Source organism: Oncorhynchus masou, chromosome 30 (genome assembly GCF_036934945.1).
Source record: "Oncorhynchus masou masou isolate Uvic2021 chromosome 30, UVic_Omas_1.1, whole genome shotgun sequence".
In the NCBI taxonomy this organism is placed as follows: domain Eukaryota; kingdom Metazoa; phylum Chordata; class Actinopteri; order Salmoniformes; family Salmonidae; genus Oncorhynchus; species Oncorhynchus masou.
This window is the reverse complement of record NC_088241.1, coordinates 7,124,316-7,238,697: the sequence shown is the minus strand read 5'-3', so window position 1 is coordinate 7,238,697 and position 114,382 is coordinate 7,124,316. Positions and strand designations below refer to the sequence as shown.

Here is a 114,382-nt window from a genome sequence, read left to right as displayed (position 1 = left end):
TGTCTAGGGAGCAGCCATGGTAGGACATCGGCCCACCCACTGGGGAGCCATCCCCAGCCAATGAGAATGTATTTTTCCACACAAAAGGGCTTTATTACAGACAGAAATACTTTTGTTTCATCAGCTATCCGGGTGGCTGGTCTCAGACGATCCCGCAGGTGGAGAAGGCGGATCTTGAGGTCCTGGGCTGGTGTGGTTACACGTAGTCTGTGGTTGTGAGGCCGGTTAGACATGCCAAATTCTCTAAAACAACGTTGGAGTTGGCTTATGGTAGAGAAATGAACATACAATTCTCAGGCAACTGCTCTGGTGGACATTCATGCCGTCAGCATGCCAATTGTGCTCTCCCTCAATTTGAGACATCTGTGGCATTGTGTTGTGTGACAAAACTGCACATTTTAGAGTGGCCTTTTATTGACCCCCAGCACAAGGTACACCTGTGTAATGATTATGCTGTATCAGTTTCTTGATGTGCCACACCTGTCAGGTGGATGGATTATCTTGGCAATGGAGAAATTCTCACAAACAGGGACGTAAAACAAATTTGTGCACAAAATTAGAGAAATAAGCTTTTGGAACATTTCTGGGATAATTTATTTCTGTTCATGAAACATGGGACCAACACTTTACATGTTGCGTTTATATTTTTGTTCAGTATAGTTGGACAATAATAACAACTAATCAATAACTGGTGGTTCAGCTGTGTGTACATTAAAAACTAGTGAAAAATATGTTAACTTGAACATTTATTTGAAAAGATAGATGTACATTTATGAATAATTTAAGTTTCTTGCAAACTGTATCTCAGTAAAACAAGGAGTAAAACGTTAATAATAATTTGTCAATTGTTGGAGTTTGACCTTGTGTGATGTCGTCTTTTAAAAGTCAATACAAGTCGGTTACACATCGTTCCTTAATATTATAGCGAGTCTTCTGACTCTACAGTAAATAATATGTACAACAACCAAGTCTTGCACAAAGACAACCAATATTATACCCTACCACTCTATATACTGCCCTGCCCCCTCCAGGCTTACCTCCCCCCACCCCCAAAAAGATCTAGAGAGAACAGTAAGGAAGGATGAATGGAAGGAAAAGGCCATCGAATCAAACCTTACTAGCAGGGGAGTGAGAGAGAGCGGTTTTCAGGGTTGTCCAAAAACATACTTATTACACTTCAATGAATACAAATGTCAACCCTCTTTTTGTTATCCCTCATTGAAATTAATAAAAATATTTGTCACCCCAGGTCCTTGCTGGGGCGAAGTGAGGGTGTTGAAAGGGAAGACAAAAGAGAGGGAAAGAGGCACAGGTGAGGACCATCTCTCTCAAATGTCCCATCCCCCCTCAAATATGCAAACCGGTTGCTAGAGCTAATCATATGACATTGATACCAGCCCATAGCAAGGATCAGGTCCACTATAACAATGAGAGGAGTAATATTAGTAACAGTAATACAATAATAACATAATGAACTGCAAAGTTACATGTGTTTGATTAAAAAAGAGAAGTTTGTCTTAAAAAAAAAAGTTAGATAATAAAACTGCTTGGCATTAGAAGTAACAGGCCTGTCAGCCTGACGTCCTCTGGGTTCTCAACTGAAGTCTACAAATGGATAAAACATGGTTGCAGTGACCGAGTGAGAAATGTAGAGCCATGATGTGCCCAATGACTCCTTCTCCCCGCCTCCTTCCCTCATGGCGAGTGAATCAGACTAGCAGGAACGCTTGCTGGACGCTTTACTGGCATCTTCTGTAGCCAATCATGGGAAGTGAGGGCGAGGTCCTAAACTCTCTCCTGTCCCCCTCACAGACCTGTCCTGTAGTTATGCTTTTATGGATCAAAGTAGAGAAAAAATCTAACAAAACAAGGATCCTTCTGATCCCTCACCAGGGTAGTGCGGGCTCTCCATCCAATGGCATCATCGCAAGCCAGTGGGGACCCAGCCCCCTAATGTCCAGCAGAAACAAATTAGCCAATGGGAGACTTGAGAGCCTGACTCTCTTCAGCAGCCAATTAACTGATCTTGCTTCCCAAGCCCTCCATTTTTAAAAACAAGCCAGTCCTGTTAGAGTGAGATAAATTACCTCAAACAGTCCCAGTAAATGATTTGCTATTCAGTCTGAAAGATGGGCCCTGCTCCAAGGCAATGGGTAACAGCTGGAGAGTTGTTATTGTATAGTCTATAGTCCACTGGCATCAATGGAAGCTTACAGGGATAATATTAATAACAAAGTGCTAATTCAAGTGTGAGTATTGGAGTTTGGGGTTCATCAGCCGTGTGTGTGTCTGTGTGTGTGTGTGTCTGTCTGTGTGTGTGTGTCTGTGTGGTGTCACTGGCATTTTAAATGTCATTTTGTGGAGAGGGGGAATTACACTTTTTTTTAAATCCCCTTTTAAGTTTTAAACAATTCCACCTGACACATTTTGCAAACACACATCCTCTTGGTCTCGTCCACTTGCTCTTTCTCACCTGGCTCTCTGGAGAAAGAGAGAGAGACAGGTCCAGATACACACACAGACAGAGGGGTGTAGCTTCAACAAAATTAAGAGGCGGGATTTGGGGAACTGGTCCATCGCTGATTGGTCAATCCAGCCTGTCGGCATCCTTCATCTAGAGGACTCCTGCGAATCCCTCAGCTCTTCTGGACTACCCTCCCTCTCTCGATCCGCCTCCTCTCCCAATGGCTCCGCCCCTCCTCCTGTCCCTTCCCCTGATTGGGCGCCAGACGGTCCGGGGAGCGAGGAGGCCTCGTTGGTCTCAGAGGGGACGGCAGTCTGCATGATCTTCTGTCGGACCTCCCTGATCTTCAGCTGCAGACACACCTTGGTGGGGAAGATGTCTGAGTAGCGTGCCTGGAAGGCTGCCGTGGCCTGGGCTGGAGAGTGGACAGGAGAAGGAGGAAGACAGAGAGGAAGTGTTGATTGACGAGGAATGTAGAAAAAACAAAATCATTTTGCTGGGTCGGGAGGACTGCCTACACTGTAAATGAGAGAGAGAGAGTAGGGCCTATGTACAATACCAGTCAAAAGTTTGGACACCTACTCATTACAGGGTTTTTCTTTATTTTGACTATTTTCTACATTGTAGAGTAGTAAAGACATCAAACCTATGAAATAACACATATGGAATTATGTAGTTACCAAAAATGTGTAGGGGTGGTATATAGAGGATAGCCCTATTTGGTAAAAATCCAAGTCCATATTATAGCAAGAACAGCTCAAATAAGCAAAGAGAAACGACAGTCCATCATTACTTAAGACATGAAGGTCAGTCAATCCGGAAAATTTCAAGAACTTTGAAAGTTACTTCCAGTGCAGTCGCAAAACCCATCAAGTGCTATGATGAAACTGGCTCTCATGAGGACTACCACAGGAAAGGAAGACCCAGAGTTACCTCTGCTGCAGAGGATAAGTTCATTAGAGTTACCAGCCTCAGAAATTGCAGCCCAAATAAATGCTTCAGAGTTGAAGTAAAGGACACATCTCAACCTCAACCTTTCAGACGAGACGGCGTGAATCAGGCCTTAATGGTCGAGTTGCTGCAGAGAATCCACTACTAAAGGACACAAATAAGAAGAGACTTGCTTGAGCCAAGAAACACGAGCAATGGACATTAGACCGGTGGAAATCTGTCCTTTGGTCTGATGAGTCTAAATTTGAGATTTTTGGTTCCAACCACTCTCTTTGTGAGACGCAGAGTAGGTGAACGGATGATCTCCGCATGCGTGGTTCCCACCGTGAAGCATGGAGGTGTGATGGTGCTTTGCTGGTGATTCTGTCTAATTTATTTAGAATTCAAGGCACACTAAACCAGCATGGCTACCACAGCACTCTGCAGCGATACGCCATCCAATCTGGTTTCCTTAGCAAAGCCCTTCATCAGTCAGGTGTTCAAAGAATCATAACCTTGATAGTGGGACTATCATTTGTTTTTCAACAGGACAATGACCCAACACACCTCCATGCTGTGTAAGGGCTATTTGACCAAGAAGGAGAGTGATGGGAGTGCTGCATCCGATGACCTGGCCTCCACAATCACCAAACCTCAACCCAATTGAGATGGTTTGGGATGAGTTGGACCGCAGAGTGAAGGAAAATCATCCAACAAGTGCTCAGCATGTGGGAACTCCTTCAAGACTGTTGGAAAAGCATTCCAGGTGAAGCTGGTTGAGAAAATGCCAAGAGTGTGCAAAGCTTTCATCAAGGCAAAGGGTGGCTACTTTGAAGAATCTATTTTGATTTGTTTAACCATTTTTTGGTTACTACATGATTCCATAGTTTTGATGTCGTCACTATTATTCTACAATGTAGAAAATTGTAAAATCAAAGAAAAACCTTTGAATGAGTAGGTGTGTCCAAACTTTCGACAGGTACTGTATATAAATAGCTATATGCAAGTGTGTGTATGCGTGTCTGTACTGACCTGACGGGAAGAAGCCATGCTCCTGGAAGAGCTGCATGACGAGGGCTCGTCTCTGGTCCAGGGTGCGTCTCAGAGAGGAGTAGGGCACCTTGTCAAACTCCAGCTCCCCCAGGATGTCCTCTCCATCAGCACCTGTCCCTGGAGGGGGACACACAGACGGGGGGGCTGACAGACACACACTCTGGTTAGTCTTTTATATAAAACATTTGTGTAAACATGGAACATATATTTTAGGATTTGGAAGAGCAGTTTATTATACAGCGCATTTGGAAAGTTCAGACCCCTTGACTTTTTCCAGTTTTATTACATTACAGCCTTATTCTAAAATCATCAATTTACACACAATACCCCATAACGCCAAAGCAAAAACAGATTTTTAGAAATGTTTGCCAATTTAAATATCACATTTACATAAGTATTCAGACACTTTACTCAGCACTTTGTTGAAACACCTTTAGCAGCGATTACAGCCTCAAGTCTTCTTGGGTATGACGCTACAAGCTTGGCACACCTGTATTTGTGGAGTTTTTCCTATACCTCTGTCAGGTTGGATGGGGAGCGTCGCTGCACAGCTATTTTCAGGTCTCTCCAGAGATGTTCGATCAGGTTTAAGTCCGGGCTCTGGCGGGGCCACTCAAGGACATTGAGACTTGTCCTGAAGCCACTCCTGCGTTGCTGTCTTGGCTGTGTGCTTCATGTTGTTGTCCTGTTGGAAGGCGAACCTTCGCCCCAGGCTGAGGTCCTGAGTGCTCTGGAGTAGGTTTTCATCAAGGATCTCTGTTCTTTTATTTAATTTTTTTTATTTAAGTTTTATATAACCAGGAAGGGCTCATTGAGATTTAAAATCTCTTTTTCAAGAGCGTCCTGGCCAAGATAGGCAGCACCAAGTCATTACAAAAATTATAGACAAACATGAAAAACTACAAGTAATCTAGTAAAAACCATAGAATTCACTAGAGTATAACAAAATCAAAAACAGTAGATTAAAAACATTGACAGGTCAGGGAATCAGTCTCACGATCATTCATCAGTGATTTAAAAATTCTAATCGGGACAGGTTCTTCCAGTTTAAAAGTATTCTGTAAGGCGTTCCAAGACGATAGTGCGGAGAACATAAAAGCCCTTTTACCAAATTCAGTTCGGACATCTGGAACAGTTAGCAGGATAAAGTCCTGCGAACAAAGAGAGTACCCACCACATTTCTGAACAATAAAAATGCCCAAATAAAAAGGTAGTAAACCCAAAATGGCTTTGTAAATAAAAGTATATCAGTGCCTGAGCCTACGAGTGACTAGAGAATGCCAGCCAACCCTGGAATACAAAGTGCAGTGGTGCGTAAGGGTTTTTCAGTTTAAAATAAATCTCAAAGTGCCATGGCAAAGAGTGTCAATTCACCTCAAACACTGAGCGGAATCATTCATATATAAAATATCCCCATAGTCTAGTAAAGGCATAAATGCAGCTGATACTATTCTCCGTCTGGCTTCAAAAGAAAAACAGGCCTTACTCCTAAAATAAAATCCCCAATTTCAGCTTTCATTTTTTTGTAAGTTGTTGAATATGCAATTTAAAAAGAGAGGCCGTCATCAATTAAAATTGCAAGATACTTATATGAGGTTACAACCTCAATCTCCTTGCCCTGACAGGTAGTAAATATGTGAAAGGTTCTATTTCTTCCTTTAGAAAACACCATGAGTTTTGTTGTCAGTATTGAGGATACGCTTCAATTGACACAAGGTATGTTGAACAGTATAAAAAGCAGTTTGCAAGTTCTGGAAAGCTTTTGTAAGAGACGAGGCACAACAGTAAATAACAGTATCATCAGCATAAAAATGAATTTGCGCATTGGACGTTTTTGTCTAAATAATTTATATAAATAGTAAATAAGAGAGGACCAAGTACAGAGCCTTGGGGCACACCATTAAAGACAGAGAATTTAACAGACATAAGCCCATCATCATTGAGTGCACAGAGTTCTATCAGACAGATAGTCAGCAAACCATGCAACTGCATGCTCTGAAAGACCTACACTCGACAATCTCTGCCTTAGTATAGCATCATCAACTGTATCAAAAAAGCCTTAGAGAGATCAATAAAAAGTGAGACACAGAGCCGTTTTTTGTCAAGGGATTCAGTGATATCATTTAAAACCTTCATGGCTGCTGTAATTGTGCTATGCTTCTTCCTGAAGCCCGATTGGTACATTGATAAAATAGAGTTAGTAAATAAAAACTCTTTTAGCTGTTCACTTTCAAGGGTTTCAAGTAATTTCACCAGGGCTGACAGCTTTGAGATTGGCCTATAATTATTTAAAAGAGTTGGATCTCCCCCTTTTAAAAGTGGTAGGACAAATGCTGATTTCCAGATTTTCATTACATTCCAGGGTTAGATTGAATAGATATGTAAGTGGTTCAGCTATGAAATCAGCTGCCAGATTTAAAATGCAGGGATCCAAAAGATCAGGACCTGCAGGCTTTCTCTAATCTAAGGATTTCAGGGCTTTATGTACCACCTGCACTGAGAATGGCAAAAAGCTAAAAGTTTGACCAGCTCTCACTGGTTCATTCACACAGGGTTGGACAGAGACAGGACACTGAATCAAACAGCCTACCAGATGATACAAAGTGCTCATTGAAACAATTCAGCATTTCAGTTGTCATATACAGCAACAGAGTCCTTCCAAACACATGACGGTAATTCATTAACATTACTGTTACCAGACATAGACTTAATAGCCTTCCAAAACGTTCTAGGGTCATTCAGGTTCGTAACTGCCTAAAAATAAGCCAGTCAGCATCAGAACATGATTTCCTTGCTTTAGCCCAGGCTAGATTACGGTTGTGAATAATACAAGACAGCTCAGAAGAAAACCATGGATTATCCCGCCCTTTAACCCCGAACCTGCGGAATGGGGCATGTTTGTTTACTATTTGGGAAAATCCACCATGAAAGAATTTCCAGGCAGTTTCCACATCAGGGATAAAATCAATCCTGCTCCAGTCAAAATAAAACAAATCATGAAAGAAAGCCTGCTCATTAAAACACTTCAAATGTCTCTTGAATAAAATAAAATAATATGTGGGCTTGTCTTAGGAACCTTAGTATTTCTAACAGCAACAACAGCACAATGGTCACTTAAATCATTACAAAAAACACCAACCGCAGAATATTTATGTGGAACATTTGTCAATATCAAATCAATCAGGGTAGATTTATCTGTGCATTTAAGATTTGGGCGAGTGGGTGAGTTAATCAACTGGATAAGATTCATAGAATTATAAAACATCTTTGCCTCGATCCTGACTAGTCTCCCAGTCCCTGCTGCTAAAAACATCCTCACAACATGACGTTGCCACCACTGCGCCTCACCGTAGGGATGGTGCCAGGTTTCCTCCAGACATGACGCTTGGCATTCTGGCCAAAGAGTTCAATCTTGGTTTTATCAGACCAGAGAATCTTGCTTGTCATTGGGAGTATTTAGCTGCTTTTTGGCAAACTCCAAGCGGGCTGTCATGTGCCTTTTACTGAGGAGCGGATTCCGTCTGGCCACTCTACCATAAAAGGCCTGATTGGTGGAGTGCTGCAGAGATAGACCCTTCCAGAAGGACAACTGCCATCTCCAGGAGGAACGCTGGAGCTCTGTCAGAGTGACCATCGGGTTCTTGGTCACCTCCCTGACCAAGGCTCTTCTCCCCCGATTTCTCAGTTTGGCCGGGCGGTCTTGGTGGTTCCAAACTTCTTCCATTTATGAATGATGGAGGCCACTGTGTTCTTGGGGACCTTCAATGCTGCAGAAATGTTTTGCTACCCTTCCCCAGATCTGTGCCTCAACATAATCCTGTCTCTGATCTCTAAGGACAATTCCTTCGACCTCATGGCTTGGTTTTTGCTCTGACATACACTGTCAACTGTGGGACCTTACATAGACAGGTGTGTGCCTTTCCAAATCATGTCCAATCAATTTAAATTTACCACAGGTGAACTCAAAAGTAGTTGTTGAAACATCTCAAGGATGATCAATGGAAACAGGATGCATCTGAGCTAAATTTTGAGTATCAAGCAAAGGGTCTGAATACTTATATAAATAAAAAAAATCTGAAAACCTGTTTTCGCTTTGTCATTCTGAGGTATTGTGTGGAGAGTGCTGAAAAAAAACCATTTCAAACATTTTAGAATAAAGCTGTAACGTAACAAAATGTGGAAAAAGTCAAGGGGTCTGAATACTCTCCGAAGGCACTGTATATGAATAAACCTTACAATGAGGGTGTGAGCATGTCTGTGTGTTTCTACCTGGTCGGTCGAAGGTGAAGACGTCTCCCTCACACTTGGCGGCGCTCTTGGGTGTGCTGGGCTCCGAGCTGCAGCTGGAGCGCCTTCTGCTCCTCCTCTTCGGAGACACAGGGTCCTCTGTGGACGAGTCCAGGTCTGGACAGAAGAGGGGAAGAGAAAGACACATCGACGATTCGCAGATCCCTCTACTTCAGTGGCGCGCACCGTAGCAAAATGTTATGCAACAGAAAATGTAAATCTCAGTTGTCTGTCCCCCTCTTTCCTTCAGTCCTCTTTCCTTCAGTCCTCTCTACCTCCTCTCTCTCCTACCTGTGGAGTTCTTCCTCTTGCGGCGGTAGCTGCCCAGAATGGCGCGGGGGGAGGTGGCCAGGCTCTGCAGGGTGGGGGAGGGCAGCACCTCCTCTGGCCTGAACTCTGGTAGCTGAGCAAAACGCTCCTCAAAATACACCTCTGACAACACCCTGGGAGAAAGAGGGGGATGAAGGGAGAGAAAGGAGAGAAACACATGAGTAAGGTACCTGAACCCTTTGAAGTGTCAGGATGACTCAGGGATACCTCACTAACAAACAGATTTTATAAATTGATAGATGGTGTGTCTATACTCAGGGTAACTCACTTGTCCACAGAGTCAAAGGTCCTTTTGAGTGGCGGGGGGCGGGCCTTCACCTTCTTGGGAGGAGGGGCGTCTTTGTCGCTCTGGGGAGGTGGCAGGGCAGGGTCTGTACCCAAGGGAGGGGGCAGGGCAGGGTCTGTACCCAAGGGAAGGGGCAGGGGTGAGGAGGGGACAGAGTCCTTCCACCCGGACTGTATGGGGCAGAGAGGAGAACAAGTTTAATAATACAGTATGCTGGGAGGGTTTCGTTTTGGGACACAGGGTGTAAAATCAGAAATGTATGTTATTTTCTATGAATGTGATCTCATTTGCATTCTCTGATTATTGCGAAAAAAAAAAAAAAACAATCATTCAGGTCAATCTCTCCAGCTCTCTCTCTCACCTCCTTGTTGCTGGCCTCTGTGCTGCATGTGTCAGTGTTGTCCCCAGGGTCGTGTCCCTCAGGGGGTCTGTCAGAGGGGGGCTCCTCAGCAGTGTGTGTGTGTTGGGAGGGGGACGTCGACTCCACAGGACGCTCCAGCTCAAAGGAAAAACGACTGTTGGCCCCAGTGTTCTCTCTTTCTTTCTCCCTTTCCCTCTCTCGGTTCTTCTCCCTCTCCTTTCCTCGGCCTCCTCCCTCATAGCTGCCCACCGGGATGTTGGCAACTGTGGCTTTGATTTTCTGAGGGGTCCTCACCGGGAGCTGGGGAAGTTTGGGGGTGCCTGGTGCGCTGCCTGCTGAAATATGTATATTATAAGTTCTCATATACTTGCATTTGTTAAGCATTAGATCTTTGTTCAAAAAACAAGGAGGGCACCTTAGACTTACTGGAAGTGTGAGAGGGCAGGGGGGGGCTGCAGGGCCGCAGTGACAATGAGGAGCCACTTGGGGGTGCCACTAAGTTGCTGCTTTTATTGAAGGTCTGGGCTTCCCTCTCCGTCTGTCTGTCCGCCTGCGTGAGGGTTGGCCTGTCTGTCTGTCCGTACGCCTGTAGCTCAGGCTGCGTCTCCGCTGGTCTGTCTGCCGCTTTCTCTGACTGAGAGTGAGACGTTTTGTCCGTGGGTCTCTCCCCCACATGCCTGTCTGTTTGTCTGTCTGACTGGAGCTGGGTGTGTGTGTGAGTGTGTGTGGTGGGGGTGGCGGGGGCGAATGTGTATTTGGGCAGGATGTGGGTGGACAGACTGGAGGAGCTGGAGACTGTGTACACCATGCTGGGTGGCCCGGTAGCCATGGAGACCACCCCAGTTGCCATGGTGACGCTGGTAGGGGGGTAGATGGCGGTGATTATCTGTCCCCCTGAAGCAGAGGCTGGGCCAGAGGGGAGGGAGGGGCAGGTAGAGGACTGGACTGGGGCCTGAAGGGGAGGCTGACCTGGAGAGAGAGAGAGAAAGAGTTAACACCCTTCAAATGGCCAGAGTGTGCGGCCAGAGTGTGCGGCCAGAGTGTGATAACCTGTTTCCTCTAACCTAAAGGTTTTGCTCCTGTTCTCAAAACTGAGGGGAGATTTCTTGTTGCAGTTCACATGGAACTTAAAAAGTGCAATATAGTTTCAAGTTTGAATGTCACATGCACAAGTACAGTGAAAGGCATTTCTTGCCAGCGCTAACCCCAACACTGCAGTAATCAATAACAATGTAATACTAAAAATAAGGTGTTACTAAAGCACACAAGATGGAAAATAAGAAGAACATGATAAAGTAAGCAAGCAAAATTGTGTTGGAGCTTGCAAAACGGCAGCCACCCAGTATCCATCTTATTGTAGATGTCCTTTAAGTGGATGCACTGACCTGTGGAGCCCTTTCATGCCGGAGCCAAACCCATGCCCTACCCAGGCCCTGCCCGAAACCTAAAATAATGCCCTACGTTAGTAAATCCATTAGCTCTCTATCGGTCACTCTGCTCATGGAGGCTCTGGCTCTGTGAGTATCCATAGTAACTGCTTTGCTTGGGCTGCTCTGCTCAATGACGAGACATGAGACTCTACACTACCACAAGGGACATTCTTATTTTATGTTAAATAATCTCTCCTGCTTTATATTGGATGAGGTTGAAGCATTTCTGACACCATGTTATGATCTTAGTCAGGCATGACTGTACTTTGCAGCAGAGCACGAGCAAATGGCTCAGCTTCAAAATGTTAGTGATCAATTTAGTTATACAGGAGCCCTGCCCGTACCCTAGTTATTGATGAAACAGGCCCTACCCGGCCCTAACCTGATGTATAATGTCAGGGCCCGTCGGGCTCGGGTAGCAGAACTCTACTGACCTGTGATGAGGGGTTGGACTAGGTTCTGTCCAGGGGGGGCTATGGCTGTAAAGCCCAGCGTTGCTAGGGACGACGAAACATATGCAGATCCAGGGGTGGGCTGGGCCTGCTGAGGGGAGGAGGAGCCTGTTGTTGTGGAGACCAGAGGCAGAGCAGAGGGGACTCCTGGCGTGGACTGGACATAGGTGATCCTGTGAGTGGTGGAGAGAGAGAGAGAGACAGAGAGAAGAGAGAAGGTGAAGAGGGAAAAAGAAAGTGTGTATGAGTGAGAGAGAGAAGATAGATGAAACAGGCAGTGAAGGAGGAGAGAGACACAAAAAAAAGGAAAATAGAACATGAACAAGGATGAAAGGAGGGGAGAGAAATGGTGCAGTGGGGGTCAGTGGGTGACGGAACAGTAGATGAGTGTGTCTGTGTGGTGGAGCTGAGAGGCAGTGAGGGGGCGGCAGGCACTGCAGAGGAAGAGGCAGCCTGGGCCAGCAACAGAGCAGAATGACTAACACACAACACAAGAGCTGCACTTCTTCCAAAACCATTGTGTTATGTATTATGGTAAGGCAGCAGCGCTAACAGTGCACTGTTAGATTGAGTTGGTCTGTGTCCTCCTACCTGGTTGGTGGGGGCGGCAGCAGCACAGTCTGAGATGGGGCAGAACCTTGGTGCAACACTGTGGCCGTTCCCATGGTAATGGGAAAAGGGCATCCAGGATGCCCTGCCCCGCCTTGCTGGAGCTGGGATTGGACAACAGGCATGGGAGCGATCTGGAAGATCTATCAGAGAGAAAAAGAGATGGAGAAAGAGTGAGAAGATATGTGTATTTAGTCATTCACCTGGGGTGTACAAGTGTAATTAGATTATTCTATGATTACAAAGACTAGTAAGAATGGTCATGTTGGGGCTCTGACAGCCCTGGGATACAGAATAAACCTACTGAAATCTCAATGTCTTGGTCTGGCTGTCATCACCATGGTAACACTGCTTACCTTGCTTCCTGCTTGAGCTCCATTCTGGACAGGAAGAGGTGGAGCCACGAGGGGGAACTGTTGGGCAGGGGCGGGTGCCGTCCTCACTGTTGCCATGGGAAGCAGCATCTTGCCCTGTAGGACTGGGGACTGGGATTGCACTAAAGGATGAAAGAGAGGAAAATATGGATAAGGTTAAGCCTTTTTTGAAAACAGTGCCACAGTTCTCCATTCATTAGAGTTTTGGTGTACGATTCTCTCCACCCCTCTCACCTCTGACTCCCGGGCTGACCACTCCCACGGCTGGGCTGGAGGCGTATCCCATCAGCGAGCCCAGCCCCACCTGCTTCCCATTGGCTATGGACATGTGGGTGGGCGGAGCTGTCGGCAGGTTGAAGATACTGTTCGGCAGGTTGTGCAGCTGAGGGGAGGGGCTCTTGTGATTGGAGCTGGCTGATAGGGTGGGCAGGATGTATTGGACCTGTGTGATGGCTTTGCCCCCGGGGGATGCCAGAGATGACGAGGAGAGGAACTGGGGCTGGAGCAGGGAGAGGGGCAGGGGGCCGTTGGTGTGGTTGTGTGTGGGGGCAGAGACAGGGGCGGTGGGGGGCAGCTGGTGGTGGGAGGACGGATGGGGGGAGGGACTGATGAGCTGGACGGTGGACTGGCTGTGCCCCGGGAACACCAAGCTGGTCACTAGCCCCCCTGGACCCGCCCCTGCACCTATGGGATTGGGTGAGGATGAGGAGTAGTAGCCAGGCCCGCCGCTTCCTGCTCCGGAGCCAATCAGAAGCTGCGCTTGCTGCGATGGGAGGGACCTCCTGTCTGGTGGGTGAGGAATGGATGAAGCTGATCCGTCTCGGGGTTTACTAGCGATGGGGACTGGCGTGCTTACGACCGGACGAACCACGTTGGTCACCACTGTAGAGGCCACTCTGACAGCCCCCAACCCGAGGAGAGGAGACAGGCCAAGGGGGGCAAGGGCAGAAGGAACTGGGCCTCCGGGGCTGGAGATGACAGAGTGGCCTGAGGGGGACAGGGAAAGAGAGAGGGATGCCACTCCTCCTCCATCACCACCTCCTCCCTCTATTCCTCTCTTCCTCCTGCGGTCTGAGAGCCCCCCTCCTCTCTCCTCGTCGTAGCGTTTGGAAGGGTAGGAGGAGAGAGAGACGGAGCGTCCGTGGGGGGTGGGCTGGGAGAAGGAAGAGCAGATCACTGGAGCAAAGACACGCTGCAGAGACAGAAAGAGAAACAACTAAATGTCTGTAGCAGAGTGAAAAGCAGGTCTAAAACATGTTCCACTTCTCTAAATAATGGCACTATATCAACAACATGATCAGTCAGACAACTGTAACTCAATCTAGCCTTGATAAAGGAAGAGACTTACCTTGCGATCGCTCTCGTTCCCAGAGGCGTTGTCACTGTCGCTGTCCGTCACTCTCTCCTTACACTTCAGGTCTATGGAGCTGGCAGGGTACGGGTCCTCTGTAGGGGGAAAGGGGAGTGAGGGTACTCATGGTTTATGTGCATAAACACCCATTTCTAACTTCCTCTGCCAGTATATTGTACACGTAATATGCATGTCTGGGAATCGTTTGTGTGGAATTCCCTTTGACCAGATTTCCCGTAGGGGGCAATAAAGGTCTTTTGAATAGAATTTCTCAAACTGTCCAATTAAGATGATGTCATTATGGGAAAAGAGCTACCAGTAGTATTGTGTTTCCCAGCAGTGTAATAACCTGAGTTTTACATGTTTACAGGGGCTTAGTCCAAAATAAGCTTATAATTGTTGCGTTGTTATGTCACAGCAGTTCAGTTTCTCACCAATGACATCGTCGTCTCCCTCCTCTTCACAGATGACCATGCGTTCCTCATCACTGGTCATGTCCTCACTGACCCCCCTCTGAGACCGGGACAGGGTCTGGGTGCGCCCCGAAAACTGGCCACCACCATCCCCACACATCTGAGAGAGGAGGAGGAAGAGGAGGAGCCAGATATAAAACAACAAAGTGATGGATGAGAGGGACGAGTCAAAATTGACACACCAAACTAAGAAACCTGTTTATCATTTGAGTAAAGTGGCTGTAGTGGAAACAACATTATGTAGCAAGGCCTTACCTGTGACAGTTCGGCCAGGGTCTGTGTGTTGCCCCTCTCACTCCTCTCCAGGCTGTGCACAGCACTCTGGGAGAAGGCTCGGGGGCGGGGCTGCTGACCTACATGACCCTCCCCTGGATTACGCTCAGACACACCCAGCAGGCCAGGCCCCACCCCTTTCAGCTCCACACCATGGGGCTCTGAGAGAGAGAAAGTAAGGGGGAGAGAGACAGTGGAGCATAGCGAGAGGAGAGAGAGATAGATATATTAAATTATAATGTTTTAGTGATGACAAAGCTCAGAGGAAACCTTGGCAATCAAATGAACATCTTCCTTTCTGTTATCTCTTATTTTGGTGTATTGAGCAGCAGTGTGTGACTCACCGGTGGTCTCAGACATGCTCCTTTCTCTAATGTCTTTGCCCCCCGGCCCCGGGAGCCCTCGGCCATCAGAACTAGACTTCTTCCTGTCTTTGTTGCACCACTTCCAGTCTGGGTGGGCCTTAAAGTGGGCCTCCTTCACCTGAGAAAGAGGAGAGAGAGAGAGAGAGATAGAGGATGAGCAAACAAAATACATTCATTTTTTGGCTGCTTAGTCAGGTCAGACTAAACCATTGCACTAAATTGGTGTGTGTGTAACACCTGGAAGGCGAGGTCGTGATACTTCTGCTTCTCTTTGGGCCCCAGGGCATACCACCACTCGCCCAGGATCTTGCTAACCGTGCGGTTGTCCTGGTTGGGGTGCCTCTGGTGCACCAGCGCTCGATGACGCTTACTGAAGATCATGAACGCGTTCATCGGCCGCCTGATGTGGTCCTTCTCCCTCTGAGAGGGAGGAAAGAATGATTAGATGAGAGGATGAGAGAAAGCCAGAGCGCCTTGCCAGGGATGCTCCTCTTTTAACAATGTGATTAAATGAGGAACGGAATGTATGACAAGGTCAGAGATGAATTGAGAAAATGAGTGAGTGACAGACAGTTGATAGGTTACCTTGTTAGGGCTGATTTTGTCCCCATCTTTGGGCAGGGCGCTGAGGGACTGAGTGCGTCTCTTCACAGGAGTCACAGACAAGGGCGGCTCAGGAAGAACACTGGGGAAGAACCTGAGAGACAGACAGGTGGAGACAGAACCATGACAACATCATGTATCTGACCAAAACCATGTACATCTCACTCACCATCATACCTCTGTAGCAAACATGGAACATTCAAATATATATATATGACAACATAATTTGTTTGCTCATCCTCTATCTCTCTCTCCCTCTCTCCTCTTTCTCAGGTGAAGGAGGCCCACTTTATATATATATATAAAAATGTAAACAACTCTTTGCGGGAGTAGGTCTTAGGAGAGAAATTTGAATAAAACTGTCACTCTTTCACACACACAGAGCAGGGAAAGTGGCTCCACTCCCCAGAGACATTTCAGTGGATTCAGCAGACAGCTCATGACAGTCATTGGACAGCAGCAGCCTGGCCACTGCCATTCTTTTGAGCTATTTTTTAAATATTTTATTGTCAAACACACAGGATAGATGCAGTGAAATTGTGTTGTTTTTCAGGGTCAGCCATTGTAGTACGGTGCCCCTGGAGCTAATAAGGGTTAAGTGCCTTGCTCAAGGGCACATCGACAAATCTTTCACCTTGTCGGCTCGGGTATTCAAACCAGCAACGTTTTGGTTACTGGCCCAACACTCTAACCGCTACGCTACCTGCCACCATGTATATTCATTTAGCTTATATTCATATAGCCATTCATATGGCTAGTAATAAAGCACAGAGATGGATGCTTTTGTTCCTCACCTCGTTGTTCATATAACATGCTGCTCTACATGTGGGACTAGGAATATACTAAAACTTCACAGTGGACACGTGGAGCCACTCACTCTACTAGGCCTGTCCCTGCCCCCAAAATATCTTGCCTGACAAAAAGTTGTCTGTTCTTTCGACCAATTAACTGGTCTAAATTTTAAAATGCGCCTATAAAATAAACTATGCATTACGCTTGTCTGATGCGTGACGTGGATGTTGATTCAGAGGGGTTGGGTTAAATGTGGAAAACATTTCAGTTGAATGCATTCAGTTGTACAACTGACTAGGTATCCCCTTTCCCTTTAAGCATCCATCTATTCTGCCAACAATGCCTTAGTGTATGTCATGGAACAATGAGTCAAATATAACCTATTTAAAAAAAATCTTATAAAGTTGGTTTTGTAGCATAAACTGGGAATTTGATATTTTTGACTGATATTATGACTGTCTGTTTGTTTCATATGTGCAAAGTAGTTAAAACGCTGTCAGTTCCACTTTAGGTCAATGTTATTTGCACCTTGAAGTAATAGTTGTACATTTAGATTGGGAAACACTTAATGGTTGTGTTTTTGTATTCTTGTGATTGGGACCTACTGACATGAGTTTATGGACTGTTTGTCCTTTAACATCATGCTGTTTGTGACTGCTGTCTTTCCATCGGCCCTATGTAGTGGTCCTGGAGAAGTTGGTATATTCTAATTTTGCCAAAACGTCCCCAAACAGGCAGCCCAGAGAATGGAAGGCACCCTGTGTGAATAGGCCGATGTTATTCAATGTTTTTTTCACTCTCAAAATCACACATTTTTTAATATTGAAAGAATACCAAAAATACTCTGACCACACCACTCACTTAAAAGAAATGTACACATACATGTTATTCAATCATTGCATCTTATCTGTTCACAAGCGTCTGCGTAGTCAGGCGCTAAAATAGAACTTGGTTATATTTGTGATGCTTGATGCGCTGCAAGTCCCGGCTCTCCCATCTCCTGATTGGATTTTAGGAGCTTAAACCCACGTGAGTGATTGAAAGATGATCTGAGGTCCACACCCCTGTCCAGTTGGTGGCAGCAATGCACCTTAAAGTTGGTTTCCAACTGCCATATAAACGCCAAAGAAGAAGCCTGACGAAGGAGAGATTACCAGAAACTAACACTGTTTACCCTTCTATCTGTGGAATAATTGTCAGAGTAGAGGACCTTGTGCATTTCAGGTAAAATAACAAGCCAATGTTTATATCCCAGGACAAATTAGCTAGCAACAGCAAGCCAAATTGCCATGAATGTTTAATGCTTTTCGACCTATTACCAAATTAACATAGTTGGTTCAGAGTTTGTTTTGATAATTCAACCTGCGTGTCCTGATCATGTCTAGTGTGGATGGACAAAATCAACATGCGTGTGATGGCACATGCGGACCCACACAGTGTATTTCACGTGCTTTGCGATTTTGTAGGCTACTTTGTGAATGATTTCTCTATCGTACTTCATAATTGTCGTACACCTCCACCACACTACTTTGATATGCATCAGTAGGGATTAAGAAGCGAGTATACGCAAAGCCCACTGTACCTGTACCTCTTATACTGTACCTGCGTATACCCTACACCACTGGCCCTTTGTGTTTTACAAAAAGTGCACTCTCCTACAGTGAGCTGGTATTAGGGTTGCTGTCCTTTCAGAATCACAAACCTGTCACACACTGAAGACCTATAGGTTCACCACTGTACTAACCTGTCACACACTGAAGACCTATAGGTTCACCACTGTACTAACCTGTCACACACTGAAGACCTATAGGTTCACCACTGTACTAACCTGTCACACACTGAAGACCTATATGTTCACCACTGTACTAACCTGTCACACACTGAAGACCTATAGGTTCACCACTGTACTAACCTGTCACACACTGAAGACCTATAGGTTCACCACTGTACTAACCTGTCACATACTGAATACCTATAGGTTCAGCACTGTACTAACCTGTCACACACTGAAGACCTATAGGTTCACCACTGTACTGACCGGTCACACACTGAAGACCTATAGGTTCACCACTGTACTAACCTGTCACACACTGAAGACCTATAGGTTCACCACTGTACTAACCTGTCACATACTGAATACCTATAGGTTCACCACTGAAGACCTATAGGTTCACCACTGTACTAACCTGTCACACACTGAAGGCCTATAGGTTCACCACTGTACTAACCTGTCACACTGAAGACCTATAGGTTCACCACTGTACTAACCTGTCACACTGAAGACCTATAGGTTCACCACTGTACTAACCTGTCACACTGAAGACCTATAGGTTCACCACTGTCACATACTGAATACCTATAGGTTCACCACTGTACTAAATGTCACACACTGAAGGCCTATAGGTTCACCACTGTACTGACCGGTCACACACCGAAGACCTATAGGTTCACCACTGTACTAACCTGTCACACACTGAAGACCTATAGGTTCACCACTGTACTAACCTGTCACATACTGAAGACCTATAGGTTCACCACTGTACTGACAGGTCACACACTGAAGACCTATAGGTTCACCACAGTACTGACCTGTCACACACTGAAGACCTATAGGTTCACCACAGTACTAACCTGTCACACACCGAAGACCTATAGGTTCACCACAGTACTGACCGGTCACACACCGAAGACCTATAGGTTCACCACTGTACTAACCTGTCACACACCGAAGACCTATAGGTTCACCACTGTACTGACCGGTCACACACCGAAGACCTATAGGTTCACCACAGTACTGACCGGTCACACACTGAAGGCCTATAGGTTCACCACTGTACTAACCTGTCACACACTGAAGACCTATAGGTTCACCACTGAAGACCTATAGGTTCACCACTGAAGACCTATAGGTTCACCACTGTACTAACCTGTCACACACTGAAGACCTATAGGTTCACCACAGTACTGACCGGTCACACACTGAAGACCTATAGGTTCACCACTGTACTAACCTGTCACACACTGAAGACCTATAGGTTCACCACTGAAGACCTATAGGTTCACCACTGTACTAACCTGTCACACACTGAAGACCTATAGGTTCACCACTGTACTAAATGTCACACACTGAAGGCCTATAGGTTCACCACTGTACTGACCGGTCACACACCGAAGACCTATAGGTTCACCACTGTACTAACCTGTCACACACTGAAGACCTATAGGTTCACCACTGTACTAACCTGTCACATACTGAAGACCTATAGGTTCACCACTGTACTGACAGGTCACACACCGAAGACCTATAGGTTCACCACTGTACTAACCTGTCACACACTGAAGACCTATAGGTTCACCACTGTACTAACCTGTCACACACCGAAGACCTATAGGTTCACCACAGTACTGACCTGTCACACACTGAAGACCTATAGGTTCACCACAGTACTGACCTGTCACACACTGAAGACCTATAGGTTCACCACAGTACTGACCGGTCACACACCGAAGACCTATAGGTTCACCACAGTACTGACCGGTCACACACTGAAGACCTATAGGTTCACCACTGTACTAACCTGTCACACACCGAAGACCTATAGGTTCACCACAGTACTGACCGGTCACACACCGAAGACCTATAGGTTCACCACTGTACTAACCTGTCACACACTGAAGACCTATAGGTTCACCACTGTACTGACCGGTCACACACCGAAGACCTATAGGTTCACCACAGTACTGACCGGTCACACACCGAAGACCTATAGGTTCACCACAGTACTGACCGGTCACACACTGAAGGCCTATAGGTTCACCACTGTACTAACCTGTCACACACTGAAGACCTATAGGTTCACCACTGAAGACCTATAGGTTCACCACTGTACTAACCTGTCACACACTGAAGACCTATAGGTTCACCACAGTACTGACCGGTCACACACTGAAGACCTATAGGTTCACCACTGTACTAACCTGTCACACACTGAAGACCTATAGGTTCACCACTGAAGACCTATAGGTTCACCACTGTACTAACCTGTCACACACTGAAGACCTATAGGTTCACCACTGTACTAACCTGTCACACACTGAAGACCTATAGGTTCACCACTGTACTAACCTGTCACACACCGAAGACCTATAGGTTCACCACTGAAGACCTATAGGTTCACCACTGTACTAACCTGTCACACACCGAAGACCTATAGGTTCACCACTGAAGACCTATAGGTTCACCACTGTACTAACCTGTCACACACCGAAGACCTATAGGTTCACCACTGAAGACCTATAGGTTCACCACTGTACTAACCTGTCACACACCGAAGACCTATAGGTTCACCACTGTACTAACCTGTCACACACTGAAGACCTATAGGTTCACCACTGTACTAACCTGTCACACACCGAAGACCTATAGGTTCACCACTGAAGACCTATAGGTTCACCACTGTACTAACCTGTCACACACCGAAGACCTATAGGTTCACCACTGTACTAACCTGTCACACACTGAAGACCTATAGGTTCACCACTGTACTAACCTGTCACACACTGAAGACCTATAGGTTCACCACTGTACTAACCTGTCACACTGAAGACCTATAGGTTCACCACTGTACTGACCGGTCACACACTGAAGACCTATAGGTTCACCACAGTACTGACTGGTCACACACCGAAGACCTATAGGTTCACCACTGTACTAACCTGTCACACACTGAAGACCTATAGGTTCACCACTGAAGACCTATAGGTTCACCACTGAAGACCTATAGGTTCACCACTGTACTAACCTGTCACACACTGAAGACCTATAGGTTCACCACTGTACTAACCTGTCACACTGAAGACCTATAGGTTCACCACTGTACTAACCTGTCACACTGAAGACCTATAGGTTCACCACTGTACTAACCTGTCACACACTGAAGACCTATAGGTTCACCACTGAAGACCTATAGGTTCACCACTGAAGACCTATAGGTTCACCACTGTACTAACCTGTTACACTGAAGACCTATAGGTTCACCACTGTACTAACCTGTCACACACTGAAGACCTATAGGTTCACCACTGAAGACCTATAGGTTCACCACTGTACTAACCTGTCACACTGAAGACCTATAGGTTCACCACTGTACTAACCTGTCACACTGAAGACCTATAGGTTCACCACTGTACTAACCTGTCACACACTGAAGACCTATAGGTTCACCACTGTACTAACCTGTCACACACTGAAGACCTATAGGTTCACCACTGAAGACCTATAGGTTCACCACTGTACTAACCTGTCACACTGAAGACCTATAGGTTCACCACTGTACTAACCTGTCACACTGAAGACCTATAGGTTCACCACTGTACTAACCTGTCACACACTGAAGACCTATAGGTTCACCACTGAAGACCTATAGGTTCACCACTGTACTAACCTGTCACACTGAAGACCTATAGGTTCACCACTGCACTAACCTGTCACACACTGAAGACCTATAGGTTCACCACTGCACTAACCTGTCACACACTGAAGACCTATAGGTTCACCACTGTACTAACCTGTCACACTGAAGACCTATAGGTTCACCACTGTACTAACCTGTCACACACTGAAGACCTATAGGTTCACCACTAAAGACCTATAGGTTCACCACTGCGCAAACATGTCTATAATAGATAAAAAGGCTGTTAAGGAGTGTGTATATTTGGCCTGGAGAAGCAGTTCTATATGCTGACTGAATGGAAGCTGATAATTATGAGTTTTTTACTCTGGGAAGAAATTATGAGTCCGCACTGTCCAAGACAGAGTCAAGACCGAGTACAAATGTATCCAAAATGTAGAGAAGACCGAAACACTCAAAATGTGGTCTTGAGTACTACTATTGTAAAAATAGCCTACATATAAAGCCAACAAATAAAAACAATACAGCCTACAGGTAGAAAATAACATTATAAAAATAAATATCCTATAAATCAATGGCAATGCATAGCCAGTCTGCAAGGAACTTGAAACATTGTATCAACTTGTGTCAGCCCAAAGCTCATGCTAACAAACTTGCAAAATTGTATAAAATATTCTGGGCACTCAGTTTTGCTCCAGTGAGCTCGGAACAGACTGTAGGCTATAAGAGCTCATCGGGTAGGACATTTCCACTGGATTAGAGCACAATATTTTTCCCTTTCACGCTGAGTGGTTATCGAAAGGGAGAGAGCTGAAAAGATATTTGAAATACATTGAGAACTATTGTCATTCTCAACGGATGTAATAAGACTGTTTGCTTGAAGTGAAGAAAACATTACTTTGAGAAGCTCCACAGCCCATTAGTGGTGGTGCATTAAGCCAATAAGAAATACGTTCAGACCCTTAAAATTGGCCTACATTTGAGCACAGGCAAGGTAGCCTATAGTCCTACTTCTATGCGTAATCAGGTACAAATTGGGGAGAGACGTGCATTATGCATCCGAGCCACACTCCCCTTCCTCTTGGACTGTGCCATCCTCCGCAATGGATTAGATCAGACAAGTGTCTCATATTTAATTCATAAATATATACAGTACCAGTCAAAGGTTTGGACACACCTTATCATTCAAGGGTTTTTCTTTATTTTGACTATTTTCTACATTGTAGAATAATAGTGAAGACATCAAAACTATGAAATAACACGTGGAATCATATAGTAACCAAAAAGTGTTAAACAAATCTAAATATATTTTAGATTTGAAATTCTTCAAAGTAGCCACCCTTCCCCTTGATGACAGCTTTGCACACTTGTCTTACAATGTAGAAAATAGTCAAAATAAAGAAAAACACCAGAATGAGTAGGTGTGTCCAAACTTTTGACTGGTACTGTATATATTTGCTACAGCTCAACAACAACAAAAATCTTAGTTGACCAACAGCCTAACGACCAAACAATCGACTAATTGGGGTCAGCCCTAGTGTCCACATACAGTCACGCACGCACACACTTACGGGTCATCCACATCACTCTCAGTCTCACTGTCTGGCCTCTCTCTTTCGACCTCTCTCTCCCTCTCTGGGGCCAGGTCATCTGTGGAGGGAGTTGGCCTTGTGGGTCCTCTCTCCAGGGTGGGGGGGTCCTCATTGGCCTCCTGTAGCAGCACTGCACCCCCCTGAGACTCTGAGAAAGACAGGAAAAGGGGGTATTTTGCAATGATTCAAATCTCTGATAGTTATCTGGTAATACCAATGTTTGTGTTACGTAATCCATTATGTTTCATGTGTTTGAAATCATGGTAGAAATTGCAATCTTGCTGGGATTTGGGTAGAATTTAACTAACAACCGACCTGTTTTCAGACTGGCAGCTTGGGGATGATTGATTGGTTGTTGGCCCTCACCAGACTGAGTAGAGGCATCTGATTGGGTTGGTGCCAGGAAAGGGACCAATGAATGCCAGGGAAACACAGGAACTGACCGGGGTTCCACATTGGTCCAAACTTTAAAAAATAATACAAAGAAATGGTTAGGCCTACTCCTTTCATAACAGTTTATGGACTCACAATATGTCCAGACAATACACTCCTCATAGTAAGCTAGCCCAAACATATTTTTATAAAATTTCAACATCCGATAAACAATCTCAACTTTCATATAAACAAGATTCTATTTCCAGATTTGGGGAACATAGTGTTGTTAGCCCGTACACTTGCTAATATTTTATTTTTGTCAATATTAACACCTTTCTAGTATGGTCAAGAAGTGACTATCAAAGGCCCATCTTCCCAGAACCAGTGGCCCACTGGCTTAACCAATTAGCCTCAGGTATATACTCATAGCTGTTGCTGCTCCCCATATGGGACACCTCTGGAAACTCACCAGCAGATAGCTGATCTATGTGAGCATCAATCAGCCATGAGAAAGACCTGTATATACCATTTATATCACACTGTAAATTCATAATGCTACAATACACAAAATGGTGCTGGAGACAAATATGAAAAACACACAGAGGTAGTAAATGACCATGACTGACCAAACATGCTCAGTCCTTGACGGAGGTATTGAGGGCTTTCTGATGAATACATAGTTGAAAAGGGTCCTTTATTGTGTTTTTCCAAAAACGAGTCAATTAAAAAGGGTCCCTAAAAACGTCCCTTTACAAATGTCAGATAAAAATCCATGTGTTCAAACATCCATCAGTGATCCAAGATCGTATAGTGGATGGCAACTCCATCGATGAAGCAAGAAAGCAACAGTGCTCGATTGTGCCTGTATCTGACGCTTATCTTTAGATTGCGGTCATCACGCACAACGTTCACTGCAATAGACGCACTGCTATTATGATTTATCCGGTGGCGCACAGATATCTGTAAATGTTGATTTCTGATTAAAATGAAGTCCCAGGCGTATCGGTCAACAACATGAGACCAGCTCACGCTTTCATATTTTCGGAATGCCGCATTCTCTTCGAGCAGCCTATTTATTCACGCGCATTGACGATAACAATTATATTTCCCCAGTGCAGAACATGAAATACGGGGAATAACACAATGTAAAATGGATTGCCAAATAGTCACAAGTTGCAACAGGATACAGATGGGACAATATGTTAAATATCATCGGAGAAGTATGCGTTCCTCTTGATCTAATAACCCCTGATGCACCCTCGTCTGTTTGTTTACATTACTGGAGTGCTGCGGTCATGAGTAAGTTAACTAGGCCTCACCCTCATCCACGGAGTAAATTGGCACATCAGTCCGAGACATACGCTATCCTCGCGGCCATGTTCAACTTGTCTACACGTACTCGTTTCAGTTTAGCAATGTACAAATGGTACGAAAGGCTAGTAAATTGTTTAGGGCAGAAACGATCTCCGGAGTATTCGATTTATTGCATGTAGTCGACCAAGAATGTCTGACAGCTAGCTTGGACGACACTAACATGAATTGCTAGCAGTGGATAGTAAGCTGGCTAGCTAACTACGTGCATTAGCTATCTGGCTAGCTTTTTGTTATGCAAATGCTCAAAATGACAAAGCTATCAAATTCATCATCCTGCTAGATTTGTTTATTTAAGGGACTTGTATGTCTGAATCTATCAATCAATTGCGTATGCATCGGACCGTGTGTAAAGTTATACACAACTACTAGTTAGCTGAATGAACACAGGCTAGCAGCAGCTATTTGCCATCCATAAACTCCAGTGCAGGCTATGCTCAGCAACATCATGCTTTTACTTTGGATGTTCTTGCTGAAGTTTGGAGGACAAGTGACAACCCCAATTGTTTATCTTACGTTAGCTGGCCACCACAGATGGGTTTATTGCAGTCTACATTGACGCAAGTATCAAATCAAATTTATATAGCCCTTCGTACATCAGCTGATATCTCAAAGTGCTATACAGAAACCCAGCCTAAACCCCCAAACAATGCAGGTGAAGAAGCACGTAGCACTGCAATTGTCAGTCAAAATAACCTGTGTTACTTCAAAATACAGCTGACAGGTTCAACTCGAGAAGGCAACCCGAGGCTCAAGTGCACCGGCCCCTGGCCCTGCACCCGCAGAACAGAAACAGAAAGCAGTCAAAGAAACGCAATTGTCCTCATGCCACTACCCTTCCTTTACACAACATATGTCTGTTGCTATTGTTTGTCTTCACACCATGAAACCACTTATTTGAGGAACAATGACTGCTGAGTACTAGATCTATAAGATGGTAGCTAAATTTACCAAAAACCTGTCTCAATACGCCTGCATTTTTTACCCCCAAAACCGTTAGCTACCTGCCTGTTTAGCCGTATGGTTACTGTCAGCATCCAACATTGATATTCTATTGCTTTGGCACCAACTCATATTCAAATGTAAAGCAACGTGAAATCGAATTAACTTTCTACCACACAAGGCGGATCACATGCAGGTGTGCGTAAAACTGGTGCATTCACCCATCTCCCACTGGCTCTCCAGTTGCTGGTTAAATCCAAAGACCCATTGTTTTTGCAAGCTAGCCACCAAAATGCGCTACCCCCACTAACGTTAATATATATTTTTTAAACACCACCTTGGCCTCAGTCGGCTCCCGCACACACCCCTACCTCGTATCTATCAACGTCTCACAAAAATAATCGACTGAAAATATCGTTAGCAGAAGTATTTCACTCCAACGCTGTCATGAGCAGCAGCGATGATGATAACTCGGACCCCAATGACAGAAAGTGGGGCGAGACCAGAACACTATTCTATGTTGGTTGCTGCTCCCCTTGGACCAAAGAAAACGACAGAATTGAGCTCAAAGGCAGGAAACCGAAGCGAGAGACCAGCTGGAGATGTTCTGACACAGATCCGTGGAATCGTGGGCTTTATATAGAAATAGCAGATCGAGGTCCGGTGCGATCTCCGCCTGCAGCAGGTCACTTCGCGCGCGCCCACTCCTGCTCGGCAGGTATTTGTAGTAGAAAAGTTAACGTATCATAACATCTCCTCACTTTAGCTCAACTCTCTTCTCCACAATTTCTCCTCTCTGGCTTCGTCTGGCCCTTTCTTTCTTTTCCCCTCCCTCTTGTTGTAAACTAGGCTGCCCCCTCTCGCTCTTTCAGTGTGTCAACCTCGCCCATCCGTGCCCCGCCCTTTCTCTACATCTAAGCTCCGCCATTGGTCAAGGCAGCCACCTGTCATCCCACCGCCGTGACCGCTGATTGGTTCAAATATACACTGGAATGTCAGTCATATGCAAATTTCATCGGTCAGTCACTGATAGCTGCACTGAAATAGAGCTCCTAAAAAAAGACATATAAAATTGGAACATGACTTCGTATTGGCTCTTATGTTATTCAATCCAACCGTTACGTATCTGGCGTTAATTTATTGGCTACAAAGCCCAAATTCCCCAACCTGAATCATACCACAATAATTCCTTTACATAATCCCGCCCATGTCCCATCTCCATTGGTCTATTTTAGGTAGTATGCAAGATTGATTGCAGAGCAAGCAAATCGAACAGAGACATTCGGATGGAGGACAACAAATCGCTTGACAGAAGTTTAAATAAGGATAGTTTTAAAAAACACATGCAGTACCGAGTTCGTCCATCTGCATAGCGGGCGCTCTAGAAATCAAACTTTGAAGTGGAGCTGTGAAGCAGTTTCCACTAGATAGCACAGCCACAAAGTCAAATTGGCAATAGAGTAAAAATGTATGAAAACAAAAATGTGCTTTTTGGTCTTAATTTAAGGTGAGGGTTAGGCAAGGTTAGCAGTGGGGTTACAGTGCAAATGACAAGTGTTTTAACGACTTTGCAGATATGAAACAAACAGACAATTGTATCAGATAAAAATAAAATAAATTCCAAGTTTATGCTACAAAAAAACAACTTTTATAAAATGTTTTAAAAAGAGGTTATATTTGACTCAACATCCCATGAGGTATACTAAGGCATTGTTGCCGGAATAGATGGATGCAGTTGAATGCATGATTATAATTCACTAATACGTTCCTTGGTAGTCCAAAAAATATTGCTATCAGGTTGTAAATCACAGCTGGCCTGGTACATTGTTTGCTGCCTCCATTCGGGAAGCACTGTTTCAGTTTCAATGACTGAATATTTTGGACAAAAACTGACAAATGTAACTAAGGCTGGAATGCCAATAGGGCTCTTTCATACCGTCCCTAGGAGGGGTGCGTCACTTGAGTGAGTTGAGTCACTGATGTGATCCTCCTGTCTGGGTTGCCCCCCCTTCCTGTTTGGCCCTGTCCGGGGGTGTCATCGGATGGGGCCACGGTGTCTCCTGACCCCTCCTGTCTCAGCCTCCAGTATTAATGCTGCAGTAGTTTATGTGTCGGGGGGCTAGGGTCAGTTTGTTATATCTGGAGTACTTCTCCTGTCCTATTCGGTGTCCTGTGTGAATTTAAGTATGCTCTCTCTAATTCTCTCTTTCTTTCTCCTCTCGGAGGACCTGAACCCCAGGGCCATGCCTCGGGACTAACTGACATGATGACTCCTTGCTGTCCCCAGTCCACCTGGCCGTGCTGCTGCTCCAGTTTCAACTGTTCTGCCTGTGATTATTATTATTTGACCATGCAGGTCATTTGAACATCTTGGCCATGTTCTGTTATAATCTCCACCCGGCACAGCCAGAAGAGGACAGGCCACCCCACATAGCCTGGTTCCTCTCTAGGTTTCTTCCTAGGTTTTGGCCTTTCTAGGGAGTTTTTCCTAACCACTGTGCTTCTACACCTGCATTGCTTGCTGTTTGGGGTTTTAGGCTGGGTTTCTGTAAAGCACTTTGAGATATCAGCTGATGTACAAAGGGCAACATAAATACATTTGATTTGACAATCAAACTAGCAAGGGCTATGATCACAAGTAAGTCATAACATGGCTAATAGACTAGCATATCTATTTATGTAGCAAACTAAAAACACAGAGCCTAACATTAGTTAGCTAGCTAGCTGCTAGGTTGAAGTCATGCCATTGGAGGAGTGGGTGAGTGACTTTTTTTCAGTGTCTTTTCACAGCTGGAGATGCAGGTGTCATTTGGTTAGCTAGCAAGAACTTGAATAACTGTCATCCAGTTACCTAGCATATCTCTTGCGTTCGCAAATTCACTTTGGCTATCTAGCTAGCCTAGTGGTTAGAGTGTTGGGCCAGTAACTGAAAGCTTGCTGGATCGAATCCCGAGCTGACAAGGTGAAAATCTATCGTTCTGCCCCTTGAGAGAATGCCAAGAGTGTGCAAAGATGTCATCAAGGCAAAGGGCATACTTTGAAGAATCTCAAATATAAAACATTTTGATTTGTTTAACACTTTTTTGGTTACTACATGATCCCATTTGTGTTATTTACTAGTTTTGATGGCGTTACTATTATTCTACAATGTAGAAAATAGTGCAAATAAACAAAAACCCTGGAATGTGTAGGTGCGTCCAAACCTTTGACTGGTACTGTATGTTTTTATTTGGTTATTGGTCCTCCCCCTCCCCCCCCTCCTCCCTCTCTGCAGATGACTTCGTCAACCATTTTGAAAAGAAGGTCGACGACATCCGATCCTCGTTTGCTAAGTCAAACGACACCGCTGGTTCTGCTCACACTGCCCTACCCTGTGCTCTGACCTCTTTTTCCCCTCTCTCTCCAGATGAAATCTCGCTTCTTGTGACGGCCGGCCGCCCAACAACCTGCCCGCTTGACCCTATCCCCTCCTCTCTTCTCCAGACCATTTCCGGAGACCTTCTCCCTTACCTCACCTCGCTCATCAACTCATCCCTGACCGCTGGCTACGTCCCTTCCGTCTTCAAGAGAGCGAGAGTTGCACCCCTTCTGAAAAAACCTACACTCGATCCCTCCGATGTCAACAACTACAGACCAGTATCCCTTCTTTCTTTTCTCTCCAAAACTCTTGAACGTGCCGTCCTTGGCCAGCTCTCCCGCTATCTCTCTCAGAATGACCTTCTTGATCCAAATCAGTCAGGTTTCAAGACTAGTCATTCAACTGAGACTGCTCTTCTCTGTATCACGGAGGCGCTCCGCACTGCTAAAGCTAACTCTCTCTCCTCTGCTCTCATCCTTCTAGACCTATCGGCTGCCTTCGATACTGTGAACCATCAGATCCTCCTCTCCACCCTCTCCGAGTTGGGCATCTCCGGCGCGGCCCACGCTTGGATTGCGTCCTACCTGACAGGTCGCTCCTACCAGGTGGCATGGCGAGAATCTGTCTCCTCACCACGCGCTCTCACCACTGGTGTCCCCCAGGGCTCTGTTCTAGGCCCTCTCCTATTCTCGTTATACACCAAGTCACTTGGCTCTGTCATAACCTCACATGGTCTTTCCTATCATTGCTATGCAGACGACACACAATTAATCTTCTCCTTTCCCCCTTCTGATGACCAGGTGGCGAATCGCATCTCTGCATGTCTGGCAGACATATCAGTGTGGATGACGGATCACCACCTCAAGCTGAACCTCGGCAAGACGGAGCTGTTCTTCCTCCCGGGAAGGACTGCCCGTTCCATGATCTCGCCATCACGGTTGACAACTCCATTGTGTCCTCCTCCCAGAGCGCTAAGAACCTTGGCGTGATCCTGGACAACACCCTGTCGTTCTCAACTAACATCAAGGCGGTGGCCCGTTCCTGTAGGTTCATGCTCTACAACATCTGCAGAGTACGACCCTGCCTCACACAGGAAGCGGCGCAGGTCCTAATCCAGGCACTTGTCATCTCCCGTCTGGATTACTGCAACTCGCTGTTGGCTGGGCTCCCTGCCTGTGCCATTAAACCCCTACAACTCATCCAGAACGCCGCAGCCCGTCTGGTGTTCAACCTTCCCAAGTTCTCTCACGTCACCCCGCTCCTCCGCTCTCTCCACTGGCTTCCAGTTGAAGCTCGCATCCGCTACAAGACCATGGTGCTTGCCTACGGAGCTGTGAGGGGAACGGCACCGCAGTACCTCCAGGCTCTGATCAGGCCCTACACCCAAACAAGGGCACTGCGTTCATCCACCTCTGGCCTGCTCGCCTCCCTACCACTGAGGAAGTACAGTTCCCGCTCAGCCCAGTCAAAACTGTTCGCTGCTCTGGCCCCCCAATGGTGGAACAAACTCCCTCACGACGCCAGGACAGCGGAGTCAATCACCACCTTCCGGAGACACCTGAAACCCCACCTCTTTAAGGAATACCTAGGATAGGATAAAGTAATCCTTCTCACCCCCCCTTAAATGATTTAGATGCACTATTGTAAAGTGGCTGTTCCACTGGATGTCATAAGGTGAATTCACCAATTTGTAAGTCGCTCTGGATAAGAGCGTCTGCCAAATGACTTAAATGTAAATGTAATGTAAAATGTTATATTTACTGCTGTGTCTATTAATTGTCCAAACGCATGGCCACTTTCCCACTCTATATTGCTATAGAAATCTCACAAATGCCTTACTATACGTTGTTCCCAAACATTCTATTAATTTATGAAAACATGAAAAAAAAAACATGCTCGCTTCGAATATATATATATATATATATTTTTAAAGTGTAATATTCTTCCTGGTGGTGTATATGAACTGATTTTTTAAAATCAAATGTCATGTTGCTAAAATTCTGTCAGTTCCACTAAGGTTAGAGTTAGGTTTAAAATCATATTCTAAGGAGATGAATTGTAGAAATAGGCATGGATTATGACTTTGTGGCTGTGGTAACTAGTGACAACCCGGTGATGCCTGTGAGACCACACTATCTGTATCTTTGGGTTTTTTGTTATTAAATGCATTAATAATATTTCCAGACAATTCCCTTCCACATTCCAGGAATCATGTCATTTATCCTCTGGTCTGTAGGGTTATTACAGTGTAACAACATCAACCAGTCATCTAGCATCATCTAATGTAGCCTACTCTCTGATGTTATAACTGCTGCTCAGTGCTCAGCCATGTGTTTTGTGACTCAGCAGTGCATACACACTGTGGCAAACCTCTTCAAGGTTAGGAGCGTTTGTCACAAACTAAGTGGTAAACTGTCACCAAATCACCCAAGAATGAGAGTTCTTTCGAACAGGACAGTACCTGTGTGTTTGTTTCTCCGTCCTGGTCCACCCAGGCCGTAGGCGAGGTCAAGGATAGCAGGGTTCGGTACACGAATCGGGTTCTCGGTAGGTCCAGGTCCAAACGCCAACAGGTAAGTCCAAAACAGTCCAGCTCATACACGGTAAATCCAGCCAATCTCTATTGTCTCTTTCTCTATTGTTCATAGATCCTTCCAGCACTCTCTTCTTCTCTTCCTGTTTTTTCTTGACCCTTTATCTGTGGGTTGGCTCCACCTTCTGAGGATTCCCTTTGCTTCTGGGACTTGTAGTTTTGGTGGTCGGCCATTGTGTGATCTGTAGTTCTGACAGGGGTGGCCATTTTAGTGATCGGGCAGAGCCTGTTTATTAGTTCTGCTCTCACATATCTGCCATTTACCACTCGACCCCCTTCTTTGCCACACATCTCTCCCCCTAGATCTGACCCCCTAGGTCGGGCTACCGCAGCAAAATATGCGTGCATGCGGGATAACCCATCCACGTTTCCCATTTCCTTCCCTGCTCTGTGTTTCAAGTCAAAATGAAACAGTTGGAGACTCAAAAACCACCGCATCACCCGAGCGTTCTTCTCTTTAGCCCTATGCATCCAGGTGAGTGGGGCATGGTCACTGATGAGGGTGAAGTGGCGCCCCAGCAGGTAGTATTTCAGGCTTTCTAGAGCCCACGTTACTGCCAGCGCCTCTTTCTCAACGACTGAGTAGTTGGTTTCCCGTGGTTCCAGCTTCCTGCTTAAAAACAGGATGGGGTGTTCCACCCCTTCTACCTCTTGGGATAGCACTGCTCCCAAGCCGACCTCTGAGGCATCCGTCTGAACCATAAACTCTCTCTCAAAGTCTGGTACCACCAGCACTGGATTACAGCAGAGAGCCTCCTGTAATGTCCTAAATGCTTTGGTGGCCCTTTCCCATTTGACCATGTTTGGCCCTCTGGCTCTAGTCATGTCGGTAAGTGGGGCGGCCACTGTGGCATAACTTGGGATGAACTTCCGGTAGTAACCCATCAGCCCTAGGAAGGCTCGAACCTGCTTCTAATTGACTGGTTTCGGACATTCTCTAATTGCCTTCACCTTCTTATGTTGGGGTTTGATTAACCCTCTTCCCACAGTGTATCCCAGATACTCTGTTTCCTCTAACCCCACATAACACTTGGCAGGGTTTGCCGTGAGCCCTGCCTTTCTAAGGGCGTCTAACACTGCCTGTACCCGGGGTAAGTGGGATTCCCAATCTGGGCTGTAGATCCCCACGTCATCTAAATAAGCTGCGGCATATGCTTTGTGCGGTTTTAGGACTTTGTCCATGAGCCATTGAAAGGTGGCTGGGGCCCCGTGTAAGCCGAATGGCATGACGGTGTATTGAAACAAACCGTCAGGTGTTGCAAAGGCTGTCTTTTCTTTGGCCCTGGGGGTCAGAGGAATTTGCCAGTACCCTTTTGTCAGATCAAGAGTCGTAATGTACCGAGCATTACCAATTTTCTCCAGTAGTTCATCTACTCGGGGCATGGGGTAGGCATCAAACTTGGAGATTTAATTTACCTTCCGAAAGTCGTTACAGAACCGCAAAGACCCATCGGGCTTGGAGACCATCACAATTGGGCTAGACCACTCACTATGTGACTCTTCGATCACTCCAGCTGTCAACATTTTCTCAGCCTCTGCTCTAATCGCGGCCCGTCGAGCCTCGGGTACCCGATATGGCCCCATACTCACTTTTCTCCCTGGTAGGGAAACGATATCATGAGCCGTAACCTCAGTTCGGCCAGGTACCTCTGAAAACACATCTTTGTTCTTCTGGATCAGGGTCTTTACTTCCTGTACTTGTGCTGGGGACAGAGTGGGTGAGATATTTACTTTGGCTGTCTCCTGAGTGTGTGTGGGGTATGTGACCATTAGTGTTTCTCTCTCTCTCCATGATTTTAACAGATTTATGTGATAAATCTGTTCCTGGGGCCGTCGACCTGGCTGTCGGATCCGATAATTGACTTCTCCTATTCTCTCCAGTACTTCATATGGTCCTTTCCATGTGGCCAGTTTTTTACACTCTACCGTGGGGATCAGCACTAACACCTTATCTCCCGGTTGAAATTCCCTCAGGGTAGCCTGCCGGTTATAAGTGTGCCGCTGGTGCTCCTGTGCTTGTCTCATGTGCTCTCTGACGATGGGCATGACTATGGCTATCCTGTCTTGCATTGCCATGACGTGTTCTATGACACTAATATACGGGGTGGATTGGTGCTCCCAGGTTTCCCGGGCGATGTCTAAGATTCCCCGGGGATGCCTCCCATATACCAGCTCAAAGGGTGAAAACCCCAGCGAGGCTTGAGGAACCTCACTAATGGCAAACATCAGATACGGCAACATGCAATCCCAGTTCTTCCCATCCTTATCGATTACCTTCCTGAGCATTGACTTCAGGGTCCGGTTGAATCTCTCGACCAGCCCGTCCGTCTGAGGATGGTAAACCGATGTCCTCAACTGTTTCACCTGCCACAGCTTACAAAGGTCCGCCATAATTCGGGACATAAAGGGGGTCCCCTGGTCGGTAAGGATCTCCTTTGGAACCCCTACCCTGGTGAACAAGAGCACTAATTCCTTTGCAATATTCTTGGAAGCCATCGTCCGAAGGGGAATGGCTTCTGGGTAGCGAGCGGCATAATCTAGAATGACCAGAATGTATTGGTGCCCTCTGGCGGATTTGGGTAGTGGGCCCACTAAATCCATCGCTATCCTCTCAAATGGTGTTTCGATTATGGGGAGTGGCACTAACGGGCTTCTAACAGCTGGTCGGGGAGCTGTTAACTGGCACTCCGAGCACTCTCCACAATGCCGAGTCACTTCAGCTTGAATTCCTGGCCAGTAAAACCTCCTTACAATCCGGTCTCGGGTTTTATCGATACCAAGGTGTCCACCCAGAATGTGCCCATGAGCTAGATCCAGTACTGTCCTCCGGTACCGAGTGGGAACCAACAACTGTTCCACCACATCAACCCCTATTTTCGAGACTCTGTACACCAAACCCTTTTTCATGATGAAGTGGGGAAAACTATTAGGCATCATACCAACATTTATGGGAGTACCATCTACGACCTGCACATCTGCTCTGGCTTGCTGCAGGGTTGGATCCTGGTTTTGGGTGGATCCTGGTTTTGGGCCGTCCCAAAATTAGTCAAGGAACCTGCCAGGTCTGCGGGTTCTAGATCGTCGTCCTCTGGATTCAGACCGACCCCAGCCCCACTAGTACCGGGCTGTTCGTTATCAGCGAGGTTTGCCACTTCATCCTCCTCCTCCCCTACTAGCACTTGTGATGTTGTCCCCTGGGAGACCTCTTTTCCTGGCTTTGGTTGAAGGCCCCATGCTTCTTCCTGCTTGGTCAGGGTTGTTGGCTTCTCAAATATGCCATTCTTGTGGCCTAACTTCGCAAAGTTAGGAAAGTCTCTACCCAATATTACATCATATGGCATCTTTGGGACCACACCGACCTCATAATCCAGCAGACCGTCCTCTGTTTGTATGCTCACTAAGGCCGTGGGGTACAGACGGGTATCCCCATGAATGCATGCAACACTGATATCCTGTCTTGTATCCAGTTTATGATTCGGCACTAGGCTTGCAACGACCAGGGTTAGCATACTGCCGGAATCCAGCAGTGCTTCAACCTCTTTCCCTTCAACCTTCACCCTGCACATATGTTTGTTTCTTGATCTTTCAAGTACAGTGGTTACAACAGGACATGCACACCGTATATCATCTTCATTTTCACCGAGGTTACATTGCATTGGCTCTTCTTTAATAGGGCAGTAGGCTGCAATATGTCCTGATTGATTACAATTGTAACAGATAATAGGGGTTCGGGGGGGAGACCCCCTCGACACCCAGTCCCGGTTTCCGTTTTTTCCCTTAGTGTCTCGGCCTGATTCTGATTCTTTCCTCATGGCCCCACGCTGCTCTCTTCCCCCTCTATATGCTGGGACAGCCTTACCCTGTCCGCTGGTTTGCCCATGCCTGGGAACGGGAATCTTTCCTCCTGTGCCTGCTCAGCTGTTCCTGCCATACAATACCGTTCAACCAGGCCCACGAGATGGTCGGCGGAAAGTACCTCGTTCTGGCCAACCCATCGTCTCACTTCTTGGGGTAGACCTCGCTGAAACTGGTTGAGTACGATGGTCTCGACGATCTTGGCGGATGACCGGGTCTCTGGTCGCAACCATTTCCGTGCCAGGTGAATCAAGTCGAACATCTGTGTTCGTGGGGGTTGTCCCGGTCGGTAGGACCACTGGTGGAAGCGGTGTGCCCTCACGGTATTGGTCACTCCCAGTCTAGTCAGGATCTCTCCCTTTAGTTTATCGTAATCCTGTGCATCTTTCAACTCCAGGTCGAAATACGCTTTTTGAGCGTCCCCTGCCAGGTATGGTGCCAGAAGCCCTGCCCATTCTTCTTTTGGCCACTTCTCCCTCTCTGCCGTCCTTTTGAAGGTGGTAAGATATGCTTCCACATCATCCTGCGCTGTCATTTTTTGAAGAAAATAATTGGCCCTCCTCTGGGTATTTGCAGCTGGTAATTGAGCCCCAATTTGGTCCGCTAGACCCTTTAGGCCTTCTCTTAACTCCCGGGTGTTTCTCTCTTGCTCTTCTCTGAGCAGCTGGTTGGTGCGGTGCTGGATCTGTAACGTGTCCTGATACATTCGCATTGCATCCTGATGAGCTATTTGTTGAGCTCTAGTTGCCTCTTGTTGGGCGGCCGCCGCTTGTAACAGGGCCTGTATGGCTCCCTCCATACTCATTTTCCTGAGAAACTGTCCTAACCAAACAAAGCCACAAAAAAACCTGAGTCCCCTTTGGAGTGCTAACTGAACATTTTTCTTTTTCTTCTACTTAACCAGTGGTATGGTTAGTCCATGCCCGCATCCTCAACCACGCGTGGCAAACCTCTTCAAGGTTAGGAGCGTTTGTCACAAACTAAGTGGTAAACTGTCACCAAATCACCCAAGAATGAGAGTTCTTTCGAACAGGACAGTACCTGTGTGTTTGTTTCTCCGTCCTGGTCCACCCAGGCCGTAGGCGAGGCAGGGTTCGGTACACGAATCGGGTTCTCGGTAGGTCCAGGTCCAAACGCCAACAGGTAAGTCCAAAACAGTCCAGCTCATACACGGTAAATCCAGCCAATCTCTATTGTCTCTTTCTCTATTGTTCATAGATCCTTCCAGCACTCTCTTCTTCTCTTCCTGGTTTTTCTTGACCCTTTATCTGTGGGTTGGCTCCACCTTCTGAGGGTTCCCCTTGCTTCTGGGACTTGTAGTTTTGGTGGTTGGCCATTTTGTGATCTGTAGTTCTGACAGGGGTGGCCATTTTAGTGATCGGGCAGAGCCCGTTTATTAGTTCTGCTCTCACATATCTGCCATTTACCACTCGACCCCCTTCTTTGCCACAACACACACCATGTGACTGAATTACAGGAATGCTAAAAAGCGACAGAGTATTGGTAATGAGTAATTAGCAGCCTTAGAGAAGTTTAGAGGAACCACCGTCAGTGTCTTTTCTAACTAGACTACTATACTACTACTTCTTCAACTAATTGCTCCACTACCATTGTGTTTTAAATAGTGGCAGTACAGGCAGCAGCAGCAGTTCCACATAATGGCAGTCATGAGCATTAGAAGTATTAGAAGTAGCCTAATGGTTGTGGAACGATGAAATACATTTTCACCACCATAAAATCAGATGGTTGGACAATTATTCACTCTATTACAACATGTTATTTAACCACATGTGTACGCCACACACACACACACACACACACACACACACACACACACACACACACACACACACACACACACACACACACACACACACACACACACACACACACACACACACACACACACACACACAGCTATGTGTGGTTGGCACACGCACTGGCATGTAAACTGAGTGGTAAATGATTGAGTTGTTTGTGGAGCGTTTCTCTCAGTTTCCATGTCATTAGTCAGAAACAGAGAGGGGAGGCGAGCAATGATGTCATTTTCCACCATAAAAAGCCCATTAAATTCCAGAATATAAATTTAAAAAATGTTTTCATAGTGCAGCTTAACATTCCCTAGACTTGACTTTTAAATGTGTGTGTGTGTGTTTATGTTGAGCACACACATCATGCACACACAACAAGCACACACGCTTTCTGACAGATACAAGAACACAAGCGTGTACTGTATACACATGCACACCTGTAGACACATACGCAGTCGCACTTACACACAAACCAGGACTGAGAAAGAAAATGAGTGGTGGAGGTTTTAGAAACAGGGAAAAATGGGTGGGAATAGAAGAGAGGGAGGTAGTATCAGTGTAAAAATAGACTACCAGTCATTCTGTGTAGAGGGGAGGAGAGAGGGAGGGAAAACAAAACTCTTATGGGAGGAAGGTTGGAGAGGCCAGAGATGGGGGAGATGGATCACACACACACACACACACACACACACACACACACACACACACACACACACACACACACACACACACACACACACACACACACACACACACACACACACACACACACACACACACACAGTGCAGTGAGTACAAACACACAAATCAACTACTAAGGGCACTGACTGCAACTCCTATTACTGGATAAAAGGTTGCCTATAGATGTCCTCATCATTTATCACTAATACTGCTGCTAATAGAAAACATACACACATTATGACAAATTGAGTGTGTTGGTACAGTACATCTAAACACAATTCTCACTAATAGCTGCAAATAGCGTACTTCATAACACACAGTCTAAACTATGACAAATAGTGTATCTAATACCCTCCAGCACAGTGTACATTTTATTTGAAGTGTTCTGTTCAAATACAATAGAGGGAGGGTCTAATCTCCCTCTTCTAGCCAGTCATCTCACAGGGAGCTTTGGGAGCCAGCCAATAAGGTCACAGCGAGCGCAACTAGCTCAGATCAGGCAGATGTTGTTGTCATAGTAAAGAACTTATATTAATGTTCCAGAACCACTACTGAAAGACAGACATACAGTATCTGCTCTCAGCTACTGTCAACAGCATCCTACCCTTTTGCTTCAATGAAAAATTCAGGAAAAATTGAAAGATTAACTTCATCAACATTTAAATGGCAGTCGAAACAGCCTTATTCTTTGAAGTGTTCTAATCTGTCATTCATTGTGTTGTCCATTCAGCTGGGATTTTCTCCCCAGTCTCTGAGGGAGTCACTTCTGTCATGGGAATGCCCAAGCCTGTGGCGTGACGCAAACGGATAAACTAATGGGCATTAGACCCGACCTCGACCAAAAAAGTGAGAGACTGCAGCTTTGAAACTGACCTGAGCTCTGACCATGTTAATACATATAAACCGCTACAGAGAGCGACAGAGGGAGAGAGGGGAGTTACAGCCCTGTCGCTGAGGGTACACTGTTATTAAACTACACTGAGCAAAAATATCAACGCAGGCCACAATCAACAGCCTGATCAACTCTATGCGAAGGAGATGTGTCGTGCGGCATGAGGCAAATGGTGATCAAAATCTACTGACTGGTTTTCTGATCCACGGCCCTACTTTTTTAAATTAAAGGTATCTGTGATCAACCGATGGATATCTATATTCCCAGTAATGTGGAATACATGGATCAGAACCTAATGAAAGTATAAAATTAACTGATTTCCTTCTATGAACTGTAACTCAGTAAAATCTTTGAAATTATCGCATATTATATTTCTATTCAGTATATTTTGTGCGTAAAGGCTCTACAAACCAGTTTTTTTATGAGTTTATAAATGCTTCCCTAACCCTAAATAATCTACAAGATGATGAAACAGAGATGAATATACACGTATTTTCATGTCTTTCTTTCATTGATCCCTAATAATCTGAACTGTTCCCTCCATATAGTCTGTCGAGACAATTCTAATTAAAGGTGCCACATTTAAAGGGATGGCTTTAGATATATTGAATCAAAACTCAATGAGAAAATCTGTTGGCAGGCAAGTGGGTGAGTTTTCAGCGGTTGAATAAAATGTATTCAGAGCGCACAAGGGAACCACGCCGGAAAAGCCTGTCATGTACCTGGCATAAGGTAAGTGTGAATACCAACTACTGAGAGGGCGTAGGAAAGGCGTGTGTAGGAAAGTATTCATTTCCTATGTCTGAATTGGGCCCACAGTGATGATATAAAAATAAAAAGACTACATGGGGGCTTTAACATATGCAAGTTATACAAGAGTCATTTTGTTATGTAGGCTGTGACACACATTTATGTTTGGTAGGAAAGAATGTTGGGTAGCAACAAATGAAACAGCACGCGGGTGCAGACAGATCACAGAACAACAGGCAGGAAATACAAGAGATAATCAATAGATTATCAATAGACATTCAATCCATTAAATTGAAGATAGACTAAACCTAGAATTATGAGATCACTTGGGCTGAATAATCTCCTACCTCGCGCTACACTCGCATTAACATCTGCTAACCATGTGTATGTGACAAATAAAATTTGATTTGATTTGATTAGATCACCATGCAGACATGACTGAATAGTGACAAACCACTATTCCTCTGGACAAAATGAAAGGACATGGAGAGGAGAGTGTTGAAATTAAAGGGAGAAAATCTCGAAAGAGAGAGACCACCTCAGCTTAGCTTAACGATCTCCCTCTCCTGTCTCTGATTGGTGGAGCTCTGCACCGTATCTGTGTAGGAGTTTGTTCTCATCGAACCAAAAGCTACATATTGAGGGACTGCATAATACTCTGTCTACAGGAATATCTGTATGGGGTGTTGATCTGTGCTGCGGGTGTGTGTGTGTCTGTGCGTTTATGTCCAGTTTCTCTGAAGGTGTTTCCGGTTCTCTGACATGAGGCTCTACGTGAAGTCCCTGACTTTTCGCCCCCTCCAACACCCACCCTGACTCCCACCTGGCATCACATCTAGGGGCACACCACAGTCTCTCCCTCTCTCGCCTCTTTCTCCCACTCCCCAAATTCATCTCTCCCCCTCTCTCTCCTTCCTCCTACTAGTCATTTGCTCTATCCAATTATAACTCGATTTGCCACCCTCCACAGTTACCACGGTAACAGTCATGTTGGGCACAGTTCCCCATGTCACTTGTGGAGACCAATGGCCCCCTGAACGCACCACAACACACACCACTCCCCACCTGGCCTCTGTGTCTTCCCTAGAGACAGAGCGTTATGATGTCATCTATTCGTGTGTAATCAAATCATGGAATTCAGCTTCTGTAAAAACGCAGAACTAGTGTGCGTCACGTCATCCTGAAGCTTTCCTGAGACCATAAGCTGTGTGTGGTTCAGTGTGTGATCCAGCCTGCCCAGACAAATCATGGACATAGGTACAAGAGATGCTCAGTGTTCGTCGGTACACACATATCCACCATCGACAGTCCAGCTCTTTGTCGTCTGTTCTTTTCAGACACAGGACACATGCGCACTAACACTGAGCCTGTTCAAGAGCACAGTACTTCTCCTGTTCCCACTCCCTAGCCACTGATCTAGGATCAACTCAACATTGCCAAACCCTAACCATTATAGGGGGGAACACACCAAACTGACACCAGATCAGCGTCTAGGTGCACCGTCCTCCCCTGTCCTTGTTCTGTGGCTGAGATGTAATGTGTGTGTTTGTCCACCTGGAGGCAGTATGAGCCAGCAGATAAAGCACCAGCAGAAAGACAGAGCCATGCCAGACAGCCTGGGAAAACACTCCAGCAGGAGAGAGAAGAAGAGAGCGGGAAGAGAGATGTTCGACCTCCCTAAAATAAAAACTGCTCTCCTAAAGTAAAGCAAAGTCTAACTTAGGTCGGAGAGCACCTGTACTTCAGAGGAACATTAAAAATGTTTTTTAGAACTTTTTAGAACCCCCCAAAAAATAGATATGTTTTATGAAGTACAATAGTGACGCATAAGCCTGCCCTTGTGTATTTGACTATATATACACGGTAATATAACTATCACGATATGAATGAGTGTTAGTCTATCCAGATGTGTGGTAGTCTGTAGCCATGGTCTGGGAGCCAGTGCGGGGCTTTAAGTGTTACGTAAAGGGGGAGGGGGGGGTTGTTATTCCCGGGTATCTGTATCCGGGTAGACCAGGATGGCGAGTGGGAGAGGAGGAGAATGCAGTGCTATGGAGCGAAGGGGTAACATGGAGAATGGGAGCTTTTTGTGGTTTGGGAAAGGCAGAGCGAGACAGAGAAAGGAGAGGGGAAAAGACGGGTCTCCAGTTGCTTTTCCTGAGTGTGTGTGTGTATAAGTGAGTGCCCTGTGTTGTGTGTGTGTGTGTGTGTGTATAAGTGAGTGCCCTGTGTTGTGTGTGTGTGTGTGTGTGTGTATAAGTGAGTGCCCTGTGTTGTGTGTGTGTATAAGTGAGTGCCCTGTGTTGTGTGTGTGTATAAGTGAGTGCCCTGTGTTGTGTGTGTGTGTGTGTATAAGTGAGTGCCCTGTGTTGTGTGTGTATAAGTGAGTGCCCTGTGTTGTGTGTGTGTATAAGTGAGTGCCCTGTGTTGTGTGTGTGTGTATAAGTGAGTGCCCTGTGTTGTGTGTGTGTATAAGTGAGTGCCCTGTGTTGTGTGTGTGTGTGTATAAGTGAGTGCCCTGTGTTGTGTGTGTGTGTGTATAAGTGAGTGCCCTGTGTTGTGTGTGTGTGTGTGTGTGTATAAGTGAGTGCCCTGTGTATGGTGTGTGTGTATAAGTGAGTGCCCTGTGTATGGTGTGTGTGCATGTGTGTGTATAAGTGAGTGCCCTGTGTATGGTGTGTGTGTACAAGTGAGTGCCCTGTGTTGTGTGTGTGTATAAGTGAGTGACCTGTGTTGTGTGTGTGTGTGTGTGTGTGTGTGTGTGTGTGTGTGTGTGTGTGTATACATGCATAAATGAGTGCCCTGTGTTGGGTGTGTGCGTATAAGTGAGTGCCTTGTGTATGGTGTGTGTGTATAAGTGAGTGCCCTTTGTTGGGTGTGTGTGTATAAGTGAGTGCCCTTTGTTGGGTGTGTGTGTATAAGTGAGTGCCCTTTATTGGTTGTGTGTGTGTATAAGTGAGTGCCCTGTGCTGGTAGTGTGTGTATAAGTGAGTGCCATGTGTTGGATGTGTGTGTGTATAAGAGAGTGCCCTTTGTTGGGTGTGTGTATAAGGGAGTGCCCTTTGTTGGTTGTGTGTGTGTATAAGTGAGTGCCCTGTGTTGGATGTGTGTGTATAAGTGAGTGCCCTGTGTTGGATGTGTGTGTATAAGTAAGTGCCATGTGTTGGATGTGTGTGTGTGTATAAGAGAGTGCCCTTTGTTGGGTGTGTGTGTATAAGGGAGTGCCCTTTGTTGGTTGTGTGTGTGTATAAGTGAGAGCCCTGTGTTGGATGTGTGTGTATAAGTGAGTGCCCTGTGTTGGATGTGTGTGTATAAAGTAAGTGCCCTTTGTTGGGTGTGTGTGTATAAGTGAGTGCCCTTTGTTGGGTGTGTGTGTGTATAAGTGAGTGCCCTGTCTTGGGTGTGTGTGTGTATAAGAGAGTGCCATTTGTTGGGTGTGTGTGTATAAGTGAGTGCCCTTTGTTGGTTGTGTGTGTGTATAAGTGCGTGCCCTGTGTTGGGTGTGTGTGTATAAGTGAGTGCCCTGTGTTGGATGTGTGTGTATAAGTGAGTGCCCTTTGTTGGGTGTGTGTGTATAAGTGAGTGCCCTTTGTTGGTTGTGTGTGTGTATAAGTGAGTGCCCTTTGTTGGTTGTGTGTGTGTATAAGTGAGTGCCCTGTGTTGGGTGTGTGTGTGTATACGTGAGTGCCCTGTGCTGGTTGTGTGTGTGTATAAGTGCGTGCCCTGTGTTGGGTGTGTGTGTATAAGTGAGTGCCCTGTGTTGGATGTGTGTGTATAAGTGAGTGCCCTTTGTTGGGTGTGTGTGTATAAGTGAGTGCCCTTTGTTGGTTGTGTGTGTGTATAAGTGAGTGCCCTTTGTTGGTTGTGTGTGTGTATAAGTGAGTGCCCTGTGTTGGGTGTGTGTGTGTATACGTGAGTGCCCTGTGCTGGTTGTGTGTGTATAAGTGAGTTCCCTGTGTTGGATGTGTGTGTATAAGTGAGTGCCCTATGTTGGGTGTGTTTGTGTGCCCAGGTTTGGGTGTCTGTGTCTGCAAGCCTGCTGTTGGGTAGGTGTGTGTGAAGGCGCTAAGCCCAGTCAGGCTGGCCGTGAAGCACTGACTATCCAGATTTCACCTCATAATCACAGAGAAAGCTGGAGTTTCCATTTGGTTCTGAGAAACTAATAGGGTCTACTAACTAACACAGGGCTGAGAAGTTAGTTCTAATAGACTCTGTATGAAGCACGCACCAACCACACGCACAGTCCCAACCTCACTACAAAAGGTTTATTCATGCGACATGCAGTAGATTTGTATTCCAGAAAGTAACGGCATAAACTTGTTTGAATGGGCCTGGTCAGAACTAGGCTACTGCTGTAGGTGGTCACTTTAAAGGTGGAGCACATAGCCTAACTAGAATAAGAAGTGAAACCGCTGATTTGAATTATTTAGAGAACAGTCAGATTCTGAAATTGAAATGTTAGAGTAGGCGTGTCAAAATGTAATGTAGAGGCCTAAGTTGTTTATCAGAGTACTATTTATGTGTCCATGATGTTCCATATGATGTACAACAAACTGCCCTTAGCAGGTAATAAAGCCTGAGAAAAACACAGTTGCCATGACTTTGTGTGATGTGTATTTCTGGCTGGGTTCTGTGGTAACATTAACAGTACAAACATGCAAATAAAGATTTGACCCCGAGCACTTCAACGTCAACTACAAATCAATTTAGAGAGCTACATCAGAATTTTCGTCTTGCATTCATGTTCAAATGTTAACTAAAATGTCAGAGATGAACCGAAAGAGGCAGGACTATGTCTTTCCACTTCCACTGACTGCGAAGGGAAGGGGAACAGCGTAGCGCCAGCTTCTATTTGTACTGCATGTTGTGTGTGTACATTGGTGTATGGGAGTGTTTGCTTTGTTGCCATGGCAACAGCCATTTGGCAAGTACACATCATTTCCGGTGTTTGATGATTGATGCGTGGTTACACACACACACACACACACACACACACGACTTACAATGCATCATGCACATATGACATACTTTTCCCTTTCATCCTCTCTCCCTCCACCTCATCCTTTTCTCATGTAGTCGCTCAATGGTTCTATCAATTTTACAGCACTACCCTCTGCTCTGACATTGACCCTCTTACTCCCTTTATAAAATGAACTTTGAGTTACAAACACACACGCAGTCCCTGAATCCAGAGTTCCGTCTGAGTTTGAGTGTGGTTACATTTCCCAGCCACATCCCTCAGTTCACCAAACCGAGTGGCAGGGCTACTGTTAGGCTGAAACACAAATCCCAGACTGTGGCTTTAGTGTGTGACGATAATAAACATGAATAAATGGAACATTGTATTGGATGTGGAAGGAAGGAGGAGTGGAAACAGGGGAAGGAAGCTGCAGAAAACCCATCCTTCTGTCTCACTTCTTCAACAGAGTTCAATCTAATTTACCTGACTCACTCCTCCTCCTCCCTTCTCTCTCACATATCACCTCTAGCCAAAGCTGGAGTTCTACCAACTAACTCAATTGTACAGCCATTCTGTCACGGTCGTTGTATGGAGGAGACCAAGGTGCAGCGTGGCAAGCGTACATACTTCTTTAATTAAAGAAAGAACACTGAACAAACTATCAAAACAACAAAACGAACCGTGAAGCTAATATGCGTAGTGCAGACAGGCAACTAAACATAGACCAAGAACCCACAAACTACCCAAGGAATATGGCTACCTAAATATGGTCCCCAATCAGAGACAACGATAAACAGCTGCCTCTAATTCAGAACCAATCTAGGCAACCATACACATATAGACCTAGACTTACAAAAAACCCTAGACAAACAAAATCCCCTACACAATACAAAAACTAAACAAACCACCCACCCTCGTCACACCCTGACCTAACCAAAATAATAAAGATAACAAAGACAACTAAGGTCAGGGCATAATGGAGGGGAGGGGGGGCTGGAATCATCTTATAAGTAACCTGCCAAGTGTGAAAGTATATATATATATATATATATATATATATATATATATATATATATATATATATATTATAACATCACATACTTTCACACTGGGCAGGTCACTTATAAGATGATTCCAGCCCCCCCTCCCCTCCATTATCTACTGAATGTGTCATGCCCTGACCTTAGTTAGTTATACATGAGCTGAAATAAAAGATTCCAGAAATGTTCCGTACGGGCAAAAATATTATTTCTCACAAATTTGGTGTCCAAATTTGTTTACATCCCTGTTAGTGAGCATTTCTGCTTTGCCAAGATAATCCATCCACCTGACAGATGTGGCATATCAAGAAGCTGAATAAACAGCATGATCATTACACAGTTGCACCTTGACCTGGGGACAATAAAAGGCCACTTCTAAAATGTGCAGTTTTGTCAATTGGCATGCTGACTGCAGGAATGGCCACCAGAGCTGTTGCCAGAGAATTTAATGTAAATTTCTCAACCATAAGCCGCCTCGTTTTAGAGAATTTAGCAGTACGTCCAACCGGCCTCACAACTACAGACCACGTATAACCATGCCAGCCCAGGAACTCCACATCCAGCTTCTTTACCTGGGGGATCATCTGAGACCAGCCACCCGGACAGCTGATGATAATGAGGAGTATTTCTGTCTCTAATAAAGCCCTTTTGTGGGAAAAACTCATTCTGATTGGCTGGGCCTGGCTCCTCCATGGCTGGACCCCTGGCCAGTTATGTGAAATTGTCACGACTTCCGCCGAAGTCGGCTCCTTTCCATGTTGGGGCAGCGTTCGGCGATCGACGTCACTGGCTTTCGGCGGGCAGGGTGTAGTTGTCACACCCTGACCATAGTTTGCTTTGTATGTTTCTATGTTTTGTTTGGTCAGGGTGTGATCTGAGTGGGCATTCTATGTTGTGTGTCTAGTTTGTCTGTTTCTGTGTTTGGCCTGATATGGTTCTCAATCAGAGGCAGGTGTTAGTCATTGTCTCTGATTGGGAACCATATTTAGGTAGCCTGTTTGGTGTTGGGGTTTGTGCGTGATTGTTCCTGTCTTTGTGTTTGTTACACCAGATAGGGCTGTTTTAGTTTTTTTCACATTTCTTGTTTTTTGTATATGGTTCTATTTTCATCTTTATTAAAGATGTATCACAATAACCACGCTGCGTTTTGGTCCGCCTCTCCTTCAACAGAAGAATCCCGTTACAGAATCAAACACCACAACAGGACCAAGCGGCGTGGTGACAGGAAGCGGCAGCAGGAGCAGCGCGAGGAGTACTGGATATGGGAGGATGAGTTGGATGGAAAAGGACCCTGGGCACAGCCTGGAGAATATCGCCGCCCCAAAGAAGAGCTGGAGGCGACGAAGGCCGAGAGGCGCTGGTATGAGGAGGCAGCACGGCGGCGTGGATGGAAGCCCGAGAGTCAGCCCCAAAAATTTCTTGGGGGGGGCACACAGGAAGTGTGGCGAAGCCAGGTAGGAGAACTGCGCCAACTTCCTGTGCTTACCGGGGCGCTAGAGAGACTGGACAGGCACCGTGTTATGCTGTGAAGCGCACAGTGTTCCCAGTGCGGGTGCATAGCCCGGTGCGGTACATACCAGCTCCGCATATCGGCAGGGCTAGAGTGGGTATCGAGCCAAGTGCCATGAAGCCGGCACTACGCATCTGGTCTCCAGTGCGTCTCCTTGGGCCGGCTTACATGGCACCAGCCTTGTACATGGTGTCCCCGGTTCACCTGCATAGCCCAGTGTGGGCTATTCCACCTCGCCGCACTGGCAGGGCGACCGGGAGCATTCAACCAGGTAAGGTTGGGCAGGCTCGGTGCTCAAGAGTTCCAGTGCGCCTGCACGGTCCGGTCTATCCGGTACCACCTCTACGCACCAGCCCTCCGGTGGCAGCCCCCCGCACCAGGCTGTCTCTCCGTCTCATCCCTACAGGTGCTCCCGCCTGTCCAGTGCTGCCGGAGCCTTCCTCTTCTCCAACGCTGCCGGGGTCTCCCGCCTGTTCAGCGCTGCCGGAGCCTTCCTCCTCGCCAACGCTGCCGGAGTCTCCCGCCTATCCAGCGCTTTTCTCCTCTCCAGCGCTGCCGGAGTCTCCCGCCTATCCAGCGCTGTCGGAGCCTTCCTCCTCGCCAGCGATGCCGGAGTCTCCCGCCTGTCCAGCGCAGCCAGAGCTGCAAGGAGCTGCCAGTCTGCAAGGAGCTGCCAGAGCCGCCAGTCTGCAAGGACCTGCCAGAGCCGCCAGTCTGCATGGAGCAGCCAGAGCCGCCAGTCTGCATGGAGCAGCCAGAGCCGCCAGTCTGCATGGAGCAGCCAGAGCCGCCAGTCTGCATGGAGCAGCCAGAGCCGCCAGTCTGCATGGAGCAGCCAGAGCCGCCAGTCTGCATGGAGCAGCCAGAGCCGCCAGTCTGCATGGAGCAGCCAGAGCCGCCAGTCTGCATGGAGCAGCCAGAGCCGCCAGTCTGCATGGAGCAGCCAGAGCCGCCAGTCTGCATGGAGCAGCCAGAGCCGCCAGTCAGCATGGAGCAGCCAGAGCCGCCAGTCAGCATGGAGCAGCCAGAGCCGCCAGTCAGCATGGAGCAGCCAGAGCCGCCAGTCAGCATGGAGCAGCCAGAGGCGCCAGAGCCCCTCAGTCCAGAGGCGCCAGAGCCCCTCAGTCCAGAGGCGCCAGAGCCCCTCAGTCCAGAGGCGCCAGAGCCCCTCAGTCCGGCACTGCCAGAACTTCCGCCCCTCAGCCCAGAGGCGCCAGAGCCCCCGCCCCTCTGTCCCGAGCTGCCCCTCTGTCCAGTGGGTTCATTCAGAAGGGTCGCCGTGGTTAGGAGGCCACGGAAGCGGACAATGGGGCGGACTAAGACTATGGTGAAGTGGGGGCCACGTCCAGCACCAGAGCCGCCACCGCGGACAGATGCCCACCCAGACCCTCCCCAATAGGTTCAGGTTTTGAGGCCGGAGTCTGCACCTTGGGGGGGGGGGGGTACTGTCACATCCTGACCATAGTTTGCTTTGTATGTTTCTATGTTTTGTTTGGTCAGGGTGTGATCTGAGTGGGCATTCTATGTTGTGTGTCTAGTTTGTCTGTTTCTGTGTTTGGCCTGATATGGTTCTCAATCAGAGGCAGGTGTTAGTCATTGTCTCTGATTGGGAACCATATTTAGGTAGCCTGTTTGGTGTTGGGGTTTGTGGGTGATTGTTCCTGTCTTTGTGTTTGTTACACCAGATAGGGCTGTTTTCGTTTTTTGCAGGTTTTCTTGTTTTTTGTATATTGTTCTATTTTCATTGTTATTAAAGATGTATCACAATAACCATGCTGCGTTTTGGTCCACCTCTCCTTCATCAGAAGAATCCCGTTACAGTAGTGGTGTATATCGATGACATTCTGATATACTCCGCTACACGCACCGAGCATGTGTCCTTGGTGTGCAAGGTACTTGGACGAGCATGACCTGTATGTCAAGGCTGAGAAATGCCTGTTCTTTCAGCAGGCCGTCTCCTTCCGAGGGAATCGCATTTCCACATCAGTGGTGGAGATGGAGAGTGACCACATTGCAGCCATGCGTAATTGGCCGACTCCCACCACAGTAAAGGAGGAGCAGCGCTTTTTAGGGTTTGCCAATTACTACCGGAGATCTATCCGGGGTTTTGGCCAGGTGGCTGCTCCCATTACCTCACTGCTGAAGGGGGGTCCTGTACGGTTGCAGTGGTCGGCTGAGGCGGACAGTGCTTTTGGGTAGCTAAGAGCTCTGTTTACTTCGGCCCTCTTTGACATTCATAGTGGAGGTGGACGCTTCCGAGGCTGGGATAGGAGCAGTGCTCTCACAGCACTCGGGTACGCCACCGAAACTCCGCCTCTGTGCTTTCTTCTCAAAGAAGCCCAGCCCAGCTAACTATGATGTGGGGGACCGGGAGCTGTTGGCTGTGGTTAAAGCGTTGAAGGCATGGAGACATTGGCTTGAGGGGGCTAAACACCCGTTCCTCATCTGGACTGACCACCGCAACCTGGAGTACACTTCCGGGCAGCGAGGAGACTGAATCCTCGCCAGGCAAGGTGTTCTTTACCTGTTTTGTGTTTACCCTATCCTACAGATCAGGTTCCCAGAATAAGAAGGCAGACGCACTGTCCCGGCTGTATGACACAGCGGAGCGGCCCATGGATCAGACTCCCATACTCCCGGCCGTTTGGGAGCTGGATGCGGACATTGAGCAGGCGTTACGTACAGAGCCCGCTCCCCTCCAGTGTCCCGTTGGTTTCGTCTCCTGTCCATGTCCAGTTGATCTATTGGGCCCACACGTCTCCCTCCTCTGGTCATCCGGGGATCGGACGGTGCGCTGTCTGACTGGGAAGTACTGGTGGCCCACCTTGGCAAAGGACGTGAGGGTTTATGTTTCCTCCAGCTCGGTGTGTGCCCAGTGTAAGGCTCCGAGACACCTGCCCAGAGGTAAGCTACACCCCTTACCCGTTCCACAATGACCTTGGTCACATCTGTCAGTGGATTTCCTAACAGATCTTCCTCTTTCACAGGGAGACACTATAATCCTGGTCATTGTGGATCGTTTTTCTAAGTCCTGTCGCCTCCTCCCTCTGCCCGGTCTTCCTACGGCCCTACAGACTGCGGAAGCCCTGTTTAATCACGTCTTCTGGCACTACGGGGTGCCTGAGGATATAGTGTCGGATTGAGGTCCCCAGTTAACGTTGAGAGTTTGGAAGGTGTTCATGGAACGTCTGGGGTCTCGATCAGCCTTACCTCAGGTTTTCACCCCGAGAGTAACGGGCAGGTAGAGAGAGTCAACCAGGATATGGGCAGGTTTCTGCGGTCATAATGCCAGGACCGGCCAGGGGAGTAGGCGGCGTTCATGCCCTAGGCCGAGATGGCACAGAACTCGCTTCGCCACTCCTCCACTAACCTCTCCCCCTTTCAGTGCATATTGGGGTACCAGGGCATCAGGGTCAGCCCGAGACTGGTGGACGACTGGTTTAGGTGTGTGGAGGAGATATGGGAGGCCGCCCGTGTACACCTCCATCCAGCGAGCCACATGCCGCCAGAAAACCAGCGCGGACCATCACCGCAGTGAGACCCTGGTGTTCGCATCGGGGGGCCGGGTCTGGCTCTCGACCTGTAACCTGCCCCTCCGCCTGCCCTGCCGGAAGCTGGGACCGCAGTTTGTGGGGCCCTTCAAAGTCCTGAGGAGGGTGAACGAGGTATGTTACAGATTACAGCTTCACTCTAATTATCGTATTAACCCCTCGTTCCATGTGTCTCTCCTCAGGCCGGTGGTGGCTGGTCCACTCCAGGAATCTGAGGTGCGGGAGGTCCCTCCTCCCCCTTTGGACATCGAGGGGGTCCCGGTGTACATCGTTCATTCCATCCTGGATTCGAGGCGTTGTGTGGGGGGCCTTCAGTACCTAATGGAGTGGGAGGGGTACGGTCCGGAGGAGAGGTGCTGGGTTCCAGTTGCAGATGTTTTGGATCCTGAACTGCTGCGGATCGCCCTGCGCCTTGCCCTCCGGGTTGTCCCTGAGGCCGGCTGTCAAGTCTCCTCTCCTTATTCGTTTGTTCGGCGATCGACATCACCGGCTTTCTAGCCATCGCCGCTCCATTTTTCATATGTCCATTTGTTTTGTCTTGTCCCATACACACCTGGTTTTCATCCACTAATCAATCTACATGTATTTAGCCCTCTGTTTGCCATCATGTCTTTGTGTGTAATTGTTTATTGTTATGTGGTTTGTCAGGGGCATTACTTTTGTTATTTCCGTGGTTTTGGCACTTGTGTGTTTTTATTGTGCTGTCAATTTGGAACGTAATTAAAGTGCGCCTGTTTGCTACACTCTGCTCTCCTGCACCTGACTTTGCCTCCGCTACACACACTTAACAGAAATCCATAGATTAGGGCCTAATTTATTTATTTCAATTGACTGATTTCCTTATATGAACTGTAACTCAGTAAAGTCTTTGAAGTTATTCCAAGTTGCGTTTCTGTTTAGTGTATATAATGTCACTTTTATCTGCAACATGATAGGCTATTTGTTGTGTGTAGCAGTATTGTAGATGCCTGTTCGTATGTGTAATTTACACTCAAAGCTCATCGTAACTACGCAGTAAGTACACACCTCCCTAGTTTCTCTCTGACAACCCATGCACAAACAAAAACTCACACCCTCTTTCTCTCAAGAGAGAGAACACCCACATACACTTGTCTCGCAAAGACAGACAAATAGCTAGACCTACAACACATACAATCACACTGAATACAACAGGCCATCTAAATGACATACCACTGCTCCAGCGCAGATGGAGAAATGTTGATTCACTGTTTATTGATCACACACACACACAGAGAGAAAGAGAGCCCACACACACACAGAGACACACAGAGAAAAAGAGCCCACACAGGCGCTTGAAGCACAGAGGATTCTTTACACACCCACATGCACTCTGTCACTGTAACGTGCACATGCAAACACACACAACTCTAAAATGGACGAGCCCAACGCAACTCACTGAAATATACCTCCCAGACCTTATTTTACCCCTTCATACTATACAACATGACACAGAGAAACACACACAGAGACACACGTTCACACAACGCGTCATCGATAAGTGGCGTGAGTAGATAATATCCTTTGGGGAAAGGCAGCTAACCAAACCATCCCTCCGTCTCTTTAGACAGACCCCCCCCCCCCCCCCTCCCCCGGTTCTCCTGTGGGATTACCTCCTGTCAATAATGTCCTATTGTTCATTACAGAAACTGACACACACACCAGAACACACACACACACACCAGAACACACACACACACACACCAGAATGATAGAATTGACCGTACTGGTGCAGTGGTAGCCTACATACCGTATCCTAACTGGGACTGTACCCCTTCTTACAGTCAGACGGCACTGCAGAGATGGGCCTGAGAGGATTCATGTCAGTTGCATTCTCTCAAAGACAAAACCCCAAATGTCATTCATCCTCCCATCCTCTCTTTCAGAAGCTTCCCCACTCTCTATCTAAACCCAGTCTCAAACAATGATGACACACACACACCCAGCGAGAGATGGGGGAAACGGTCCGTATGTGGCCTACATTACATACAGTATATCCTGTATTTTATACCCATTTAAACTGAACTGATTTCCCTACTCTGACCCCTGGGTCAGTGCTATCTGAGATCATTGGGATGTCACTAAAATAAACCTAACCTTAATCCCTACTGTTAACCTAACCTAAAGTATTTTAAAATGCCAACTTCAATGGGGTAGGGAGGTCCCAAGGAGCAAGGATAGCACGGACCGTAAGCCCTGCTGAACAGACCAGACATCCCAGTACCCTCCCTTCACTAAATGTCACTAAACTCATTCTGTTTAACGAGAAATGACCTGCCCACCGTTCCGTAAATGTGAATTTGGTGGAAAATGAAACTAGGTAACCCTTTTTCATGCTGCTATTGCTGCGACAACAAACCGTGCATTCACGTTTCAAAAGCTCTTCCATTTCATGATGCCAACCTAGGTCCTCGCCTGGAGATAAACACAATAATCAAAGCCTAGTAGTCACATTAAATAATCATAATATTATAATCATAGCATCTCTCACCCCCCTGCATCCCTCTCCCTGTTCCTCTACCCAAATCTCATCCCTCCCTGTTCCTCTACCCAAATCTCATCCCTTCCTGTTCCTCTACTCAAATCTCATCCCTCCCTATTCCTCTACCCAAATCTCATCCCTCCCTGTTCCTCTACCCAAATCTCATCCCTCCCTGTTCCTCTACCCAAATCTCATCCCTCCCTGTTCCTCTACCCAAATCTCATCCCTCCCTGTTCCTCTACCCAAATCTCATCCCTCCCAGTTCCTTGACCCCATCTCATCCCTCCCCTGTACCTCTACCCCATCTCATCCCTTCATGTCCAGGCTGTCTCCCAGTGTGTCTCACCTGTCCCGGGGCGTCCCATGATGATGTCTTTGCATGGTGTGGGGTGCAGGTTCTCTGCAGGCAGTATGAGGGGCAGCAGGGCTGTAGGAGAGGGGTGACAGGCCACTGGCTGCTGAACCTCCCCCCCAAACGAGTCTTTCCTCTCCGTCCTACCCCGCCCTTCCCCTGGGCTGGCTGGGTTGGTGAGGGGGGGTCCCGAAGAGGGGGGCGTGGTAGAGATGGAGATGCAAGCCAAAGCGGGGTAACCGGGGGTGACGGACGTCAGGGAGGGCGGGGCAGATGACACCAGCACCAAGGTGGGGGTGGGGCTCTGGAGGAGGACGGTGCCGTTGGTTGCCGTGGCAGCAGCAGCATTGATGGGTACAGGGACTTGGAGAGTGGGGACAGGCAGGGGAGTAACGCTGTTAAGACTCTTAGGATCACCTACTCCCCCCCCCCCACGGCCTAACGGACGCTCTGTGAACTTGGCCAGAGGAACCTCCGGGTTCCGCACGATCACTGGAGAGTCCCGCAAGGCCTGCTGGGATGTGGGGTGGAAACGGCGGGGGCCTGAGTCTGGAGGGGAGGGGGAGTTGGGGACACCAGGAGGGGAGGAGGGGAGGTGGCGGAGGAGGAGGGGGGGCGGCTGGTTGATGTGCTCACCTCTTGGGGAGAGGAGAAGGTGGGTGTGTAAGCGTGAGTGTGTGCTGGGGTCTGGGGGGAGAGGACGGGGAACGAGGCAGAGTTCAGGTCCCCCTGTTCCAGCCCAGGTTTGGGGGGGTGGTCGTGGTGGGGGTGGGAGGAGGGAGGAGGGGGAACGTCTGTTTTGCGTTTGCTCGGGCTCATGGGGACAGTGAAGGTCAGGTTAGTGTGGAAGGACGGCTGGACCCCTGAGGTATGCCTCTCCCTCTCTGCCCCCCCAGGGGTGCCCAGCTTGCCCCCCGTGGCACTGGGGTGTCTGTGTCTACGAGGAGGGGGGAGGACGGAGGAGGCGGTGATGGGGGAGAAGTTGGCGGGACGGAATCCGAAGAGGGGGGAGGGTGAGGGCGAGGGGGCGGGGGAGAAAGGGGACTGGTTGGAGATGGGGGAGAAGGAGGGGGTCCCAGAGTGAGAGCTGCCCAGAGACACAAGCATGGTGGCTGCCTCACACTCGTCAAAGTCAAACCTGGAGAAGTCATGGGGTAGGAGGGAGGGCAGCACCAGCCGAGGGCGGGAGTCTCCTCTACTGCTGGCCTCGCTGCTGTCTCTGGACGTCTCATCCCAGTCAAACCCACGCAGGTCTGAGGGGGTGACCGTCCCCGAACTGCTCCCCCCTCCTCCTCTCCCCCTGTCCCTCTCTCCCCCTCCTCCCGCTCCCTCCATCTCTTTAGTTCTCATGGAGAGGTGGCGTGAGCAGTAGCCTCGTCTCTGGGACTCCTTCATACAGCCCTCTCTGGAACAGAGGCGTCTCCACTGCTTGCCGTTGAACTTCTTGCGGATACCGTTAGGGGTGCACACCACGTCCCCCTTCTTGTACTTCTGCAGGGCGGCCGACAGGGGGGTGCGGGAGCGCGAGGAGGAGGCTGAGGAGGAGGTAGACCCCCCTCCAGGGGTAGGGGTGGGGATCTGGGAGGGGGTCTTGTCCAGGGGGACCAGGGCACTCTTGGAAGGGGGTAGGTGTGGTGGGGGGGTCATGCTCAGGGCCTCGGGGCCAGGCAAGGTGAGGGAGGACAGGTGAGAGCCCAGTGGCGTGCCCAGGCCCTGGACCAGGTGTTGGGAGGAGGGGTAGCTGTGCCCCCCGAGGAGGGGCTTGGAGAGGATGTGGCGATGCTGGGTGCCCATAGTGAACCTAGACATCTCCATGTCATCCTCTGGTGTTTGGGGCTGTTTCTGTCTCTCTTGTTCCCTCTCTTGTTCTATCTCTCTGTCAGGGTAACCCTCTCCAGTGATGGTGACAACGCTGGTCGTTACCAACGAGGAGGGATGGGGGGGGGTGTTTCCATAGTGATGCCCCCCCACCACCCCAGCTGGAGAGAAGCTGTGCACCAACCTCACCCCCCCTCCCATCGGCCCACCCATCGCCATCCCAATACTCAGCTGGCACACCTCCCTCTCCACCTCCATCTCCTCCCTCCTCTCCCTCTCCTCCCTCTCTCTCTCCCTCTCTCTCTCCCTCTCTGGGTGAGGCAGTTCCCAGGGGGGAGTCAGCAGCCTCAGGCTCTGTCTGGACACCCATACAGCCTGGGCCTCTGCCCTCCTCCTCTGCTCCTCCATCCCTCCCTCCTCCTCCCTCCCTCCATTCTCCAGCGCCTCTCGATCCTCACACAGTAGCACCCTGTAGGGGAACGACACGGCAGGGTGGGGGTCTACCTGGGACAGCACCCCTTCTCTGTATAGCTGAGGTGTCCCCTGTTCACCCCCATCTCGCCCCCCTCCCCCTCCGAAAGGCACACATACGCGTGTCCCGATGGCCACGGACGCCGTGCCGGGTGGAGGGGCGTCCAGGATAAACCCCACGCTCGTCTCTTCCCCCTCCGGGTGTGCGGTCCCCCCCTGAAAGGGGTAACAGAGTATCCCCTCCTCCCCCTGCAGCTGGATATCAGCGCTGCCCCCACTCACCCGCCGCACCACCCCAGCCCTGAACATAGGAGACAGGGGTCCATCCCTCTCTCTCTCCCTCCCACCTTGCTCTCCGTTAAGTCTGTCTCTCCATCGACAGCGGGCTAGAACTCTCTGGTTCTTCAGGCCTTTGGCCAGGGCTTCTGCCCCAGACAGACTGCCCTTTCTATGGCTCTGGTTGGAGCCGGTGCCGGGCTGGGAGGTAGTAGCAGAGTAAGGGGGCACGCTGCCATGGTAGGGGGCTCTAGCAGGGCTGGTATTGGGCTGGGAGTTCACCTCCATATCGTGCTCGCTGGCTGTATCCGTGGATACGGAGCGTACTGAGTTAGGGGCCCCCTCTGCCTCTGTCTCCCCACCCTGGGGGTCTCTTTCTCTGTCCTGGGGGGCCACACTACCATTGTTGGGCCCTATGGAGGCCCCTGTCATCCCCTGTTCCCCCGGGCCATGTCTGTGGCTGCTAGCGGCTACCCTCCTCTCCTCATTGGACACACTGGGGGCTAACGAGTGGCTGACTGAGCTGCTACTATGGCTGTTACTAATGCTGTTACTAATGCTGTTACTAATGTTATTAGTACCACTGTTAATACCATTAATAGTAGTGTTGGTCCTACTACTGTTACTAATGGTATTACTACTGTTATTACTGTTAGTACTACTGCTGTTGATGATGTTAATACTACTGCTAGTACTACTGTAGTTACTGTGGCTGTTGGGCATGGGGGCAGGGGTGAAGGGGAGGCTGGGCGCGTTGCTACCAGCATAGTGTTCAGCAATGTACTTCTTCTTGGGGACTCTGGCCTTGAAGGTGGCTGTTTTCCTACTGGACATGGAGGTAGGGCTGGGACTGGTAGTGGGGGTGGGGATGGTGAGGATGTTGTTATGGGAGGAGGTGGGGGTGTTGTTAGGCCCCCCTGGTTTCCCCTCAACGCCCCCTCTGATGTCCTTGGTCTTCTCTTTATCTTCAGGTTGCCTTGGCAGCACCTGCTCTCTAGGTCCCTCCTTCTTTGGGGTTTCACTGCCTCTGATTGGCTCCCGCTGGGAGCTGTCAGAGGAGGTTCTGGATTGTTTCCGTAGCAAGTGGGCGGGGGTCGTGGATTGAGGCTGTCCGTCTTGGTTCTCCTTCCTGAGTTTGTTCCTGTTGTCCCTCTCTGGGGGGGTCTCTGTCGCCCCTCTCTTCTTCCCCCCTTTGGCTCGCGTGGAGGGGGGAGAGCATCCCCTCTGTCTCTTTAGTGGCTTCATCTCTTCACCTCGTCTTTTCCTTTCTGCCTTTATACTCTGTGGGGTGAGTGCTGACGGTCGCACTCCTTTCTTTGGCTCGTCTTATTTTTACCCTGTTTCTTCTTCTTCTTTCTTTTCCGTTCGCCCCCTGGTCTTCTGCTCTCCTTTTCACTGCCCTTTTTCCTTCCTTGTTCTCCTGAAAATCAGACTAAAAACAGAGAGACGAGAGAGAGAGAGAGAGAGAGAGAGACAGAGAGAGAGAGAGAGAGAGGGAGAGAAGACAGGTGGTCATTTATTATCGTCATCATCAAAAATGGCTGAGATTAGAAAATGATGTCATTCCTGGAAGTGCACTGAACTGAATGACTTCCCACCGACCAGCTCATAACACCACCATTCACCTCCATGTAATCCACTGACGTGTGTGCATGTGTATGTGCATGTGAATGTGCATGTGTATGTGCATGCGTGTCCTGGATATACATTCATGTTGAGTGAATTTGAGGAAGTAAAGAGTGTTGATGATTCCCACTCCAGTTAATTATGATGTTCCAAAGGCCACAGTTCCTAACATTTGTGGATGAGCCTCCACTAACACTCCACTAACTAAACAGAGCTTTTACAGATGCATCATCAGGTTAAATGATTGAATGAGAAATGGAATGCATATTATTTCATACATGAGCTTGGTCACTATGACATATGGTTTTACATCTGAGCACTGCTCTCGTATTACAAACTAATTTCTCTACACACACACAGACACACACGATCCCAGGTTGTGCTGTTCTATGCGATGTGTATGTGTGTGTGTGTGTGCCTCGGCTCACATTAACACATCAGGTAAAAACACACACCAATTGGGGCATATTTTAAATCCCATCAGGCGGTGGTGGTCTATGGTGGGCAGGGTGAGGTCACTCACACAGAGAGGCCGAGGGCTGATTACACACAGAGAGGCCGAGGGCTGACTACACACAGAGAGGCCGAGGGCTGATTACACACAGAGAGGCCGAGGGCTGACTACACACAGAGAGGCCGAGGGCTGATTACACACAGAGAGGCCGAGGGCTGACTACACACAGAGAGGCCGAGGGCTGACTACACACAGAGAAGGCTACACACAGCAGAGACAGAAAGAAAAGGAACAGAGGGAGAGAGAGATGGAACGGAGAGCGTGAGAGAGAGAGAGAGAGAGAGAAAGAACGAGAGAGAGAGAGGAGTAAGCCGGCTGTACAATAGGTCTGCCTTTCCCATATAGAGTCATAGGGATTTTCCACACTCGTTCTAGCACACCCGGCCCTACTCTCTCTTTCCCTTTCTCTCTCTTTTGTGTCTCTGTCTCTTTTCTGCACTGGCAAACAGACAGACATTTCAGGAAAAAGCTACACATTTTGAATAATCTGGCATGGTTTAATGTGCTCATATTGGGATAATTTTAACCCTGGTACACGGTCAGGCACACTATTCAGTGATGCGCGAAACAAAATGGACAAAAACAGTCACACACACACACACGGATGTAAACACACACACGTTTCTCGGAGACGAAGTGAGGGTGAGTCTAATGGGAGAATCATTTTAAGACACACCGTGTTTTAACTGTTTGTTTACCCATGCTACAAACGACTCACCCACGTACACAACACCATAACCTCTTCACTATTTAGTTTAACATCACATCCTGTGATGCTGTTACAAACTCCCCCAGCCTGTCTCACACTCTCAGGCCCCTGGCCGTCCCATTACGGCTTTTGGCCCTTTCTCTCCCTTCGGCTCAAATAACCAGATAGCCTGATTCATTTATTAGAATGACACCTGGCCTGAAAGTAGAGCAAAAACCTCCTGCCCCTAGTTGTGGTGAGTGTAGGGACGTTGTGAGGAAAACCTCCTGTCCCTAGTTGTGGTGAGTGTAGGGAAGTTCGAGAGGAAAACCTCCTGGTGAGTGTAGGGAGGTGGTGAGTGTAGGGAGGTGGTGAGTGTAGGGAGGTGGTGAGTGTAGGGAGATGGTGAGTGTAGGGAGGTGGTGAGTGTAGGGAGATGGTGAGTGTAGGGAGGTGGTGAGTGTGGTGAGGTGGTGAGTGTAGGGAGGTGGTGAGTGTGGGGACGTGGTGAGTGTAGGGAGGTGGTGAGTGTGGGGACGTGGTGAGTGTAGGGACGTGGTGAGTGTAGGGAGGTGGTGAGTGTAGGGAGATGGTGAGTGTGGTGAGGTGGTGAGTGTAGGGAGGTGGTGAGTGTGGTGAGTGTAGGGAGGTGGTGAGTGTAGGGAGGTGGTGAGTATAGGGAGGTGGTGAGTGTAGGGAGGTGGTGAGTGTAGGGAGGTGGTGAGTGTAGGGAGGTGGTGAGTGTAGGGAGGTGGTGAATGTAGGGACGTGATGAGTGGAGGGAGGTAGTGAGTGTAGGGAGGTGGTGAGTGTAGGGAGGTGGTGAGTGTAGGGAGGTGGTGAGTATAGGGAGGTGGTGAGTGTAGGGAGGTGGTGAGTGTAGGGAGGTGGTGAGTGTAGGGAGGTGGTGAATGTAGGGACGTGATGAGTGGAGGGAGGTAGTGAGTGTAGGGAGGTGGTGAGTGTAGGGAGGTGGTGAGTGTAGGGAGGTGGTGAGTGTAGGGAGATGGTGAGTGTGGTGAGGTGGTGAGTGTAGGGAGGTGGTGAGTGTAGGGACGTGGTGAGTGTAGGGAGGTGGTGAGTGTAGGGAGGTGGTGAGTGTAGGGAGATGGTGAGTGTAGGGAGATGGTGAGTGTAGGGAGGTGGTGAGTGTAGGGACGTGATGAGTGGAGGGAGGTGGTGAGTGTAGGGAGATGGTGAGTATAGGGAGGTGGTGAGTGTAGGGAGATGGTGAGTGTAGGGAGATGGTGAGTGTAGGGAGATGGTGAGTGTAGGGAGGTGGTGAGTGTAGGGAGGTGGTGAGTGTAGGGAGGTGGTGAGTGTGGTGAGATGGTGAGTGTAGGGAGATGGTGAGTGTAGGGAGATGGTGAGTGTGGTGAGGTGGTGAGTGTAGGGAGGTGGTGAGTGTAGGGACGTGGTGAATGTAGGGAGGTGGTGAGTGTAGGGAGATGGTGAGTGTAGGGAGGTGGTGAGTGTGGTGAGGTGGTGAGTGTAGGGAGGTGGTGAGTGTAGGGACGTGGTGAGTGTAGGGACGTGGTGAGTGTAGGGAGGTGGTGAGTGTAGGGAGATGGTGAGTGTGGTGAGGTGGTGAGTGTAGGGAGGTGGTGAGTGTGGTGAGTGTAGGGAGGTGGTGAGTGTAGGGAGGTGGTGAGTATAGGGAGGTGGTGAGTGTAGGGAGGTGGTGAGTGTAGGGAGGTGGTGAGTGTAGGGAGGTGGTGAGTGTAGGGAGGTGGTGAATGTAGGGACGTGATGAGTGGAGGGAGGTAGTGAGTGTAGGGAGGTGGTGAGTGTAGGGAGGTGGTGAGTGTAGGGAGGTGGTGAGTATAGGGAGGTGGTGAGTGTAGGGAGGTGGTGAGTGTAGGGAGGTGGTGAGTGTAGGGAGGTGGTGAATGTAGGGACGTGATGAGTGGAGGGAGGTAGTGAGTGTAGGGAGGTGGTGAGTGTAGGGAGGTGGTGAGTGTAGGGAGGTGGTGAGTGTAGGGAGATGGTGAGTGTAGGGAGATGGTGAGTGTAGGGAGGTGGTGAGTGTAGGGACGTGATGAGTGGAGGGAGGTGGTGAGTGTAGGGAGATGGTGAGTATAGGGAGGTGGTGAGTGTAGGGAGATGGTGAGTGTAGGGAGATGGTGAGTGTAGGGAGATGGTGAGTGTAGGGAGGTGGTGAGTGTAGGGAGGTGGTGAGTGTAGGGAGGTGGTGAGTGTGGTGAGATGGTGAGTGTAGGGAGATGGTGAGTGTAGGGAGATGGTGAGTGTGGTGAGGTGGTGAGTGTAGGGAGGTGGTGAGTGTAGGGACGTGGTGAGTGTAGGGAGGTGGTGAGTGTAGGGAGGTGGTGAGTGTAGGGAGATGGTGAGTGTGGTGAGGTGGTGAGTGTAGGGAGGTGGTGAGTGTAGGCACGTGGTGAGTGTAGGGAGGTGGTGAGTGTAGGGAGGTGGTGAGTGTGGTGAGGTGGTGAGTGTAGGGAGGTGGTGAGTGTAGGGAGGTGGTGAGTATAGGGAGGTGGTGAGTGTAGGGAGGTGGTGAGTGTAGGGAGGTGGTGAGTGTAGGGAGGTGGTGAGTGGAGGGAGGTGGTGAGTGTAGGGAGGTGGTGAGTGTAGGGAGGTGGTGAGTGTAGGGACGTGATGAGTGGAGGGAGGTAGTGAGTGTAGGGAGGTGGTGAATGTAGGGACGTGATGAGTGGAGGGAGGTAGTGAGTGTAGGGAGGTGGTGAGTGTAGGGAGGTGGTGAGTGTAGGGAGATGGTGAGTGTAGGGAGATGGTGAGTGTAGGGAGGTGGTGAGTGTAGGGACGTGATGAGTGGAGGGAGGTGGTGAGTGTAGGGAGATGGTGAGTATAGGGAGGTGGTGAGTGTAGGGAGATGGTGAGTGTAGGGAGGTGGTGAGTGTAGGGAGGTGGTGAGTGTAGGGAGGTGGTGAGTGTGGTGAGATGGTGAGTGTAGGGAGATGGTGAGTGTAGGGAGGTGGTGAGTGTAGGGAGGTGGTGAGTGTAGGGAGGTGGTGAGTGGTGAGTGTAGGGAGGTGGTGAGTGTAGGGAGATGGTGAGTGTAGGGAGGTGGTGAGTGTAGGGACGTGGTGAGTGTAGGGAGGTGGTGAGTGTGGTGAGATGGTGAGTGTAGGGAGGTGGTGAGTGTAGGGAGGTGGTGAGTGTAGGGAGGTGGTGAGTGTAGGGAGATGGTGAGTGTAGGGACGTGGTGAGTGTAGGGAGGTGGTGAGTGTGGTGAGATGGTGAGTGTAGGGAGGTGGTGAGTGTAGGGAGGTGGTGAGTGTAGGGAGATGGTGAGTGTAGGGACGTGGTGAGTGTAGGGAGGTGGTGAGTGTGGTGAGGTGGTGAGTGTAGGGAGGTGGTGAGTGTAGGGAGGTGGTGAGTGTAGGGAGGTGGTGAGTGTAGGGAGGTGGTGAGTGTAGGGACGTGATGAGTGGAGGGAGGTGGTGAGTGTAGGGAGGTGGTGAGTGTAGGGAGGTGGTGAGTGTATGGAGGTGGTGAGTGTGGTGAGGTGGTGAGTGTAGGGACGTGATGAGTGGAGGGAGGTGGTGAGTGTAGGGAGGTGGTGAGTGTAGGGAGGTGGTGAGTGTAGGGAGGTGGTGAGTGTGGTGAGGTGGTGAGTGTATGGAGGTGGTGAGTGTAGGGAGGTGGTGAGTGTGGTGAGGTGGTGAGTGTATGGAGGTGGTGAGCATTTAAAAATGCTCTTGGCTTCTGCTGATAAGAAAGCGGCAGGGTTCTAAACTGACCTTTTTTTACAAGGAGCACCTGTGCGCCTAACAAAGGAATGTAGAAAAAATATTTGCGGTAACAAGATGTTTTCTTTGTAGTAATGGTGCAAGCATGACGGTCATGAATCTGTGCTCAGTGTATTCTCCACTCAGGGGCTGCTGGACAGTGAAATAATCTGTGCAAAAATCATCATCTGGGTGATTATTTTTCGAGGCGCACCGGTGGTTCTACATTTTAATTCCAGGTCACACAGAAAAATATTTAGGAACAATATGTGAGTAAAATGTTTGCAATGTAGAGCCCTTAGCGTGTGTGTACTGTGCCGTACTGTGCCGTACTGTAGGCTATATTTAATTTGTATTTTATTCAGTTTTATTACTCCACACACTAGGAATTCAAGGTTAGTGACCATTCATCTATTCCTGGAAGCAGTGTTTTTTCAGCAGTGATGGAAAAGGTAGCGTGGTAGGTGGCGTGGCCAATTGCATGTCTCCGACCAAAGATTTGAAAGGCCCTCCTCTTAGCATACAGAGACATGTTGGTGTTCTAAAGCTAATTTCCTGCAATTCTACCTATTTTGCCATGGGGCTGAGAGAACATTTGCAGACAGTTTTAAAGCTAATTTCCTGCAATACATTTTATTTTTGCCATAGCTTTATGCCGTGTTCTAATACTATCTGAGTGACTCAAACATTATAACAAAATCAATGCCTTGACATCATGCCTTGACATTTTTGGAATTTTAGATTCTCTCGAACTGTGTAGTTTTTATTGGTGATTGTTATTTCTCAAAGACTGTAATGCCTGTCGTTGGAAGGAGTGGACCAAAGCGCAGGGTGAAAAGTGTTCATGATTATTTATTTATCAAAAAAAGACTTGAACAAAGTAACAAAACGAAAGCGAACAGTTCTGCCAGGAAACAGAAACTAAACAGAAAATAACTACCCACAAAACACAGGTGGGAAAAGGCTACCTAAGTATGGTTCCCAATCAGAGACAACGATAGACAGCTGCCTCTGATTCGTAACCACTCTCGGCCAAAAACAAAGAAATAGGAAACATAGAATTCCCACCCTAATCACACTCTGACCTAATCAAATAGAGAAATAAAACGACTCTCTAAGGTCAGGGCATGACAAAGATGATCTTATTTATAAGACATAGCTCCTCTATCGTTTCTACATACTTTATATCGTTCTTTATTTTTTAAATTTAAAAATATATATATATACAGTACCAGTCAAAAGTTTAAACACACCTACTCATTCAAGGGTTTTTCTTTATTTGTACTATTTTCTTCATTGTAGAATAATAGTAAAGATATCAAAACTATGAAATAACACAATAACACAGACACAGATTCATGTAGTAACCAAAGAAGTGTTAAACAAATCAAAATATATTTTAGACTCTTCAAAGTAGCCACCCTTTGCCTTGATGATATCTTTGTACACTCTTGGCATTCTCTCAACCAGAACCACTTTTTTGGTTACAACATGATTCCATATGTGTTATTCCATAGTTTTGATGTCTTTACTATTATTCTACAATGTAGAAAATAGTAAAAATAAAGAAAACCCCTGGAATGAGTAGGCGTGTCCAAACGTCTGACTTGTACTTTATATACATACATATTACATCATATTTCTTGGAGTGGGGGCAACAATTTAGCAGCGGCGGGTTGCCACTGCTCAATTAATATATGGGAAACACTGCCGGGAAGTAGTGTGTGGTACAAGATTGAGTGTGAAGTATCAGTACAAGATTGAGTGTGAAATATCAGGTCAAGGTCAGTGTGTTGATCATGGGCATGGTCTTAGTTGAATACAGCCCAGAGAGGTCAGCAACCATCCAAGGCTAAATTTTGTATTTTTTTCATCAATCCTAAATGTTGATTTTATTTAAGACCACAATTCCAAAGAACTGGTTGTTTTTTGTGTTATTGTGCCGTTGTCTGCGTGCTAAGTGTTACTTCTCATATGCTGCTCCGTATGTGCTTATTGTCAGTCTTGTCATTTTAAGTGTTTTTAATAACCTGCTCTGGGATTACGGCAGAAAATTTGCAGGCTGGCTAAAACCGAGACTGTAGATTAGGGAAAGGGGATACCTAGTCAAATGCACAACTGAATGCATTCAACCGACGTTATCGGCGCCCGGGGTGCAAAAACAAACGTAATAAAGTAAAAGTAGCTGCCCAAAACATTTTTCTTTATACATTGTTTCTTTATACTTTTTTCTTCTTTATACCATGTTTCAGATTCCAGAAAAATGACTGGGAGAAATATATATATGCTGCGTCTTCTGGGAAAAGACCATGATAATTTAATGGCCTTGATTAAGATCAGTTGATTCTGGCTCAATCACAAAAACGGCAATAACAGGAGATTAGCCTGTTTATTAAAGTACAATACAAATATTGTACAATGTACATTTTATCATGTGATTCAAGTACCATCTAATGTAGCCTACAGTGTCACAACTAAAACACTAGGCAAATAACTAGATCCATCTAAATGTATAAATTATTCCATTCTGTATTGTGAGAGCCTCTGGCAGAACTGGCCTTAAAGGGGTTGATTGATAAACATTTAGCCCCACAGACAGTGAAGGCCTAGTACTCAGAAATCAGCCTAAACACGATCACCCTGGAATACGAGCAGCATTGACTACACACACACACAAATATACGGCCAGCAGTCCCACACACTAACACTGAACCAGGAATTTACAGAACAGACACACTGTTCAATTATCCATTGGCTTAAGATCACACACACACACACACACACACACACACACACACATACACAGTGAGGAGTAATTAATATAGACAGCTAATCTCAACAGAGAGTGTAAAGACATGGGCACACATGCAGAATAAAATCATGCTCCTAGTCCCACTACACTTTATTACTGTACTAGCCCACGGTTATAAACTACTGCCACAATGCAATTTTGTGAACCACTCGTGAGTAATATAGTGCAGTGCCCCGGCACACTGTGGCAGAGGGTGTGTGTGTGCCCGACTGCCCGTGTGCAGGAGATGTGCCGCACAAGAGTGTGTGTACAAAACAGCATATGTTGAGTGTGGGACTTCACGTTGTCTCTGCCTTGTTTGGTGCTGCACCTCTTCACACTGTGTATGTGGGGTATGGAACACTGCAGTTCATCCCTCCCTGAAATGTATTTTATGGGCGTCTGAGAGGGCGCAGGGCTGCAGTGGAGGGAACGGGATGGAGAGGGGAGCACTAAGACACACTCCACCACTAAGGATTAAAAGGTGTAGTACCAGGGTAGTGTACTGTATTCTCCCCCGTGGTTTACCGTGGGGACAGGGCCATCCTACCCTTCAACTGGGTCACCAGGGAACCAACACACATGAAACAGCAAAAAATGAAATAACACACATCACACACACTCACACTTGAGTAGCTCTTGTGTACGTACTCACTGTACGACGAGGGGGTGGAGTGATCGCACAATGCGACATAAAGGAACACATTTTGGCAGGGTATTGTTGGTGTAGTGAGAAGGAGAACTATGAACGAGTGTGTGAGTGAGTGTGTGTGTGTGAGAGTGAGAGAGTGAGTGAGATTGTGAGTGAGGGCGCTACGGTGGAGAACATCAGTTTAGTTGTGACGTAGTTAAAATACGGTCAGTTGCTTGCTGGCATAATTATGACTGTCACTGTCCATATTATTGATGAAACAGAAATATTGAAGGTTGAAACAACCGTTAAGGACTCCAGTCAGTTATTGATCTACATCTTTAGCATGGACCAGAGGTGTTCAGTGTTGACTGGGACCCAATGGCAGGACTGCCAATGCCAAATCAATGGCAAACTGCTCTGCTAAACTACAGCATACATTTCAATCTAGGAGAGATTTCCATATGCAAACACAAATTAAGGGATGAAAGCAATGATGATGATACAAAATCAACGATTTTCTATATGCATAATCTGCAATACATTGCAAATGCTGTCAGTTCTGACAGCACCGAGGTACACGTCTGTACACCCCAATTGCAAATGTTGTTTAACTCTCTGAAAAATATTCTACATGTCAAATGTAAAAAAGTCTATAAGGAAACTGCAGCTCAATGCAGCCAAGACGCCTCTGGAGTGCTGTGATAGTAGTTTAGCTGGGCAGAAAAGTGGGAGCACGGCCTTAGAGGAGCCGTTACATAGTGCCAGACAGCATACGAGCTGTTTCTCCCCGGCCTAGGTTCTGCGCTGATCCGAGCAAGAGGAGCCTAGCTAGTACTAGAGCCGCTGCACTCCATACTGCACAATGTCAAAGGAGTTGAGGCTGTCTTACCAGAAGCAAACAAACACAACAGCCTGTGTCGGATGCTTAGCCTAACGACATTTTCTACACAACGCGGCTTTGCACATCTTTCTCTAACACTAAAATATATTGCAAATTGATGTGCAGTTACTTCAGGGACGGTTCATGACGCAAATGTTTATTCTGCGAGCTAAACAGCATTCATTTAAGCGGGTCACACAAATCGCTAGCTAATCTGGCTACTACTGCTCAGTAGTAGTAGTAGTAGTAACAACAACGTCATTACAACTGCTCGGACTGTTTTAGGCTAAATATAACGTAGTGTTCCATTCGTTTACTATTTACAAATAGTCAGGACAGCAATAGTAAATCCTTGGGCTGATGCTGGGGTGTCATGTATTTGCTGCACTGGGGTGTGCAAGATGGGTCGATTACCTATTTACTGCTATGCACAAAGTCAAGTTTTACCGCAACGTTGAGGTGGAGAATAGTAGTGCAAAGTTACTTGTAGCTTGCTTGCAGGTTATGCAGTTAATCCGTTGACAAAGTTTAGTGACTGTGCACCCTCACCCACTCTCCTCTTTTCTCTCGTCCATTCCTTGATACTTAGCGAGAAAGCTGTGTCACTCTTCTTTACACGCGATCAGTACGAAAAACAGGGCAAGCAGACCGACCGTTAACCGTTGATAGTAACTGTTGTTAGCTTGTTGGAGAAGAACATACAAGTCGGTTAGTTGTAAACTCACCCAAACAGAAAAATTCAGTTGGCAATAGAAACATGTACGATCCTATTTTGCAGATGAGGAAGCTTGCAGGCTCGCGGGTAACATCCCTCGGCTGGCGGTTGCTACTGTGTGGTCCCGGGCTCGCACTTTAATTTCCCTCCGTAAAACATGTATTTTTCCCAGAGCAACTCAAACAGGGATGAAAAAAAAGAGAAAAAGATCTGGGTCCCTTTTCCACTACAGTCTCAAAATGGTGAATGAACCACTAACAGCTGGCCTCTGACCAATCACAGTTCTCTGACAGGTACAGTAGCCTACCAGCGTTAACGATACAAAGAAAGGGGTGTGGACAGCTGTCAAAGTCCACATGATTGACACGTGAATCTGGCGAATGGCTATGGGATATTAGACCAAGCCGGTGCCTAGTCCCAAACTATACAATATCCAATAAGGGCATTGGGAACCATAGGAACAGTGTGTGGGTGGGCCCAAGGGAGGGACCGAATCAGAGTTTAGCCAATAGGATAGCATAGGTGTCCTCCAACTTCAAAATAACGGGTCACGTTTACCACCACTGAGAGCGCAAGGGCCATCCCTGGCTAGACAGTCTACTGTGGGACTTTCCTTATCACGAAAACGCCAAGGAAAAGATAGGTCATTGATAGTGTGAGCACTTACAGAACTACAAGCTCGTCCGTGATTTCTACAAGTCTGTCAACTCCCTCTGCAGACCTGAAGGAATGGGGAAAGTGGGATGGAGTGATTCAGAAGAAGGGGTGCTAAAATGTTTTACTGCTCTCGAGCCCATTTCCTTCGGCAATGGTTGAGATCTTTGTTTTCTTTATAATTGTTATAGTGTAAAATGTAGTGCCATTACACCGCTTTCACTCTTTTGTATCTCTCCTTTCGCTGATTACACTCCTCCTTTCTTTTCTCTCAGCAACAGACCCTCACCTCGCACCGAACAGCCAATCACGGCGCTGTATTCAGCTCTGTCTGACGTCGACGATTACACTGCCCCGCATCTCCCATAGAAAATGACAAGGGATCTTTGCTGACGTCACCTTGCCAACGCCTGATTGGCCAGGCCGGAGATGACTCCCAGCCAATGGCCGAACGCAGTGGTGATGTCATGACGCATGTTGCCACCAGCTGGACCAAGGGGGTGTGGTCTGTCGTAAACTCGGCTCACCAGTGTTTACTGCAAGTACGGTAGTACGAGAGAGAGCCAGGCTGCATGGAAGAGTGGCGTGCAGAACCTCTGTAGTACTATGGCAGTCACAGATAGACAGCAGTAGGACAACGACTACAACGGACTTCTAGCCTATTCTCAATAGCACACTGGCAGATTTTCGGGAAGAAAAAATATATATATAACATTTTTGTTCTGGATGTTTTTCTGCAATACCTTTGAAAGATACATTTGGTTTGAGGTCTTTACCTTTGATTCTGATTAAGTGACAGAGATATAGAGTAGTCTTCTCTTTTTTTCCCAGGCTGTGCAAGCCAACAAAGACAGTTACACAGTAAACATTACATCATCCTTATTTCTCTTGTAGTAGACAGACAAACAGACTCACGCAGAGACAGACAGCTTGGGCAGAAGCCTCTCACAGCGTCCTCGCTGTCGGTGTCCCCCTGTTGGTGTTCCCTCACATGCCATATGGAAACGATTAAAAAAATATGAAAATAGTAGAATCTCTGTTTATACAAAATAATACATGTTGATTAAAAAATACAACACAAAAATCTGACACCAGCAGGTAAAGAGGCAGATTGTGTTAGCGCGCGCGTGTGTGTGTGCCAGTGTGTGAGAGAAGGTGGAAAGGAGAAGGAAGGGAGACACCTAGCGGTAAACAGACAACACTGCAATGTGATATAATGCCGTAATCTCTAAAAACGTTTACGTCCGTCCGTCTGTCTGTGTCTCTGTCTATTGCTGATTAGTTACTTTCCATCTCTGGAGAATGAGTTAATTTCTAGTGCTGCTGTCAGGGGAGCAGTATTTGGCTATACGAACTCCACTGCAGACAGAGCATTCTCTAGCTTTCTTCTTAGTTTCTGGAAATACCAGGTAGATTATATGAAAATATGCAGTAATGTGTAGTTTGAATGGAGTTATATTATTACAAAAAGCAATTGAGTCTGTTTCAGATCTGTTTCAGTTTGCAATGTATTTAAACCATTGAGGACCCAAACTGTTTCAGAAAAAAAGTTGAATAAAAATGTGGTCCCATTGTGTATTTACATGGTAATTAGCATGGTTCATCGACCATTTTCAAATGAATTAATTCCAATCAATAGATTAATTCACTCTTGTTAGTAATCAAATATACGTTTGCTCTTCCCCTGCCACGTGTCAACAGTTCGTTGACTGAAATAAAGAGCGCGACCTGAGCTGTGTGGATGACGACATGGCTGTAAATGTTTCCCTCCTTAGCAAATCTCTCCCTCTCTCAGCAGGATTCTGACCTTTGACCTTGACCCCTCACCCCATCAACAGCCCCTCTCTATACCCTCATCACTGACCTGTCAATCAGATGTCAGAACCCCCCCCTGCTGAGCATTGGGTCCTGGGGGAGAGGGGTGTGAGAGAGAGATAATAATAATACTGTGGTATGAAGCCAATAGAGAGAGAAGGACAAATCCCTATTCATCCATTCAGTTTAAACTGAAATTAATGTAAAGGTGGCTAAATACATTTACTACACTAGAGGACTACCATTATTTGTACTGAAAGTGGGAATAATAGACAGGCCCATATAAGGTAGGATAGAAGAGCACTTTTTATTGTGGATTCAGGCTGGCCTGAATGAATCACACTAGCTGTACACCTTTCAGTTTTTCTTTATTGGTTTTAGTCAGTTTCTTTCGTCTCAGTATACACGGCCTGTCTCTTAACCGGGAGGCCTAAACAAACAACCTTTGACCAGTAGTTATGACATGCCATCCAACAGGTATGCCCTTTTAGCCCATCTCCAGCGCTCACTGTCACTGGTATTTACCACAGGCTAGCTGACATGAGATATTCCATTGTGTACAGACAGAACACATCATCAATGGTCTCACCAATGGAGAGTTCAAGAACAAAGTATGAACAAAGTATGAAAATGCAGTGATGCATAACGGTATTGGTAAATTAATCTCTCTGTGTGTAATTAGTGTATTTCACTGTTTGTATGCTCCTACAGAGTTCATATAACATCAGAACATAATACACTTAAAAGCTAAGGTTACCACCAACCAACACCCCACCTCCTCACCCCTAGCAGTAACCCACACTGCACAGGCAGACCGATGGAATGTCTGACAGCTCTGGCTCTTATAATACTGCAGACACTCACAGTAGCATAACCCCTGACCTCTAACCTCTAATTCCTGGCCCTGGACCCAACACCAATGACTTAGGGCCCTATCCCATAACAGCTATTGACAAGGTTTCCAGGTAAAAAACAACAATGTTTTCAGGCCAAGGGAGAGATACAAGGAAGAGGATTAGCAGTACATTTCCCAAGAATGGAAACATCTTTTGAGCCACAGGAATTGAGGTGTGGGTGGACTCATCTTTGTATCTGTGTCATTACAATGTCTGTGACAGCATGGGCAGCGCCACTGAGGCTAAAGTACATTTTCTTCTTCACAATTGGCTAACTTCTCCTAATGACCTGGTTGGACATGATTCCAACCGGGTCATCAGTAGGGATCAGCCAATGAAGTTGGAAGTCTCACCCAGTTGACAACATTCAAATGGTGGAAGCCCTCATCTGAGCTGCCCATGCTAATACAGCCTTTTGGCCACAAGAGGCCTCTATCATTCTCTATGAGGGAAGGCTTGTGGCTGTTACCTATTTCCTGTGACCTATTTCCTGCCTCCTATCACACCTGGGTAACCAACTCCCCTGATGTGAGAGGATACCTAAGGCTACAGGTCCCTGGTTGTTGTAGAAACAGAACATTGTGTTCCAGCCAAACTGCTTATGCAATACAATCACGCTTCACTTACAGTGGGGCAAAAAAGTATTTAGTCAGCCACCCATTGTGCAAGTTCTCCCACTTAAAATGATGAGAGATGCATGTAATTTTCATCATTGGTACACTTCAACTATGACAGACAAAATGAGAAAAAAAAAATCCAGAAAATCACATTGAACGATTTTTAATGTATTTATTTGCAAATAATGGTGGAAAATAAGTATTTGGTCAATAACAAAAGTTTATCTCAATACTTTGTTATATACCCTTTGTTGGCAATGACAGAAGTCAAACGTTTTCTGTAAGTCTTCACAAGGTTTTCACACACTGTTGCTGGTATTTTGTCCCATTCCTCCATGCAGATCTCCTCTAGAGCAGTGATGTTTTGGGGCTGTTGCTGGGCAACACAGACTTTCAACTCCCTCCAAAGATTTTCTATGGGGTTGAGATCTGGAAACTGGCTAGGCCACTCCAGGACCTTGAAATGCTTTTTATGAAGCCACTCCTTCGTTGCCCGGGCGGTGTGTTTGGGATCATTGTCTCCCTGTGTGGTTCTGGGATTTTTGCTCACCGTTCTTGTGATCATTTTGACCCCACGGGGTGAGATCTTGCGTGGAGCCCCAGATCGAGGGAGATTATCAGTGGTCTTGTATGTCTTCCATTTCCTAATTATTGCTCCCACAGTTGATTTCTTCAAGCCAAGCTGATTACCTATTGCAGATTCAGTCTTCTCAGCCTGGTGCAGGTCTACAATTTTGTTTCTGGTGTCCTTTGACAGCTCTTTGGTCTTGGCCATAGTGGAGTTTGGAGTGTGACTGTTTGAAGTTGTGGACCGGTGTCTTTTTTACTGATAACAAGTTCAAACATGTGCCATTAATACAGGTAACGAGTGGAGGACAGAGGAGCCTCTTAAAGAAGAAGTTACAGGTCTGTGAGAGCCAGAAATGTTGCTTGTTTGTAGGTGACCAAATACTAATTTTCCACCATAATTTGCAAATAAATTCATTAAAAATCCTACAATGTGATTTTCTGGAATTTCTTTTCTCATTTTGTCTGTCATAGTTGAAGTGTACCTATGATGAAAATTACAGGCCTCTCATCTTTTTAAGTGGGAGAACTTGCACAATTGGTGGCTGACTAAATACTTTTTTGCCCCACTGTATCCATTCTATAAGACCCAATTTCTATGCTGCTTGCGTGCACAAGAGCAAGAGGATTCTCAGGGCCAAAGAGGCTCCAGTTACCACAGAAATGCAACACATAGAGCCTACATCACACAGATTAATAAACAGCCCACATCTTTAACTGTATGTGTGCTCTTTTGGATCTATATGCTCTATTTCTACACTGTGCACCTTTAGCCTAACAGAGGGACAGCATTCCTGTCACGCTCATAATGTATAATACATGTCAGCAGAGACTGAGCCTGTTCCTGGAGACACAGCAATCTCCACAGCTTCTCTCCACTCAAACCAACCACACCCCTCCCAACACAACACTCCCCACACAGCCAGGGCCATTAGAGCTCATTAGTCTGATCAATAACCCCGTAAAAACCCTGTTAAACTGTAAAGGGTTTGAGAAAGACAGGGAACACATTCCTGGTTGGTTGGTCTATTCTGTCTCATCTGATACTGTAGTTACAGTTGATATGAGGAAAGGCTACATGGATGCATGGATAAAGAGACTAATCCAATGTTTTAGATAGAAAGAGAGAGTGTGTGAGTGTGTGAGTGTGTGAGTGTGTGTGTGTGTGTGTGTGTGTGTGTGTGTGTGTGTGTGTGTGTGTGTGTGTGTGTGTGTGTGTGTGTGTGTGTGTGTGTGTGTGAGTGAGTGAGAGACAGCCTCTCACAGAGAGAGAGAGAGAGAGAGAGAGAGTGTGTGTGTGTGTGTGTGTGTGTGTGTGTGTGTGTGTGTGTGTGTGTGTGTGTGTGTGTGTGTGTGTGTGTGTGTGTGTGTGTGTGTGTGTGTGTGTGTGTGTGTGAGAGTGAGAGTGAGAGTGAGTGTGAGTGTGAGTGTGAGAGTGAGTGAGTGAGTGAGTGAGTGAGTGAGAGACAGCCTCTCACAGAGAGAGCGCTGTAACTAATTGGTGAGGGATCCCGTGACAGAAGCCATTTCACCAACAGCAGCCGCATTTCAAAAAACACAATTTTCTATTCACTCAGAAATAGTCAAAAATAAACATGTTTTATTCCCTACTAAACTAAACCTATAAGGTGGACTGGACTGGAGAGTGTTTGTCAGTGATTTGCTACCACAACATGACATTGATGAAAGGCTACAAAAATGACAGCACACTGTGAGCGGAACATAATAGCATCGTTAAACGCTAACAGAGGTGGTAAAAGAGGCCAACTGCTATCCGATCCATAACATACAGTACAGTAGGCCCTGTGTGTCCACTGCATTACTGTCACAGTAACAGGACACCGTTCAGCTGTTGCAGGGATACATGTCATATACGAGTCAACACTGAGACTCTGTTCCTATGTAAGATCCCCTTGTCGACACATTCCACACTTTATGAGTGAGGGACAATTTGAGGTAACCAGTAGGCCTATGGTAGCCTGGATCTCTGTTCAGCTATTACATTCCACTCCTTGCCAATCCTTTCATTTGCCAAATACCTTTCTTTGACTGGAGTGGCAAGGAGTGGAATGGTAGCTAAAAAGACTGGTACCCAGGCTAGGAATATGGGTGAAGATGTGTGGATGGTTGAGGTTACTGCTTTGAATGAATCTGTTGATCTGCTATTTGATGACATAGGCTTATTACTACTGAAGGGGTTAATTGAAGTAGTAGCAGGGCCTTGGTACTGTATGTCTGTAACCATAACCTGTTATCAAAGTACAGTAGGCTAAAACACTACTAGTACAGTTTCAATCCAAAAATGTATTAGTGAAGACATTTTAGCATAATTATGTGTACATTTTGGGGTAGTTTGAGTTTGTGTTTGCCTGCAGTACTAATTTCACACAGCAGAGGGGGATATGCTTCTGATAATGACACCGTTTCCATCAGAAACTATACGTACCTGTTCTAACAGTGTACAAGTTCTCATGTCTTCCATCAGCTTTAGATGTTGCACAGTATAACTAACACATTCACATAAATTAACTAATGCAATAAAATAAAACATGAACAAGTTGGGTTCAAGTTCATCAACTGATTTGGAACTGGAACTGAAACAGCCAGATGATCTGGAACTGAACCTTGTAGTGAATGTAGATGAACCTACCTACCAGCAGAGGAAGTGTGAGAAACTGTCACTTTCTCAGTTGTGTCTGTCTGTGTTGTGGTTCAGTGGAGCAGCTCTTCTCTGTACAGGAGAGGATGTGGCTGGGGTGGAGCCAGGCGCACTGTGCTGCTCACTATGTCGGAGTGTGTGCAGGCAGTGTATTGTACAGTCGTGGCCAAAAGTTTTTAGAATGACACAAATATAGATTTTCACATAGTCTGCTGCCTCAGTTTGTATGATGGCAATTTGCATATACTCCAAAATGTTATGAAGAGTGATCAGATGAATTGCAATTAATTGCAAAGTCCCTCTTTGCCATGCAACTGAACTGAATCCCCAAAAAACATTTCCACTGCATTGCAGCCCTGCCACAAAAGGACCAGCTGACACCATGTCAGGGATTCTCTCGTTTACACAGGTGTGAGTGTTGACGAGGACAAGGCTGGAGATCACTCTGTCATGCTGATTGAGTTCGAATAACAGACTGGAAGCTTCAAAGGGAGGGTGGTGCTTGGAATCATTGTTCTTCCTCTGTCAATCATAGTTACCTGCAAGGAAACATGTGCCGTCATCATTGCTTTGCAAAAAAGGGCTTCACAGGCAAGGATATTGCTGCCAGTAAGATTGCACCTAAATCAACCATTTATCAGAGCATAAAGAACTTCAAGGAGAGCAGTTCAATTGTTGTGAAGAATGCTTCAGGGCGGCCAAGAAAGTCCAGCAAGCGCCAGGACCTTCTCCTAAAGTTAATTCAGCTGCGGGATCGGGGCACCACCAGTACAGAGCTTGCTCAGGAATGGCAGCAGTCAGGTGTGAGTGCATCTGCACATTGAGAAGACTTTTGGAGGATGGCCTGGTGTCAGGAAGGGCAGGAAAGAAGACACTTCTCTCCAGGAAAAACATCAGGGACAGACTGATATTCTGCAAAAGGTACAGGGATTGGACTGCTGAGGACCGGGGTACTGTCATTTTCTCTGATGAATCTCCTTTCAGATTGTTTGGGGCATCTGGAAAAAAAGCTTGTCCAGAGAAGACAAGGTGAGCGCTACCATCAGTCCTGTGTCATGCCAACAGTAAAGCATCCTGAGACCATTCATGTGTGGGGTTGCTTCTCAGCCAAGGGAGTTGGCTCACTCACAATTTTGCCTAAGAACACAGCCATGAATAAAGAATGGTACCAACACATCCTCCGAGAGCAACTTCTCCCAACCATCCAGGAACAGTTTGGTGACAAACAATGTCTTTTCCAGCATGATGAAGCACCTTGCCATAAGGCAAAAGTGATAACTAAGTGGCTCGGGGAACAAAACATTTATATTTTGTATCCATGGCCAGGAAACTCCCCAGACCTTAATCCCATTGAGAACTTGTGGTCAATCCTCAAAAGGCGGGTGGACAAACAAAACCCCACAAATTCAGACAAACTCCAAGCATTGATTATGCAAGAATGGGCTGCCATCAGTCAGGATGTGGCCCAGAAGTTAATTGACAGCATGTCAGGGCGGATTGCAGAGGTCTTGAAAAAGAAGGGTCAACACTGCAAATATTGACTCTTTGCATCAACTTCATGTAATTATCAATAAAAGCCTTTGACATGTATGAAATGCTTGTAATTATACTTCAGTATTCCATAGTAACATCTGACAAAAATATCTAAAGACACTGAAGCAGCAGACTTTGAGAAAGTTAATATTTGTGTCATTCTCAAAACTTTTGGCCACAACTGTATGTCTGCACATTGTATGTGTGTGTGAGTATGTCTATAAACATACAGGATTGAGAATGTGTGTATATGCATAGTGCATTTGGTATGTGTGTGGTTGTATGCATGCATAGTATGTGAGTGTCTGAGTGTGTGTGTTGGAGTGTGTGTCGGGGCATGCAGGTTTCCGCGAAAGCATGCGCTGGATAAGAGCAAGCAGGCAAAGTGGTGCAGGTGCGAGAGCGACGTGGTTCCTGTGGTCTCCCCTCTTCTCTCCTCATCCATCTCGCCCTCCACGTGAAGTGAACATCTGTGTGTGTGTGTGTGCGCGCTAAGCACCTAGAACCCAGGATATCAATGCACCTGTCACACCTGGGTTCCCCATCTGGGTGACTGAAACACTGACCTGACTGAGGTTGAAGTTGTAGGGCCCAAACCAGGACTTACAGTAGACTGGCTACAGTACAGCTATTACGTCCTGGTCAGTAGCTCTAAATGTTAAAAATTTGGGTATTTTTGTGTGTTAAGATATATGCTCGCTTTAGATATGAATGACATCTCTGATACCATCTCTGTTCCTCATCTGACAACACAGAATAGACTACACTACTTGAGCATCTGACAACACAGAATAGACTACACTACTTGAGCATCTGGCAACACAGAATAGACTACGCTACTTGAGCATCTGACAACACAATAGACTATGCTACTTGAGCATCTGACAACACAGAATAGACTACACTACTTGAGCATCTGACAACACAATAGACTATACTGCTTGAGCATCTGACAACACAGAATAGACTACACTACTTGAGCATCTGACAACACAGAATAGACTACACTACTTTACCATCTGACAACACAGAACAAACTACACTACTTAATCATCTGACAACACAGAACAAACTACACTACTTAATCATCTGATAACACAGAATAGACGACACTACTTTACCATCTGACAACACAGAACAAACTACACTACTTAATCATCTGATAACACAGAACAGACAACACTACTTTACCATCTGACAACACAGAACAAACTACACTACTTTACCATCTGACAACACAGAACAAACTACACTACTTAATCATCTGACGACACAGAATAGACTACACTACTTAATCATCTGACGACACAGAATAGACTACACTACTTGAGCATCTGACAACACAGAATAGACTACACTACTTGAGCATCTGACAACACAGAATAGACTACACTACTTGAGCATCTGACAACACAGAATAGACTACACTACTTGAGCATCTGACAACACAGAATATAATACACTACTTAACCATCTGACAACACAGAATAGAATACACTATTTGACCATCTGACAACACAGAATAGAATACACTACCTGACAACACAGAATATAATACACTACTTGACCATCTGACAACACAGAATAGACGACACTACTTGACCATCTGACAACACAGAATAGAATACACTACTTGACCATCTGACAACACAGAATAGACTACACTACTTGACCATCTGACAACACAGAATAGAATACACTATTTGACCATCTGACAACACAGAATAGAGTAAACTACTTGACCATCTGACAACTGTCTTACATTATTGTTATGGCAGCGTAATGCAGTAACTGTTCAGTTTCCAGATTTCTATGAAATAGGACCTATAATTAATTACAATATGAGGGAAACAGTTTTCCTTAAAAAAAACGGTAATGAAGTATGTTAAAAAGTCATTTAAAATATAAACACGAGTAGACCACTGTTTAGCATAATGAACCAACATAACATGTTCTATGAGGAAATAGCAAACGGTCTGTTTGAGATAAGTTTGAGTTGGGGTTTTTGAAGTGTTTTTTTCTCCAATTTATGCTTTTGCAACAATTACAAGTATAGAATGAATCAACATTATTTGGTTGTGAGTTAACAGAATATTTAAGTGGGATTTCCACTGGACAGTTACTTTAATGACAGAAGACTTGTGACATGTTACCATTGGCTCCATCTCCCCTTTCCATTACTCCATCCATCCTTCTCTTTAGATGAGCGACCGACGTCACGCTAAAAGGTATATGTGCACCACAGCCACATACAGTATGGGAGCATTAGGAGGACGAGTGGGCAGCAACGCCACGGACAAAGTGCTTTTCCTCATCACCATCTCTGAGCAAATAAAGCTGAGAGATAGCGAGAACTCTGCAACTCTCCATCAGTGGAGCTGAAGCCCTTGCTGGCCTGTCCCCTCTGTTCTGTCTCCAGTCCAGTCGTGGGGAGGGAAGGAGGGACTGACACACCGTACAGTATATACATTCTGAATTGATCACCAGCACAGGGGAGTATCGAGTAGACACTACTTGGTACATCTACATGTTTATAGGCACAATCTGGAAGATATACTGCTGTTCACTGGTAATTACTAACAATGATTTATACCCATTGATCCTTGAAGAATATAACTAATGTCTCATAATGGGAATGTCTTGGTGATGTGAATTCCTGTCCTGTCAGTCATGTAATTAGAGATGAGAGCTGCGGATGTCAGACAGAATATTGATTAGTACTGACTGACTGACAAGACTAGAGGACCAGAGGTTAATATGTCGTTGATAAACATCCATGGACTGGAAATGTCCCATCAGGCACCACACCGCCATTTCATTCATGTATTTGTATATAAACATCCAGCAGACGTAAACAAACAACAGACAAGGGTATTGGTTTTTAACCAGTTTTAATTAACCCTGATTACAGCTTAATTACAAGTTTGAAAAATAAACACAAAAGAATTAAAGAGAAATTCAATATTACATCATGGTATTAAATCTCATCTCTCTGAGTGTTATATAACCGCATAAAGGGGGGGGGGGGGGGGCTTTACACAGTAAAACAATACAAATCTTTTTTTCTTTTAAATGAAACAATCCCCAAAATGAAAAAAATATACAAGACCAAGAGAGAAAGTAACATTGTAAAATAGAAATGACAATAGATGACAAGAGATAATCATACGTATCCCCCTCCACCCTCCCCAATAAACCCCCCCCGCCAACCTCTTCTCTGTCGCCATAACAACCCCTCTCAGAATGAATATTACACTAGTTTATATTACAAATGTTAAAACCACATGAAAGACTGAGGAGAGGGCAGGAGCTGGTAGGGGGTCAAAACAGAAGCATGGAGGAGAGGTCTACGTCACGATGACAGTGTGATGTACAGTTCACAACAACCCTAAAGCAGTAGTAACTCAACCATGGACTAATAATGACAAGGATGGGGAGGTAAGTCATCCAACCATAACAATAACAACAACAATAATAAACAGCAATATCGACATCAGAAAGGAAAAGAACATGAGGAGTATTTTGGTAAAGAAAGAAACGTTGTTATCCGTCTACACTTTCTCCAGCCCTCTCCTGACTGCCGACTTAGACATGAGACCTGGGATTCCCCATCCCACACCATCCTGATAACCATTACACTGCAGTTAACAGTCAGGTAGACAGACAATGCTGGCAATAAAGAGAAAGAAAAAGGGATGAAGAGAGAAACAGAGAGAAAAAAAGAGAACAAGCAGAATAATGCCCAGTCTGTTGCTTAGATATGATGAGTAGTTTGTAAGGCAGCTGTCAGTTTCAATAGACACAGGGTGAGGTGGAGGTGAGGGAAGGGGACAGAGAGGGTGTGTGTGGTCAGATATACAACACCACCAGGATGGACAATAACAGCAGTCCGATGATTATGACTTGCTCAGCCACATACTTCCCAGTCTGGAGGCCTGCCATTCCTGCTAGAGTTCTTACTGGTTGGTCAAGTCTTTGATTGCCCTGAGCCAATCAGAGGGCCGTTTGGCCCAGTCTCCAGACCTCGAACGCTCCAGGATGTCAAAACATCAAAGCAGCAAAACAGTGAGGACAGAGTGTGTGGGAGGGGTTTGGAAATGTGAGTCTGTGTGTGTGATTTTGAGATAGTGGGCAGGGTATTCCAGGTGAAGTCTCACGTCAGCTTTCCAGCCTCCACTGTTATCTGTACAGCAATCCTTAACCTCAATCTCCACCCCCACCAACCTGCTGGGAATATAGCCGATCCAGTCACGATTAGTAAACTGGCTGCTGTAGAGAACTGGCATAACTGGTTGGAGCTGAGAAACGACAGGATATCCCATCAACTAAAATCCCCTGGCCTGGCTAACCCTGAGCTCAATCACTCCCACTGGGGCCAGGGGTGAGTTGTGAGGTCTATTACAGTGAGATGAGGTCCCCGTAAGGTGAGACCAGCCCAGAGGGAGACTGGGGACAGGTGACTGTGGTCAGGTCTTCTACAAGCTGAGGGGGAGTAGCGGACCGTGATGGCAGATAGAATAGGCATGTTTAAAGGATACTGCTGCATATTCAGTGTACTGCATATTCAGTGTACTACAAATGCAGTTCTTTCATGATTCTCATTATTTTGTCTTTCTATCCTGTGTCGTTTGTTGTCCCTTGGTCATAACAAAATAATTGGACTCCTACCCATCCCGTTGTCTCCCTCCCCTAAAGAAGTTTACCCGCTGAGAAACAGGACATTCTCTCCCCTCGCCTACCAGAACGAATCGCTTACAAAAACATCCTAAATCTGTCATTTCATTAAATGCTAAGTTGTTTTAGATTTTTATATCCGTTTGGAATTTCATATATAAAATATACTGAGCAAAAATATAAACGCAAGTTACAGTTCATAGAAGGAAATCAGTCAATTGAAATAAATTCCTTTGGCCCTATTCTATGGATTTCACATAACTTGGGAATACAGATAAACATCTATTCATAACAGATACCTTAAAAAAAAGGTAGCATAGAATTGATCAGGCTGGTCATTGTGGCCTGTGGAATGTTGCCCCCCTCCCCTTCAATGGCTGTGCAAAGTTGCTGGATATTGGCGGGAACTGGAACACGCTGTCGTACACGTTGATCCAGAGCATCCCAATGCATGACGTCTGGTGAGTATGCAGGCCATGGAAGAACTGGAACATTTTCAGCTTCCAGGAACTGTGTACAGATCCTTGCGACATGGAGCAGTGCATTATTCTGAAACATGAGGGGATGGAAGGGGATGAATGGCACGACAATGGGCCTCAGGATCTCATCACGGTATCTCTCTGCATTCAAATTGCCATCAATAAAATGTAATTGTGTTCCTTGTCCATAGCTTATGCCTGCCCATACCATAACTTCACGCCACGATGAGGAACTCTGTTCACAACGTTGACATCAGCAAACTTCTCGCCCACACAACGCCATACACATGGTCTGCGGTTGTGAGGCCGGTTGGACGTACAGCCAAATTTTCTAAAACAACATTGGAGGTGGCTTATGGTAGAGAAATGAACATTCAATTCTCTGGTAACACCTCTGGTGGACATTTGTGCAGTCAGCATGCCAATTGCACGGCCCCTCAAAACTTGAGCCACCTGTGGCATTGTGTTATTTGACAAAACTGCACATTTTAGAGTGGCCTTTTATTGTCCCCAGCACAAGGTGCACCTGTGTAATGATCATGCCGTTTAATCAGCTTCTTGATATGCCACACCTGTCAGGGACAGGGATATAAATAAATTTGTGCACAAAAGTTGAGAGAAATAATCATTTTTTTGTGAGTATGGAAAATGTCTGGGATCTTTTATTTGGGACATGGGACCAACACTTTACATGTTGCATTTAGATTTTTGTTCAGTGTATAAATATATAGTTTATACGAACGAGTGTGTATATCTCAGTTGGACTTTCTCGTTTTATATATTTTTTTATTAAGACTCTTGTAAAGAGTTTATACATGCTATAAAACAAGGCATAGAGAGGCACTGTATATATGTGTATATATGTGTATATATATATATATATATATATATATATGTGTGTGTGTGTCTACAGGTGTGCTTTCATATGCGGTGTTGTGTGCGTATTCTGCTGGTTTAGTTAACACTATGAGACTATGGTTGATCAAACAGGAGTAAGGGATTTGGGTGGAGCTGGTGAACTAGGATTCTGTTCAGGTGGCCCTTGCTTCTGCCCTGCCATGGGATAGACAAGGCTAAGCTAGGATATGCTAGGCTAAGCAAAACAGTTAAAAGATACTGGACCCCTCACTCTCCTTTTCCATAGGAGAGCTCTCTCCCCCTCCCAATGGTCCCCTCGCTGTTCCTCTCTGTCATCTAACAACCGAGCCACTGCTCCCTCCCCCTCCGTTTATCCTCCACCCTCTCTCATTTAGATCAGGATCTTTCAGGCATGGTCCACAAAAGAAAGGGAAGGAAGTAGGAGAGAGAGAAAAGATGACAGAGAGAGAGGAAAGTACCAAAGTGATGACAGAGGAGTGTTGGAGAGAAATAACGTGTGTGTTGAATAGCAGTACCCTTCAGTAGCAGTCCAAGAGCAAAGCCTCCATGTCCCAAAGTCCTGTCCACTGCCCGTTTCCCCAACAGCTGGTGTGTGTGTGTCTGTGGCATCCCTGAGTGGAGTGGCCAGTGTTGCGAGGAGGAGTCTCTGCCAGTTCACCACGACTAGGTTCCACAGCCCCCAACTGACAGCCTAACTTTCCTGTGTGTCTGTTATGGTTAAGAACGGGGGGGATACTATTACATAAATAATAGAGAGTCTCACACTATGTATAAACTCCCGGTCATTTATTGGGGAAATAACCAATGTTTCGGCATCACTGTGCCTTCTTCAGGGTCATACTCTTACACCCATGCTCTCTCTCTCTCACTGATACAGGTACAGGCACTTGTAGAAGCCCTGTCTTCATCTCTATACAAAAATAAAATGGGAGAAATCTCATCCTCCATGTCTGCAGGGCTGTGGAGTTGGGCTGTCTGAGATGGGGTCCCCTGAGGAGAAAGAGTCTAACCCTAGAGAGAGGGGGGGGGTGAGGTGAGGCAAGAGATGTGGGGCAAGAGATGTGGGGCAGTGCTGGGCTGGAGGCTGGACATGAGGCTGACGGTGGGCTGGACTTGGGGGTTCCATCCAGACACAAGCAGAGAGTAGCGTCCCCTCTGGTTCTGCCCCTGGTTTAAGTCACTGAGTCTGGGCTTGCTTGGACCAAAAGTCCCCTCTCTCCTCTTTTCTACAAGTCTCTGAGGGAGGGGTCTCGTTACAGTAGAGGGTAAGGGTTTTGGGAGGAGGGTGTGGACTGCATCAGGGTTTGGAGTTTGATTAGGCCCAGGTTTAGTTTGAGTTAGGAGAGAACTGTCTGTCTGTCAGAGTGGCAGGAGGACCTCAGGAGTCATTTACACTGTCCGAAACCACCACTGTCTGCTAGCATTAGTGTTTCTATGTATCCCTATGTGTGTGGATCAGCATCAGCAGTCCTTGTTCTCCAGTGACAGTTGGGCGGTGGCCTGGTGCAGGTCCTGGTTCACCCCCCTCTGAGCCAACGGGAGGGAACACTCATACGCCCCCAGGGCTGGGGGACTGGGGGCTCTGCCAGCCCCGTTCTCCTGCATCCCTCCATTCTTCTCCGTCTCTCTTTCCCTCTCCTTCTCCCCTCGTACTTTCTTGTCGTCCTGCTCTTCCATGGCCTCCATTCGTTGGTCTTCACTCCAGCGCCGTTTGAAGCGCAGCTTGAGTGGAATGCACTTGGTCTGCCCCTGGGAGGGGGGCCGGGGAGGGGGTGTCGCCTGGCTCGGCCGGCTCACTCTTCAGGGTGGGAGGTCCGCGGTGGGGGTGGGAGGTGAAGAAGGGCAGCAGGCCTGGAGGGGGGGGCGCGGGGGCCTTGAAGACATCCTCATCCAGGTCCTCGTCGTGGGGGTGTGGGTGGGAGGAGGTCCCGTTGGGGTGGTGGGGGTGAGGCCGGGGGTGTCGGGGGGAGAAGAGGTCGTACTCGTCGCCCCGGTCGTCGGGGTCTTCGTCGCTGATGTCAGTCACCTCCACCTCCTCTTCTGACTCAATATCTGAGATGGGCTCCACCTACAGAGAGTGTCGATATCACAGTCACAAACGTTTAGCCATCAGGATCCTCAACACATACAGTCAAACAGTTCAAAGTGACTATGTTCCCTTGTGGGTCTCACCTTGATCTTGGGCAGCCCGGTGCTGTTGAGGGAGCCGGTGGAGGAGGAGTTGGAGATGAGTCCTGACCCGCCGGCTGAGCTCAGGTCACTGCCGAAGGACAGGGAGGACCCCAGACCGGAGGACGACAGGGACCCTGAGCCCGAGGACAGTGAGCTCTGCCTGGGGTGGTGGTTCTGGCTACCGTCCCTCTGCTTCCGGCCCAATGGAGGAGGCTGCAGCTTGAACTTGAAGGGCGAGAGGTGAGGTGGCTCCTCACCCAGGTGCAGTGGGTGGTGGATGGGGTGGGGGTGGGAATGGGCCGAGTGAGGGTGGGCTGAGTGCGGGTGAGGGTGGGCTGAGTGAGGGTGAGGAGAGTGGGATTGGGACAGGGGTGATGGGTGTCGATGACTATTCAGACCTGAGCGTTCTCCTCCTCTTTCTGCTCCTCCTCTCTCGCCCAGTTCTCTCTTGTCTTGGGCGAGGCGGTGTGGCTGGGGAATGATGACGTTGGGGTAGTGGAGGAAGGCTCTGGGGCTGAGGTGGTAGTTGTAAACACTCTGGTGGTGGGCCTGCAGGTAGCGCTTCATTTCCTCAGGGTTGAAGGAGAAGTGGGAGCCCACCATGGGGGAGAGGGAGGGGATGGGGTGTAGGGCAGGTGGGAAGAGGGGGTCAAGGACAGGGCTGGGGACAGAGGTGGGGCTATGAGCCCTGCACACCCAGGGCCAGGCAGGGGGGACACGGGGAAGGGGGACAAGTTGTCGGGGTGGACCCTGTGTCCCAGGGGGCCGCGGGAGCCTGGGTGGGCGTTGGGGTTCCCAGCTCCACCATACATCCTAAACAGAGACTCATGTGACAAACGGGGGTGGATCATACTCCTGTACCCTCCTCCTCCTCCCCCTGGCCCTCCTCCTCCTCCCCCATTCAGCCCTCTCTCTCCCCCCCTCTCCTCCCCTCCTCCCCCGTTGCCATCCTCGATCTCAGAGTTGACGGAGGTCCCATCGCTGCAGTCGCTGACCGAGCCGCGCGCCATGCGCCGAGCCACGGCGCTGAACATGCCCCCGGGGCTACGCAGGTCCTCATTGGGTGAAAGCATGTCGGACGGCGTGGAGGGTGGGAAGCGGAAATGAGTTCCGGCTGCGGAAGGCAATGGTGGGGCACTCTGAGGAACACCACTACCTGTTAGAGAACAGGAGAGAGAGGGAAGAGAGGAGGAGAACGGAGAGATGCAATGATGAGGGGAGTAATATACACTCTAAGTAATGATATGGATTAGCACAGTCAGTGTTTAAGGATTTAGTGATGTCTGTAACACACACACAACACAACACCCACACACACACACAGTGAGCGGTACCTGTGGAGCCCATGTCTATGAAAGGGTAGTTGACCAGGACCAGTTTGTTGAAGTTGAACTTGTAAGTGAACCTCTTCCCTTTGGTCTTGTGGAGGATTCTCTTGTTGTAGTAATACCTGGTGGAGAAACAGACCAATATGGGGTCACACACAGACCTTTAGGTCTCATTACTACCTGTAGCATGCTTCTCAATGTCAACACACACAGTCACGCAGGAACTCTTCAAATGGTACCACACACAGTCACACAGGAACTCTTCAAATGGTACCACACACAGTCATACAGGAACTCTTCAAATGGTACCACACACAGTCACACGGGAACTCTTCAAATGGTACCACTCACAGTCATACAGGAACTCTTCAAATGGTACCACACACAGTCACACAGGAACTCTTCAAATGGTACCACACACAGTCACGCAGGAACTCTTCAAATGGTACCACACACAGTCACGCAGGAACTCTTCAAATGGTACCACACACAGTCACGCAGGAACTCTTCAAATGGTACCACACACAGTCACACAGGAACTCTTCAAATGGTACCACACACAGTCATACAGGAACTCTTCAAATGGTACCACACACGGTCATACAGGAACTCTTCAAATGGTACCACACACAGTCATACAGGAACTCTTCAAATGGTACCACACACAGTCATACAGGAACTCTTCAAATGGTACCACACACAGTCACACAGGAACTCTTCAAATGGTACCACACACGGTCATACAGGAACTCTTCAAATGGTACCACACACAGTCACGCAGGAACTCTTCAAATGGTACCACACACAGTCATACAGGAACTCTTCAAATGGTACCACACACAGTCATACAGGAACTCTTCAAATGGTACCACACACGGTCATACAGGAACTCTTCAAATGGTACCACACACAGTCATACAGGAACTCTTCAAATGGTACCACACACAGTCATACAGGAACTCTTCAAATGGTACCACACACAGTCATACAGGAACTCTTCAAATGGTACCACACACAGTCACACAGGAACTCTTCAAATGGTACCACACACAGTCATACAGGAACTCTTCAAATGGTACCACTCACAGTCACACAGGAACTCTTCAAATGGTACCACACACAGTCATACAGGAACTCTTCAAATGGTACCACACACAGTCATACAGGAACTCTTCAAATGGTACCACACACAGTCATACAGGAACTCTTCAAATGGTACCACACACAGTCATACAGGAACTCTTCAAATGGTACCACACACGGTCATACAGGAACTCTTCAAATGGTACCACACACAGTCACGCAGGAACTCTTCAAATGGTACCACACACGGTCATGCAGGAACTCTTCAAATGGTACCACACACAGTCACGCAGGAACTCTTCAAATGGTACCACACACAGTCACACAGGAACTCTTCAAATGGTACCACACACAGTCATACAGGAACTCTTCAAATGGTACCACACACAGTCATACAGGAACTCTTCAAATGGTACCACACACAGTCATACAGGAACTCTTCAAATGGTACCACACACAGTCATACAGGAACTCTTCAAATGGTACCACACACAGTCATACAGGAACTCTTCAAATGGTACCACACACAGTCACACAGGAACTCTTCAAATGGTACCACACACAGTCATACAGGAACTCTTCAAATGGTACCACTCACAGTCACACAGGAACTCTTCAAATGGTACCACACACAGTCATACAGGAACTCTTCAAATGGTACCACACACAGTCATACAGGAACTCTTCAAATGGTACCACACACAGTCATACAGGAACTCTTCAAATGGTACCACACACAGTCATACAGGAACTCTTCAAATGGTACCACACACAGTCACACAGGAACTCTTCAAATGGTACCACACACAGTCATACAGGAACTCTTCAAATGGTACCACACACGGTCATACAGGAACTCTTCAAATGGTACCACACACGGTCACACAGGAACTCTTCAAATGGTACCACACACAGTCACACAGGAACTCTTCAAATGGTACCACACACAGTCACACAGGAACTCTTCAAATGGTACCACACACAGTCATACAGGAACTCTTCAAATGGAAGTGTGTATGTCAGTGTGTGTGTGTGTGTGTGTGTGTGTGTGTGTGTGTGTGTGTGTGTGTGTGTGTGTGTGTGTGTGTGTGTGTGTGTGTGTGTGTGAGTGAGTCAGTGAGTCAGTGTGTGAGTATGTCAGTGTGTGAGTGTGTGTGTGTGTGTGTGTATGTGTGTGTATGTCAGTGTGTGTGTATGTCAGTGTGTGTGTATGTCAGTGTGTGTGTATGTCAGTGTGTGTGTATGTCAGTGTGTGTGTGTGTGTGTGTGTGTGTCCTTGCTCTCTGGATCCCCTTCCAGTCAGTCCACTAAAGGGTGTGAAAGGATGGTTTTCTAGCTGCTTAGGTCAGCATATAGAGGAGATGTGTAGTGGACTGACAGCTAGCTGTACTGTCTGTAGCTGGCGTGTTAAGAGGAGAGGAGAGAGAGATAAGAGGTTAGGACTGCTGGCAATGCAGTACGATTAGTGGTGTTCCACTACTGGTGACTGACTGCATGGGTCTGGGACAGTCCGCCAGTCAGTCAGCCAGAGTAGCTGTTGTTATCTACTACAGCTGTTATTTTACCTGGAGCCTCCCACTCTTATTATGCTAAGACTTGTGGTGTCTGTGTATGGAGGCAGACTGTAGCTCTTTTTCTGTCCCTCCCCCCTCCGCTCCCACTCCCCACTCTCTCCCTTCCCCCCTCCGCTCTCTCTCTCTCTCTCTCTCTCTCTCTCTCTCTCTCTCTCTCTCTCTCTCTCTCTCTCTCTCTCTCTCTCTCTCTCTCTCTCTCTCTCTCTCTCTCTCTCGACATCCATCCATCCATCCCTTCCGTCCCTCTCCCTTCCCCCTCTGCTCCCTTTCCCCTCTCTCTCTCTCCCTCCATCCCTCCTCTCTCTCTCTCTCTCTCCCCCTCCCGACATCCATCCTTCCATCTCTCCCTTCCCCCTCCCTCTCTCTCCCACCATCCCCCTCTCTCTCCCTTCCCTCCCTCCCTCTCCGCTCCCTTTCCCCTCTCCCCTCCGCTCCCTTTCCCCTCTCTCTCCCTCCATCCCTCCCCCCTCCGCTCCCTTTTCCCCTCTCTCTCCCTTCCCCCCTCTGCCCTCCCTTCCTCTCCCTTCCCCCCTCTGCTCCCTTTCTCCTCTGCTCCCTCTCTCCCACTCCCTTCCCCCCTCCGCTCCCTTTCCCCTCTCTCCCTCCATCCCTCTCCCTTCCCCCCTCCGCTCCCTTTCCCCTCTCTCTCCCTTTCCCCCTCTGCTCCCTTTCCCCCTCTGCCCTCCCTCCCTCTCCCTTCCCCCTCTGCCCCCTTTCCCCCTCTGCCCTCCCTCCCTCTCCCTTCCCCCTCTGCCCCCTTTCCCCCTCTGCCCTCCCTCCCTCTCCCTTCCCCCTTGCCCCCTCCGCTCCCTTTCCCCCTCCGCTCCCTTTCTCCTCTCTCGATTCCCCCTCTGCTCCCTTTCCCCTCTCTCCCTCTCCCTTTCCCCTCTCCCCCTCCATCCCTCCCCCCTACGCTCCCTTTTCCCTTCCTCTCCCTTCCCCCTCCTCTCCCTTTCCCCTCTCTCTCCCTTTCCCCTCTCGCTCCCTTTCCCCTCTCGCTCCCTTCCCTCCCTCTCCGCTCCCTTTCCCCTCTGCTCCCTTTCCTCCCTCTCCGCTCCCTTTCCCCTCTGCTCCCTTTCCCCTCTCTCTCCCTCCATCCCTCGCCCTCCGCTCCCTTTTACCCTCTCGCTCCCTTCCCCTCTCTGCCCTCCCTCCCTCTCCCTTCCCCCCCTCGCTCCCTTTCCCCTCTCGCTCCCTTTCCCCTCTCGCTCCCTTCCCCTCTCTGCCCTCCCTCCCTCTCCCTTCCCCCTCTCTGCTCCCTTTCCCTTCCGCTCCCTTTCCCCCCTCTGCCCTCTATCCCTCTCCCCTCTATCCCTTCCCCCTTCCCTCTCTCTCCCACCATCCCTCCCCCTCCGCTCCCTTTCCCCTCTCTCTCCCTTCCCTCCCTCTCCGCTCCCTTTCCCCTCTCTCTCCCTTCCCTCCCTCTCCGCTCCCTTTCCCATCTCCCCTCCGCTCCCTTTCCCCTCTCTCTCCCTCCATTCCTCCCCCCTCCACTCCTTTTTCCCCTCTCTCTCCCTTCCCCCCTCTGCCCTCCCTCTCCCTTCCCCCTCCTCTCCCTTTCCCCTCTCGCTCCCTTTCCCCTCTCGCTCCCTTCCCCCCTCTGCCCTCCCTCCCTCTCCCTTCCCCCTCTGCTCCCTTTCCCCTCCGCTCCCTTTCTCCTCTCTCCCTTCCCCCCCCTGCTCCCTTTCCCCTCTCTCCCACTCCCTTCCCCCCTCCGCTCCCTTTCCCCTCTCTCCCTCCATCCCTCTCCCTTCCCCCCTCCGCTCCCTTTCCCCTCTCTCCCTCCATCCCTCTCTTCCCCCCTCCGCTCCCTTTCCCCTCTCTCTCTCTTCCCCCCTCCGCTCCCTTTCTCCTCTCTCTCCCTTCCCCCCTATGCTCCCTTCCCCCTCTCTCTCTCCCTTCCCCCTCCGCTCCCTTTCCCCTCTCTCCCTCCATCCCTCTCCCTTCCCCCTCCGCTCCCTTTCCCTCTCTCCCTCCATCCCTCTCCCTTCCCCCTCCGCTCCCTTTCCCTCTCTCTCTCTCTCTTCCCCCTCCGCTCCCTTTCTCCTCTCTCCCTTCCCCCTCTGCTCCCTTTCCCCTCTCTCCCTTCCCCCCCTCCGCTCCCTTTCCCTCTCTCCCTCCATCCCTCTCCCTTCCCCCTCCACTCCCTTTCCCCCTCTCTCCCTCTCCCTTCCCCCTCCGCTCCCTTTCCCCTCTCTCCCTCCATCCCTCTCCCTTCCCCCCTCCACTCCCTTTCCCCTCTCCCTCTCTCTTCCCCCCTCCGCTCCCTTTCCCCTCTCTCTCTTCCCCCTCCGCTCCCTTTCCCCTCCGCTCCCTTCCCCCTCTGCTCCCTTTCCCCTCCATCCCTCTCCCTTCCCCCTCCGCTCCCTTTCCCCTCTCCCTCCATCCCTCTCCCTTCCCCCTCCGCTCCCTTTCCCCTCTCTCCCTCCATCCCTCTCCCTTCCCCCTCCGCTCCCTTTCCCCTCTCTCCCTCCATCCCTCTCCCTTCCCCCTCCGCTCCCTTTCCCCTCTCTCCCTCCATCCCTCTCCCTTCCCCCTCCGCTCCCCTTCCCCTCTCTCCCTCCATCCCTCTCCCTTCCCCCTCCGCTCCCTTTCCCCTCTCTCCCTCCATCCCTCTCCCTTCCCCCTCCGCTCCCTTTCCCCTCTCTCCCTCCATCCCTCTCCCTTCCCCCTCCGCTCCCTTTCCCCTCTCTCCCTCCATCCCTCTCTCTTCCCCCTCCGCTCCCTTTCCCCTCTCTCTCTCTCTCTCTCTTCCCCCTCCGCTCCCTTTCTCCTCTCTCTCCCTTCCCCCTCTGCTCCCTTTCCCCTCCATCCCTCTCCCTTCCCCCTCCGCTCCCTTTCCCCTCTCTCCCTCCATCCCTCTCCCTTCCCCCTCCGCTCCCTTTCCCCTCTCCCTTCCCCCCCCTCCGCTCCCTTTCCCTCTCTCCCTCCATCCCTCTCCCTTCCCCCTCCGCTCCCTTTCCCCTCTCTCCCTCCATCCCTCTCCCTTCCCCCTCCGCTCCCTTTCCCCCTCCGCTCCCTTTCCCCTCTCTCCCTCCATCCCTCTCCCTTCCCCCTCCGCTCCCTTTCCCCTCTCTCCCTCCATCCCTCTCCCTTCCCCCTCCGCTCCCTTTCCCCTCTCTCCCTCCATCCCTCTCCCTTCCCCCTCCGCTCCCTTTCCCCTCTCTCCCTCCATCCCTCTCCCTTCCCCCTCCGCTCCCTTTCCCCTCTCTCCCTCCATCCCTCTCCCTTCCCCCTCCGCTCCCTTTCTCCTCTCTCTCCCTTCCCCCCCTCTGCTCCCTTTCCCTCTCTCCCTCTCCCTTCCCCCCTCCGCTCCCTTTCCCCTCTCTCCCTCCATCCCTCTCCCTTCCCCCTCCGCTCCCTTTCCCCGCTCTCCCTCCATCCCTCTCCCTTCCCCCTCCGCTCCCTTTCCCCTCTCTCCCTCCATCCCTCTCCCTTCCCCCCTCCGCTCCCTTTCCCCGCTCTCCCTCCATCCCTCTCCCTTCCCCCCTCCGCTCCCTTTCCCCTCTCTCCCTCTCCCCTCTCTCCCTCCATCCCTCTCCCTTCCCCCTCCGCTCCCTTTCCCTCTCTCCCTCCATCCCTCTCCCTTCCCCCTCCGCTCACCTTTCCCCTCTCTCCCTCTCCCTTCCCCCCTCTGCTCCCTTTCCCCTCTCTCCCTCCATCCCTCTCCCTTCCCCCTCTGCTCTATTCCCCCCTCCACTCCCTTCCCCCTCTCTACCTCCCTCCCCCTCCCTTCCCACCTCCGCTCCCTCCCTCCCTCCCTCACACTGGATCTGAATCTCTCTCCTTCCTTCCTCTGTATCGCATTCCATTCTTCCATCATTCCCCTTTAACATCATCTACCGGTTTATCCCTCTTCCCTCCCTCTTTCCCTGGGGGCGATGGAGACAGAGTGGGAGACAGGACAAGCATGCTCTGTTGAAAACATTGTTTAGGTCAGGCAGCCTCCCAGCAGTATGTCTCCCCATCTCTGACAGAGGAGAGGCACATGGTCCTACACAACTCTACGCTCTCTATCTCCTCCCTTCCTCCCTCTCTCATCACATAGTCAGAGTACGGGAATGCTTTGAAGAGCATTTGAACTCACTTCAAAAGAGAATAAAGATTCTTTGAGGGTCTGTGTTTATTTGCCCCCCCCCCCCAGCCCTGACACACTCCACACACACAAAGGTGAACACACACACACCTAAAAACCATTATGCGCTCATAATCAGATGTAACAATAACCATGTGGATTTAGACTTAGTAAGAGACTTCCAGGAAAATATGCAATGGGTTTATGGGTGCGCTATTTGTTGTATCCGTGTGAATATTGTGTGTACACAGTATGTGTGTGAATATTGTGTGTACACAGTATGTGTGTGAATATTGTGTGTACACAGTATGTGTGTGAGATTGTGTGTACACAGTATGTGTGTGAGATTGCAGGACAGGGATTACACCCACAATTACAAACAACTAAACTGGCTGATCAGACAAAACAGAGAAGTAGGCAAACACCAAAGAGAAAGAGAAAGAGAGAGAGAGAGAGAGAGAGAGAGAGAGAGAGAGAGAGAGAGAGAGAGAGAGAGAGAGAGAGAGAGAGAGAGAGAGAGAGAGAGAGAGAGAGAGAGAGAGAGAGAGAGAGAGAGAGAGAGAGAGAAGAGGGATGGGTCATTTCCTGGAAAATGTAATTAAGACTGTGCTGTGGAATTCCCAGAGTTGATGGAGAGGAGAGAGGACAGAGGGATCAGAGATGAGAGGAGAAGAGAGGACAGAGGGATCAGAGATGAGAGGAGAAGAGAGGACAGAGGGATCAGATATGAGAGGAGAAGAGAGGACAGAGGGATCAGATATGAGAGGAGAAGAGAAGACAGAGGGATCAGATATGAGAGGAGAAGAGAGAACAGAGGGATCAGAGATGAGGAGAAGAGAGGACAGAGGGATCAGAGATGAGGAGAAGAGAGGAGAGAGGGATCAGAGATGAGAGGAGAAGAGAGGACAGAGGAATCAGAGATGAGAGGAGAAGAGAGGACAGAGGGATCAGAGAAGACAGGACAGAGGGATCAGAGATGAGAGGAGAAGAGAGGACAGAGGGATCAGAGATGAGAGGAGAAGAGAGGACAGAGGGATCAGAGATGAGAGGAGAAGAGAGGACAGACAGAGGGATCAGAGATGAGAGGAGAAGAGAGGACAGAGGGATCAGAGATGAGAGGAGAAGAGAGGACAGAGGGATCAGATATGAGAGGAGAAGAGAGGATAGAGGGATCAGATATGAGAGGAGAAGAGAGGAGAAGAGAGGACAGCGAGATCAGATATGAGAGGAGAAGAGAGGACAGAGGGATCAGATATGAGAGGGGAAGAGAGGACAGAGGGATCAGAGATTGTCATATGCAGTGCCTTGCGAAAGTATTCGGCCCCCTTGAACTTTGCGACCTTTTGCCACATTTCAGGCTTCAAACATAAAGATATAAAACTGTATTTTTTTGTGAAGAATCAACAACAAGTGGGACACAATCATGAAGTGGAACGACATTTATTGGATATTTCAAACTTTTTTAACAAATCAAAAACTGAAAAATTGGGCGTGCAAAATTATTCAGCCCCCTTAAGTTAATACTTTGTAGCGCCACCTTTTGCTGCGATTACAACTGTAAGTCGCTTGGGGTATGTCTATCAGTTTTGCACATCGAGAGACTGAAATTTTTTCCCATTCCTCCTTGCATAACAGCTCGAGCTCAGTGAGGTTGGATGGAGAGCATTTGTGAACAGCAGTTTTCAGTTCTTTCCACAGATTCTCGATTGGATTCAGGTCTGGACTTTGACTTGGCCATTCTAACACCTGGATATGTTTATTTTTGAACCATTTCATTGTAGATTTTGCTTTATGTTTTGGATCATTGTCTTGTTGGAAGACAAATCTCCATCCCAGTCTCAGGTCTTTTGCAGACTCCATCAGGTTTTCTTCCAGAATGGTCCTGTATTTGGCTCCATCCATCTTCACCATCAATTTTAACCATCTTCCCTGTCCCTGCTGAAGAAAAGCAGGTCCAAACCATGATGCTGCCACCACCATGTTTGACAGTGGGTATGGTGTGTTCAGGGTGATGAGCTGTGTTGCTTTTACGCCAAACATAACGTTTTGCATTGTTGCCAAAAAGTTACATTTTGGTTTCATCTGACCAGAGCACCTTCTTCCACATGTTTTTGGTGTCTCTCCCAGGTGGCTTGTGGCAAACTTTAAACAACACTTTTTATGGATATCTTTAAGAAATGGCTTTCTTCTTGCCACTCTTCCATAAAGGCCAGATTTGTGCAATATACAACTGATTGTTGTCCTATGGACAGAGTCTCCCACCTCAGCTGTAGATCTCTGCAGTTCATCCAGAGTGATCATGGGCCTCTAGGCTGCATCTCTGATCAGTCTTCTCCTTGTATGAGCTGAAAGTTTAGAGGGACGGCCAGGTCTTGGTAGATTTGCAGTGGTCTGATACTCCTTCCATTTCAATATTATCGCTTGCACAGTGCTCCTTGGGATGTTTAAAGCTTGGGAAATCTTTTTGTATCCAAATCCGGCTTTAAACAACTTCTACACAACAGTATCTCGGACCTGCCTGGTGTGTTCCTTGTTCTTCATGATGCTCTCTGCGCTTTTAACGGACCTCTGAGACTATCACAGTGCAGGTGCATTTATACGGAGACTTGATTACACACAGGTGGATTGTATTTATCATCATTAGTCATTTCGGTCAACATTGGATCATTCAGAGATCCTCACTGAACTTCTGGAGAGAGTTTGCTGCACTGAAAGTAAAGGGGCTGAATAATTTTGCACGCCCAATTTTTCAGTTTTTGATTTGTTAAAAAAGTTTGAAATATCCAATAAATGTTGTTCCACTTCATGATTGTGTCCCACTTGTTGTTGATTCTTCACAAAAAAATACAGTTTTATATCTTTATATTTGAAGCCTGAAATGTGGCAAAAGTTTGCAAAGTTCAAGGGGGCCGAATACTTTCGCAAGGCACTGTAGCTATTGTCATATTGTCATATAGCTGCTCTCTCTACACACACACACACCATCTATTGTCATAACAGCTGCTCTCTATAAACACACACACACACCATCTACTGTCATACAGCTGCTCGCTATAAACACACACACACCATCTACTGTCATACAGCTGCTCGCTATAAACACACACCATCTATTGTCATATAGCTGCTCTCTCTACACACACACACACCATCTATTGTCATAACAGCTGCTCTCTATAAACACACACACACACCATCTACTGTCATACAGCTGCTCGCTATAAACACACACACACCATCTACTGTCATACAGCTGCTCGCTATAAACACACACCATCTATTGTCATATAGCTGCTCTCTATACACACTAGAGGTTGACCGATTATGATTTTTCAACGCCGATACCGATTATTGGAGGACCAAAAAAGCCGATAACGATTAAATCGGCCGATTTAAAAATAAAAATATTTGTAATAATGACAATTACAACAATACTGAATTAACACTTATTTTAACTTAATATAATACATCAAAATCAATTTAGCCTCAAGTAAATAATGAAACATGTTCAATTTGGTTTAAATAATGCAAAAACAAAGTCTTGGAGAAGAAAGTAAAAGTGCAATATGTGCTATGTAAGAAAGCTAACGTTTCAGTTCCATGCTCCTAACATGAGAACACATGAAAGCTGGTGGTTCCTTTTTAACATGAGTCTTCAATATTAGCAGGTAAGAAGTTTTAGGTTGTAGTTAATATAGGAATTATAAGACTATTTCCCTCTATACCATTTGTATTTCATTAACCTTTGACTATTGGATGTTTTTATAGGCACTTTAGTATTGCCCGTGTAACTTTATAGCTTCCGTCCCTCTCCTCGCTCCTACTTGGGCTTGAACCAGCAACACAACGACAACAGCCACCATCGAAGCAGCGTTACCCATGCAGAGCAAGGGGAACAACTACTCCAAGTCTCAGAGCGAGTGACGTTTGAAACGCTATTAGCGCGCGCTAACTAGCTAGCCATTTCACTTCGGTTACACCAACCTCATCTCGGGAGTTGATAGGCTTGAAGTCATAAACAGCGCAATGCTTGACACACAACGAAGAGCTGCTTGCAAAACGCACGAAAGTGCTGTTTGAATTCATGTTTACGCGCCTGCTTCTGCCTACCACCGCTTAGTCAGATACTTGTATGCTTGTATGATCAGTCAGATTATATGCAACGCAGGACACGCTAGATAATATCTAGTAATATCATCAACCATGTGTAGTTAACTAGTGATTTATGATTGATTGTTTTTTATAAGATAAATTTAATGCTAGCGAGCAACTTACCGTGGCTTACTGCATTCGCATAACAGGCAGTCTCCTTGTGGAGTGCAACGAGAGAGAGGCAGGTCGTTATTGCGTTGGACTAGTTAACTGTAAGGTTGCAAGATTGGATCTCGCGAGCTGACAATGTGAAAATCTGTCGTTCTGCCCCTGAACGAGCCAGTTAACCCACTGTTCCTAGGCCATCATTGAAAATAAGAATGTGTTCTTAACTGACTTGCCTCGTTAAATAAAGGTATATAAAAAATATTTAAAAATCGGCACCCAAAAATACAGATTTCCGATTGTAAAGAAAACTTGAAATAGGCCCCAATTAATCGGCCATTATGATTAAATCGGTCAACCTCAAACACACACACACACTATCTATTGTCATATAACCGCTCTCTGGCTCTCTCTCCCTACACACAGACAGGCACGGACACACACATTGTAAAGCAGTAACTAGGCTCTGACTGTAACAGGAAGTCAGGATAACAACGCCCTCCATGAGTCCCTGTTTATTTTCTGCCTCTTGTCACACCAGCTGCTCACACTCAGGTGTGTGGCCTTATGCACGTGAGACCGAACACTACTGGAAAACCTGGTTTGTGTGACCAGTGTCGGTGGGTGGCTAAACTGTAGTGTGTGTGTGTGTGTGTGTGTGTGTGTGTGTGTGTGTGTGTGTGTGTGTGTGTGTGTAAAGATGAGGGTCTGGCTAGGCTGGTCACATGCTCTAAGGGTGTGTGTGTGTGGAGATGAGGATCTATCTGGAGTCTGATTAGGCCAGTCACATGCTCTGTGGGCACAAGCGTGTGGTCAAGTGTACTCTGGGTGTGTGCTCTGCCCGCACAGCAAATAAAAGACTCATTCTATCCTGGACAATGAGATGTGTACACACACACCACACACACACAGGACTATAAATGTACAACACACTTAACACAAACTCATACAGTCACCCGCCCTCCTCTCCCTAGTTCTCTCTATACAATAGGCTCTGTTGTAAGGCCGGGACTCCTGACCTAGTCACAGTGGTGTCACAGCAGTCCTGCTCAATCAAACACACACAGAGTGAACACGGTCGGTGTGTGTGTGAGATGGGGGAGGGGTATCCTACGGCGCCTGATGGTAATCTTTACCAGCTGTGGTGAATGGAACCTCTAACCTCTGACCTGTATGAGCTGCTAACAGTCAACATCATGACCCCATCAGAGGCCCAGACCACAACATGGTACTGGGACCAGAGAGAGAGAGACCCAGGGCTTCACTGTGCGACTGCCATCTTGGTTTACTCCCATAGCACTCCAACCAGTACACTGATGCCATTGTCTACTCCCTCTCTCTCTGAGCACTGGGTGGAGTGGGGATCCACACTGGGACTGGGGCTACAGAGCACAATAATGTCTATGGGATGGGTTTACCTCCAAGTGCTGTGAACCAGTCGTTCTATCACTGTGATTAATATCTCTGATAGAGTACTATTCATACATTTCACTCAGAGCAACAATAAATAAATCATCCCTGATCAACTCCCTTTGGCACTTTGTTCAATTCAAGCACGCACACACACACCTCGTTTGACACCGGAGCTGTATGTGAGATCATGGGTCTGCCACCACAACAAACCCTCTCGAGATTCACATCAATAGTAATGTGGGAAGAGGATTGCTGGCACTAAAGACCAATAAAACACACGTTGTAGCAACCATCCCCATATGGAACACATGACAGAGAGGGCCACCTTGCTCCACACATATGGGAGAAATCTGGAGACCAAAGTTAGTGTGGTACCCAGGACTTCAGCTGGAGTTAACTTACACACACTCTCTCGCACACAGTTCAAACGCATGTTTTCAAGCCCCTGCACTTCAATCACCCAGGCCCATGATCTTACAGCTTCCTGTATAGTGTGCACATGGTGATTTCCCCTTATCGGGAATTATATTGGAATCCAGTATGCCTGTGAGTTGACTCTCCAAGAGGACACGTGACTCCCTGTGTCATTCCTGTCTCCTGCTCCCACAGCCACTGGGAAATTATTTTACGCTTAGGGGTTTGGTTTAGGGTTAGGTCTAGGCGGTAGGGTTAGGCGGTAGGGTTAGGCGGTAGGTCTAGGCGGTAGGGTTAGGCGGTAGGGTTAGGCGGTAGGGTTAGGCGGTAGGGTTAGGCGGTAGGGTTAGGCGGTAGGGTTAGGCGGTAGGGTTAGGCGGTAGGGTTAGGCGGTAGGGTTAGAGAAAATAGGATTTTGAAAGGAAATCCATTTTAGGTCTCCACAAAGACAGAAATATAAGTATGTGTGTTAAGGTCAGAGATATGAGGGAGAGACACGCTACAGAGGGAAAGATAGAGAAAGATACAAGGGGAGCAGACAGAGTGAAAGAGGAGGAAGGCTGCGATGAATTAACATTTTTTTAGAAAATATGTTTTTAAATAAAGACAAACCCTGGAATGAGTAGGTGTGTCCAAACCTTTGACTGAATAAATAAATCAATGAATTACTGGTGGGCTAAGCTCCATATCTGTTCCAATACTGTGACTCTACAGGCCTGGACACTACTAGACTATAAGGAGGATGAAACCAGAGGAAATGTGGAGAACGGGTGAGGAGAGGATAAGAGGAAGAGAAGAATGGGGTAGTGTGAGGAGAGAATAAGGAAGAAGGAGGGCAGAGGCGAGGAGGAGAAGGAAGGAGGTAGGTCTCACATCGTTAAGATGTATTAAGACCCAAAAGGAAAACACCCCCCTCCCTCCAAACCGTGATTTGCAATTAGTGTGTTAAACCAGCCTGTCCTCATCAGACCCCATCTGCAACAGACACCATGTTGATCACACCACAGTAGAGACCTTACGTAAGCCCCCACCCCAAACAGGGCGACCCCATCGCGCTTCTCACTGCTTCCAGATTATGTGTGGTTTATCAGTGCTTAGTCTAATCTGTGTTTTGTGAAGTCAGAAATACAAGAGACTCCAAGCCAGCCCATTCTAACAGTCAGGGGTGACTGGTTAGGTTAGATACTTGGCTGTTGAACTGTGTAGTTCTCTCAGGTTTTGGCTCCTATTCTGTCCTGAGTGAAGCAATTGCATTGCAATGTGTCACCTGTGTATTATTCTAGACTGTACAGATTCGTCCAAAGTGTATGTCAAAGTCTGTTGCGTTGTTGTCAGTGAGTAAATGGTGTTTTACGGTGTGTGTGTGTAGCTGAGAGGTAGATCAGGCCCAGCCTGGGGGATGATACTTTACAGCCTGAGGCCTGGGTGGATGTTTTACTGGCTCGTTACACTACAGGGTCATGTTATAATAAGAGTAAGGCTGGGGTCATCACCAAAATAGCTTGAATTGGTGTTTCAGTATATGGGGGTCATTGCCGTAACGGTGAGGCCCTAATGGGTGTTAGGGTCAGTGCCATAACAGACCTGAGTTGGTGTCCATAAATGATGGGCTTCAGAGTCACCTGTGATAGGCTGCATGTGGTCAGACTAGTTATACAGTAGGGAGGGACAACTGACCTTTTTGACTGGAACAGTTCTCTCATGATTTGTTTTAAATCGCTCCTGTACTATTTGTAGAAACAAATATGTGCACATTTATCTTCTGTTTATGCCAGCCTCATTTATCATAACCATTATAGATAACAAATCTTAATTGCCAAATTGCCTCATATATATTCAGTCAATAAAAAAACAAGTGCCATTTAAGATGAATGTATTGAAACTGTAATATCGCCAGGTTATATTATATTGTGGAACACAATCTTCAAAAAGGTAGTGACCTCAGCAATGTGGTGCTTGCTTGAAGAAGCCTATGGTTGTGCAATGCCATAGCATAGTTTTGTTCATTTAGCAGACAAGATGCTCTTAACGCAGTCAAGACAACTATTTTATAAAAACGGATGTAATATAAGGTAACAGAATAGTGCCAAGCGATTTGCATCTCCCGCCTGGAACATTAATTCTCAGAGTGATCATTTGAAACTGGTCTACATTTTTCAAGGTTACAATCAAAAATCTGTCCTCTTTTTGATATACAGACGTTGGATTTAGTGTATTATGCCTGTTCCTTGGAATTTTCTAAATTGATTAACAATACATTGAACACTGCATGGGGATGAGTTCTGTGCAGGACATCTGTTTGGTGAGGAGGCCTGGACTTGGTAGAATATTTTGTTTTCATTCATTTTTACAATATAGCCAATTTTGACTTTGTGGCTGTGGTAACCAGTGACAACCGCAAAGTACCCTAAGCAGAAAATGACAAAATTATTCAGAAACTGCAGCTCATTGTTGGAATATTATTTCTGGGAAAGGGAATTTAAGGAGCAGCATTGTGTGATGCTTGGCAAGATTTATTTTTTGTTGTGTCCTGCAAATGCACATGTACAAATAGAACATTAGTTAAAGCAAATTAACGTTGTCTTCAAGAGAAAATGTTGGCCAAATAGATTTACAGTATTAAAAAAATTAAAAAAAGAATCTCTGGTAAAGATTGGGTTGATGTCAGTTTGAGTACTAAACTTGTCATGCTCATCCCTTTTATTCGGTGTATGGGTGATTGACGTGATAGGCTACATGTAGTCAGAGTAGCAGTTATACAGTGTATGGGTGGATTGACATGTGATAGGCTACATGTGGTCAGAGCAGCGGTTACACAGTGGATGGGTGATTGACATGTGATAGGCTACATGTAGTCAGAGTAGCAGTTATACAGTGGATGGGTGATTGACATGTGATAGGCTACATGTGGTCAGAGCAGCGGTTACACAGTGGATGGGTGATTGACATGTGATAGGCTACATGTGGTCAGAGCAGCGGTTACACAGTGGATGGGTGATTGACATGTGATAGGCTACATGTAGTCAGAGCAGCAGTTACACAGTGGATGGGTGATTGACATGTGATAGGCTACATGTAGTCAGAGTAGCAGTTATACAGTGGATGGGTGATTGACATGTGATAGGCTACATGTGGTCAGAGCAGCGGTTACACAGTGGATGGGTGATTGACATGTGATAGGCTACATGTGGTCAGAGCAGCGGTTACACAGTGGATGGGTGATTGACATGTGATAGGCTACATGTAGTCAGAGCAGCAGTTATACAGTGGATGGGTGATTGACATGTGATAGGCTACATGTGGTCAGAGTAGCAGTTATACAGTGGATGGGTGATTGACATGTGATAGGCTACATGTGGTCAGAGTAGCAGTTATACAGTGGATGGGTGATTGACATGTGATAGGCTACATGTGGTCAGAGCAGCGGTTACACAGTGGATGGGTGATTGACATGTGATAGGCTACATGTGGTCAGAGCAGCGGTTACACAGTGGATGGGTGATTGACATGTGATAGGCTACATGTAGTCAGAGCAGCGGTTATACAGTGGATGGGTGATTGACATGTGATAGGCTACATGTAGTCAGAGTAGCAGTTACACAGTGGATGGGTGATTGACATGTGATAGGCTACATGTGGTCAGAGCAGCGGTTATACAGTGGATGGGTGATTGACATGTGATAGGCTACATGTAGTCAGAGCAGCGGTTACACAGTGGATGGGTGATTGACATGTGATAGGCTACATGTAGTCAGAGTAGCAGTTACACAGTGGATGGGTGATTGACATGTGATAGGCTGCATGTAGTCAGAGTAGCAGTTATACAGTGTATGGGTGATTGACATGTGATAGGCTACATGTAGTCAGAGCAGCGGTTACACAGTGGATGGGTGATTGACATGTGATAGGCTACATGTAGTCAGAGTAGCAGTTATACAGTGGATGGGTGATTGACATGTGATAGGCTACATGTAGTCAGAGCAGCGGTTATACAGTGCATGGGGAAGCCATACGGGGCCATGGAGGTCAATGCCATAACAGTATAAGGGGCTTTTGTTTGGGGTGTTTGAGTGAACAATCTTTTTTGCTTAGTCACTGCCATTACATGGGCAATATTATCACCGCCATGGCAGGAATATGGGGTTTGAGATGGTGTCAATAGAGTCCATGTGCTTTCTGGTCACTGCCGAAACAGTGTATTGGGAGATAGGGTCAGTGCCAATACGATAGGCCTACAGTATACAGTGTATTGGGAGATAGGGTCAGTGCCAATACGATAGGCCTACAGTATACAGTGTATTGGAGATAGGGTCCGTGCCAATACGATAGGCCTACAGAATACAGTGTATTGGGAGATAGGGTCCGTGCGAATACGATAGGCCTACAGAATACAGTGCTTTAGGGGCTGGAGCTGGTGCCATAGTCATAACAGCCAGTTTAGACAGGTGTGAGAGACATGGTCATGTCAAGCAGACTGAGTTGATGAAATGTTGACCGTGCACAACGTAACAATAAACCTATATCTGGGGCCGAAGCCAGAGCTTGGAGAGGAATTGGGGCCTGGATCACTGCCATAAGACAGACATGTGCATTAGGATCCTTGTGTAAACAGCACATTGGGCTGGACACGCTTGGTGTTATTGAGTTTCCTTACCGGAGTGCCCTGCTCAGCTTGTCGTAGTTCATCTGGGGTTTGCACTTGCGGGCCCCCCATAACCGGGCCACCTCGTCAGGGTCCTTGATGACAAACTCTCCATAGTCCCCCTGCCAGGCGATGACATCATGGTACTCCTCCTTCCTCAGCAGCTCCAGGATGAAGTGCCACAGCTGGATCTGTCGCGAGCCGGGGCTCGACTCGGGTTTGTAGGCCCAGTCTGGAAAGGCAAACCCTGGGGAGGAGGGGGGAGACCAGGGAGAAGGGAGTTAGCCTGGAGGTCCGTGGAGCACAGCCATACTGATGGACTGAGACAATTAGCCTTCATAGAGGACAGCACGTTCAGAAAGGCTATGCTCTCAGTCTAAATGTTCACTTATTTCGAAACAGTAGGCAGCACATAAAAAAACAAACATTTGGGCCAATAGCGGAGTCACAGCTGTTTAGTTGCAGGGCATGACATGAATATTGATTCCAACTCCAACAAGAGGAGAGAGGTTGCCGCTTGCCATGTCAGGTGTTCTCAGGTGCAGAGTGGAACATGTGTTCTAGAAGGTGTGTTCTAGAAGAGGAAAGAGGATTAGTGAGGCCTACTTGTGTTCAGTCTTTTAGTTCTCTGTCTGTAGCTTAGGGATGTATTTGGGATCCATCTGTACACCAGTCTGTTTCTGTTTCTACTGTTATTAACTTCTTGGATATAGGGGGCGCTATTTTAATTTTTGGATGAAAAACGTTCCCGTTTTTAAAAAGATATTTTGTCACGAAAAGATGCTCGACTATGCATATAATTGACAGCTTTGGAAAGAAAACACTGACGTTTCCAAAACTACAAAGATATTGTCTGCGAGTGCCACAGAACTGATGTTACAGGCGAAACACAGATAAAAATCCAATCAGGAAGTGCCGCATTTTTTGAAACAGCCTCATGCCAATGACTCCTTACATGGCTGTGAAGGAGCTAGGCTGTGAAGGAGCTAGGAGTCAGCTTACGTTTTCCCCTAGGTGTCTGCAGCATTGTGACGTCTATGATTACGCTCCTGGATACGGGATTGCTCGTCGCTAGAGGTTAAGGCGTACACAGTGCTGCACATCATCGAGTGTGGCTGCTTGTCACTCACACCTGCCTGACCTGGCCTCTTCTCTGCCCTCTTCCACTCTACTTTGTGTTGTATCTGACTCACGGTAGACTGGGTGTAGAAACCACAACAGTCCTGTCACCGTCACTGCTAGGGCGTCCACCCAACCACAGCAAGTCCTGTCACCGTCACTGCTAGGGCGTCCACCCAACCACAACAGTCCTGTCACCGTCACTGCTAGGGCATCCACCCAACCACAACAGTCCTGTCACCGTCACTGCTAGGGCATCCACCCAACCACAGCAGTCCTGTCACCGTCACTGCTAGGGCGTCCACCCAACCACAGCAGTCCTGTCACCGTCACTGCTAGGGCGTCCACCCAACCACAACAGTCCTGTCACCGTCACTGCTAGGGCGTCCACCCAACCACAACAGTCCTGTCACCGTCACTGCTAGGGCATCCACCCAACCACAACAGTCAAGTCACCGTCACTGCTAGGGCGTCCACCCAACCACAACAGTCCTGTCACCGTCACTGCTAGGGCATCCACCCAACCACAACAGTCCTGTCACCGTCACTGCTAGGGCATCCACCCAACCACAACAGTCCTGTCACCGTCACTGCTAGGGCATCCACCCAACCACATTCCTGTCACCGTCACTGCTAGGGCATCCACCCAACCACAAGAGTCCTGTCACCGTCACTGCTAGGGCGTCCACCCAACCACAACAGTCTTGTCACCGTCACTGCTAGGGCGTCCACCCAACCACAACAGTCCTGTCACCGTCACTGCTAGGGCGTCCACCCAACCACAACAGTCCTGTCACCGTCACTGCTAGGGCGTCCACCCAACCACAACAGTCCTGTCACCGTCACTGCTAGGGCGTCCACCCAACCACAACAGTCCTGTCACCGTCACTGCTAGGGCGTCCACCCAACCACAACAGTCCTGTCACCGTCACTGCTAGGGCATCCACCCAACCACAACAGTCCTGTCACCGTCACTGCTAGGGCATCCACCCAACCACAACAGTCCTGTCACCGTCACTGCTAGGGCGTCCACCCAACCACAACAGTCCTGTCACCGTCACTGCTAGGCGTCCACCCAACCACAACAGTCCTGTCACCGTCACTGCTAGGGCATCCACCCAACCACAACAGTCCTGTCACCGTCACTGCTAGGGCGTCCACCCAACCACAACAGTCCTGTCACCGTCACTGCTAGGGCGTCTACCCAACCACAACAGTCCTGTCACCGTCACTGCTAGGGCATCCACCCAACCACAACAGTCCTGTCACCGTCACTGCTAGGGCATCCACCCAACCACAACAGTCCTGTCACCGTCACTGCTAGGGCATCCACCCAACCACAACAGTCCTGTCACCGTCACTGCTAGGGCGTCCACCCAACCACAACAGTCCTGTCACCGTCACTGCTAGGGCATCCACCCAACCACAACAGTCCTGTCACCGTCACTGCTAGGGCATCCACCCAACCACAACAGTCCTGTCACCGTCACTGCTAGGGCATCCACCCAACCACAACAGTCCTGTCACCGTCACTGCTAGGGCATCCACCCAACCACAACAGTCCTGTCACCGTCACTGCTAGGGCGTCCACCCAACCACAACAGTCCTGTCAACGTCACTGCTAGGGCATCCACCCAACCACAACAGTCCTGTCACCGTCACTGCTAGGGCATCCACCCAACCACAACAGTCCTGTCACCGTCACTGCTAGGGCGTCCACCCAACCACAACAGTCCTGTCACCGTCACTGCTAGGGCATCCACCCAACCACAACAGTCCTGTCACCGTCACTGCTAGGGCGTCCACCCAACCACAACAGTCCTGTCACCGTCACTGCTAGGGCGTCCACCCAACCACAACAGTCCTGTCACCGTCACTGCTAGGGCATCCACCCAACCACAACAGTCCTGTCACCGTCACTGCTAGGGCGTCCACCCAACCACAACAGTCCTGTCACCGTCACTGCTAGGGCGTCCACCCAACCACAACAGTCCTGTCACCGTCACTGCTAGGGCATCCACCCAACCACAACAGTCCTGTCACCGTCACTGCTAGGGCGTCCACCCAACCACAACAGTCCTGCGCCGGAAACGCTCACTGATCTCCCTGCCGTGATACTACTCTAATAGTGAACACACACACGACCACAACATTGGCTCTCTATGTCTGTGGAATACTATTCATAATGAAAACCTCTCCATCTCTTTTCCCTGATTCTGTCACTCTTTCCTACTGACAGAGGAAACAACACGACCTAGTCCTCCCTCCCCCAAATGTACAACGGAAACTCAAAGTGTGAAAGGCGGAAACAGACTGTGGGTGTGGGCACATGTTCATGAGTGTTTGTTTGTTTGTCTGCCTGCTTGACTGACCTTGATGTAAATGTGTATTCAAGATTGAGAATAAGCCAGTGTGTGAGTGAATGAGTGTACATACATGAGGCTTGAATGACGAGTTGAATGCACTTGAGAGGCTATTTCCTCACATGTGGTCATGAAGATGTGACAAATCTGAGCCAGACTGGGTGTTCGCATCACCGGAGTGTTACATAGTTTAAATCAGAGAGAAACACGGATCACCTACTGTTCAATATGACGAACATCCTCTCTACATAACCATTACTCTGCCTGAGAAGAACAGGAGTCCATAGTTCCGTGATAAATATCAGGCCAAGTCAATGCCGACCAATCCCATTCATCGGGGTTTGAGGCCTCCAACTTTCTCCTGATTCACGTGGCAGGATCTATACATCACATAACATGGCGTTACGGAATTAGCTTAACTTTAGACCGCATTTGTATGAGGTCTAGCTACATCATGGGCGTGTATGACATCACGACAGCAGAAAAGTCACTACTAGTACAGATCAAATCAATTTAATTAGCCCTTCTTACATCAGCTGATATCTCAAAGTGCTGTACAGAAACCCAGCCTAAATACCCAAACAACAAGCAATGCAGGTGTAGAAGCCCGGTGGCTAGGAAAAACTCCCTAGAAAGGCCAAAACCCAGGAAGAAACCTAGAGAGGAACCAGGCTATGCGGGGTGGCCAGTCCTCTTCTGGCTGTGCCGGGTGGAGATTATAACAGAACATGGCCAGGATGTTCAAATGTTCATAAATGACCAGCAGGGTCAGATAATAATAATCACAGTGGTTGTAGAGGGTGCAACAGGTCAGCACCTCAGGAGTAAATGTCAGTTGGCTTTTCATAGCCGATCATTGAGAGATGAGCCCTGAAAATCATAAAAATAACCAAATGTAGCTCGATGTTCGAGATACTTTGTAGACGATGGACTGATTGACAGATAGATAATAATCGGCACCATGCTATGCAGTGCCACCATTTAGACCCTGTTATCTAACGCCCTTCACTACGTCAATACATAGCATCTGGCAACCATCATAGAGCCACACTCAAAATATATGTGCCAGATCTGCTTTATGTAGTTCTATGTGGGCTTAAATAGGTCTGCCTTGGTGAACCAGATTGACTAACTGAATAAGGGCAGTTTGGAGAGTTCTCAATTATTGACAGATTTCTTTTTTATATATATTTTGTTTCCGAAACTCAGCTTTGATAGGATGACAGTGACACAGACAACAGACTACACTCACATCGCGTGTCAGGTCAACAGGTGAAATGGATCCCTGGTAAGTAGATAGAGACAAACTCTGCATGCCAACCTCCGAACAAAGACTACAAAACCAATCATCATCACACGTACAGATATGGAGACAGCATACCGTGTGTGTAAATAACAGGGTAAACACCCCCCCCCCCCCAAACAGCCAGCTAAACAGGGGATGAAAGCACCAGTGTGAGTTGTAATATCAGTGTAAAGTGATCTTGGTAGGAAACCATGTCTCAGCAACCAGAGCCCAGTAGTGTGTTGTGATACGGGACAGACATGTCTTCTCTACAGGGATTCTGAGGAAAATAGAGCCACAACAGGTGCCTTTTCATCACACGCCAAGGCTGGGTCCTATATGTTACACCCAGAGGCTAAACCTGCCCTGAGTCACCGTGGATCAGTTATCACAAGAGGCTGCTCATACTGACACAAGAAACAGAGACCACGACACACACACACACACACACACACATCATGACATGTCCACAGGTCTGTTTGATGAGGTTTTAAGCGACCCTACAGTGGGCTGTGTGAGAAAGACGTGTACGTGTGTGTGTCAGAATGCATCAATGCCATGCAGGAGAAAAGCAGTGTGGGACCTCACCCCCCAGACTTAACCTCTCTGACTTCTACTCCTCCTGCCCATCCTCCTCTCCTCTATCCATCTCTGGTGCTCTCTTTCCCTCCTGGGGGAGACACCAGATAGCCATTACAGCACAGAGAGGTGCCAGACACACACACCCTATCAATAATGCAGCAGCTAGGCTGTGTGTGTGTGGAGGAGAGGGGGGGGGGGGGGGGCTAATCTCTGCCCTGGGACCCTAGAGCTCTGGGTGTGGAGGGGTGTTAGTAAGTGAGAATATATAAAGGGGAGGGGGGAGGTGGGAGGGGGTGGTAAGTAGCTACAACTTTTGGTTGGGGGATGGAGGGAGTCCCGGCGGGGGCTGAAAGAGAAGGAGGGAAGAGGAGACAGGGTGAGTCCTAGGGCAAGGAGAGAGAAAGGGGGAGGAGGGAGAGTGGGAAACAAGAGTGTGAAGAGAGAGAGACAATGGTTGAAGTGGGGGTTGGGGAAAGAGGGGGTATAAAGAGGGGGATGAGATCATAGCTCGTCTGGTAGTCTGTTGTCACCCAGGTCACATTGCTTACCCCCCTCCCTTGTTCTCCCTCTCTATCGCTGCGGATGCCCGTCTTCCTCTGTGTGATCTCTTTGGCAGGCCTTTTCTAGACTTCTAACGCTGGAGTTATTTCAACTATGTAGAGGGACCAACTACAATGACCTCTAAACAGCCCAGCGAGAGAGAGAGAGAGAGAGAGAGAGAGAGAGAGAAATGAGGGGGAAAATGGAGAGGAAAAAGTGAATGATAGCGAGAAGGAGAGTAACGTGCCATATCCAATCGCTGACAACCAAGTACACATAACCATCTCCTACCCTCATCCCAAGTGGTGCAGCGGTCAGAGAGACAGAGACAGAGAGACATAGAGAGAAGGAGAGTCACTGTTCACAAACACACCCCACAGAGCCACAGGACAGAAACACAATTAGACCCAACCAAATCATGAGAAAACAAAAAGAGAAATACTTAACACATTGGAAAGAATTAACAAAAAAACTGAGCAAACTAGAATGCTATTTGGCCCTAAACAGAGAGTACACAGTGGCAGAATACCTGACCACTGTGACTGACACAAACTTAAGGAAAGTTTTGACTATGTACAGACTCAGTGAGCTATTGCTATTGAGAAAGGCCTCCGTAGGCAAGCATGGCTCTCAAGAGAAGACAGGCTATGTGCTCACTGCCCACAAAATGAGATGGAAACTGAGCTGCACTTCCTAACCTCCTGCCCAATGTATGACCATATTAGAGACACATATGTCCCTCAGATTACACAGATCCACAAAGAATTACAAAACAAACCTGATTTTGATAAACTCCCATATCTACTGGGTGAAACACCACAGTGTGCCATCACAGCAGCAATATTTGTGACCTGCTGCCACAAGAAAAGGCCAACCAGTGAAGAACAAACACCATTGTAAATACAACCCATATTTATGTTTATTTATTTTCAATGTTGTACTTTAACCATTTGTACATCGCGACAACACTGTGTATATACATCATATTACTTTTGAATTGTCTTTATTCTTTTGAAACTTCTGTATGTTAAATGTTTAGAGAGAGAGAGAGCAAGAGAGAGACAGACAGAGCAAGAGAGGGAGACAGACAGAGCGAGAGAGAGAGAGAGAGAGACAGACAGAGCGAGAGAGAGAGAGAGAGAGAGAGAGAGAGCGAGAGAGAGAGAGACAGAGCGAGAGAGAGAGACAGAGCGAGAGACAGAGCGAGAGAGAGACAGTGCGAGAGAGAGACAGTGCGAGAGAGAGAGACAGAGCGAGAGAGACAGACAGAGCGAGAGAGAGAGAGAGACAGACACAGAGCGAGAGAGAGACAGACAGAGCGAGAGAGAGAGAGACAGACAGAGCGATAGAGAGAGAGACAGACAGAGCGAGAGAGAGAGAGACAGACAGAGCGAGAGAGAGACAGACAGACAGAGCGAGAGAGAGACAGACAGACAGACAGAGCGAGAGAGAGACAGACAGACAGACAGAGCGAGAGAGAGACAGACAGACAGACAGAGCGAGAGAGAGACAGACAGACAGACAGAGCGAGAGAGAGACAGACAGACAGAGCGAGAGAGACAGACAGACAGACAGACAGACAGACAGACAGAGACAGACAGACAGACAGACAGACAGACAGACAGACAGACAGACAGACAGACAGACAGACAGACAGACAGACAGACAGACAGACAGACAGAGCGAGAGAGAGAGACAGACAGACAGAGCGAGAGAGAGAGACAGACAGACAGAGCGAGAGAGAGAGAGACATGGAGGTGGAGGAGTACTGGTGGCCTTGGAGGGACAAAAATAGACCCATACATACACTGGGGTTATTGTTCCACAGAGAGAGAACGAGAGAGCATGAGGGGGGAAGGAGAGAGAGAGAGATGTTGAGAAGTGCTGCGAGAGGGGGAGGAGGTTCGAGAAACAGGAGACAAAGACAAACATAACCATACACTCAGTGGCCAGTTTATTAGTTACACCCATCTAGTACTGGGACGGACCCCCCCAGTAGCCATAAAAGGATGCACCTGGTCAGCAACAATGTTCAGATACACTGTGGCGTTCAAACATTGATAAATTGGTATGAAAAAGGGACCTAACATGTGCTAGGAAAACTGTCCGGACACCATTAAACCAGCAGCAACTTGCTTTAAGCACCAGCTGTCAGAGCAGCTCACAGATTACTGCACCTGTACATAGCCCATCTATAATTTAGCCCAAACAACTACCTCTTTCCCTACTGTATTTAATTTATTAATTTATTTATTTTGCTCCTTTGCACCCCATTATTTTTATTTCTACTTTGCACATTCTTCCACTGCAAATCTACCATTCCAGTGTTTTACTTGCTATATTGTATTTACTTTGCTACCATGGCCTTTTTTTTGCCTTTACCTCCCTTATCTCACCTCACTTGCTCACATCGTATATAGACTTGTTTATACTGTATTATTGACTGTATGTTTGTTTTACTCCTTGTGTAACTCTGTGTTGTTGTATGTGTCGAACTGCTTTGCTTTATCTTGGCCAGGTCGCAATTGTAAATAAGAACTTGTTCTCAACTTGCCTACCTGGTTAAATAAAGGTTATATAAATATATAAATAAATAAAGCAGCCTGTACCGTTGACACCAGGCAGGATGGGGCCATGGACTCATGCTGCTTACCCCCAAATCCTGACTCTGCCATCAACAATTTGCAACAGGAACCAGGATTCGTCGGACCAGGCAAATTATTTCCACTCCTCCATTGTCCAGTGTTGGTGATGGCGAGCCTACTGGAGCTGCTTCTTCTTGTTTTTAGCTGATAGGAGTGGAACCCGGTGTGGTTGTCTGCTGCAATAGCCCATCTGTGACAAGGACCGATGAGTTGTGCGTTCTGAGATGCCGTTCTGTACACCACTGTTGTACTGTGCTGTTATTTGCACCGTTTGTGGCCCGTTTGTTAGCTAGCCCCATTCTTGCCATTCTCCTCCGACCTCTGATCAACACAGGACTACCACTGACTGGATGTTGTTTGTTTGTCGCACCATTCTCCGTAAACCCTAGACACCGTTGTGCGTGAAAAGCCCAGGAGGCCCGCCAATTCTGAGATACTGGAACCAGCGCACCTGGCAACGACCATCACACCACACTCAGTCTCTTAGGTTACTGGTTTTGCCCATTCTAATGCTCAATCAAATAGTAACTGAAAGCCTCAATGCCTGCCTGCCTGCGTTATATAGCGGACCACGTGGTTCACTGTCTGTAGGAGCGAACCATTTTTTGTAAACGGGGTGGTGTACTTAATAAACGGACCACTGAATATTCCCATTTTACACCCGCATGCACACTACAGCCTACAGCTACACCCTACACACCATAACCTTCCTGGAAATCTGCTGGGGAATATTCAGCAAGATGAAACGTTTACAATGTCACAGATAAAAACGTAATGAATATAGCAGACTGGATTCCCTATTCTACATGACAGACAGACTGAGCCCGGAGTTGGACCCCGTTACCAGAGCCCGGAGTTGGACCCCGTTACCAGAGCCCGGAGTTGGACCCCGTTACCAGAGCCCGGAGTTGGACCCCGTTACTAGAGCCCGGAGTTGGACCCCGTTACTAGAGCCCGGAGTTGGACCCCGTTACTAGAGCCCGGAGTTGAACCCCGTTACTAGAGCCCGGAGTTGAACCCCGTTACTAGAGCCTGGAGTTGGACCCCGTTACCAGAGCCCGGAGTTGGACCCCGTTACCAGAGCCCGGAGTTGGACCCCGTTACTAGAGCCCGGAGTTGGACCCCGTTACTAGAGCCCGGAGTTGGACCCCGTTACTAGAGCCCGGAGTTGGACCCCGTTACCAGAGCCCGGAGTTGGACCCCGTTACTAGAGCCCGGAGTTGGACCCCGTTACTAGAGCCTGGAGTTGAACCCTGTTACGAGAGCCTGGACTTCTTCCTGCCAAGGTCAGGATCATGTTTAATGCCAACTTGCCAACATAAGGAACTAAATGATCATGAGAGAATTGCGGCATTAGTTGATGTGATGGTGCCTTGGAGACCAGGCTGCAGGGGAACGGACTCTGACGACCCCAGTGGCACCTAATCATATGGGGCAGAATATTTAACTGGAGTTACTCTCTCAACACACACACACACACACACACACACACACACACACACACACACACACACACACCACCCCATTGTCCCAGTGGGGTTTGGGGCAGCAGAATAATATTGTGTCAGTAAAGCTGGTGGTGGATCTCTGAGGTGCTGCCGGGTATATTTATTACCTTCACCAGAGTAACACTACGCTCCCAAGACATTCCCCTCACACACACACACACACATACATATATACACCCACACACACTCAAGCACATACACACGCACACTCAAGCACATACACACGCACACTCAAGCACATACACACACCAGCCTCCTTAGGGACAGACAGCAAGTGCCTCCCTCTTTCTCTCCCTCCCACCATTTCACATATTGGTGTTAATGTACTCCTGTAGCTCTGGGCAGACATGGAGCTGTCAGTTGACTTTTCACCGCTCTCCTCCTCTCTTCCCAACATGTTGTACTGGGCTGTGTGTTTTCTGTGTGTGCATATTGTGTAACTATGTAAATGCAAGATACTGTGTTAGTGACTGTGTGACCCATTGGGCTCCTGAGTGACGCAGCGGTCT

The 114,382-nt window shown here is 47.7% G+C and overlaps 1 protein-coding gene and 1 pseudogene across 1 annotated transcript; both read right to left on the bottom strand.

Moving 5' to 3' along the window:
• Positions 1–733: 733 nt before the first annotated feature.
• Positions 734–68,342, bottom strand: LOC135521942 (protein capicua homolog). The gene is given in 22 exon segments (XM_064947761.1): positions 734–2,879; positions 4,427–4,591; positions 8,717–8,851; positions 9,026–9,177; positions 9,333–9,520; positions 9,712–10,046; positions 10,138–10,680; positions 11,576–11,766; positions 12,185–12,345; positions 12,559–12,698; positions 12,811–13,768; positions 13,925–14,022; positions 14,362–14,500; positions 14,656–14,834; positions 15,018–15,156; positions 15,276–15,458; positions 15,624–15,735; positions 23,416–23,584; positions 23,752–23,901; positions 53,972–54,557; positions 54,560–57,974; positions 68,111–68,342. Coding segments are annotated over 21 exon segments (8,220 nt in total). The 5' UTR covers positions 57,788–57,974; positions 68,111–68,342; the 3' UTR covers positions 734–2,610.
• Positions 68,343–80,043: 11,701 nt separating this feature from the next.
• LOC135521941 (ETS domain-containing transcription factor ERF-like) overlaps positions 80,044–114,382 on the bottom strand; it is a 72,802-nt pseudogene continuing 38,463 nt past the window's right edge.